Here is a 144,179-nt window from a genome sequence, read left to right on the forward strand (position 1 = left end):
CATGTCCAAACTGGCGTCAGTCATTAGCTGAAGCATATAATTCTCGCGGGAAGAAGCTTCAGCAGCTTCAGCAACAGCAGCATCTTTTGCAGCAATGGCTTCTTTTGCCTGTTGAAGAGCAATTTCATCTTTCTTGGACGATTGTCGAGATTTTTCCATCATCGCAAGAGTCTGTTTCTTTGCGGATTGAAGTTGTTGTCGAAGTTCTTGCAGATCTTCCGACAAACGTTTGCTTAAAGAACCTTCGAGAGGGTTATCATCGATTGGCATTTTCTTCGAGAAGGAAGAGGCAGGTGAAGCATCGGCAGAGCAAGGATTGGTCGAGTAGTTGTCAAATATTAACTGGAAAAGAAAGCGCCAGGATCAATGATAATGCCAGAGGGAATTTCATTAATTTCTAGACATATTTACATAGGCATTACAAAAGAAGTTTCTCCAAACAAACAAAAAAAAGGACTACCAGGATAATGGTCGCCACAGCTAAATTGGCGACAGGGGCAAAAGAGAAAGCAAAAAACAAAGAGGCATGCAACTAGACCTCCGGCCTTGATGAGCTAGGAGTTGAAGCCGGTTTGATCCCGAGATAGGCCAGGATTTTCTTCGTGTTGGGCTTGGCTGCCTTAATCAACGACCTCCATCTTGACTGTTCTATCTGATTGGTGTCGCCAACCTTCATCCAATCAATAGTTTGTTGGCTGTCAGCGACCAGGGCAACAGTGCTCTCGACAGCAATCTTCATGTTTTCCTGGCGCATCTTCAGTCCAAGGTCCTCTGATGAATTGAAGCTCTGGGCAAGGGCAAGGAAAGTCTTGGGCTCCTCTTTCTTCGGGAAGAAGTAGGGGAACAGCGTCGACAGTCCCGCGTCAGCATTCGCCACGCCTTCACGAATTTCGGATCCATGTAGCTCCAGATAAGAAAGCGCGTCAAGGAGAGGATCATTGTCGGGATCTTCCAGCTCAAACTCTTGGTTTGTTTGGCCTGCCACAGGAAATAAACGTTGGTCAAAAAACAAGACACAGCAGATCCCATAAAAAATAGAAGAGATCGATAATATTACCCTGAAAGCGTCGACTTTGCGACTTCAGGCGCTTGAGAATCCCCTGCTCGCGAGCAGCCTGTGCGGTTTTGTGCTCGTCTAAAGCAGCTTCAGCATCTTCAAGTCTTTTCTGCAGTTCCTCGACACTAGCAGCTTTTGCTTTGGCTTCATCAGCTTCTGCTTTGGCTTCGCTAGCAACAAGTTCGGCTTTCTTGCGGGCCGCTTCACTTTGCTCTAGTTTTTGAGCAAGTGCGTCGGCACGTTTGTTGGCCTCTGCAAGTTTCTCTGTCGAAATAAAAAAGAAAAAGGTCAAAAATTGCGACAAACGACAGAAGCAAGAAGTGACAAACAACGACAGCAAAAAAAAATTATTACCTTCGGTTCTGCTGGCATACTCACGGTACCCAATGAATTGGGACCCGATGCGGATAAGCTCTTGGATCATGGGCTGTCAAAGAAGGACAAAGAAAGAAAAACATTGGTATAAAAAAAAAAAAAAAAAAAAAAAACACTTACATCATCCAAGAGCAGAGTAGAAGAGCTACCCAATTGAGGGGTAGGCTCAATGATCGTTTCAATCCTTGCCCTTTTTGGTGAAGGAGCAAGGGGGCTTGATGGCGGAGTAGTGGTGATGACATCTCGTTGAGGAGGCGAGGATTCTTCTCCTTCAACTAGCGTATCCGAGGCAAGCAAAGTATGTGATGTGCTCGTCCGAGGAGCCACGTCAACAGTTGGTGTTTCTTCCTCATCATCGCTGTGATTAAAAACTCGACGGCATAAAAAGCAAGACAAGACAAACATTTCGAGTACGGAGAAAAGGAGACATAAACATAACTTACGAGCTGACGAGGGATTCAAGATAAGGATCGTAAGCCGCCTTCGGATGTGAAGGACCAATTTCTTCGGCTTTGGAAGTGCCGGAATCTTCGACATCATTCCTTTTCCTTTTGCCTTTCGGGGAGACAGCGGGAGGAGGAGATTGTGCCGACACAGTACCTTCGGAAGAACCCGCAGATTTCCGAGAATCCACGGGTTCATTGGCACAAGATGGAGCTTCCTGATTGTCATCAGTGACAATGGCCCTTTCTTCGACTTCTCCACCTTCAGGGAGAGGAGGAAGCGAGACAAGGTCTGGATGATTCTGTGCAAAATAAAAACAGGGACCGATGTCAGAAAAGAAGTCACAAAAAGTTAGCAAAGCAACAATAAGATAATAGACAAAGATTACCTGGGGGAGTGGATTGACGGCGCTGAATGGTTTAACACGACAAGAAGCAGGGACAGGATCCTTTTTGCTGAGAGATGAGATTTTTCGGACAAGCTTTTCCAAGTTTTTGACCTCCAAATCCACCGACAGCCGATCTACATCCTCGTCGCCAGCATATTTCCATAGAGGATTTTTGCGAGCCTGAAGCGGCTGCACTCTAGTCCTAAGAAAATATGCAGTAATTTGGATACCCGATAACTCTTTGCCGCGAGTATTTTGCAACTCGTGAATGCGAGCCATCAAGTTTTCCGTCGACGCCTTCTCTTCTTCGGTGGCCTCCGCGTCCCAGGAGCGGCGGCGAAAAATTTTCTCGGCACCATCAAAAGGAGGGATGTTGTCCTCTGCACATCCATGGTTCTCCTCCTGAATGTATAACCACTTCTTGCGCCAACCTTGAACTGAGTCAGGGAGCTTGACGTCGAAGTAGTCGACAGTGGGCCGAACAGAAATCACAACGCCGCCTATATTATAGGCGACATTGGGCGAGCCATTACGGCGGCAGAAGAAAATGCGCTTCCAAAGCGCCCAGTTAGGCTGGACGCCAAGGAAGGCCTCGCACAGAGTAATGAAAATGGAAATATGGAGGATTGAATTTGGCGTAAGGTGGTGGAGTTGCAGACCGTAGACAAAAAGAAGTCCACGGAGAAAAGGATGAATGGGGGCGGAAAGACCGCGGATGAGGTGGTCGACGAAACTTACCCGATACCCCATTGGAGGGGTTGGGTAACTTTCCTCACTGGGGAAGCGCAATGCCTGGGGTTTCTTGCTGATCCCCAGCTTCCTCAGCATGTTGACGTCCTGAGCAGAAATCTTCGATCTTTCCCATTCCGCCGTTCCAAGATCCACGGCGGCCATGGAGGATTCCGGCGTGTTGTGCCTTGTCAAGCGACGAGGTGGCATCAACAATGGCGTAGGACTCACAGCAGGAAGGCAAAGAGTTTAGGAGGCTGTGGATCGCAGGAGAAATTTGCAGCTGAGAGAAAGAAGACGGCGCGAGCGGAAGTGTCCAAGGAGGAAGAAGACGAACTTATATAAGGGTGCGGTGAAACGACGGACCGTTGGATAAGGAAAATGTGTGACAGATGATAGCCACGTGGCATCAAGGGTAAGAAAGTAATTCAACGTCGCGGGAGTTACGGTGCGTGCGCCAGAAAAAGCGGAGGACGTGTGTCCCCCACTTGCACGACGTGTCAAGATAATGGATTAATTGGGCCCGCATGGCGGTGAGAAAAGGCTTGTCGCAAATTTTTTGACAGGTAATCGTGGTTATCGTCAGCAACAAAGTCATCTTGACAGAAGAAAAAATTCGACTCACCAGCTTCATAAAAGGCGACACGGAAAAATAATGATTGAGCCTTTGATCAAATACAAGTTTTTGATCAAATGCTCGGGGGTTACTTTGGAAAAAAGAAAAAGATCTAGAAAGACAAAATAGAAATGGCGTGAGCCTATGACCAAATACAAATATTTGTTCATAGCCTCGGGGGCTACTCCCATCGGGAGCGCTGTTCGCGCACCCGAGAAATTATAAAACTTCGGGAGAATAAAGGAAATATGTCGGCATAAGGTGTGGAGTCTACACCCAAGTACAAGTCCTTGGTTGTAGCCTCGGGGGCTACTCCCATCGGGAACGCTGTTCGCGTACCCGATGGAATTATAAAAAAAAAAAAAAAAAATAAAGAGAAAGAAAGAGAAAAAAAGAAAGATAGAAGAGCAAAAGAGTATATTTCGAGTTATAATTAACTCTACATATACTCCCATCGGGAGAGCAATATAAGTCATCTTTGACTCGATAAAATGTGCCATTTAAACAGCCGAAAAAGCACTCGACAATATATTCTCAGAACGCCAAAGTTGCGATCAATTTCTGAATGCCGCAAGTTTGCGAAGGTAAGACCCCAGATCCGTTCTGCTGGGCGTGGCATCGCCAAAGACTGCGCTCTGCTACTTTTATCCGTATCAACAGATACGAAGAAAAATCCTAACGGACGCGTTAGGTACCCGATAAACTTTACTGGGACTCGACAGAATGGTAAGACCTTAAGCGGCACCTGTCGAAGTTTACACCGGTATCCCGAGATCATGTCCAGGGACGTGATTTTGAAGTAGGTTTTTGCGGATTGCCACTAGAGCAGTTAACTAGTACCTGATCCGTCAGATGAACTAGCCCCAATTACCATTATCCCTGTACAATATAAGAATCAATGAGGAAAAATAGAGAAAAGTTAAAGCTGTCGAATAAGAATAAACAGTGGAGATTTTCCTTGACCCTACGATTCAAGCAAAATCTCGGGGGCTACTGACATAGGCATCCCAAATGGGCCTGCCGAAGATAGTACCTGGGGTTTACCGAAGGCCCATTACCCGAAGAATAAGAAGATTCGGAAGCCCAAGATGTTATTAGGGAAAGCTAGAGTTGTAATAGGAAGTGTTATTTGTAATCTTACGGGATGAATTAGAAACCGTCTCGGACTCTGTAACTTGTACAACACGAATCCCTCGGCTCCACCTCCTATATAAAGGGGGAGTCGAGGGACGAGGAAAGGATCGAATCGTTGTTTTACAAACCCTAGTTTTCTTAATAGTCGAGTACTTTTCGGCTGAAACCTTCGAGATCTACTTACCCTCTACTTCCAACTAAACCCTAGCCTACAATCCATAGGCATTGACAAGTTAATCCCTTGTCACATAGGGATTAATAATTGTTTCACCAAAACTTCTAAATCGTTCTACTAGGGTTCTATATAACATATGCATCCAAAGTAAAATAGGAAAATAAGAACCACATATCCTCTTAGTGTCGAATTTGTGTCAAGATCTAAAAAGGTTAAAGAAAGAAAAACATGAGTGACCACATCGCCAAATATTTGGGCCGACAAGTCGTCATTTTTTTTACATCTTTTTCTTGTTTTTGCTAGAAATCTATATAGGTTATAGGTGAGGTTATTATAAATCCCTTAGTCGTCCCTCTCTCGAAAATGTTTCATGTTGCAACTGATGATAAAATTTCTTAGTCCTTTTCGAAGAAGTAAAATCATTGGACCTACCGCTTTCTAAACTCATCTCTTGGACATTCATTTGTCGCATGCGAAACCAATATGCTCTACCACTTCATAAACTCACATCTCGGGCATCCACTTCATAAAAATGGTCATAGCTTGGAAAATATAGAATGTTCACTATTTTAAAAAACTATTCACGGATTTACAGAAAGTTTCCCTCCACAAAAAGTGTTGAGGTTTCATACAAGTTTCACAAGAGTTTCATGTTACGCTTACGCTTTATTGAGGTCTAAATGAATAAATAATTGTTTCACTAATATTCCACTCAATCTTCTGATTCCTTCCTCTATGGTTCCACATAATAGATGCATTCGAACAAGACAGAAAAATAGGAGCTGCATCTCTTATTGGCAGAAAAATATGAGTGCAATCACTCCACACTTCCAATCCAACTTGGGCCAGTAGTCGTGGGGAGGTTTTACATGGTTTTCATATTTTTGCGAAAACCCAGCAAAGGTTTTATGTAAGTTTTATGAAAAATAACTTGATCTCCCACCAAAATGAAAGATCTAGCTAATGTGAATATTATTTTACCATGAAAGCTGTCAACGCATATTTAACGTTTGTTCATGTTTTGGAAAAAAAATGGTTGCTAGGTTTAAAAAAGCGTTCAGGGTTAATTCAACGGGTGAAATATATTTTCTCTAACTTTTTAAAACTATTCCCTAAGTTAAAAAATGTTTAACTCTTCGAAAAAATAGAATCCTCACTGTTTCAGAAAAAATCACAGATTAAAAGAATTGTTAATGCACAAAAGTATTGAAAAGTTTCATAGAGGTTCTTAGTTGTTGGTCAAATATGAGAATGCTTGACAATTATTATTGAAACAAAAACGAGAACCAATGATTTGCAAATAGGAGAATAATTTATTCAAGAATGAAAACTAGTGGTTCTACACTTCGAGGTTAAGTAGTGCGCCAACACGATGATTCCAAACCAATGGATGTCGTGGAGTTGTTTTTCATTTTGGTATTACTAATAGGTTATTATCTTTCACAGGACAAATTTGATTTTATCATAGATTTGGGTCATCGGATAATGCCCAATAACATATGCCAACCGCTTCAATGAAAATTCCGTTTTTCTTTATCAACAATAATCAACGGAAACCACATAAACTTTTTGAGATGTCAAATGAAACTCTAGTGAAACATAAAAAAGCTTTTCTTTTTTCTTTGCTGCACTTTCACGTGGAGGAAAAATCGGTGGAAAAGTCAGTCGCGCCCCCTGAAATGACTACTAACATAAAGTAGTCGTTATGGCCCAGGATTCCTAAGCCTAGTATTAGCACCGTAGCTTGCACATGCTTTGGCCATAGAGGACCTGTAACCACGCTGTCGTCCAACCCAAACGAGGCTCTTTTTTTAACAATTGCACATCTTGTTACCTGAGCCCGCGTCAGAGATCTTCACGCTATCCTTCCACCTTGAAAGCATAGCGAGGAAGCTCGATGGCGAGCGTCCGGTGCCGCGCCAGAGCACCAAGACGCGACTGCTCGACACCATGGCTTTATTGTCGGAGATCCCCCACTAGTGGAGATAGGCCCTTCAGTCCCGACGCGTAAGGGGTTTTAGTCCCGGTTTTCCAACCAGGATCTAAAGAGCGGGACTAAAGGTCGAATCTTTAGTCCCGGGCTGCTTAAAAACCAGGACCAAAGCTCCTTCACGTGGGTGCGATACAGCGTTTGGGCTGGAGGACTTTTTAGTCCCGGCTCGTAAACCCAACCGGGACTAATGATTATTTTTCGAAATGTTTTTCCTTTTTTCGAATTTCATTTCTCTAATTTCTGTTTTTCTAATTGTTTAACTCATTACTCTCTTATTTGGACCATTTTTAACACTAATTACACTGACTCGTTACTCTCTCACTTGAACCATTTTTAACACTAATTACACTTCATCTTTACTCAAATTGTAGACTTGGTCACATCTCGGTCGGTCACCCATCCTCACACTACTCCACCCTCAGCACGCTTAACTCCTCAGTTTTTTCCTGCTGTGCTCCCGCGAATGTGATTGTACCTTGTTGTAAATACTACCATATCAATCCTATTAACTCTTATACCATTGTGTCACACTTTTGAATTTTTTGAAACCGAAAACAATTATTTATGTAAACAATAATGAATAATATAATAATGAATTCCAATGAAAATAAAATAAGTAATAAAACTATTTTTTTATTATTATTATCAAATAATATATGCATTATTCATATAATATGGCATAATTAATAACTTTAAATCTGTAAATCGCAATTGGACAAATAATATATCCATTATTATTAGAAAAATCTGAAGAATTTGAATATGAAATTATTTAACTTTCATTCATATTTTATTATTATTATCAAATAATAAATGCATTATTCATATAATATGGCATAATTAATAACTTTAAATCTGTAAATCGCAATTGGACAAATAATATATCCATTATTATTAGAAAAATGTGAAGAATTTGAATATGAAATAAACATCCAAATGGGTAAAAACTCGCAGTCCAAGCCCACGCATTGGATTGGTGCGGCGTCGAGAAAACCCCTCTTGACGGCGCGGATCCACCTCTCCACTCTTGATGCACGGAGAGTGACTGTGATCTTGAAGTGCATCCCTTCGGCCGTGAGGTGGTACACCCGAGATCGAGGAGCTGGGGCGCACGCGAGGTGCTCCATTGGGGCCAGAACGTCGACGGTCGACATGATTTTGGGAGAGATGATGGAGATGTGAAGAGATGTGGCAAATGGTGGAGAAGATGTGAAGCATATAAAGGTGAGGGAGATGAAGATGAACAAGCCAGCCACCGGGTGATCAATTCCCGTGGCTGGCCGCTGGCGCCGGCGATCCAAATTCGCGTGGGCGGCCGCGCGTGACGATCGATTTCCGCGCCAGTAATGGCGACGACGATCGGCTTCCGTGCAGGAACGAACAGTTTGACTTCAGTCCCGGCTGGTGACACGAGCCGGGATTAAAGGGGGTGCCAGCAGGCGCAGCGGGCCGCAGAACCCTTTAGTCCCGGTTTGTATCCCAAACCGGGACAAATGGTTCCTAACGAACCGGGACTAATGGGTGCCGTACGCTTGGGCGGGTTCGGGGCGACGTGGCCAGGCCTTTAGTCCCGGCCCGGAATACGGCCGGGACTAAAGGGGCCTGACGAAAGGCCTATTTTCTACTAGTGCCCAAGGTAATCTTCTCCGCCGACGGTAGCGCCCGCCACCAGCGCCACGCATAGAAGAAGATCACCCACATGCCATACCAGATCTGACCGGGAAGAACTGGTATTCTACTCCCAGACGCCACGGAAGACCAAACCCTAGACCTACTATATACAAAACGGAGGCTGGAGCCTCTCATCAGCCACTCCCCGGCGGCATCGTCGCCGGTGAGGGCCTCGGATCGGCTCAGAGCAGGGGGGAACTCTCCCAACTACTGTAGTGAGGAGAGAGAGGGGGAGGGGGAAAATGAGAGATCCTTGTTATGTAAAGGTAGTAGGAGCTTCATCAAACTTGCCTGCCCTTGCTTACCTAACCATGAGATCGCATTGTAAGCATAAACATTAGGGGGTGCGGTGTATCCAAGTGTGTTCATCTCATCAAAAAAAAAAATCATCATCAAGGAATCCAGCCTTCTCTAAGTTTCTTTAGTTCCTGAAATAGCTGAATCCAAGCTAGCAGAAAGCACAAATTGTAAGCCAATGTGGTGTGCGGGAGGCCGTGCCCACCGTTGCTCCACTAGTGGAGAACAGGCCTTTCGTCCCAAGCCCCTAGGAGCAACAGTCCCGGTTTTGAACCAAACCGGGTCCAATGAGGGGTACTGGTCCCGGTTCATCGTGGAAACCCTTTGGTCCCGGTCCGTTTGGGGTCTTTTGTCCCGGTTCGTAATACCAACCGGGACTAAAGGAGGGGTCTCTGGGGCAAAAGCCTTTACGAACCGGGACTAAAGGTCTACCCTTTAGTCCCGGTTCGTATTACCAACCGGGACTAAAGGATTTTTGGGTTTTTTTTTTCTCCCCACGCACCAACACCCCCCCCCCCCCCCCCCCCCCGTGGATCGCCTTTTTTAACACTGTAAAATAGAAAAGAAAATGATAGAAAATTCAAAAAATAAAATATTTTCAGATTCTTGTATGTTATGCAACCTACTATTAGGGAAAATTAAAAAATTTGAATTTTCACTTTTTTTGCAAAAAAGGTTTGAAAAATGGTAAAATCGCATTAACTTTTGCATACGACATCGAAAAAAAACGTATAATATATCAAAATCATCGTGGGAAAAAGTTACATCCGAATTCACCGGGGTTTACCCGGTTAGCCAATTTTTAGATTCTCAAAATTCCAAATAAAAATATGAAAGCAGGAAGATTTTAGTTTTTGCCAGAAATTCAGGATTTATATTTTAAATTTTATAAATTAATAATTTCATCATGCATAAATTAATAATTTCATCATGCATAAACATTACCATAAAGTTAGCCAATTTTTTAGATTTTCAAAGTTTGGCAAAAAAAATATTTAAAAATTTAATATTAAAAAAATTATAATACAAATTAAAAAATTAATATTTTTTAAAAAAATAAAATTATAATATAATTATCACAACATGTTATTACGTCATTAGTTTTGTTTATTAAAATAATTATTTGGAATTCGAACAATAAATAAGTGTGACATCGACCAACATGTTAATAGGATTGATATGATACTATTATCACAACATGCGCGCGAAGCACTTGGAAGCGGGATGGGAAAGGAACTTGGAAGTTAAGCGTGCTAGTGCTGGAGTAGTGGGAGGATGGGTGACCGAGCGGGAAGTTGGACCACGGGTAAGTAATTTGACTAGAGATTATAAGGGTAGTTAGAGATTAAGTGTAGTTAGAGACTAAACTAGTTAAATAACTGAAATACTAGAAATTCTGAAAAAATAGAAAAAAAAAGGAGGAGCGAAAAATAATTGGGCATAACAAAATGGATTAAAAAAATTAACAAATAACCTTTAGTCCCGGTTGGTGTTACAAACCGGGACTAAAGGTCATTTTCTCGACGCGCGCCAGCAGCCCACGTGGCGGGACCTTTAGTCCCGGTTTGTTTTACAACCGGGACTAAAAGGGAGGGCCTTTAGTCCCGGATGGTTGGTCCCGGTTCTAAAACCGGGACTAAAGGCCCTTATAAACCGGGATTATAGGCCATTTTTCTACTAGTGCTCAAATCATTGTAGAGATCATGCACTTCCTCATATCACTACAGGTTAAACCGTATATGCTGGGGTTTGGGCGTTTGCCGTGGGCATTCGACATCGGTGATGTTTGTTGAGTACCATCCAAAAAAGCTCGGCAAACATGAGATGTTCGGTAATGTGTGCTCGATGCTGAGTGCTAACCAAAAAAAAAACAATCAGCATGGAGAGCACACTCGGTAAATGAGGACATAGTCACTTGGCAAACATAACACGCTCGGAAAAAAAATCTGTTTTCTCAACATGAGTAAGTCCAACCTAGCAATAGTGGTTGAAGTTATCTCGGCCTCGAACTCAAAACGCCTAGCTGCCTCCATCTCTGCTTCCTTCTACTACGCGCTCTCCGCTGATCCATTGCTTGTTCTTTGAGGAATAAGTATGATGAAATTAAGATCTTTTGTTGGTTTAGGTTGCTCATCAAGCTTTTCGGTTGATATGATGAAATTAAGATCTAACTAAATTTAGTTTGAGCCATTCCAATACTCTGAAACATTGGAGGAAAACAAAAGATCATGGTTTTTTTTTTTCCGCATAACTTTGCATGAAGTTTTCAAGCAGAAGCTATCATTTCACTGCACCATGGAAATCCTGAATACTGTACTACAACCGTACAAGGTAGCGGTAGATCGCTGACTTGAAGAAACAAAGTGAGCGAAGCTACAGTTTTGCTAACTTTGCTTTTTCTTAGCCATCCAATCTGAGGGCAACGGTCCAGATTCAGTGCTACAGCCACTGCTTGATCCAGGACAAAATAGTACCGCTACAGTGACTGCTCCTCTTGTGTGGGCAGTGAAATGATCTGGATGTTTTAATCTAGAACTGAGGGTTCATAGAGTCCAAGTTAGGCTACTGTAGCCATGACTTAGCACTATGAAGTCAGCCAATATGAGCCGAGCGGCTAGAGATGCTCTTACTCGCGCTGCGCCACCGACGTACGGGAGCGCTCCCCAGGGAGTGGTCGATCCCCCATCGGAACCCCGTCCGTATAATAACCGCTGTTTTCCGGTTCGGAGGGGAAAAATGGACGGTTCAGACACCGCATCGGACCCCCATTCGGAAAAAATATCCAGTTCATCCAGTTTCGCGTCGCGAAAACCCCATATTCCCAGTTTCGCGAGCCCTTCCGAGGCCGAACCCCATCCCTGCTCACGCGTTGGCGCGAAGGAAACTTCAGCCCGACGAGCACCGTACAGGCGCCGGAGTCAGCCGAAATTCGCCGGAGTCGTCGGATTCCGGCCAAAATTGGACACGGAAATGGAGAGGGTGGAGCCGGCCACCGCGCTGGGAGAGGTCGAGGCGGAGCAGCGCGTGCTCGCAGGCGAGGCGAAGCAGCGCCGTCGGCGCGTAGGTGAGGCGGAGCAACGGCTCGGCCAGCGAGGGGACGGGGCACCGGCTCGGCCGGCGAGGGGGCGGGGCAGCGGTGCGGCCGGCGAGGGGGCCGGGCGTGGCAGCGCGCGTGCTGGCCGGCGGGGCGGAGCAGATGCGCGGGCGGCCACAAGGGGCAGGGGCGGGCGAGCGCGGGCGGGGCAGGCGGGCGGGCGGCCGGCGGGACGGGGCGGCCGGCGGGGCGGCCGGCGAGGGGGTGGGCCAGGCCGGCCGGCAAGCAGCGCGGACGTGGTGTGCTAAGGAAGAAGATAGAGGAAATAAAAAAAAGATGCTTTTTCTGGGAATATGCCCTTTTACTGTTCGTGCTTACGGTGTCTGGCCTACGCGCCGGTTTTTCAGCCCACAAACAACGTTTGGGGTGCCCTCCATCAACGTTTTTGGGGTTTGCGGTTTGCAGTATCTGCTAGAGATGCTCTAAGCCCCCTTAATAAGAGCATCTCCAGCCGCATCCCCTTAATAAGAGCATCTTCTTCTGCGACTCGAACGACTCGACGAGCGCTCGTTGCTGCTGCGCCGCCGCCTCCTCTGGGTCCGGCCCGTCGTTGTCGGACCAGTCAAAGTCATCGTCGTCGTCCGCCTCCGCCTCGTCCTCGTCCTCGTCCTCCTCCTCCTCCTCCATTTGCGCCGCAACAGCCGCCGCCAACGCATCCGCCGCCGCCGCCCAGGCTGCCTCCGCTGCCGCCGCCTCCTCCCGCCGCTCATGGTGAAGGAGCTCCCGCTCCATGCGCAGGCTCTCCTGCTCTGCATGCCACCGCTCGCCCATCTCCTCCACCCGGCGCCGCCGCGCCTCTTCCGTCGTGGCGGCGTCGAACACCGCTATGGTGTCCGCCAGAGCCGCCTTCTCCCACGCTTCATTCTCCGCAGCTTCTGGGTCGATGTCGAACTCCTGCGGTGGTGGAGGTGGTGGTGGAGACGGTGGTGGAGGGAACTGGCCGGCGCCGCCGCGGTTCATCATTGCGTAGGTGGTGTGTATGCGACGAGGGATGTGCTTGCGGCTGAGAAAGGGGTGCCGGCGGCTGTGGTGGCTGCCATTGAGTGGGGAGGCCCTTTTATAGACGCCGGCGTCGCCAAAAGAGGCGGGAAGAAAGTACGGGAAGAGGCCAGAAGCGGCGGGAAGAAAGAGCGGGAACGCGCGGTGGCGTGCGAGCGCCAGCGACGCATGGAGGTTGCGCAGCTCCGACGGGGCGTCTCGCCTGCCCCTCCGTCGCCATTAAGACAAAGCTGCGACGCTTCGTTCATGTGCCGCTGACGCATCGGGCCCGCGTTTCCTCGCCTCGCTTTTCGTTGTGTATGGCATGCCCGGGGCGTCTCCTGTGGACCGGGGACGGGTTCGGGGCGCCGGACACTGTATTGGGCCACGCCGGACGGAAGGAGGCTTTGGGGGACGCGGCTGGGAAGGAAAAAATATCCGGCGCGCCCCAAATACCTTTAGGAACGCTTTGGGCGACGCGGCTGAAGATGCTCTAAAATTTCCAGTTCTTAGCCCTCCCAAAATGACTAACTGATTAGAGCACCTCCAGCCATCTCCCCAACGAGCCCCCGGCACCCCGTTTTTCATCCGGACGGCGTTATTCGGCCCAGCCGCGCCCCCGGTTCCTCGTTTTTCCCCGGAATAGGCCCTTAATCCATCCGGAGAGCCCAGGCCATCCCGCCCCCCCGGCGTGCGCTCGGGAAGTCCGGACGAAACAAAAGCGGGGATGGGCCCGCTCTGTCGGCGAGAGAACACGCGAACCCCACCACTTTCTCGTCGCAAATCCCCCTCCCCCCACCAGCCTATATTCCGTCGTCCCTCCTCCCGTCTGCCTATATTCTGCCGTCCCTCCTTGCGCCGCGTCTCGCGTCGACCACGCCCGACAGGTGTTCGTCCATTTTCCTGGGCGGACATGGACTCGGACGACGAGGAGGAGCAGATGTTCGCCGAGCTTTTTGAAGAAGAGATGGCAACCGTTGCCCAAGACGAGGAGCACATGTTGATCCTAGCTTGCTTGTGCGGCATGTACGCGGAGAAGGCCATTGGTCGACGTGGTGGGTCGGCACCAGGTCGCCGGAAGTGCAAGCCGAGGCAGCGATCTGGTGGAGCACATATAGAGGCTTCGAGGCAACACCAACTAGTTTCCATTTGATTTATTTCAAAACTTGTCAAATTATTTACTTGCTTCGTTGAACTGTAACGTTTATTTGTAAAAATAAGCCAAATATTGGCCAAAATTTGTCAAATTCACCTACATGTAAGTTTATTTGTGAAACTAAAGCCAAAAACCCCGATCACCGGGCGTCTAGCTGGGGAGACGGCTAGAAGTTCAGCGCTCCCAACGTCAAAGTTTCGTCCAATCCGACGCTATTTATCGTCGGATTTGACCGTGTGGGGAGCACCAACGGCTGGAGGTGCTCTTACTCAGCATTGCTGATCGGGATCTCACTGAATGCTCTCATATAGCATAGTTGCAATATTGAGTTTAACAAGGCGAAGAGCCCAGATCACAGCAGCGAAGGGACAGTTGAAAAAGTTGTGATGGTACACATTGCAGAGAGTACAGGACTAAAGAAAGCGTCCTACAACATCAAGTGGCACGGTGACACCTAACGCGCACTGCTGTAATACGCCCAAGGACGATGTGTTAATTAATCCGGTTTCGCATCTCAACAACCGGCCGTGTGACGAGGCTAGATTCCTTCTTAGCCCAACACCGAGATGCTGCGTGCGTGCTCATTCGGCTTCTTCCTGGAGTTGCTGCGTGCGTGCCCAACACCGAGACTAAAGAAAGCGATGCTGCCAAGGGCGTTGACGAGCCATTGCTTCTTCCTGCAGCCCTCTTCAGCTTCAGGTTCGCTCTCTTGCCATCCATCTCCTGCCTACAACCTGTTTAGATCCATGCTTCTTTCATCCTCCTCCCAGATTCTTTCTAGTTTCTCAATCAAATACGGAGCTCTTTTATTTTTCAAGATTTCTGCGGGAACCAATCTGTCTCCAGCGAGTTGTTAGATCTGGCCTTCTGTTTGTGTGAGACCATCTGAACTTCATTTTGTTCCTAGACAAAGCATGGGGCGCGCCTTGTCGCGCCACCTCGCCGGTCATTTGCAGTTCAAATTTTTGGCATGCACGATGCAGTTCTGCTGTTGAATTGTATACTTTGATCACTAGAGCATGGTAGTGGGCATCATGGGAAATAGGCAGTCGGCCATCCTGGCCGTGGGTCCCAGCATGTACATGGATGTCTATTGGGTCTACCAACGTGTCTTCTTAACTCTTTGTCGTTCCTATTGCCCTCCAACTGTAACAAGGTAGCAGAGTGCTCAAGTAGATTAACGTTACATACACAAAATGAAACTGGAACATGTATTTTTTAGACACTTAAATCCTCATAAATGCGTATGTACAATCACTCGTGTAAACGCATGAACGTCCGCACACCATGTCCCTATCGAGAAGACTAAGGTAAAGAAACTAGTCTAGCTGGTCGCGAGATTGACTAAGTCACCACAGATGACTTGCCTCCCACTCAGGACTAAAGAACATTTCTCTTTTATGCGATACTAAAGTGCCAAACCCGAGATTTGATACCTGTTGAACTACCATCCAACTACAAGTTGGTTCCGTGGAACATGCATTTTTAGTAGTATCACAACATTGCACACACAAGACACGTAAACACAAAAGTAGTGAGCACAGAGGCATCACCATGTACTACCACCGTTGCACATTAGTTGCCACATATTTCTTTAGATTCAGTTGTATGAACACACTAAAACGTATATACATACATGTGAATCTACATAAATCCGAACCAACTAATTTTTAACAGAGATAGTCAGCTGAAATCATGTATTCCTTCACTACGATTATCAGAGGGATGACCAAATACAAAAGTTCGCAACTATTCCTTCTCCAACTATAATACATCAGTCCACATTTTACACTTTCAATTTCATTCATGATTAGGATGATGGCCTAAACGACATATGCTTAGACAGTGTACACATGCCTAGACGCGTCCGTATCCATGCCCGTTTCCTCGGGCCTGCCTAGCCGCGTCCCGTGCCCGCTTCGCCGTGCGTCAGCGCTAGCGGGCAGAGCACCATGATACACCGCGTTAATGGCCCTCGCCTCGGCTTCCGCGAGCCAAGCTGGTGAGGCGTGTGCCCTAGATTTTTAAACCGAGTGGCCGCGCCCAGTTTCGCCCACATCCATGTCATTGCCATCTTCCACCCCTCCATAGACTACCACCGACCGCCGCCATGGGCAAGTCTTGACCGTTCGTCAAGACGAACAATGACCACGAGGCCGGCTCGTCGCACAGAGGCCGTACGAAGGAGCGGAACCGCCAGTATGTTCTGGTCGACTACGCACGTGCAAGCTCTATGACTCGGGCCGCCCCGTGCCGTGTCCAGACGTCAACCTCCGTGGAGGAGGGCTGCTGAACTCTCGGAGAGTGACTGTGTCTCCCGGGCCGCGGAGCGGCGCAATGAGATCTGCAGTTGCCGGTTCATCCCGCCCTCCGATCTTCCGGAGGACCCGGGCTTTCGTGTTGGATAGTTACAACTGGGACACGTTCGGGGAGTTCAACCCGCGACGCCGAGCAGGGTACCTAGGAGACGTGGCCTACCTCTACCGTGATTTAGGCCATGGCCTCTTAGACGATAACACCGGGCACGGGGACGAAGACGACGAGGGCAATGCTCGGGGCCAGCCTGATCAACCCATCATCAACCTGGAGATCCAACCGCCATAGCTGACCGAGGAGGAGGCCTTCGAGTTGGCAATATCCTAGACCGAGCTCGACGAGCTCGCTAAGTGGAAGGGCCTTGCCACCCATCCACTGTGCTGGTGCATGGCTGACCGGTGACACATCCTGCACCATCACACGCATGGCTGACCGGTGACACCTCCCGCACCACCCCCACGCGCGGCGCGACGCTAGTGCCTCCCGCACCAGCACATGTGCCACCACCATATTGACATCCTCCAGCGCCACCACCATATTGACGTCCTCCTGCGCCAGCACCTGGACCTCCTCCGGTGCCATTCTGGCCCTGGGCATGCGAGCTGCCGGTCTTCATTGACCTGGGCAACGACGACTAGGTGGCCATGACACTAACCCTACTTATCTAGAATTCCTAAAAAAATCCTACTTAGCTAGGGTTTTATCAATTGTAGTCATGTTTTCCCCTTTTTGCCATATGTAAGTTAAACTTTCTAGCAATAAAAATTATCAAAAAAAACATTTGCGCCGGGCGCTGGGCAGCCCCCGACCCGAAAAGAGAAGCACTCAGATAACTCTTATTTTGTGTCCGCGACCCGATCCAAACGAATCAAAATGGATACTTTTGATGCTCGAAATTGGTCGGGCCGCTGGAGATGTCCTTACGGTGGAATGCCTCCACCAGCGGCACTGGCGCTGCATGGTGAGAGAGTAGGACATTATTATTTTATTATTTTGCACTGATTATTTGTGAAAGAGGATTATCAATTAGGTTCCAAGTCCTCAATTTTCACCGGTCAAGTGTCAATACCTACTTTTGCGTGTATCTGCATTTAGCCATTTTCTTAGGTAACATATCTTTTCAATTTTTTATCAGAGAAGGTAGTAGCATGAACAACGCCACAGGGGGTCCCAAGCTTATGTCCCTCCATTTATTAGAAGAAATTACAAATGGTTTCTCTAAGCACCGGAAACTTGGAGGGGGTGCATATGGAGATGTTTATCTGGTATGATTGAAGACATTATGTATCATTTAGTACTTGTACCAATAATTTGCTACAATTAGACAAGGCGTTTAGATATGCATGTGAGTTGACTCTCGCACTTCATATATACATTGAACATCATACCATTCACTCCATTGTTAACTTTGTCTACTCTTTTGTGGTTTATGTTAGAATTAGTGTTGGGGTATCAGTTAAAGTTGGAATATTAGATGTTGTAGTTGAAAGCAATTACGCCGAGCCTCTATATAAAAAACACAGAAGATCATGAGGTGGCTCTGATGGTCTCGGTAGGCTACATTTTCGGTATACTAGGATTTATTACATGGGGTAGAGATATGTATCGGGTCCATTACATCATGCATATACTCTTTTCTTCTTTATGCATTTTATATGTGTCACTAAAAGTATAAAATTAAAGCATGCTTGTGAGATGTTCAATAGGGAGAGCATAAAGATGGAGTAAAGATTGCTGTGAAGGTGCTTAAAGACGTCTTAGACCTTGACGATGAGCAATTTGAAAAGGAGTATCGCAACCTTGCAATTCTAGAGCACAAAAATGTTGTCCGGTTAGTTGGCTCTTGCAATGAAATCAAGGGAGAATATGTGCCTCACGATGGAAGAACGGTTTTTGCTGAAAAGGCTAGGAGGATGTTGTGCTTCGAGTATATGCGCAACGGAAGCCTTGAGACTTTCATTTATGGTATGATACATGCTTCTCTACTTATATTAGGAGGTATATAGTAAGTTAGTACTTAACTAATTTTACCGCTACAAACTTCTGGATGATCCTTGTATGTTGATGCAGATGAATCTAATGCATGTAATTGGCATACACGCTATGGTGTAATTAAGGGGATATGCGAGGGCTTGGAATACCTCCATGAGAAACTAAAACCTGATCCTATGTATCATTTAGATTTAAAACCAGCCAATGTATTGTTAGACGAGAACATGTCACCAAAGATCGCAGATTTCGGCGTGTCAAGGTTGTTCTTAGAAGAAAAAACAAGAAAGACAAACAGTGGTCTAGGAACACTGTAAGCCACTATTTTCATTTGAACTACATTTTCTATACGATAGATGCTGCATTGTCCGATTAGTATCACACATTAATATATATATGGTTTCTCGTGCAGTGGGTACATACCACCAGAGTACATACACGAAGGCTTGATTTCAAGTAAGTTTGATATATTCAGTTTAGGTGTCCTGATCATAAAGATAATGACCGGACGAGAAGGCTACTTCAGAAGTGCTGAAATGTCTCCCCAACAGTTTGTTGATCTTGTAAGACAAAGTGTTGCCTTTTATCGATATCAATGTTACACATTTATGAGTTGGTTGTTGTTTTAATTTTTAGGTACATATGGACTGGATGAATAGGCTACAAGCGCCACATGCCTATTCTATACAAGCAAGGCGGTGCATCGAAATAGCTCTAAGTTGTGTCGAGACTGATCGACGCAAAAGGCCAAGTATTGGGGCAATTGTCAGTAATCTGAATCAGACAGAGTATGGAATCCAGATGTTTGACTCATTAAGAAATCGCTCGGGCCACCAGGTATGATCTCTAATGACATGATTTCTCATTTTTTTGCACATATCGGGTAACTGTGTACACGTGAGACGAGACAATATAGTACCTTTTTTTTATCACGTGTTAAAAAACTGTGGCAACAATTGTAGTGATGTCCACAATACATAGTAGAATGTGTTTCGTGTTGTTATTTATGGTCGTGTGTACCTCACTTGGCACGGTATCAAACTTACAATCCCAGCTTAATCCTTACTTTATACTTCCTCAATATCAGTTTACTAATCTTGTGTGTATCTTTTTTTTTACTCCCTCTGGTTCATATTAATTGACTCCACTTTGTTAGAAGGCCGTCGGCACAGGGGCACAAGCATTTTTATTCTTCAACACCCCCCCCCCCCCCCCACCCACACACACACACATGGATCTATATCGTCTTTTCAGTTTTGTGAAAAATAAAAGAAAATGATAGAAAATTTAAAAAATAAAATCCTTCGAGATGGCCATGTGTTATGTCATCTTATTTTAAGGAAAATTAACAAATATGAAATTTGATATATTATGCAAACTTACATCATGTTTCGGTAAAACGGTTTTTCTGGTTGCATACGACCTTCGATGAAAATGTTTTTTATATGAAAATCTATCTACGGAAAAATTTACATCCAAATGCAACCACCTAAGGCCGTTTAGATAATTTTTAGATTCATCATATTCAAACCGGAAATAGGACTTTTCAGCTTTTAGTTTTCGGGCAAGAAAATTAATTAAAAAAAATAAATTTATTTTAATGTTTCAAGATATTATTATCACTTATCTTATTCGTTGTTGTTTACTCAAATAATTGTTTGGAAAAAAATAAAGAAATGTGATGTCATAAAACAAGGGTTAATAGGATTGATATAGTGCTATTGTCAACAAAGAATAGCTCCTCGCAGGAAGCTCACCTTGAAGGAACGGATAAATTAAGCATACTGGGGCTAGAGTAGTGTGAGGATGGGTAATTTATCGGGAACATTGATCATTCGTGTAATTTGAGCTAAGTGTAGTTAGAGTTAAAAATGATCCATTTGAGAGACTAAAAAAATGGAAAAAAATTAAAAAATGAAAAAACTCGAGCCATAATTGCCAAACGGCCGTTAGGTTTATGCTGGCGTCGGCACAGGCTGTGCCGACAGGGTATTGTGCCGATGGCACTGTGCCGGCTGCCACCGTCGGCACAAGCCTGTGCCGACGGCTTCCTTGTGTGTTTGCTGTAGTGCAAATCCGTATCTGACAAAGTTAAGTCAATTAATTTGCATCGAGTGAATAATATATAACTCGTGTTAAGTTTTTAAAATTAACAACCTAAGTATAGGTGCGGGAGTACCAATATATACCACAGAAGATGGATATTTGATCTGGCTCTCAGCTGCAAATGATCCTCATAAGTGTACTGTTGTTTAGTACCGAGGTCAATTCTAGTGGTTGTCTTCCCATTCGTATTTTGGGCTCCGGAATTATTTATGCATAGGTAACATGTCGCACACACGTTATATGATAAATGAGGACAACCTCGTTTATGTGGTATAGACGTGGCTGGGGTATCTGCGTGTCTGCTCGTAAAACCGCAACACCTGGACCGACTAACCTTCGTCGACGCAGGCTACTATACCAACTAACTAACTCATCCATTGGCTTATCGAACAAAATACATCTCTTCATGGTCGTGATCGATTTTGTTTTCCATAACACGCCAACCACTAGCAGAAAAAGGGGTTTCATTATCGTAACTACGCCTTTATCCCGATAACGTAACCGGAACTACCGAATCGGGACTAAAGCCCCTTGTTTAGTCCCGGTTGCGTTGTGAACCGGAACTAAAGGCCCACTAGCACGCTTAACTTCTGAGTTCCTTCTATCCCGCTTCAAAGTACTTTGCGCGCATGTTATTGATATTACTATCATACTAGTGGAATGCTCGTGCGTTGCCACGAAACAATAAACTTACTTATAGAAACCATGATCAAAAATCATTGTAATCACCAAGGTGTGGGTCACTTATGGCTCACACATTTGTTTTAAAATTTTCCTCGTGTAAGTGGCAATTTATTGACACATTATTTAGAAAAACCGATAATCTTAATATATGCACATATAAAAATGATCATTAATATTATACTTTCGCATTTAAAACCGCATAATGTTTCTTATATCTGACTAATCCAACTTAGACACCCACATAAATTTGAAACAAAAATCATAAATACCATTCAGATTACATGAAACTTTGTTCAATTTCAGATAATCGTTCTACATCTAGAATGAAGCCTTTTTCAGAAAACATCACTGTCAAGATCTCTTGCGCAAACACAAGTTTGACTAACTCTTCTTCCCGATATTCTTTACCATACAAATATTGATATTATATGCAGCTAACGAGCCTATAAATGTCTCGAAGTTCTTCTTTCTTCTCAATACGACAAGTAAAACATGAGTCGTTGGCCGGCAGTCGGGGTGGAGGCGAGCCCTGTCCTCCTAGTCGGTGTAGTCGGGGATGAGAGTGCAGAGGTTGGCGGGACGCCCGGAGCGCAGGAGGGCGTCGAGGCTGGAACGGGGGCTGGGGGCCGGCGTGCCGCGTGCGTGGCTGGATACCATGAGGGGAGAAATCCCGCAGCCACGAGAGAAGTACCCCGGCCAGCCGCCATGGGCAGCACCATGAGGGGAAAGAGCGGCTCGGGCCCGCCAGCTACTGTGGCCGCCGATGAAGGCAAAGAGGTAGGCTGGAGATGCGGCAGGAGGAGAAGGTCGGGGCATGGGGGAGGGAACGTCCATTCCGTTCCATTTCACCGACCAGATGAGGGGTTCTGCTCCCGACCCCATAGATCGATGGGAGCTCCCCAAGGGCACTGAAGAGGTCGCCCTCTCACCGCTGCAGAATCGCTTTCTCGACGCGGTAGAATGCAGTCCCGAAGTTGATCCCCGCGCCGCCGCCTATGCCGTGGCCGGCGCACGCGATGACCACGCGGACGTGCATGAGCGAGACCAGGTGCTTCGGGTCCACGACGCGGTCCATCCACTCCTTGCTCGGGTCGGGTTGTGGACTCGTGGTAAGAGCACCTCCACTCGTCTCCCCGACGAGGCCCTTGGCACCCCTTTTTTTTCATCCGGACGACATTATTCGGTTCAGCCGCGACCCCGGTTCCTCGTTTTCCCCCCGTAAAAGGGCCTACATCCATCCGGAGAGCCCAGGCCATCCCCGGCCTCCCGGGACGCGCTCGGGGAGTCCGGACGAGGGAAAAGCGGTGAGAAAACACGCGAACCCCACCACTTTCTCGCCGCAAACCCCCCTCCCTCTCGTTGCTCTCTCGCCGCTGGCACCACCTGTCAACACCCGGATTTTTAAGTCCAGATGCCCATTATATCATACATTGTAATCCCAGGAAGATTGTTTTTGCGAGACATAATAGTTAAGTAGCATAGAGTCATCATTTATTACAACACATACTTGTCTTACAACAATGGATCACATGATCCCATATTACACAAATAGATGGTTCAACACACAAATACGTAGCGGAAGCGAAGTAGTAGTGGACTAGCTATTCCACAGGCAACGCTTGACGTTAGAAGACGATCCTAGTTATCGTAGACGTCCTGTTGTCCGTCATCCTGATACTGTTGCTCCTCTTCATATTCTGGCATTTGAATAGCCAGGGACACAGCCATGAGTACTTTAAAGTACTCGCAAACTAATACTAATGTAATAACTCAACAATTGTAGTAAGGGGTGCTAAGCTCTAGGTTTATTTGCATAAAGCCAAGTTTTAGTTCAATAAACTTTTAGTAAAGACTCTTCATTTGCTAGACTAACTCAAGTGGGAACATTAGTGTCATTCCCACAAATCATTGTGATTCCAGTCAAATCACCTTTCAATTCAACAACTCTTTTCAAGACAAAAGTTCTGACGATGGAACAGTATGGCCTTTCCAATCGTCCGTAACCGTGGACACGGCTATTCGAATAGGTTTAACACTCTGCAGACACTAGTGGAAAACAGGCCTAATGTCGCGGGTGGTAAGGGCCTTTTGTCGCGGGCGGCCAGCCGCGACAAGGGAGGCGCGATAAAAGGGTCCCCCTTTTGTCGCGGGTCGCTTACGACCCGCGACATAAGGTCCACCACGTGGCAGACGCGGGGCGCGCAGGGGACAGGCCCTTTTGTCGCGGGTGGTAATACCACCCGCGACAAAAGGCCCTCTACGTGGCGCGCGCACAACCCTGCTGCTTTCGGGTTTGAGGGGTGCAGCACCCCCCCCCCCGCCGCCACCGACCCCCCTTTTATTTCATTTTTTCCATTCGAAAATAAAAGTTGCATATATTTGTACGCTACTAGAAGTTATACACGTTCATTCATTATATATATATATATAGATCGATCAAACAAATATGGAAGCACAAGTCGATTCCCCTTACATATTCTTCCCTTACATATATATATACATGGAGCTCACGATCGACAGACAAGCGGTACTAACGACCGTCTATTTGGAGGTAGAGCATCCATTTGGACTAAACAAGCCTTTGTTGTTTAATACTTCTCTAACCAAAAGTCCCGCCAGTTCCTCGGCGATTCCTATTAGGTGTTCCTTTGGTTGGAGTATGTCCCGCATGTAGTCGACCTATATACGAAAATGAGATGAGTATGACTATATCAATTTTGATAACGAAATATTGACGATAATAAATAAAGTTGTGAATGTTATTGCTCACGTCGAATTTATTATTGTTACGCTTCTCGATGGTTAACATGCGAATGGACTCGCAAACGTAGTATCCACATAGATTCGTCCCTTGTGGCTGCTGGGGGCATGGTACAGGAGTAAATGTTAGCTTCTCTGCCAAGGTAATGTCCTTATGATGTTTCTTCAAAGCTCTCCAACACCTGCCGGGCAAAAGAATGATTGAATGAGTGGATAATTAATTGATATCTCACGAAAGATATAGCGCGGCAATGATTGAAATTACGTCTGGAGAATCTTCTGCAAGTCGCGGAACCCGTCCAGGCCTCTACTCAGTGGGTCTCTTACTTCAACTATTCCCTTATCAACTTGAATATTTAGCAGAATCCAGTGGAAACTGCACATGTTTATATATATATACGTCATGAATTACACATAACATCGAGTAAGAAAAATTGAATGTGCACAACAGATCAGTAAGACTCTCACCTGTAGTTGTAAGGAAACAAGATTGAATCACGAAGCTTTGCTCCCCTATAAACCTTAGTAGGTTTACCCCCGTTTCTTCGGCATTATTCTTTACCGTGTCATGATGTACTTTATCCGGGTCAACAAACCCAACATTGAACATCTTATTACTTCTGCATTCAATGATCTTCGATGCATAAGAGAACACATAAGATATAATGAGTATATGCAATGAACAGGAACAACTGAATGAACATGAACTTATATGTAGTTAACAACTTACAAGCAGTAGCAACTCATGAGAGATTTGTCGAGGGAGTCTAAATTGAATAACTGCCAGAGTTCATTCATCTCAATATGGATCTCCTCCTTTCGGAAGTAATAATCTTCTGGGATATCCGCCACGATGTAACTTGTGTTCTCCTTGCACGCATCAAGGTACCACTGATGCAAATTCCGCATATGCGTTGGCAGTTTATGCAGCCGCTCTTTGCTGACCAAGTCGGCCCCGTAGACAAATTTAGGAGCTATATCAGCAATGGGTAGTACCTTGCATCACGGGCACTCAGCAATTCCTCCACGGTACAGCCAACTTGAGCCGCTAGCGCCAGCCTGCTTCCATATCGAAATCACCATGTTCCCGGTACACCGAGGGAACATCTAACACTTTGAGTGGTGGGATCGATTGTTTGGCCTGTTCTCCGAGCTGGGGAACTTCCTTTCTTTTTCTCGCCCGTTGTCGCTGCTTGCTTGGCCTTGAGGGGTGCACTTGTTGAACTTGATTTCTTCCGGCTACACTTCTAGCTGATGATTTGCTCGTGCTAGCACTATCCTTCTTCTTAGCAAAGTGCCCTTGTCCTCAAGTACCCTCGCAAGTGTGCGAGTGTATTCATACTTCGTCTCGTGTAAGGCAGATTGCGATGATGTGTTCGTAAAATCAAGAGCATATGCTTTTTGCTTCTCGGTGTATGGCGCTGGCGCTGGAGGTTTTTCCTTATGAAGCTGTTCATGCACGTGTTTCTTTACAATGGCCTCATTTTCCTCTTTAGTACGATCGTAAGGACGGGGGGGAGGAACCTTTGGTACTGTTGGGAGGGGCGACCGCTTGCGGACAGACTCTTGAAACGCTTCCGGCTGGGTGCATTCCGAGTCTTAGTGGGCGCAGGCGGCGGCGCTGGAGATGGAGATGGACTACGGATGTCGTGGTCGTACCCATGGGGTGATGGTGGCGACATGTGATCAGTAGGAGGAGGTGATGGTGGCCTGCGATCACCTGGAGGAGGTGATGGTGACCTACTGGGACGACTGGTACTAGGGGCTACCCAGCCTGGCAGCCTGATGTTTTTCTTTTCCCAGAGAATGATTTCTCCCAGCACCTCTCTCGAGTGTAAGCCCCCCATCACCTCCAGGGATTTCGAGCTCCAATGTCTCCCACGACGGTACAACTGAATCCACCCCGACACGAGCATAGCCAGCTGGAATCTGATTGCCATGCCATGTTGCCGGCTCACCTTCAGGTCCAAATGCCGGTAAGACATAGCCGACCGCCACCTTAACAGACACCTTCCTGAACACCTCATGGAGATCACAAGGTGTTTGCTCCTTGATTCCATCCAAGGGGTCGCCAGACCGGCATCTATCATCATCCGTGTAGGCGGGGCCTCCGAGTCGGCCACGCTGCTGTCTCGTCGCCGAGATATGCCGGCGGTATTATCCGTTGGCGATGTCCTTTAAGTTCATCAATCTCCCGCTGCTGCTGCTGAATCTCCCGCTTCTGCTGGTCTAGTTGCCGTTGGAACTCAGCCATCCGGTCATTCTGCACCTCCAGGTCGCGTTGTTTTGCTCTCGCTCGGCTTCTATAAGTCTCCGCGTCATTCGGAAACCCAAGCGCCCACGGAACACTAGGGCCGTAGCCTCTTGTTCGTCCTCCCTTCTCAGGATTACCGAGGACAAGCGTCAGCAAGTCTTTCTCTCTATCGGGAGCAAACTTCAGTTTTCCCGCTTTAATAGCAGCCGTCACTTCAATCCATTTTGCCCTGGGTACCCTAACCTTGCTGTCACTTTCAACAAGGTTCCCTGTCTTCATGTCATACTCACAGCCATGCCCAAGGAACCAATTTCGAGCCCTAGTGTCCCATCCTTCTCGCTCAGGTTCTGGAGTGATCCCATTCAGCTTCATCTCAGCCTCTTGTGCATCCCACTTAGGCATGGCTACTTCGTAGCCCCCTCGGCCCATATGATGGTGATATTTCTTTTCGCTTGCATTCTTCTTGTTTTTCTTTGACAGGTTCACAGCCTCCTCTGATTCTTTGTACTGCACAAATTCTTCCCAGTTATGCTCCTGCTTCGCTAGATAGTTTTCGAATACTGGAGGCTTCTTCTCGGCCTTATAAGCTGACCATAACCGGTTCTTATACGCCCGGAAAAGTTCCCCCATCTTCTGCAGAGCCCATTTCTTCACTAGCGCCCTCTGCTTGGCATTCTCAGAGTCCGATCCCAAATCTGGCAAAGTGAAATGTGACATGAGGTCGTCAAAAAGTGTGTTCTTGTACCTATCGGCAACCTGATCTTCGGACACATTCTTGGTCTTGTTCCATTCTCTAATAGTGATCGGGAGACGATCTCTAACCAGAACTCCGCACTGATTCTTAAATGTCACTCTGACACTCGCGGGTGCCACCGGTTGGCCTTTCGGTGATATAGCTTCAATGGTGAAGTGGTCTTTTTTACCCAATTTCTTTGCCGGGCCTCGTTTCTCCAACTTATCTTCGGAGGCCTAAGAGAATAAAAATCAGTTAATTTATATACACATGTACATATAGAATTCCATTAATGCCTCTATACTAATCGTATACCTCGTCATGACCGGAGCCGTCGGCTTCTCCGTCACCGGAGTCGTCGGCTTCTCCATCACCGGAGCCGTCGGCTTCTCCATGACCGGAGCCGCGGGCTTCTCCATCACCGGAGTCGCGGGCTTCTCCAGCTTCTCCGTCGGCTTCTGGACCTTCGCGGATTATGTCCTCGAAAAAGTCTTCCTGTTCCAAGTCTCGACGGATTTCGAATGGATCCATTGTTTCTGCAAAAAAATTAAATCGATAAGTACATATGTATATAACCCTGTTCCTAACCCTAATCAAACACTAACCAAACCCTAACCCAAACCCTAACTCAAGGAGGGGAAGGCGGCGTGGAGCAGGGAGAAGAGAGCGTGTGAGGTAGATGATCTCGACAATGCTCACGTGACTAAGAGGTTGTTCGCGAGAGGTAGAGGAGAGGGAAGTTGCGGCATCGGGGGGGGGGGTTTCGCGAGAGGGGAGAGAAATATAGGTGTTTGCAGCGTCGGTTGTTTGCGAGAGGGAGAGAAGAGGGGAGTTGCGGCGTCGGTGGTTTTCGCGAGAGGGAGAGAGAGGTGTTTGCGAGAGGGAGAGGGTCGGCGTCGGTGGTTTTTGCGAGAGGGAGAGAAGAGGGGGAGAGGGCCGGTGTCGGCGTCGTCGTCGGTACTAGGGTTTGCGAGATGGAGAGGGGTGGTGTTGGCGTCGGGTTCTTCGGTGGAGGAGTCGTCTACTAGGGTTTGCGAGATGGAGAGGGTGTAGGATAACGTTGCATAGAAAACAAAAATTTTCCTACCGCGAACACGCAATCCAAGCCAAGATGCAATCTAGAAGACGGTAGCAACGAGGGGTTTATCGAGTCTCACCCTTGAAGAGATTCCAAAGCCTACAAGAGGAGGCTCTTGTTGCTGCGGTAGACGTTCACTTGCCGCTTGCAAAAGCGCGTAGAAGATCTTGATCACGATCGGTTCCGGCGCCACGAACGGGCAGCACCTCCGTACTCGGTCACACGTTCGGTTGTTGATGAAGACGACGTCCACCTCCCGTTCCAGCGGGCAGCGGAAGTAGTAGCTCCTCTTGAATCCGACAGCACGACGGCGTGGTGTCGGTGGCGGTGGAGAACTCCGGCGGAGCTTCGCTAAAGCTACACGGGAGATATGGAGGAGAAGGGGCGGCTAGGTTTTGGGAGGGGGTGGCCGGCCACTTCAAGGGGGGCGGCCAGCTTGTGGTCTTGGGGTGGCCGGCCCCCTCCCTTGGCCCCTCATTATATAGGTGGATCCCCAAGAGTTGGTCTTCAAGTCTTCGAATAAGACCCGAACCAAAAACCTTCCATATGGAGGGGAAACCTAGCCAAGCTAGGACTCCCACTAGAGGTGGGAGTTCCACCTTCCATATGGGGGGGTGGCCGGCCCCCTAAGGGGGAGTCCACTTGGGACTCCTCCCCCACTAGGGTTGGCCGGCCATGGAGGTGGAGTCCCATGTGGACTCCACCTTCCTTGGTGGTTTCTTCCGGACTTTTCTAGAACCTTCTAGAACCTTCCATAGAACCTTCCGCGACATTTTAATTCACATAAAATGACATCCTATATATGAATCTTATTCTCCGGACCATTAGGAACTCCTCGTGATGTCCGGGATCTTATCCGGACTCCGAACAAATATTCGAACTCCATTCCATATTCAAATTCTACCATTTCAACATCCAACTTTAAGTGTGTCACCCTTATGTTCGTGTACTATGCGTACATGTTTGAGTACTCACTCCGACCAATAACCAATAGCGGGATCTGGAGATCCATAATGGTTCCCACATATTCAACGATGACTTTTAGTGATCGAATGAACCATTCACATATAATACCAATTCCCTTTGTCACGCGATATTTTACTTATCCGAGGTTTGATCTTCGGTATCACTCTATACCTTGTTCAACCTCGTCTCCTGACAAGTACTCTTTACTCGTACCGTGGTATGTGGTCTCTTATGAACTCATTCGTATGCTTGCAAGACATTAGACGACATTCCACCGAGAGGGCCCAGAGTATATCTATCCGTCATCGGGATGGACAAATCCCACTGTTGATCCATATGCCTCAACTCATACTTTCCGGATACTTAATCCCACCTTTATAGCCACCCATTTACGCAGTGGTGTTTGGTGTAATCAAAGTACCTTTCCGGTATAAGTGATTTACATGATCTCATGGTCATAAGGACTAGGTAACTATGTATCGAAAGCTTATAGCAAATAACTTAATGACGAGATCTTATGCTACGCTTAATTGGGTGTGTCCATTACATCATTCATATAATGATATAACCTTGTTATTAATAACATCCAATGTTCATGATTATGAAACTAATCATCCATTAATCAACAAGCTAGTTTAAGAGGCATACTAGGGACTTCTTGTTGTCTACATATCACACATGTATCAATGTTTCGGTTAATACAATTATAGCATGATATATAAACATTTATCATAAACATAAAGATATAAATAATAACCACTTTATTATTGCCTCTAGGGCATATCTCCTTCAGTCTCCCACTTGCACTAGAGTCAATAATCTAGATTACATTGTAATATACCTAACACCCATGGCATTCTGGTGTTGGTCATGCTTTGCCCTAGGGAGAGCTTTAGTCAACGGATCTGCTACATTCAGATCAGTGTGTACTTTGCAAATCTTTACTTCTCCATCTTCGATGTACTCGCGAATCGAGTGGTAACGCAGCTTGATATGCTTCAGCCTCTTGTGTGACCTTGGCTCTTGTGCATTGGCGATGGCACCCATGTTATCACAGTAAATGATTAATGGGTCCAATGCACTAGGAACCACACCGAGCTCTACAATGAACCTCTTCATCCATACCGCTTCTGATGAAGCCTCCGAAGCCGCTATGTACTCTGATTCTGTTGAAGACTTCGCCACCGTGCACTGCTTCGAGCTTGCCCAGCTTACTGCAGCACCATTCAATATAAACACGTACCCAGATTGTGACTTAGAGTCATCAGGATCAGTGTTCCAACTTGCATCGGTGTAACCATTTACAACGAGCTCTTGGTCACCTCCATAACAAAGAAACATATCCTTAGTTCTTTTCAAGTACTTCAGGATATTCTTGACCGCTGTCCAGTGTTCCATTCCTGGATCACTTTGATATCTGCTAGTCAAACTAACAGCATGTGCTATATCCGGTCTAGTACATAGCATGGCATACATGATAGATCCCTATCGCTGAGGCATAGGGGATTTTACTCATCCTTTCTCTTTCTTCTGCCGTAGCCGGTCCTTGAGTCTTACTCAAGACTTTGCCTGGTAACATAGGTAAGAACCCTTTCTTACTTTCGTCCATTCTAAACTTCTTTAGAATCTTGTCCAGATATGTACTCTGTGATAGCCCTATTAGGCGTCTTGATCTATCTCTATAGATCTTGATGCCTAATATATATGATGCTTCACCAAACTATTATTCAAATAACCTTTAACACTGCTTAATAGTTCTATATCATTCCCGATCAATAATATGTCATCTACATATAATATCAGGAATGCTACAGAGCTCCCACTCACTTTCTTGTAAATACAGGCCTCTCCATGACACTGTATAAACCCGAAGTCTTTGATCACCTTATCAAAACGTCGGTTCCAACTTCTTGATGCTTGCTTCAGTCCATAGATTGAACGCTGAAGTTTGCATACTTTGTCAGCATTTTTAGGATCGACAAAACCTTTGGGTTGTACCATATACAACTCTTCCTCAATGTCTCCATTAAGGAACGCCGTTTTGACATCCATCTGCCAAATCTCATAATCGAAAAATGCAGCTATTGCTAACAAAATCCTCACAGATTTTAGCTTCGCTACAGGTGAGAAAGTCTCATCGTAGTCAACTCCTTGAATTTGTCGGAAACCCTTTGCGACAAGTCGAGCTTTATAGATAGTAATATTACCATCAGCATCTGTTTTTCTCTTGAAGATCCATTTATTCTCGACAGCCTTTCGGCTATCAGGTAAGTCTACCAAAGTCCATACTTTGTTATCATACATGGATCCCATTTCGGATTTCATGGCTTCTTGCCATTTGTTGGAATCTGGGCTCATCATCGCTTCTTCATACGTCGCAGGGTCCTCATCATTGTTATCCACAATCATGACATTTAGACAAGGATCATACCAATCAGGAGTGGTACGTTCCCTTGTTGATCTGCGAGGTTCAGTAGTTTCCTCGTTTGAAGTTTCATGATCATTATCATTAGCTTCCTCTGTTGCCGGTGTAGGCGGTACTGGTACAACTTCCGATCTTTGCGCTACTCTGATCAACGAATATAGATTCATCAATCTCATCGAGTTCTACTTTTCTTCCAGTCACTTCTTTAGTGAGAAATTCTTTCTCAAGAAAGGTTCCGTTCTTAGCAACAAAGATTTTGCCTTCGGATTTGTGATAGAAAGTATACCCTATAGTTTCCTTAGGGTATCCTATGAAGACGCATTTCTCCGCTTTGGGTTCTAGCTTGTCCGGTTGTAACTTCTTTACATAGGCTTCGCAACCCCAAACTTTCAGGAACGATGACTTAGGTTTCTTATTAAACCATAATTCATACGGTGTCGTTTCTACGGATTTTGATGGTGCTCTATTTAAAGTGAATGCGGCTGTCTCTAATGCATAACTCCAAAAAGATAACGGCAAATCAGTAAGAGACATCATAGAACGAACCATATCTAAGAGAGTTCGATTACGACGTTCGGACACACCGTTTCGTTGAGGTGTTCCCGGCGGTGTCAATTGTGAAAGTATTCCGCATTTCATTAAATGCATGCCAAACTCATAACTCAGATATTCACCTCCACGATCAGATCGTAGAAATTTGATCTTCTTGTTACGTTGATTTTCTACTTCACTTTGGAATTCCTTAAACTTCTCGAAAGTTTCCGATTTATGTTTCATGAAATAGATATACCCATATCTACTCAGATCATCTGTGAAGGTTAGAACATAACGATAACCACCGTGCGATGCTACGCTCATTGGTCCACATACATCGGTATGTATGATTTCCAATAAGTCAGTAGCTCGCTCCATCATACCAGAAAATGGAGTCTTTGTCATTTTTCCCATTAGACATGCTTCGCATCTATCAAGTGACTCAAAGTCAAGTGATTCAAGTAATCCATCAGTATGGAGTTTCTTCATGCGTTTCACTCCAATATGACCAAGACGACAGCGATTGCCACATATAAGTAGAATTATCATTCAATTTAATTCGCTTAGCATCAATGTTATGTATATGCGTATCACTACTATCGAGATCTAACGAAATAAGCCATTCTTTTGTGGTGCTCGACCATAAAAGATATTATTCATAAAAATAGAACAACCATTATTCTCAGACTTGAATGAATAACCGTCTTGCATTAAACAAGATCCAGATATAATGTTCATGCTCAACGCAGGTACATAATAGCAATTATTTAGGCTTAAAACTAATCCCGAAGGTAGATGTAGAGGAAGTGTGCCGACTGCGATCACATTGACCTTGGATCCGTTTCCAACGCGCATCGTCACTTCATCTTTCAGCAGTTGTCGTTTATTCTTTAGTTCCTGTTTCGAGTTACAAATATGAGCAACCGAACCAGTATCAAATACCCAGGTACTAGAACGAGAACCAGTGAAATGAACATCTATAACATGTATATCAGATATACCTTCTTTCTTCTTCTTGACAAGGCCGCTCTTCAGATCAGCCAGATACTTGGAGCAATTACGCTTCCAGTTGTCCCTTCTCCTTGCGATAATAGCACTCGGCATCGGGCTTAGGGCCGTTCTTAGGTTTCACAGGAGGCGTGGCAGCTTTCTTGCCACCCTTCTTGAATTTTCCCTTAGACTTGCCCTGTTTCTTGAAACTGGTGGTCTTGTTGACCATCAACACTTGGTGCTCTTTCTTGATCTCAATCTCAGCAGCTTTTAGCATGCCAAAGAGTTCAGGTAACTCCTTGTTCATGTTCTGCATATTGTAGTTCATCACGAAGTTCTTGTAACTTGGTGGCAGTGATTGAAGGACACGATTAATCCCCAGTCTGTTAGGAATCACTATTCCCAAGTCACTGAGTTTCTTCGCATGCCCGGTCATGGCGAGCATGTGCTCACTAACGGAGCTGCCTTCTTCCATCATGCAGCTGAAGAATTGTTTCGATGCTTCATAGCATTCCACGGCCGCATGAGTCTCAAAAATAGCTTTCAGCTCTTTCATCAACTCATGAGGATCGTGGTGCTCAAAACGTTTTTGAAGATCGGATTCCAGACTGCATAGGATGGCACACTGAACTTGAGAGTACCGTATTTTCCGAGTCTCGTAAACAGCTTTTACTTCATCGGTTTCTGTTTCTGCAGGAGGTTCACCTAGCGGTGCATCAAGCACATATTGCAGATTTCCGCCAGAGAGGAAGATCCTCACATGACGGAACCAGTCGGTGAAGTTGCTACCGTTGCTCTTAAGTTTCTCTTTCTCTAGGAACTGATTAAAATTGATTGGGGACGCCATCTCTACAACATATATTTGCAAAAGTTTAGACTAAGTTTATGACAAAATTGAGTTCAAATTTTAATTCAATATAATTAAAAAATCTAAGTGAACTCCCACTCAAAACAATATCCCTCGCATTGTCTTAGTGATCACACGAACCAAATCAACCGCACCTAAACCCGATCATCACGAGAAAAGGTGTGATTTCAATGGCGAACATTCAAAGTGTTCATCATATCAACCATATGATTCATGCTCTACCTTTCGGTATCACGTGTTCCGAGACCATGTCTGTACATGCTAGGCTCGTCAAGGCCACCTTAGTATCCGCATGTGCAAAACTGTCTTGCACCCGTTGTATGTACTTATTGAATCTATCACACCCGATCATCACGAGATGCTTCGAAACGACAAGACTTGGTAACGGTGCTACTAAGGATGAACACTTTATTATCTTGAGATTTTAGTGAGGGATCATCTTATAATGCTACCGTCGCGATCTAAGCAAAATAAGATGCATAAAAGGATTAACATCACATGCAGTTCATATGTGATATGATATGGCCCTTTTGTCTTTGCGCCTTTGATCTTCATCTCCAAAGCACGGACATGATCTCCATCATCTTCGGGCATGATCTCCATCATCGTCGGCGTAGCGTCAAGGTCAATGGCGCCGTCTTCATGATTGTCCTCCATGTAGCAACTATTACAACTATTTTGAAAAACTACTCAACATGAATTTTAAAGACAACCATAAGGCTCCTGCCGGTTGCCACAATACAATAATGATCATCTCATACATATTCATTATCACATTATGGCCATATCACATCACCAAACCCTGCAAAAACAAGTTAGACGTCTCTAATTTGGTTTGCATATTTTACGTGGTTTAGGGTTTTCGAGAGAGATCTAATCTACCTACGAACATGAACCACAACGTTGATACTAATGTTTTCAATAGAAGAGTAAATTGAATCTTCACTATAGTAGGAGAGACAGACACCCGCAACGCCTCTTATGCAATACAAGTTGCATGTCGAACGAGGAACAAGTCTCATGAACGCGGTCATGTAAAGTTAGTCCGAGCCGCTTCATCCCACTATGCCACAAAGATGCAAAGTACTCAAACTAAAGATAACAAGAGCATCAACGCCCACAAAACCATTGTGTACTACTCGTGCAACCATCTATGCATAGACACGGCTCTGATACCACTGTAGGATAACGTTGCATAGAAAACAAAAATTTTCCTACCGCGAACACGCAATCCAAGCCAAGATGCAATCTAGAAGACGGTAGCAACGAGGGGTTTATCGAGTCTCACCCTTGAAGAGATTCCAAAGCCTACAAGAGGAGGCTCTTGTTGCTGCGGTAGACGTTCACTTGCCGCTTGCAAAAGCGCGTAGAAGATCTTGATCACGATCGGTTCCGGCGCCACGAACGGGCAGCACCTCCGTACTCGGTCACACGTTCGGTTGTTGATGAAGACGACGTCCACCTCCCGTTCCAGCGGGCAGCGGAAGTAGTAGCTCCTCTTGAATCCGACAGCACGACGGCGTGGTGTCGGTGGCGGTGGAGAACTCCGGCGGAGCTTCGCTAAAGCTACACGGGAGATATGGAGGAGAAGGGGCGGCTAGGTTTTGGGAGGGGGTGGCCGGCCACTTCAAGGGGGGCGGCCAGCTTGTGGTCTTGGGGTGGCCGGCCCCCTCCCTTGGCCCCTCATTATATAGGTGGATCCCCAAGAGTTGGTCTTCAAGTCTTCGAATAAGACCCGAACCAAAAACCTTCCATATGGAGGGGAAACCTAGCCAAGCTAGGACTCCCACTAGAGGTGGGAGTTCCACCTTCCATATGGGGGGGTGGCCGGCCCCCTAAGGGGGAGTCCACTTGGGACTCCTCCCCCACTAGGGTTGGCCGGCCATGGAGGTGGAGTCCCATGTGGACTCCACCTTCCTTGGTGGTTTCTTCCGGACTTTTCTAGAACCTTCTAGAACCTTCCATAGAACCTTCCGCGACATTTTAATTCACATAAAATGACATCCTATATATGAATCTTATTCTCCGGACCATTCCGGAACTCCTCGTGATGTCCGGGATCTTATCCGGGACTCCGAACAAATATTCGAACTCCATTCCATATTCAAATTCTACCATTTCAACATCCAACTTTAAGTGTGTCACCCTACGGTTCGTGAACTATGCAGACATGGTTGAGTACTCACTCCGACCAATAACCAATAGCGGGATCTGGAGATCCATAATGGTTCCCACATATTCAACGATGACTTTTAGTGATCGAATGAACCATTCACATATAATACCAATTCCCTTTGTCACGCGATATTTTACTTATCCGAGGTTTGATCTTCGGTATCACTCTATACCTTGTTCAACCTCGTCTCCTGACAAGTACTCTTTACTCGTACCGTGGTATGTGGTCTCTTATGAACTCATTCATATGCTTGCAAGACATTAGACGACATTCCACCGAGAGGGCCCAGAGTATATCTATCCGTCATCGGGATGGACAAATCCCACTGTTGATCCATATGCCTCAACTCATACTTTCCGGATACTTAATCCCACCTTTATAGCCACCCATTTACGCAGTGGTGTTTGGTGTAATCAAAGTACCTTTCCGGTATAAGTGATTTACATGATCTCATGGTCATAAGGACTAGGTAACTATGTATCGAAAGCTTATAGCAAATAACTTAATGACGAGATCTTATGCTACGCTTAATTGGGTGTGTCCATTACATCATTCATATAATGATATAACCTTGTTATTAATAACATCCAATGTTCATGATTATGAAACTAATCATCCATTAATCAACAAGCTAGTTTAAGAGGCATACTAGGGACTTCTTGTTGTCTACATATCACACATGTATCAATGTTTCGGTTAATACAATTATAGCATGATATATAAACATTTATCATAAACATAAAGATATAAATAATAACCACTTTATTATTGCCTCTAGGGCATATCTCCTTCAGAGGGGTGGTGTTTGTGTCGGGTTCGTCGGTGTCGGAGTCGTCTACTAGGGTTTGTCGTCGGGTTCAAAAATTACGAAACTAAATACATATACTAACTAAGTAAATACGTACATATACTAAATTACAAACTAAATCCATATATACCAAATACATATTAAAGCACAAACTAAATCCATAAAGCAAATACATATACTAAATTACAAGCTAGTTTGCATTTTTCTGAATTAATATGAATTATTTAACAATTACTGAAAAATAGACAGAAAATAAAAAAGGGTAAATATGATGTCACGCTGACGTCAGCATGACGTCAGCGCGGCCATGAGCACACTGGGAGCTCGGCGGAGCTGCCATCGGCCGAATTGGCCCGCGATTGAGGGCACGCGAGGGGGGAAAAGGTGCGGGGCGACGCGGGCGACCTTCTGGCGGTGGCGCCGCCCACCAATGGTCGCCGGAGCGACCACGACGGCGATGGCCGGCGGCCGAGCTTGCAGGTCGTCGTCGACCGGCCGCTACAGAGGCGAAGAGAGGGCGAGGAGGGGCGCGCTGGAAGCAGCAGCTCACCGTGAGCATCGTGGAAGGGTCAGCGGGGCCGAGGGAGACCGGAGACGGCGAGAACGACGGCGACCGGCGGCGGACAGGGAGGCGTCGATTGGCGCGATTCGGGGCTTCCCTGCTTGCGCCGATCAGTGGAGGAGGACGACGGCGTCGGGGCGGACCTCCTGGCGGACGAGGCGACGCGGACGAGGGAACGCCGGCGAACGGCGGCGGCGGCGGCGAATTTTGGCAGCCTGACGGCGTGGTCTAGGGTTTGGCCTCCTTCGTCGTCGCGGGTTGTGCGTCGACCCGCGACGCGCGGCGCCTTTATACCCACCCCCCTTTTGTCGCGGGTGGTGGCTCGACCCGCGACAAAGACCCCCTTTGTCGCGGGTCGTACCACCACCCGCGACAAAGGGGTCTTTGTCGCGGGTCGAGCCACCACCCGCGACAAAAGGGTTTTGGGCTGATCCGTGGCACAGCCCATCCAACGGCTCTGGCCGTTTGAATCCAACGGCCTAGAGCCGTTGGATGGGCTGTGCCACGGATCAGCCCATCCAACCCTCTTCACCCCTTTTCTTTTTTCTATTTTAAATTAATAAAACTATTATTTCAATAACTTTTGAATGGTAACTCAAATACAAATGTTTTATATATGAATATTGATCAGAAAAAGCTAATGAACATGAATATAACATCCATATACCTATTTGCATCTCGCATCATATGAAACATTGATAGTCGTGTATGTTTCACCCCTGTGCACCGCCGCCGTGCCACACGTGTCGCGTCCCGGCGACGCCGTCGTGCGACGTGTAGCCACCGCTTCCACGTGCCTCGCCCCGCCGACGCCGGCGTGCGACGTGTAGCCACCGCTTCCACGTGCCTCGCCCCGCGTGCGCTATATAGAGCGACGAGTGCGGGCGCAACCACACGTCGCTACCGCCTCCTCCGCTCATCCATCTCCGGGATGCCTCCACGTCGTCGAGGGGCGTCCGGTTTCCGTGGCGTTCGAGTGCGTCCGAGCGGTAGGTTCTACGCCGAGATACGCGCCGGTGGCTTCCGCCTCACCCTCGGCACGTACAACACGCCGGAGCTGGCGGCGCGCGCTTATGACGCGGCGGCGTGGCGTTTTCGGCGGCCACGGCGCGACATGAACTTCCCGGATGTTGAATCGCTAGAGGAGGCGGAGTTCCTCGCGCCACCGCCGTGCCTCGTCGACGACGAGGACCGTCGCCGGCACCGCCAGGTGCAGCGCAGGATTGCCATCGCCGAGCAGGACGAGCAGTTGATGCGCCAGTGGAGGGCGCAGTTCCCCAACGACGTCGACAACACCGACGTGTTCTTCTCTAACCTTAGGGCACAACGCAGGTCCAACAGGCGCCACCGTCGGGCCGTCGCCACCTTCGAGCTCGAGAACCCGAATACAACTTGGACCGAAAACGACCCTCGGTGGGATGACATTTGGACGGAGACAACCTCCGACGACGAGTAGAGACTAGACTAGTAATTTATCTATTTTATTGTAATTTCAATAAAGTCGTTGTCGGTTCTATTAGTTTAAATTTAGTTTATAAAGTCGTTGACGGTTGTTTTTGTTCAATAAAGTGGTTGACACGAAATTTATTACGATTGAACTGGAATTAAAGTACAGAGCTCAACTGAAAATTAAGATACATGGCCAGATTAGAATGTTGCAGCCATTCAATCATAGTCGTGCCTAGCCCTATAATAGTCGCCACTGTAGTCATCATAGTCGCCGACGTCATCGTCGCTAGCATCGGGGTCGCGGTTGTCGAACCTCGGCGGGTGAGCACGCGTGGGCTGGGATTGAGGGTAGCGCAGGCGGGGGCCACGATAGGCCATGACGCTCTGGAGAGTCCGGCCGCGCCACCACATCCGACGGCCGGCCTCGTTGAAGTTCGAAGGAGGCGGGCCGTCCTCCTCGTACCTGGCAACCGCCCTCTCACGCCGATTGATGAAGAAGTTGTCCCAAGTCGGGCTGTAGTCGGGATGCCACTGGGGATTCCTCTGCTGCTCAGGCGTGAGCTCGAAATAGTAGTGGTTCGTGATGGCCATCTCGCGTGGCACACCTACAGGGATAGGAGGGACCGGTACGCCTCCGACGCTCAGCAACCAGCCGGTCGGGACGCGGTAGCCGGGCGGGCAGGGGTAGTTCGAGGCGCAAAGCGCCTCCGCCTCCCGGGGTGTTAGACATACGGTGGAAGCCATGGGAGAGAGTGATGAGGTTTGCAGATATGAGTCCAAGCCTACATATATATAGTGGAAAAAAGACTGGGGGAGGCTTATCTAGGAGGGCCTTATCTGGGGGGATGATGTGCGGGTAACCTTTTGTCACGGCTGGTGGGTGCAACCGGGACTAAAGCTGTCGGCAGGATAAGGATGTGTCGGTAACCTTTTGTCACGGTTGGTGGGTGCAACCGGGACTAAAGATGTCGGCAGGATAAGGACGCGTGGGTGGACGCACTGCTCGATGAGATAAAGCATGTAGCGCACGACGCCCTGTCGAAGGAACAATACAAAGTAGAAGCGGTGCCGTGCCTATAAAAGGAGCATCGATACGCCTTGCCAAGCAGATCAACAAGCCAAACACAGTTTCATTCACATGGATGAAGGAAAGGGTTGGGAAATCTCCCGTGGCGCAGCTTCTCGAAGATGTCGTTGGTGCACACGCCCTACGGCATCTTCGGAAGCTGCTCCTCGGAAAAATTTCCCTGCAAGCCCGTGAAAGACTCCGTCTCCTCTAACAGTGTTGGGGAAAGGGTTCTTATTATTACATAAATGTAGAGATTGTCTTGGGAATACATTCTTACATCGCCATCTACTATTGTGATCTTCTACGCCGTAGCCATGGAGAATTTTCATCATTTAGCAAAATGCTTGGGTCAATTTTCACCGTGAAGGGCGGAATTTCTTTAAACTTATTATAATCTTCTGACATGTCTGTCTTGTCATCCACTCCCACTATGTTTCTTTTCCCAGAAAGAACTATGTGGCGCTTTGGCTCCTCCGTTGATGTATTATTTTGTTGATTTCTTTTTCTCGATTTGCTAGACATGTCCTTCACGTAGAAAACTTGAGCCACCTCGTTGGCTAGGACAAATGGCTCGTCCATGTACGCAAGATTGTTGGGATCCACCGTTGTCATACCGTACTTATCGTCTATATGTACACCGCTGAGCTTTACCCATTTGCACCGAAACAAAGGGACCTTAAAAGTGGGTCCATAGTCAAGTTCCCATATCTCCTCTATGTATCCATAATATGTGGTGGTTTGCCCATTCTCGTCTTTTGCATCGAAGCGGACACCACTGTTTTGGTTGGTGCTCTTTTTATCTTGGTCGATCGTGTAAAATGTATTCCCATTTATCTCGTACCCTTGGAATGTACATATGTTTGAAGATGGTAACCTGGCCAACAAGTACAACTGCTCTACAACAGTGGTGTCCGCTTCGATGGAAAAGATGAGATGTCTTTGCAACCAAGCGCCGAAGGTATTCATGTGTTGACGTGTAATCAAGGACTCGGGCTGGCCTGGGTTTATTTCTCGTAAAACATTCTTGTGTTTCTCGATGTACGGAGCCACCAAGCTGGAATTGTATAGAACTGTGTAGTGTGCTTGATTGAAAGAAATCTTGTCCCTGCACACCGTTGCTTTCCTTCCTAGTGTGCCTTTTCCATCAGCCTCCCCTCATACCGAGATTCAGGAACACCAATCGGCTTAAGGTCAGGAAGAAAGTCAACACAAAACTCAATGACCTCCTCAGTTCCGTAGCCCTTTGAGATACTTCCTTCCGGCCTAGCTCGGTTATGAACATATTTCTTTAATACTCCCATGAACCTCTCGAAGGGGAACATATTGTGTAGAAATACAGGACCGAGAATTCTAATCTCTTCAACTAGGTGAACGAGGAGGTGCGTCATAATATTGAAGAAGGATGGTGGGAACAACAACTCGAAGCTGACAAGACATTCGACCACATCTTCCCGTAATCCCGACAAAGTTTCGGATCCATTACCTTCTGAGAAATTGCGTTGAGGAATGCACATATCTTCACAATGGCTAGTCGAACATTTTCTGGTAGAAGTCCCCTCAATGCAACCGGAAGCAATTGTGTCATAAGCACGTGGCAGTCATGGGACTTTAGGTTCTGGAATTTTTTCTCCTTCATATTTACTATTCCCTTTATATTCGACGAGAAACCAGACGGAACCTTGATACTGAATAGGGCTTCAAAAAAGATCTCCTTCTCTTGTTTGGTAAGAGCGTAGCTGCCAGGCCCTTCAAACTTCCCTGGATGATTGCCGTTTCGTCCTTTATGTTGTTTCTGATCCTCCCGTGCTTCTGGTGTATCTTTTGTCTTCCCATACACGCCCAGTAAAACCTAGAATATTCACACAAAGATTCTTGGTTAGGTGCATCACGTCGATTGCAGAGCGGACTTCCAAGACTTTCCAATATTCTAGCTCCCAAAAAATAGATTTCTTCTTCCACATGGGCGCGTGTCCGTCAACGTCTTTCGGAACAGGTCGACTGCCTGGACCCTTTCCAAAGATAACATTTAAATCCTTTACCATGTCAAATATATCACCACCACTACGGGGGACAGGTTTCGGACGGTTGTCTGCCTCGCCATCGAAATGCTTGCCTTTTTTCCTTAAGGGATGCTTGCGCGGAAGGAAACGGCGATTGTACGGGTAAACAACTTTTTTGCTTTTTCCCAAATATTTACCTTCAGTCTCATCTAAACAAAGTGTGTGCATGCGTTGTATCCTTTGTTCTGTCTGTCCTGAAATGTTACTAAGAGCAGGCCAATCATTGATGGTTACGAATTGCAACGCTCGTAGGTCAAATTCTTGCTCGGTGTGCTCATCCCACACACGTACACCTGGTTTGGCCCACAACTCCAAAAGTTCATCAACTAATGGCCTTAGGTACACATCAATGTCGTTGCCGGGTTGCTTTGGGCCTTGGATAAGCACTCGGCATCATAATGAACTTCCGCTTCATGCACAACCAAGGAGGAAGGTTGTAGATACATAAAGTCACGGGCCAGTGTGCTGTGACTGCAGCTCTGCTCCCAAAAGGATTCATGCCATCTCGTACTTAGACCAAAGTATAAGTTCCTTGCCTCACCCGCAAAATCCGGGAACTCTCTCCCGATGTTCCTCCACCGCCGACCATCAGCGGGGTGCCTCAACATCGCGTCTTTCTTACGTTCTTCCATGTGCCATCGCAACAACTTGGCATGCTCTTTGTTTCGAACAAACGTTTCAACCGTGGTATTATTGGAGCATACCACATCACCTTCGCAGAACCCTCTTCCTGGGTGGCTCGCCCTCAACATCACCAGGGTCATCTTTTCGATCTTATACCGCAATGCACCACATATCGGACATTTATTCAAATTCTCGTACTTCTCACCGCGGTAGAGGATACGATCATTAATGCATGCATGTATCTTCGCACATCTAATCCTAGAGGGCAGACAAGCTTCTTTGCTTCATATGTACTGACGGGCAATTCATTATTTCTTGGAAACAGCTTCTTTAATATTATCATCAATTTCTCAAATCCCGAGTCAGTCACACCGACCTCTGCCTTCCATTTCAGCAATTCCAATATGCTACCCAGCTTTCTCGCCCATCTTCACAACCTGGGTACAACAATTTGTGGTGGTCCTCTAACATCTTGTCGAACCGCAACCTCTCCTTATCCGTGCCACGCCTCTTCTTGCATCAGAAATGGCCCGACGAAGATCATCATCAACAGGATCATCTGATGCCTGTTCTTCACCTCCTTCTTCTTCATTGTCGTCCATTGCGGTATCATCGCATTCAGAGAACATAGATCGGTATTGGTCATCATTATCTTCTTCTTCATCGCCGTCTTCCATCATAACCCCTTCTTCTCCGTGCTTGGTCCAAACATTATAGCTGGACATGAATCCAAACCGAAGCAGGTGGCTCTTAATGTCTCTTGAGCAAGAGTAATCCTTCTCGTTCTTACATTCTAGACATGGACAGCACATAAAACCTTGCTCCGACTTGTTGGCCTCGGCCACAAGCAGGAAAGAATTCACGCCCTCTCTGAAAGCGGGAGCACATCGGTTACCGTACATCCATGGATGACTCATCTGCATCATAAGTACAATTATATATGTATCAGTATGCAATCACCTTGCTAAAATTAGTATTGTACGGACTATGCATATATATAGTCGAGAAAATAGTTGCTAACCTTTTAGGATCAAAAAGAGGAGAAATCTTATCAAATAAAATCAAGTGGCATCCCTCTCACAAGCATTCCATCAAACACCTCTTGTGCACATGTAGAAAAAATGAGCTAGCATACACCTCCACCTTCACCACCAAGGAAAAAATGAGGTGGGGGGGGGCTGGCTGCGTGTCTATATATAGGCATGGCCTTTTGTCGCGGGCCGTATTACGACCCGCGACAAAAGGGGTGCCGATCCCTTTTGTCGCGGGTCGTAATACGGCCCGCGACAAAAGGCCGCGACAAAAGCCTCTGCCGGCTTCGGAGCGACGTGGCCACACCATTTGTCGCGGGTGCAGGCGCGCCCGCGACAAATGGCTCCCACGGAAGCCCTATTTTCCACTAGTGAGAGGTTGTACTCTTGTGCCACAACTTTTGATTACATCCGTCGAGGAGAACCCCGAATCATCGTAACTCAGTACGCGGATCATCAACCTTAACCTTTCACTTATACACCCTAGTATAGGCACCTCTCCCCATGAGCTTGGCCTCCCGGTGGAAACAAACCGTCAACCCGGGAACTGCACAGGGCTTGGGTCGTACATTCACCTCATATTCACACCATTCCACTTTTAACAGAGGCCGCCTCGGCATAACCCCCATGATGCTTGTTTAGAGGGAACCCATACTAAGACACACAAATTTCCAGTTAAGCCCTACCCATAATCAGGTATTGTGGGGGTACTTGTACACGTGGAAAGGTATCGCATTCAAACCCAATATCAGTTTTGATCAAAAATCACCATCTTCTCCTGGTCCTACTCTCCTTCCAAATCTGTCAATGGAATGACGCACCATTCCAAGGTTTCGAAATCAATTCAAACTCACCCGTTCCCATCTAGAGTAGTCAATTTTATTGGTTAGCACTAGCAACTAGTCTTGAGGAGTGCTACTTAACTCATAAGCTTCTTAGGCAAAGTTTGATACTCTTGTTCTACTCTATACTTAGACCAAAGTTAACTATAAAAGTAAGCTTTAAATAACCAAGTAAAAGCTTGTAAGAATAAAACTGGGGGTGGGATCCTTGAACAGAAAATTAAGTGTAATGGTGCCTTGCTCCATTAGAGCTTTGCACTTGGGAACTGGGCAAGAGTGTTAGCTTGCCTTGAGCAGGGTAGTGGTCAAAGTTTTCCTCCTCCTCCTGAGAGTAGACTTCCTCCTCTTGACCTTCCTCGGTACTAGCGTCTATACACGAATAAGGGGTATACAATCACCACACCAAACTTATATGCTAGGCTAAACACACCAAAGGTTCACACACACTTATTCTAACATCACATCATTCATGGCATGGTGAATTACTTGGGTTGGTCTTATCTAAGAGAAAAATAATTTCCTCTCACTATCCTTATTACTTTGGTTTGCTATCTAGATCTTTAGAGAAAATAATTTCCTCTCATTAAATCCTATTAAGATTTAATCTCCTCAAATAATAATCAGGTATGAAATATAAGTTGACCAAGGTCAACATTTCATATCTATTAGATGGGAGTATAATTTAAATGAGGTGCTACACCCTCATTCAATTAAAAAAAAACATGGTAATGATTTAAAATCACTAAGTAATGGAATAAGAGGTTCATTAGCTTAAGGTCATTACCTCTTATTGAATTACTTAGGATCAAGATTTAAATGAGGGAGGAGCCCTCATACTATTTAGAGAATTTGAATTACAAGATTTAAATGCACTAGAAATGGCTCCATAGCCACTATTTTGATCTAGTCCATGATCATTCAAACAACTTGGCTAACTTATTGCATAATCAATTAGAGTACATCAATTGTGATTTATGAGAGTTGGAATTAACTAAAAATCAATTATGGTTGAATTTTAAATAAAGTTTCAATTTGTAAAAGTCCCTGACTTGTTATTTTTAGCATTTTAAATTCACTACGAAATTGGAGGTGGGACCAGTGGCATTAGTTAGGTAAATTCATGGGCTTTCCAGAGATATGAAGTTTGCTAAATTTGGTGCAGTAGTTTGAAAGTTATTCAAATTTGAAGTGGACACCAGTATTTGAATTCAGCTGAAACTAATTAAACGAAGTTTGAATTTTTGGGCCGCGCGGGAAACGAAGATGGGCCGAAACGAAATTAAATAGCACAGCGCAGCCCAACAAGCATCTGGTGCGAGTGGGCCGCTTGACGAGGTGGGGGCCACCCGTCGGCGACGTTTAACAGCCGAATCGGTATGAGCTATCGTGGAGCGTAGGATTAAAACGCAGATCGACGGCTCACAGCCGTCGTCTTCTCCGGCGAGATGCCGAGCGTCTGGCGGCGAGCCTAGGGGGTCGGAGGGCCTACCGGCGTTCCCGCGGGCGAGGGCGAGGTGCGCGGCGACGTTGGCGTGGATGGGGAAGCTCCTGGTACCGTCGGCGAGGCGTGGGGAAGCGTCAATCGGCGGTGAGGATCTCAGGGCTCCGGCGGCCTTCGGCTTCAAATTGGAGCTACTCCGGCGAGGTGGTGGCTAATTAGTTGGTCGAGGAGAAGCAAGGATGGGAGGAGAAACGGTGTGTGTGAAGAGTTCGTGCTCAGGATCGCTCTATTTATAGAGGGTAGGTGGTGCCGCGGGTGCCGGAGGGGGTCGAGCATGGCGCGGCGTCTCCGGCGTGCGAAAGGTCAAGACGAGGACGACTATGTGTAGGCAGCATCCTGGCGATGCTCAAGGAGTAGCTGGCGCGGCCAAAGCGTGAAAGGATGGCTCGAGCGCATGCAATGTCTGCCACGGCGTGCGCGGCCGAAAGTCGACGAGGACGACGGTGATGGTGCATGCGCGTGCTCTGGAGGATGTCTAGCAGCTGGAGGGTGTAGAGGGGGTGCGTGATGCAGTGGTAGGGTTGCAGGGGGAGGACGGAGGCGACTGGACGAACGATGCTCTGGCGCGTCCAGAGCGCGCTCACCGCGTGGCCTGGCATGCCCTGGCATGGTGCTGGGCGCGCGTCGCCTGGCCAATGTCGTGCTTGCGCGAGCCAGGGCCGTGCATGGTCAGGGTCCTTGTGCTCTGCAGATGCTCCAGGACAAGGTGTGGCTGAGAGAGTGAGGCCAGAGAGAAAGTGAGAGAGGGTGGCCGACATGGCTAGGTTTGGCATAGTTTAGGGTTTTCTCCTTGCTTTAATCGACCAAGCAAGGACGTGTAGAGATGCAGGGGATGCTAGAGAGGCTTATCATCACAAATCAAAAGGGGTTTAGCCCAAAATCTGCTGGACAAAGAGGTGTAGGGCAATTCAGAAATGATGCCTGCCATGTGTTCGACATAATGCCCGCATGAACTTTTTCTTTGAATTTTGAAAATCTTTTTTGTGAATCTCATTCATATAAATAAAGTGATGGAATGGTGGTGGTGGTGGTCAATTTGATGAAAGTTTGCAAGATTTCAAAATTGAGATCATCTTCTCTTTGTTTCAATGTCCCATCTTGTCAACTCTGTGCTGGTCAACCTGGTCAAAGTCAGCATTGGTGGTCAACATCAAAGTTGTTCACTTTGACATGGTCTTGGATGACGTGGCAAGGGTTGACCAAGTTTGGTTTAAGAAAAGTTAAAACCAGGGGGGCAAAGTAGTGAAGATGTTAAAAAGTGGTCACATGACCATTATCATATGTATGTTGGTTTTGAAATTTTCTTTGATTTGATTCTAGTTTCTTTGATGCATTTGTGTTTGTTTTTGATATATAAGGGTTTTACAAACAATAGATCAAGCAATGGTGGCCTTTGGTGATGATTTGAATAATTGGCCTCATGTGTATGTGAGGGTATTTGGCCAATTTTGAGTTTCTTTTATTTCTCTCCAATTGAGGAGCTATGATCATGGGTTAGGGTTTAAGAGCAAGTGATCAACACATCAACACTCATCATGGCAATTGTACAATAGAAAAGCACACTATGCATGAAACTAGATGTGACACTATATGCATAGAAAAAGTTTTTGTTTGTTGCAAATTTTGAGTCTTTGAAAACTCTCTCTCTATTATTTATTGTTGAAACTTGGGATGTTACAAACCCTTCCCCCTTACAAAAGATCTCGTCCCGAGATCTTAAAGAAAACTAGGTACTAAAGAGATCTGGGTACTCAGTCTTCATGAAGTCTTCTCTCTCCCAAGTGGCTTCTTCTTCGGTGTGGTTACTCCATTGGATCTTCAGAAACTTGATACTCCTGGTGCGGGTGGTTCTGAAAGCTTCTTCCAAGATGCGAATAGGCACTTCGCGGTATGTCAGATCTGAGTTGATATCCACCGCTCGATGATCGATGTTCTTGAAAACCTCGGTCTTCTCAGGCACCTCTAAGCACTTCCGGAGTAACGAGATGTGAAACACATTGTGTACCGCTGACATTTCTTCCGGTAACTCCAATTGATAGGATACTTCTCCTCGGCGACTCCGGACTTTGAAGGGTCCGACATATCGGGGTGCAAGCTTTCCTCTAAGCTGGAATCTCTGCATTCCTTTAAGGGGGGACACTTTGAGATACACGAAATCTCCGATCTCGAAGGTCATCTCTCGGCGTCTCTTGTCGGCGTAGCTCTTCTGTCTTGATTGGGCTGTCTTGAGGTATTCGCGGATCTTGTGAACCTTCTCTTCAGCTTCTCGGAGAATATCTGGTCCAAAGACTTGACTCTCTCCGACTTCCGACCAGTTCAGAGGGGTACGGCACTTCCTTCCGTACAAGGCTTCAAAGGGGGCCATTTGCAAACTGGCTTGATAGCTGTTGTTGTACGAGAATTCTGCGTATGGCAAGCAGTCTTCCCACTTGGATCCATATTCCAGCACACATGCTCTCAACATATCTTCCAGTATCTGATTGACTCGTTCAGTCTGTCCATCAGTCTGCGGGTGATAGGCTGTGCTGAAATTCAGCCGGGTCCCTAGTCCTTCATGTACCTTCTGCCAAAATCTAGAGGTGAACTGCGATCCTCTATCGGACACTATGGACTTAGGGGTTCCGTGCAAGCTGACTATCCTTGAGATGTACAACTCTGCGAGTCTCGGTCCTTGATAGGTGGTCTTGACGGGGATGAAATGGGCGACTTTGGTCAATCTGTCGACCACTACCCAAATAGAATCATTTCCTTTACTAGATTTGGGCAGTCCGGTGATGAAGTCCATTCCTACAGAATCCCACTTCCATTCGGGAATCTGCAGGGGTTGCAGCAATCCTGCGGGTCGTTGATGTTCTGCTTTGACTCGTTGACAGATATCACACTTGGCGATGTAGCTTCCAATTTCCCTCTTCATTCCATGCCACCAAAATTGTTCTTTCAAATCTTGGTACATCTTGGTTCCTCCGGGATGAATGGAGTAAAGGGTGTCATGGGCCTCTTTCAGGATAACTTGCTTCAACTCTGAATCTGACGGCACACATAGGCGTCCGTTGTACCATAGCACTCCTTCTTCATCTTTGGTGAATCCAGGTGCCTTTCCCACAGCCATTTGGCTCTTGATCCCATCAATGCTGGCGTTTCCTTTCTGGGCTTCTTTGATCTGACTAAACAAGGTGGGCTGGAGCTCTATGCTGGCTAGGAATCCTTCGCTAACTAGCTCCAGTCGAAACTGCTCAAATTCTTGATGCAAACCAGGTTGCTCTTTTGCGATCATGGAGTTCAACTGACACGGCAGTCTACTCAGGGCATCTGCTACCACATTGGCCTTGCCGGGGTGGTAGTGAATTTCCATATCATAATCCTTGATCAACTCTATCCATCTGCGCTGCCTCATATTCAGCTCCTTCTGAGTGAAGATATACTTCAAGCTCTTATGATCCGAATAGATCTCGCATCGATTACCCATGAGGTAATGACGCCATACTTTCAGGGCTAAAACCACGGCTGCTAGCTCTAAGTCATGGGTTGGGTAATTTTGCTCATGTTTCTTCAGTTGTCTTGACAGGTATGATATCACTTTGCCTTCTTGCATCAACACACATCCAAGACCAATCTTGGAGGCATCACAATACACATCAAATGGCTTGGTGATGTCCGGCATGATCAATATTGGGGCCGAGGTCAATCTGCTCTTGAGTTGTTGGAAACTCTCTTCACATTTATCTGTCCAGTCAAACTTCTTGTCCTTCTTCAGCAACTAAGTCATTGGTCTTGCGATGCTCGAGAATCCTTCAACAAACCGGCGGTAATATCCCGCCAATCCGAGAAACGCACGGACTTCAGTCTGGGTGGTTGGGGCTTTCCATTCCTCAACGGTCTTGATTTTTGAGGGGTCAACGGCAATTCCTCCTGCAGACAAGATATGTCCCAGGAATCCTACTTCCTTCAACCAGAACTCACATTTGCTAAACTTGGCGTACAACTGATGCTCCCGAAGGGTATCTAAGACAACTTCCAAATGATGCTCATGTTCTTCTTCGGATTTGGAGTAGATAAGAATGTCGTCAATGAAGACAACGACAAACTTATCCAAGAAATTCATAAAGATCTTATTCATGAGATTCATGAAATAAGCGGGGGCATTGGTCAATCCAAATGACATGACATTGTACTCATACAATCCATATCTGGTGGTAAAGGCAGTTTTGGGGATATCGGTGGCACGAATCTTCAGTTGGTGGTAACCAGTCCTAAGATCAATCTTAGAGAACACTTTGGCACCGGTCAACTGATCAAACAGATCTTCTATTTTTGGCAAGGGGTACTTGTTCTTGATGGTGACATCGTTAAGTTTACGGTAATCCGTACATAAACGAGTGGCACCATCCTTCTTGTCCACAAACAGAACTGGGGATCTCCAAGGCGACGCACTTGGTTGAATCAGACCTTTGAACAACATATCATCCAGTTGCTTCTTCAGTTCCACTAACTCTGCCGGGTTCATACTATAGGCTCTCTGGGCTATAGGTCCGGTTCCAGGGATTAACTCAATGATAAACTCGATATCCCGATCTGGGGGCATACCGGGTAGATCATCCGGAAACACATCAGGGTATCGACAAACTACCCTGATCTGATCCAAGGTGGGTTTGGCTAAACTCTGGTTGCAGGTAAACTTTCTGGGCAGTCTTTCAGACACATGCTCCACTAACACTCCGGTGCTACTAGTCATGGTGATGGCCTTCTTGGCACAATCAATCAGTCCATGATGTTTCGACATCCAGTCCATACCCAGTACTACTTCCAAACCTTTTGTTCCCAGAACAATCAAATTTGCATAAAAATCTATTTCCTGTATTCTGATAGGCACATCTTTGCAAATTTTTCTAGCTTTAGTTGTTGAACCAGGTATTTGAACTATCATGACATGCTTCAAACTGATGGGTTGAATCTTACTAGTGCATGCAAAATCTTCCGTAACAAACGAATGCGATGCTCCCGAATCAAACAGCACTCTTGCAGGTATTGAGTTAACAGAGAACATACCCAGTACGACATCTGGGGCTTCCTGGGCTTCGTCTGCACTCATGTGAAAGAGGCGGCCGCTGCGGTTGTTCGGGTTGTTGGGGGTGAACTTCTTGCCGTTGGCGACACGGCGTTGTTGCTGAGCAGGTGCAGAGGTGTTGGAGGCAGTCTTGGCGAGTCTTTTGGGGCATTCATTGGAGTAGTGCCCCAACACTCCGCACTCGTAACAAGTGATGGTGGACTTGTCCTTGGGGGTGATAGGAACAGCGTTGCTCCCAGTCCTCGGAGCAGTATTGGAATTGTTGTTGTTGTGGTTGGGTGCTCTGGGCGGAGCGCGGTTGAAGTTGTTGTTGTTGTTGTTGTTGTAGTTGCTGCTGTTGTAGTGGCCTCCTGGCCTGGGGTTTCCTCCACCCCGGTTCTGGTAACCCGGACGTGACATCTGCATCGGGGGCTTGTTGTTTCTTGGGGCAAACCCTCCGCCTGAGCTGGGGCGAAACCTGGGGGTATTGCTGGGTCCACTCTGGTGCATCATGCAGCGCTTGCGGTTCTCGTTGGCTTGGTTGAGTTTTCCCTCCATCTGGATGGCTGAGTCAACCAGGGCTTCAAGGTCAGCAAAAGGAATGTTGACCAGCACGGTCTGCATCTCATCATGCAGTCCGTTAAGGAATCTCTCCTTCCGCTTCTCGGTGGTATCCGTCTCATCCGGGGCGTACCTTGACAGAGTGAGGAATCTGTCGCGGTATTCTACCACGGTCAGTCTGCCTTGCTTGAGTTCCCTGAACTCGTCCCTCATCTTCTTGATCAGACCCGGGGGCACATGATACTTGCTGAACTTGAGCTTGAAATCTGCCCAGGTCATCATCTGCCCCGCATTCAATGCACGGGCACTTGTCCACCAGGCACGTGCAGGTCCTGCCAGATAGTGGGTGGCAAACAGCACCTTCTCATTGTCTTCGACTCCGGCAACTTCAAGATTGTTCTCCATGGTTTGGAGCCAGTCATCCGCATCAAGGGGCTCTTCCGTCTTACTAAACACAGGTGGGTTAGTGTTCTGGAAGTTCTTCAGTTTGGATCCCGGGTGATCGTGGTTTCCATGGCCTTGGTTGCCCTGAGCAATTTGTTGCAGTGCGGCGATATTGGCTTGCCTTTCAGCTCTTTCAGCCTCTCTATCTGCCATCATCATTTGCAACATCTGCATCATCGCATCCTGATTGGTGCTGCGAGTTGGGGGTGCCATCTGAACATGGATATAGATCATGAGATGAGAGGGAAATTTCTATGTCTTATTTTGGGTAAAAGTTCACAAAGTTTAAAACTTGAGTTCTTGACATGTTGAAATTAAACACCATCTTATTCATTCAAGTAGCACAGATTACAAACTAACACACCGGAGGGTTTGAAGAACCCTTTCACCGTTCTACGATACAAGGGACCGATACAAATCATGCTACTCAAGTGCTCATGTGAGACTACACTCCGTCAACGTTGATCGGGAAAGTGTTATACATCCCGGCTTCCAGGTGCTCCTGTCCATCCCCATAGGGGTGGAAGGCCAGGTCTTCATCGTCTTCTTCTTCATAGTCGTTGTCATTGCTTACATAGGAGTATCCATCTCCCTGGATGTCTTCTCCCTCGCCTTCTCCCTCCAGATCCTGGAGCTGTTCGGCCTGGGCTTGGACAGTCTCCTTCAGTGAGGCTATCTTGGCTCGGAGGCGAGACATGGTGTAGTCCTTCTTCGCGTTCAGGCGGCGAAGAGTCCTGCGCTCCTTGGCGATGACCTTGATGATCTCGGCCTGGTGAGCCAGCTGAATGTGGGTGTGGTTGGCGTATGCGCGGGAGTTGTCCAGCTCCGTTTGAGTCTCGCTCAGCATGAAGTCGAGGTGGTCCACATGGTGCCTCAGCTGGGGGTGAGACGGCAGGTTTAGGGGTACTCCAAGGGAGTTGTGCCTTGCGTAGTGAGCAAAGCGTTCCTCCTGGATGGCCATCGCGTTCTGCCCACACAGACGTGCGAGCGCTTCCTGCAGATCGCGAGCGAGTCCGTCAGCCCAGTTGTTCTCCCTGAAGGAGAACTGGATCCTCTCCGTCCTGGGGAACATGAGCTTCCCGCGGAGGTCGGCCATGATGACCCACTGCAGCTGTCCTCCGGGCTGGTCGTTGACCTGACCCCCGAAGAACTCTGGGGGTGGGCGTCCAAGAAACTCCGACAGGGCAAAGAGATCCCTCTCGAAGATCAGGTCCCCACCATTCCCGAGCTGGTAGAACTCCGTCTGGGTGAACGTCTCCATCTGTCGAGGAAGTAGATGAGTAAGTTAGAGAAGTGCAAGTGTTCAAACTTTTAATTCACTCATAGGGAAGAGCATGAATTTAAGGTTTTGAAGAAGATCTCAAAGGTAAGAGTGTGAATATGTTTTCGTAACTATTCCCTTCATTGAATTTGAAACTAAGTTTTTCAGACGTCCATTCTAACTAGGGTCTCCTAAGGTCAAACAATGGCTCTGATACCAACTTGTCAACACCCGGATTTTTAAGTCCAGATGCCCATTATATCATACATTGCAATCCCAGGAAGATTGTTTTTGCGAGACATAATAGTTAAGTAGCATAGAGTCATCATTTATTACAACACATACTTGTCTTACAACAATGGATCACATGATCCCATATTACACAAATAGATGGTTCAACACACAAATACGTAGCGGAAGCGAAGTAGTAGTGGACTAGCTATTCCACAGGCAACGCTTGACGTTAGAAGACGATCCTAGTTATCGTAGACGTCCTGTTGTCCGTCATCCTGATACTGTTGCTCCTCTTCATATTCTGGCATTTGAATAGCCAGGGACACAGCCATGAGTACTTTAAAGTACTCGCAAACTAATACTAATGTAATAACTCAACAATTGTAGTAAGGGGTGCTAAGCTCTAGGTTTATTTGCATAAAGCCAAGTTTTAGTTCAATAAACTTTTAGTAAAGACTCTTCATTTGCTAGACTAACTCAAGTGGGAACATTAGTGTCATTCCCACAAATCATTGTGATTCCAGTCAAATCACCTTTCAATTCAACAACTCTTTTCAAGACAAAAGTTCTGACAATGGAACAGTATGGCCTTTCCAATCGTCCGTAACCGTGGACACGGCTATTCGAATAGGTTTAACACTCTGCAGAGGTTGTACTCTTGTGCCACAACTTTTGATTACATCCGTCGAGGAGAACCCCAAATCATCGTAACTCAGTACGCGGATCATCAACCTTAACCTTTCACTTATACACCCTAGTATAGGCACCTCTCCCCATGAGCTTGGCCTCCCGGTGGAAACAAACCGTCAACCCGGGAACTGCACAGGGCTTGGGTCGTACATTCACCTCATATTCACACCATTCCACTTTTAACAGAGGCCGCCTCGGCATAACCCCCATGATGCTTGTTTAGAGGGAACCCATACTAAGACACACAAATTTCCAGTTAAGCCCTACCCATAATCAGGTATTGTGGGGGTACTTGTACACGTGGAAAGGTATCGCATTCAAACCCAATATCAGTTTTGATCAAAAATCACCATCTTCTCCTGGTCCTACTCTCCTTCCAAATCTGTCAATGGAATGACGCACCATTCCAAGGTTTCGAAATCAATTCAAACTCACCCGTTCCCATCTAGAGTAGTCAATTTTATTGGTTAGCACTAGCAACTAGTCTTGAGGAGTGCTACTTAACTCATAAGCTTCTTAGGCAAAATTTGATACTCTTGTTCTACTCTATACTTAGACCAAAGTTAACTATAAAAGTAAGCTTTAAATAACCAAGTAAAAGCTTGTAAGAATAAAACTGGGGGTGGGATCCTTGAACAGAAAATTAAGTGTAATGGTGCCTTGCTCCATTAGAGCTTTGCACTTGGGAACTGGGCAAGAGTGTTAGCTTGCCTTGAGCAGGGTAGTGGTCAAAGTTTTCCTCCTCCTCCTGAGAGTAGACTTCCTCCTCTTGACCTTCCTCGGTACTAGCGTCTATACACGAATAAGGGGTATACAATCACCACACCAAACTTATATGCTAGGCTAAACACACCAAAGGTTCACACACACTTATTCTAACATCACATCATTCATGGCATGGTGAATTACTTGGGTTGGTCTTATCTAAGAGAAAAATAATTTCCTCTCACTATCCTTATTACTTTGGTTTGCTATCTAGATCTTTAGAGAAAATAATTTCCTCTCATTAAATCCTATTAAGATTTAATCTCCTCAAATAATAATCAGGTATGAAATATAAGTTGACCAAGGTCAACATTTCATATCTATTAGATGGGAGTATAATTTAAATGAGGTGCTACACCCTCATTCAATTAAAAAAAACATGGTAATGATTTAAAATCACTAAGTAATGGAATAAGAGGTTCATTAGCTTAAGGTCATTACCTCTTATTGAATTACTTAGGATCAAGATTTAAATGAGGGAGGAGCCCTCATACTATTTAGAGAATTTGAATTACAAGATTTAAATGCACTAGAAATGGCTCCATAGCCACTATTTTGATCTAGTCCATGGTCATTCAAACAACTTGGCTAACTTATTGCATAATCAATTAGAGTACATCAATTGTGATTTATGAGAGTTGGAATTAACTAAAAATCAATTATGGTTGAATTTTAAATAAAGTTTCAATTTGTAAAAGTCCCTGACTTGTTATTTTTAGCATTTTAAATTCACTACGAAATTGGAGGTGGGACCAGTGGCATTAGTTATGTAAATTCATGGGCTTTCCAGAGATATGAAGTTTGCTAAATTTGGTGCAGTAGTTTGAAAGTTATTCAAATTTGAAGTGGACACCAGTATTTGAATTCAGCTGAAACTAATTAAACGAAGTTTGAATTTTTGGGCCGCGCGGGAAACGAAGATGGGCCGAAACGAAATTAAACAGCACAGCGCAGCCCAACAAGCATCTGGTGCGAGTGGGCCGCTTGATGAGGTGGGGGCCACCCGTCGGCGACGTTTAACAGCCGAATCGGTATGAGCTATCGTGGAGCGTAGGATTAAAACGCAGATCGACGGCTCACAGCCGTCGTCTTCTCCGGCGAGATGCCGAGCGTCTGGCGGCGAGCCTAGGGGGTCGGAGGGCCTACCGGCGTTCCCGCGGGCGAGGGCGAGGTGCGCGGCGACGTTGGCGTGGATGGGGAAGCTCCTGGTACCGTCGGCGAGGCATGGGGAAGCGTCAATCGGCGGTGAGGATCTCAGGGCTCCGGCGGCCTTCGGCTTCAAATTGGAGCTACTCCGGCGAGGGATCGCTCTATTTATAGAGGGGAGGTGGTGCCGCGGGTGCCGGAGGGGCTCGAGCATGGCGCGGCGTCTCCGGCGTGCGAAAGGTCAAGACGAGGACGACTATGTGTAGGCAGCATCCTGGCGATGCTCAAGGAGTAGCTGGCGCGGCCAAAGCGTGAAAGGATGGCTCGAGCGCATGCAATGTCTGCCACGGCGTGCGCGGCCGAAAGTCGACGAGGACGATGGTGATGGTGCATGCGCGTGCTCTGGAGGATGTCTAGCAGCTGGAGGGTGTAGAGGGGGTGCGTGATGCAGTGGTAGGGTTGCAGGGGGAGGACGGAGGCGACTGGACGAACGATGCTCTGGCGCGTCCAGAGCGCGCTCACCGCGTGGCCTGGCATGCCCTGGCATGGTGCTGGGCGCGCGTCGCCTGGCCAATGTCGTGCTTGCGCGAGCCAGGGCCGTGCATGGTCAGGGTCCTTGTGCTCTGCAGATGCTCCAGGACAAGGTGTGGCTGAGAGAGTGAGGCCAGAGAGAGAGTGAGAGAGGGTGGCCGGCATGGCTAGGTTTGGCATAGTTTAGGGTTTTCTCCTTGCTTTAATCGACCAAGCAAGGACGTGTAGAGATGCAGGGGATGCTAGAGAGGCTTATCATCACAAATCAAAAGGGGTTTAGCCCAAAATCTGCTGGACAAAGAGGTGTAGGGCAATTCAGAAATGATGCCTGCCATGTGTTCGACATAATGCCCGCATGAACTTTTTCTTTGAATTTTGAAAATCTTTTTGGTGAATCTCATTCATATAAATAAAGTGATAGAATGGTGGTGGTGGTGGTCAATTTGATGAAAGTTTGCAAGATTTCAAAATTGAGATCATCTTCTCTTTGTTTCAATGTCCCATCTTGTCAACTCTGTGCTGGTCAACCTGGTCAAAGTCAGCATTGGTGGTCAACATCAAAGTTGTTCACTTTGACATGGTCTTGGATGAGGTGGCAAGGGTTGACCAAGTTTGGTTTAAGAAAAGTTAAAACCAGGGGGACAAAGTAGTGAAGATGTTAAAAAGTGGTCACATGACCATTATCATATGTATGTTGGTTTTGAAATTTTCTTCGATTTGATTCTGGTTTCTTTGATGCATTTGTGTTTGTTTTTGATATATAAGGGTTTTACAAACAATAGATCAAGCAATGGTGGCCTTTGGTGATGATTTGAATAATTGGCCTCATGTGTATGTGAGGGTATTTGGCCAATTTTGAGTTTCTTTTATTTCTCTCCAATTGAGGAGCTATGATCATGGGTTAGGGTTTAAGAGCAAGTGATCAACACATCAACACTCATCATGGCAATTGTACAATAGAAAAGCACACTATGCATGAAACTAGATGTGACACTATATGCATAGAAAAAGTTTTTGTTTGTTGCAAATTTTGAGTCTTTGAAAACTCTCTCTCTATTATTTATTGTTGAAACTTGGGATGTTACACCACCCCTCGCCAAATTCGCCGGCTGGTTGCCTATATTCCGCCGTCCATCCTCCCACCAGCCTATATTCCGTCGACCTCCTCCCGTCTGCCTATATTCCGCTGTCGGGCCACTCCTCGCATCGCGGCTCGCGTCGACCACACCCGTCAGGTGTTCGTCCATTTGCCTGGGCGGCCATGGACTCAGACGACGAGGAGGACCAGATGTTCACCGAGCTTTTTGAAGAAGAGATGGCAGCCGCCACCCAAGACGAGGAGCACATGTTGATCCTAGCTTGGTTGTCGGGCCTGTACGCGGAGAACGCAATTGATCGACGTGGTGGGTCGGCACCAGGTCCCCGGAAGTGCAAGCCGAGGCAGCGAAAGGAGGGGTACTGCATGCTCTACGCTGACTACTTCGCCGATAATCCATTGCACGGTGAGGCTATTTTTAGGCGTCGTTTCAGGATGAGCCGGAAGCTCTTCCTGAAAATTGTGTATGACCTTCGAGACTACGACGCCTACTTCAGATGCAAGTTGGATTGCAACGGCATGGCAGGGTTTTCCGCCCTCCAAAAGTGCACGGTGGCTATGCGGATGCTGGCATATGGAGCTCCTCGTGATGCTTCCGATGACTATCTTCGGATGGCTGAGTCCACTGCCCTTGATTGTTTCTACCGGTTCTGCAGGGCGGTGATAGCAGTGTTCGGGGACATCTACTTGAGATCACCCATTGTCGAAGACACTGCCCGGATCCTCGCTGTCAATGAAGCTCGAGGATTTCCGGGGATGCTTGGAAGCATTGACTGCATGAATTGGAAATGGAAGAACTATCCGTTTGCCTGGCAGGAAATGTACAAGGGTCACAAAAAGGGCTGCACTGTGAAACTTGAGGCAGTGGCTACCCATGATCTCTGGATTTGGCACCCTTCTTTGGTATGCCAGGATGCAACAACGACATCAACGTCCTGCAGTGCTCGCCGATCTTCTCCAAGCTTGTTGAGGGTCATGCTCCCCGGTTAACTTTGTGATGAATGGCCGACACTACAACACGGGATACTATCTTCCAGACGGTATCTCTCCAAAGTGGGCAACATTTGTGAAGACTATCTCAAGCCCCGTCATCCCGAAGCATGCGGAGTTTGTCAAGGAACAAGAAGCTTGCCGAAAGGACGTCGAGCGTGCATTTGGTGTCCTCCAGCAGAGATTTGTTCTAGTCCGGTTCCCCGCTATGACTTGGTCCAAAGATGAGATGTGGGAGGTGATGAACTGTTGAGTGTGCTTACACAACATGATTATTGAGAATGAACGAAAGTATCCAGTTCCTCTGAGCGAGCAAGCTGCACCATATGACAGACAGGGTCCTCTTGCACAGCCTAATCACCAGGTGTCGGCATCGTGGACTGCATTCATCGCTATGTGTCAGGAGATTCGAGACTCCACAATGCATCGACAGCTGCAGGATGATCTGGTGGAGCACATATGGAGGCTTCGAGGCAACACCAACTAGTTTCCATTTAATTTGTTTCAAAACTTGTTAAATTATTTGCTTGCTTTGTTGAACTGTAACGTTTATTTGTAAAAATAGGCCAAATATTGGCAAAAAATTGTCAGATACGCCGAACTGTGAGTTTATTTGTGAAAATAAGCCAAATATGCCGATCATCGGGCGCCTAGCTAGGGGGACAGCTGGAAGTTCGGTGCTCCCCACGCCAAACTTCCGTCCAATTCGGCGGTAATTCACCCCAGATTGGCCGTAGGGAGCGCCAACGGCTGGAGGTGCTCTAAACCCCAGAGTAACTCTAACCTGTTAGCTCCAGCCATGTTTATGGCGCAAATCAGAGTTCCGCAAATCAGAGTTCGGCACGAACTCGTTTCGGACGGAAACCAAAGAGCGTAGGATTCATTGGTTTCTTTTGACACGTCAAGCCGACTCGATCGTGGTTTTTTTACGTACGAAAATATTGATCGGTTTTTTTACCTACCAACACCACCGATCCGTAACTTATTAGTAGAGATCAATCCTATTAACCTCTTGGTCACGATGTCACATTTCTTTTTTGTTTGAATTTCAAATAATTACTTTAAATAAATAAAAGTACTGAATTAATATTAATTTTCAATAAATAAATAACAATATTTTTTAAATATTTTTATATTTTTTTTGTAAAACCTAAAATCTGATTTTTTTTTCGTATTCCCTTTGGGAGTTTGAGAATCTAAAAATTGGCTAACCGGGCATTGCCGGGTGAAATGGGATGTAACTTTTTGCGTAGATACATTTTCATATATTAAACTTTTTTCGAATTCGTATGCAAAAGTTATTGCCATTTTACCCAAAAATAATTTTTTTGCATAATAAGGTAAAATTCATGTTTGTTATTTTTTATAATAACTAGATCACCTAACCTGCCTACATCTAAAAGGATTTTGAATTTTCTATCATTTTCTTTTATATTTTACAAAACTAAAAAAAAGGTGATCTAGGGGGGGTAGGTGGAGCCAAAAAAAACCCAAGGAAACCTTTAGTCCGGGTTGGTGTCCCCAACCGAGACTAAAGGTCACCGGATGTAAATGGTAGAACTTTAATCCCGGTTGGGAACACCAACCGGAAGTAAAAATGCTCGCATCGGCGAGGCTTGCCGCAACCCCTATAGTTCCGGTTGGTATCTCCAACCGGGACTAAAGATCCCGTTTGAACCGGGACTAAAACCGCGCGGCGTCTTAGCTCTTGAAACCGGGACTAATGATCATATTTGTCCCGGTCTAAACACGGCTGGGATTAATGCTCGCATTAGTCCCGGTCCAAACGTGGTTGGGACTAATGCTTCGGACAGCTCCGAACGAAAGGTCTGTTTTCTACTAGTGACCTTTCATACAGTCCATTGATTAAATGACTTCAATTAATATCCGGAGTCTCGTGCGTGGATGGAGGGAAACAAAACCTTAGAGCATGTACAATAGATTCGAGTCAGCTAGCTATAAGGTATCCCACGTCAGCAAAATCCTAGATGGAGGAAAGAGAAAGGAGGAAAAAGAGGAGAGCTGGCGCTACATCTGCAGCCGGGCTACACACAGCAACCGAGAAAGCCCGCTTGTAGCTTGATTGTGAGCGTTTTGGCAGGCCTTCTCTTCCATGCAGTCTTACATGTGCATGCAAGCATTGAATAGCAGTACCATTTAAATATTCCATAGAGCTAGACTAAGAGCTGAGCTATTGTACATACGAAAGCGCTAAATGAGCTGGTATTAACCATGCTCTTAAAATTAAACCTGACATGGTCTTTTGTGTCCGTTTTGCCACGGATGAGCGTCACAAACAAGTTTTCCATCTGAGCCGTGCGTGTGCAAGTGGCAGTCAGCTTACGAGTTCAGGTACGAGTTCAAATTAAGGCTAGCTAGCCTTGATCCAACTATGTGTTCATGCACCTGCAGGCAGCCAACCTGGCTGCTTGCCGGTGTATACACTACGATTTGATTAATTATGCAGATAGGCGCGCAGATGACAGAATCAGCAATTCTCTCGATTAACACCTTGATTGATTATGCTAATGTTGCAAGATGCAGCAACTAAAAACCAATTAAGCTCAACGGGACAAGCACCCAACTCCCGACTCCCTCTGTCGCCCCCTTCAGGTGACCAGGGGGGTCAACCCTAGATCGGAGCCATCACTGACCTTCACTTCTCCTTGAGCGTGACGTCACGGTGGAAGTTCCGCCAGCCTCCAAGGGAAACCTCGGGCTAGTCCAGACAGTGGTGGCATTTGGCATCGTCTTCCTCATTGGAAGCACTGTTTTGGAGCTCATATCGCCGGCCTGAATTCGAAGACGTGGAGGCATTGGGCCACCGTGTAGGCTACAGGAAGGGTCATCTGCTCCGGGGGATCGGACGATGACGGCGTGAGGCGTCGTTCTCCCCATGGGGTATCGTTTTTGGAGCTGATGCCGGCTGGAGGGGTCCTGAGGCAGAGCGGTTTTCATCTACCTCATGGACGCTACCGATTCTCGGCGGCGTGGCCCAGCGAGGTCTCGGTGATGGACAAGGTTTGATAGACTCATGCAGGGTGCCGGTGTCATTTGGCACCACGGCGGCGTCAATGGAAGGCCTGTCAAGGTCAATGCGTTGATCCATCATGAAGACGGGTAGGCGGAAAATTGTGGCAGCGGCTTCTCGTGCAGTGGTGTGCGTTAAGTGTTTGCTAGACCGGTTTGAGTTCCCAACTCGCTATGGAGCGTTTTGGTGAGGCCTCCGGTTTTCTGATGATGTGCGTTGGTGAGGTATGGGCATGAGGCCCCGAGACGTTCAACCCCTTCATCAAGCTTGTAGATGTTTCGACATATGTCGTTAGTGAAGTGGCTTCAGTTTGATCTTTCTATTTTCCTTATAAGGTTTCAGTAAATAATTTGTATAAAAGAAAATTATGTTCAACATTTTAATGCATAGGCTGGGAAGGGGAAGCAGTCCGTGAAACGAAGTGGCCTTCCTCCATCCACGTCAGCGGCAGCATCCCAGGGAAAAGACGTCGGCGCCGACAACGTGTTTGTCGAAATGCCTCCGATGTATGATGGCCAGTCCTATTTTGTCGATATGTTAAGCGAGGCCAAGGTGAGCATTACGAAGCATCCCCTTGACGCGTATGAGTTGGATGACGAGGACGATGTTGAGGAGTTTGACGATGGTGTCACTTACGACCAAGATGCGGTGGAGGAGATCGATGAAGAGGCCTTCGATGAGGCGAATGGGAAGAAGAGGCGAGCGGTAGTGTCCCCGGAGTTGCTACCGGCGACAATGGTGTTGCTTGAGCCTTCTTTCATCACCATGGAGGCGGATGATTGTGCAAGAAAGTTTATTTGAGCATATTTTGGATGTTTGATGCAAATAATATTCCAAAACAATACCATATATATGAGTTTTATTTTCCAGTTCGCGGGCGCAGATCAGATCCGTATACGAAAACTATAAAATGGAATATGCGAATATTCCATTTTATAGTTATGGTGATCAGCCAGAGCCCGCGTGAGCGCAGAATTCCCGTTACCTCAACATGGGGACAATTGATGATAACCCCCTTTGTTCGCGAATCCTTGCTCACGGGCCCCTTTTCGCCTCAACATGTACTAGCGAGTTTACTGGTCGAGATTTAGGGGATCTACTAGAGTTGCTCTTAATCAATTAATCAATAGCCAGACTTTACTGAGCGTCACGCTTGATAAGCAACCCAAACAAATAAAAATAAAACCCAGAGATATCTACACGCACGTATGTCTCTAGTATTTGATTTTAGCACATATCAGAATTAGATGGGCAAAGAAGCTGAACACCACGATTCTTTTTTCCATAATAGTATAGTCGTACCATATACTATGACAGGCAGCGGCCAACGGTAAAAGACGGTAGCTTCCTGTGCAAAGATGGAACTAATTTACGTAAGCAAATTTTTTGGAACATGGATACTTCTGAACCCGATTAAACTTACTCTAGTACTTAGTTACATAGTTATCCGATCATCAAGTTACAGAACTTTCGGGAGGGAAGAGTTTCCTTCGTACTATTCATTTGGAACTTGTTATTTTTATCTAAGCTACGTACTTTTGAATTTGAGTATGAAAAAAAACACATACATACATGCATCCTCTACATGCAAAAAAATTTGTTCGAAATTTTTTGACAATTGTATATTCAAAATTTTGGCCCAGCCATTTATCAGGTTCATGAGTACCACCTAGGTGCCACTACCTAATTCTACTAATTTACTGTATTTATTTTTCTCTAGTACAAATTCCCAACCAGAAGCTGTAGAATTTATACATGTCCGTATAGAATAAATTTATGTATACATATAAGTTTGTACTTTTGTCTGCGTGTGCATGTACGCCAATTAATAGCTCTTCGTTTTGTAGTTGTGCCCTTGCATTTGCAGTGAGAATGAGATGCTGGATATCCTGAAAAGCAAATCGATCTCTTACGCACTCCATGTAGCTGACAATAAAGGTAGGGCGCACGAAGCAACAATAACGACTGCTGGTAACACGTCAACCTTTCAGGTCCGTTTTGTGTTTTAGGCAAACTAAATTTAACTTCACATGCTATAGGTCAACCATACGTACGTGCATCTCGATAACTTCTGATATTTGTTGCTTTGTTTGGTCTTTTGTTTTACTTACTGGTGCGGGTGCTTATTGTGTCTATTATCCAGCAGCCGGTTAAACCGAGAATCAAGGTATGTCTCTCTTCCATAAATCTTGCTTCTCTGTGGTGAACTACTTTACAATGTACGATTTCTGTAGATCATAGACTGCATGGACGGTTTGAACTTCATTACTACAATGGACATGCATTCAACAGAGCCTTGGTAAGTTGATGCCTGTATCAGCTATTTACTTAAAGATTTTCATGTCATCTAAGCAGATATTTTAGCAAAACTTTTCTATAGTAATTTAACACATAAATATAACTTGCACCATGATTATTTTTGGGATACCATCCTAGACTACAAGTTGCATCTCCTTTTTTTTTTAGATTTCTAGCTTGATCGCTCTTAATTAGGGGTTGAATGGATGAGGTGCATATGTGCAAATCATTTGAACTAAAGTCAAGTTGACCCCGATTACAGAAAAATTCAGCATATGTCTCCAGCAGGGTATATCCAAAACTAGCATAATGCCTATGCCTTACTACGGGGAAAACATATATAACATATCCTTCCATATTTATCTCTTGCCACGAGTTAAAGTTGGTAAGATGTGTTAGGGCAAGGTTCCTAGTTTTTTCCACAAAATGGATCAGCCCACCTAACCCTACCCAACCAAAACTATACAACAAAAATATAAACATGCGCATGACTGGACCAATGGGAATTTCCATCAATTTGACAAGTTGACGATCTCATTTACATCCGTAATTGATTATTAGCTACATGCAATCACTAAATCTCAGCAAAAATAATAACCTCCCCTTTTCGTTGCGCATATACCACCTCCCGCGCCGATTAAATTCGACCGGAGGGAGTACATCCAATCACTAAATCTCAGTAAAAATAATAACAGACCATTTTTATTGCCCATTAGGTACATCCAATCACTAAATCCCAGGAAAAATAGTAACAACCCATTTTCCTTGCCAATCAAATTAGCTACCTAAGCCAATATATCAGAAACCAAGGTTAATATACGTGCGATTTTTTCAAAAATTGTACGAACCTTCAAATATGATTTCCTTTCATTCTTCTTACAATTTTTTTATGAAAAGTCCGGGCTCCATTGTACGATCTTCTGTCAGTACCTACTTTTCCACCGTTCCGCAAACGCAGCAATCGTTTTCGCTTCTTCATATTTTTTTCGATAATGGGCGCTTTTATTACTTGAACAAGTAATTACAACCGACCTCTGCATAACTAGGATGCACACATCCGTTTAAAAGTCCTCTAAGTATTCATGAAAATTCGCTTCTTTATATACCTGTGAAAAAGTGGACATGTGACAATCTATATAACTGGATTGATTTGTTAACCCAGAATGTAGGGGTGTAAATGGATAGGATAATTTCCGCACCGAAACCGGCGCTGAATCCGTTTTAAGGTATTCATATCCGATTTTAAAGGATCCGACGGTTAAGGATATCCGATTCCGAAGTGGTACTCCGGATATGGTATAGGATATGGTATAGAAAATAGCATGCGGATATGGATTATCCGAAATTTAATTAGGATAATCCCAAGGTTTAAAACCGGATAATCCGATTTTGAGTCAAAAGTAAAGGCCAATCTTGGAAGGTTAGTAGTTATTAAGTTACCAAATTCATTTGGCAAGCATGTTTATATCTAAATTTCTAACAATGCTTGAATTTTAGCGCATTATGTCTCTTTCTTTTTAACTGCGCAAGACTAAAAGTTTAAATATTTCTCAAGATGTGCAAGAACTATAACTATCTACCGACAAAAGCATATATCCGACTATTTTTGTTTCCGGTCCGAGTCCGCTCCATTTCATTCGAATCCGCACACCGATATATCCGCATTCGAATTCGAAACCGATCAATATCCGCTCCGATCCGAATCCGCGAAAAACATGTGGTAGAGGATATGGTATGAGCAAAATCCGATCCGATCCGATCCGTTTACACCCCTACCAGAATGCACCACCCACATCCGTACAAAATAATGAAACTATTGAGATCAGTTGGTATTATAAAACCTTAACTTAGATCCATTAAAAAGAAATCTCTGATCTGAAATGTGTTTTGGGTAAGCTTGCACGACTACAGGAGACCCGACGAACATGTTAGTAGGCTAGGGAGGAGGAATCGCTGCGGCTGTTTCTCTTCTGACTGATGTTGCTGCCTTCTGAAGGTAGGCGAGCATGTCCACGAACGTCGCCGTGTCGCGGTCAAAGCCCAAAGCGACAGGTGACAACTGGTGGAAGATGACGGACTCGTAGATGACAAACATGTCGCCGCAGCACCGTCGATGCCCGTTCAGCCTATTCCGGTGCCGCAGTCGGGCGACACGGGTGCCGGTAGAACCTGTAGTCGGGCAGCTCGATCTTCATCGCCGGCACCACAGGGTAGTGCCCGGCCCGCCGGTGCTTGGCGGAAGGCGATGCGGCGGCCGGCTAGGCTTCGTCGGCGCCGGAGTCGATGGTGTCGTACCACTCGACCACGCCTTCTTGTTGTAGCTTCAGCAGAGCACCCATTCATCAAGCTGTAGGATCAGATGAAGAAAAGTATCGTCAGCGATCACGATCGATGGAGCGAAACAAAATCAAGCAATTATAACATCTGGGCCTGCAAATATCCGGCGAGCTAGCGCTGCCCTGGACCGATTCCTCCCGGCTATGCCCTCCCCGCCGCTATTCCGATCTTCGGTTTCTCATGGCGACAACCATTTGGATAGGGTGGGTTGGCGCTGGCGATTTGCTGTTTTATTCGTATACAGGAGTCGGGGACAAGGGGAAGACGTGCGTTGAGCTGAGTCTTTTACTTCTCTTCTCCGGTTTTCTGGCGACTGTTCGTCAGGTTTCCTCGTGTGGGAGTTGGACAGCATAGACGCCGGTTTTTTCCACGTATAAATCTTTGAGGCAGATCTATATAGTTTTTTACACGTACGAAACGGTTTTTTAACCTATCAACACCACCGGTCCCCGTATAATAGTAAAGATATTATACTCACAGTGTGTTTTACTAGAAATCAGACCTTCTTTGACCTGGCCTTTTTATTCATGACGGTATAAATAAAATTGTCAAAAATAATTTCCATTTTGGACAGGGAGAAATCGTGTGAAAATAGCATAGTCTTGTCGGCCGTGAGAAATTGGTTACTTACACAATGCTCTAGTCTCCGCATCGGAGAAGTTTTCCACGACTCGCAGTTGCGAGCCGAGAGTGAAGTCCTTGTTGAAGATCTGAACGAATTTTCTCCACCTCAATCCTATCATAGGAGTAGGCACATTTCACGAGACAACCATTTATATTTTAATACATCATCGTGAAATACTATATGGAAATCAAAAATGGGCAGGAGACAATTAATGACTTTGTGTATGACTGCTTTTTAAAAAACCCACTAATTAACACGCCACACTCTATGCCTCAACCAACAACCATTAATTAACACTCCATAATCTAAGTCTTTAAAAAAAAGGCTACACTCGTAAAGATGAGAGTATACTCAACCACTTATTTCCAATCATGTTGTTAACTTTCACTTGGGATTTTTTGTGCCACATAGAACTAAATAAATTACTATAAAAGTCGCAATCAACAATGAAATACTTCAATATGGGGATAAATAAGCAATCACGGTATGAATTAAAAGGTTAAGATTATAAATAGTGTAGAGTAAGATTACCAAATATTGATAATTCCGGAGAAGAGTTTAGAACATGTGCCAAATAACAGTAAGTAATTTATAGAGGTGTTAACTGTGGTGGAGATATGTGTCTTCTCGCGGAGATGTTGAGCGCGATGAACTATTATGGGTGTGGTCGAATAGATTGATTTTCCCTTTTATACTTGAGAGAAAATACTTTACCTCCAGTCTCTGGATCCGGATTCGCTTCTCTTGACGTACCAAGACGAAAGAGATATATCAAAGGAACTTGAAAGACCGAGGTCTATCGATTGGCCTTGATGAAGAGGATATTATAGAAATCTAAGAAATGTAGAGCTTACAAAAACTGAAGCAATAAATGAACTTGCAAGGACTAGCCCAATAAAAACAACGTAAAACATGAAAGTAAGTAACGAGTTAGAACCAAATACACCGGATCTATCCGTAGGTTCCCGTGCTTGGTGCAACTCCATGTCTCTATTGTTGAGGCTTAGGCACGTAGCCTTGAAATCACTTGGAGTTCAGATTCTTCTATTTGAGCTAAGTTCAAAAGGAACTTACCTAATCAGTCATGGTGTATCTTGAGGTGATCCTCGGACCTTCACAACAATCTTAAGGAGGATCCACAAAAATGGAAGCTACTAATCGACTCCTAGACAACTAGGAGATGGTAAATATTCAATGAAAATATATCATCATCTCTAGGCTTGAAGATGCTCTTGCTTCACTCTCAACTAAACATAAGTCGCAATCACAAACTTTTCCTCTGTTAAGATGGGACTCAAGAAAAATAAGCGTGAGAGTGCAGATGAATAACCAAAAGTTCAAACAGATGGAGCTACAATTTCACGCACTAGTATTTTATATGCAGCCAACATAAAAGAGTAGTTTCTCAAAAATATTTATAATCGAAGGCATTGTGTTCCATGTCGTTCACCCTAGGATTAGACTCAACCCTCTGATTTTCTCATAGTCGATTGCTCTTAAAGAAGCACAATCACACCAGGATTGACGACTTACTTTGTACATCCATTTCGAGAACTGTTTTCCCGTATTGCTGACTAGAGACCAGTTGCTACCGAGGTTTCATAAATCAAGTTTCCCCATTCGAAGGAATCCAGTCCCGGAAACATGTGAAACGAACCGTCACCGGTGCTCATGAAATGGACAAGTCCATAACCGAATCGAGGTGCCACCGAATCAAACTAATATAACTGAGAATAAAAAATATAGTTGTCAAACAAAAGTAGGGGTGAATCCTAGAAGGAATGAATTATACACCATCAACGCCTAATTGAAAAGCATAACACCCATGGCAATCCTTGAGGATATGATTCTTTTAGAGGCTATTTTGTAGCAAAACCTTATAAGCAAGTCCATTGAAGCTGACCCTAAATCAAATTAACCAAGCAAAGTTTCTAGACCTCAGGTCAGAGGACAATCTTGATCATTCTGGCTTCAAACTTGTATCAGTGGATATATGTTGGTAAATGATTTAGGCCTAACTGAGCAAAAAGTTTCATCTACCAGATCAGGTATCTTATCCCTATTTCATACTATGACTATTCTTATTCTTGGCGTGATTCTTCAAACAACTTAAGGACTTGGAAACTATCGCTGATCTTGTAGATCCAATCCATCCTCACACATTAACTTTTTATGGATCGACAATCCTTGGTTAAATTAATATATTTGAGACTACACACATGTATACACTTTTTTTTGCGATAACACATTTATATGTTGAGTAAACCATTGGTACTGGAAATAAAAGGGGGAATCATAAGGGTCGGCTTAACTACTCAAGGGCTGACCCTTCCATCTCCCACTTGCTGGTGAGCTAGTTCTCAAAGGTATTAGGATTTCTCTTGATCTCAATGCATGATATTTTCTCGAACTGTTGAACAATCCGCTACTTCTCATATCACACAATGTATTCTTCTAATTTCCACATATGTGATAACATCATCTGAGGAATACAAGATAAGTAAATTGAATTGAAACAATATGAAAATAGTAATACACATACGTCATGCAAAATTGCACGCATAAACGAAATGCCACCTAGAACACATGTCATTATATATTGGATGCATTTGTTAAAAAAACTTTAACATAAATTTATGTAAAATTAGCAATCTATTAATTAAGTACAGAAATGCCATTTTCTTGTATAATTTGTTCACCTTAAAATATAAAATCCACAAACATTCCATGCACAATGGAACTTGTGGTTACACCATATGAATTCACTGAAATTTAGCAAATAGAGCCAGCCTATAGTATATCCATAAAAATCCACTAAAATCATAAATTTTTCAGTCGTGCATATCTGCAATTAAAATAAGTTTGGCACGTGCTCAACATAAGAAAGTGCGGTCCATGTATCAGTAGCATATATGCACGAGCACCAAAACGCCCTCCCCTTCCATATATAAATTACATGAAACAAAAATAATTTGAATAGTTATCTACTAAATCAAAGATAGTTATTTAACAAATGCAATATGCACTTCACAAAAAACATCAACAAACTCAAGTCAACAAACATCAACACAGTTGGAAAATATATACTTTATAACCTTCTAATCAACAAAAAATCATGGGAGATACTCCCTCCGGTTCCATACACGTTGTCGTTTTGGTCATCAAAATTGTCTCCAAAAATTTTAACACTTGTTTCTTCCGTGGTGTATTTATAAAGCCCAAAAAATATATATACATATGATTTCCAATAAATAATCTAAATATTTTAATGGTATTTCTACTCAATGTTCTCAAAGGATGAAATTCTCTATGTCTAAAACAACCACATTAATAAACTCGGGGGAGTCTGTTTTTCCATTTAATAGCCAAGGTAAAATAATTTAAATAAAAACAATAACCTTTCAGATCTTAATCACGAGTTTTGTTTATTTCAACTAAACCTTAGCATACAACGTATGATTTATATTTTTTTACATACATGTGGTATACTTGTTGCTCAGGCAGGAGTAAGTGTGGATGAGTAGTTAATTAATTAACAAATAGTGGTAAACGAAAACAAGTAATTTGTATAATAATTGTATAAACACTCTTGTATCATATATTATTCTACATTTAAGTATCCCCATGTGTCGTACAGGATATTGGTTGTTCATTACGGTGGGAATGTATCTATTTGGAACCATCATAACCAGGTGTGTAATATCATCCCTTTATCATCCCCACCACAGTGTGCAAAGAAAAAGAGATGCTATAACTTATACCATTCTTTCGAAAAATAATTAAAAAATATGGAATATTACTAATGATCTATGTCCAAAAATGGCAAAGGAAGTTAAATGTCTCTTTAATCCTATCTCATGCATGAAACCAAATTGGTTTTTAGTCACATTCATGTTTGTCCCCAAGCGATACTCCACAAATCTCTCCCAAAGCTTCATAGTATGGATCATCAGCTTAATTCCTTAGTAATTGGTATATATTTGAATTTCTCCTTTGTTTTTTAAGATAAGTAGTATTATTCATTTCCTCCACTCTTCGAGCATCTTGTTTGACCAAAACATCTGGTTGAATAGCTTAGTTAGCTATACTATAGCCACCTCTCCAAGGCATCTCCACATCGCGGTGGAGTGGCCATCGAGGCAAGGGACTTTCCTTATTATATATTTTTTTGGGACTTTCCTTCTTCTACCTTATTATTATGGCCATCTTAACATCAAGATATAGGATCATCTGCGCGAACAACATGATAGTGTCATCTAAGGAGTCGTCTAGCTCGGATATAGTCCTCCAATTCACATCATTGAATAATCCATCAAATTAATCTCTCCATCTTTTTTTAATCTCTTCGTCATTTACTAGAAATCATAGATAACTGATGTAAAAATATAATTTATTTTGAAAGCATAACAATAAGAGCCACATAAATACCCCAGGGTGCAAGACACAAGCGGACAGTGGCTGACACTCAAGGAGATGACAGTTGGGCTACACTGGGCCAAACTGAGCCACTGGACCAATTATTGTCGATAAATTAATATCTTAATGAACTTGATGGCTCAAAATGCCTTACTAATATTGTTTTTTAGTTTTGAAAGATCATCCCATGGCCTTAGAGAGAGAAACTTCCCAATAGTTTCCAAACCAAATCAATATTAAAGTGTCAGTCTATAATTGTTCCACAAGCAATTCTTTCCATAATGTCCCCAGTTACATGCAAAACAAAGAACAAAAAACAGCTTGATAACTTCAATGTATAATGTTGGACATGGAAGAGATCCATAGAGAAAGAGCCTTCACAGAATCAATAAAATCACAAAAATTGAGAAGCAGGTTCCTAAGATAATGAACATAAGTAAAACTATGTTTCTAACCTTAGGTAATTTACATGTAGCATGTTTAAGAAATTCATTATCCTTCCCTTGAAAGTTGGTGCTCCAAATTGGACCTAAAATATTCTATAATTTTACCTAAAAGTATTCTAGCCGTACCCAAGTACCTTTCCTTTTAAATTACCCTAAAAGGCGTTGCTTGACGTTTGGTTGATTGCTTCAATAAATTCATCAAGCACTCCTTTGCCTCCGGTCATATGATTGGTTCATCCACTATCAAACACCTATTTTGAACCCCCTGAGGCATTGCCCTACAAAATCAAGTCCTTTTTAGGAACTCATTGAGTAAATGGTTCCATGATATTGCCAACAAGACCTTTTGGTACCCAAATTGAGTACCAACGATAAGAATAGCCATTGCGGGGACCAACATATTTAGCATACATATCCCCTTGCGTGCCCTTACGTATCACATAGGATGGGTTATTATTCCACGCAAACTTGCGAATGCAGTTTCCCCTTGTGGCTCCCCCATTCCAAACCGTCTTCTTGACATTGTCATTCACATTATGCCCTTCTTGCACAAAGTTTACCTTTTTGGGGGGAATGACACCATTCTTTTAATTTATTGGGTTCTACCCAATTCCTTGCTTGTGATCTCTCACCTTTTGATGAGCAAGGACATCATCAAGAGTCTTGTCCTTGCTAGAAGGTGTGAGACACTCTTTCTCAAGTTGCGCTTTCAACTTCTTATTATCCTCAATGAGAAGTTCTTGATCAATAGTAGAGTTAGAAGCACATGCAATTTTATCAATAATTATGGGATATTTCAATGTACCAATAGCATATTCATAAGTGGATTGAAGTAGGTCATGGTTCTCTCTAAGTTTCATGAGCTCACCCTTAACAAGCTTGTTAGCGAGCTCTAGGTGGTCCAGGTCCTTAGTGAGGGAAGCATGAGCAACTTCAAGTTCTTTCTTTGACGCATCAAGGTCTTGAGACATTAAAAGAGCGCTATCAAGAGTATCCAAGTCTTTAACCTTATCAAGTTACAAGGCTTCAATTTGTTGCTTAAGAAGAAATGTAGTGTTTGTTCTCACCACTTAGTTCTTGCTTAAGGATATTTAATCTCCGCTTTTCATTTTCAATATGAGATGTCAATTCCTCAATGGTCGCGTCACGTGAAGCAACGGTTTCCATTAAGAAATCGAACTTAGCAAGAGCATCGCCATGAACAGAACACTTTACTTTAAACAAACCGATGATTATATATTCTTCTTCAACATAAGCATTATCATCCAAGATGTTAGAGAGAGAGGGAGGAGACATCACCTTAGCACCTCTTCCATGAGGCAAATGTCGGAGTTCTTGGGAATGGAATAGAGGACGAGGTCTTCATCCATTGCTCATCTTGCCATGAGACAAGTGTCGGACTTCTTGGGAATGTCGGAGTTGTCGGAGTAGTCCTTTGTGTATTCATAGGTGAAGAGTGACCCAGGTCCGGCAAGAGCCAAAGTGGCCACAACTACCATCTTCTGCTCGTCCTCACTATCTTCATCGGAAGTACACTCGTAAGCAACAAGAGTTTTGCCTTCTCTTCTCTTCTTGTATCTTTCGTTGATCGGGTTTGGCTTCAACCTTAGCTTGGCACCCCGTTCATACTTTGTCTTGTCTTTTATCTCTTCTCATAAGGACACTTGTCTGCAAATTGGTTTGCTTCATCACAATGATAACAAGTCCTCTTCTTGTCACTAGGGTAGCTCAAAACTTTCTTATCAAAGTTCTTGTTCCACTTCGTGGCGAAGAAAGCAAGATCCACATGGATATCACCTGTTGATGTCATATCATCTTCTTCTTCAATATCTTCAGGATCTTCATTGGCTTGTACAACCTTGGCATTGAAAGCAATGCTATGGGTGGAATACATAACATGGTTCAATTCTCGACCCTCTTTCCTTCCTTGGCCATATTCTTCGTGGAAACAAAGTATGAGACAAGATTATCCGGGGAGAATTTGTTTTGAGCATGAAGAAGAGTCGAGTTGAGGGCCAATTGCTTGTCATCCATGGCAATTATTGAGACAGTCTTGGACTTGATGGTGTCATCATTTACATCAAAGCCATCTTGATACTCGTCGCAACCAATTCCCTTAATCTTCATGGAGAGGGCATCAAGCCTAGAGTAGGCATCAAAAAGGGTTTCACCATTCTTGATCATGAACAAGTTCATCTCGGACTTGGTCGCTTCATACTTGGTCTTTTGGATGAGGGACGTTCCCTCTTGGAGAATGGAGATTCTGTCACAAAGCTCATTGGTGGCCTCAAGATCACTAACTTGGTTATGAAGAGCTTGGTGTAGTGCACTTCAAATCTTCTCACGGGCGGTGGCGTTGAGTTGACGTTCATAGTATTCACGTGGAGTTAAATCATTTAGATCGTTGACCTTGAATCCACGCACCACCACGCCCCAAAGCTCCTTGCTACAACCGCAAAGATGAGACTCAATAGAAGTTTTTCGAAAGGAAAAGTGAGTTCCGTCAAAAGGAAAATGACTATAATACTTCAGAGGCTTTGTGGCATCACTTGTTTGAGCGACATTCACAACGCCTACTTCACCCGGGACAAACGATTTCGCTTGGGAGCTAGCCGATGGTTCAACAAGTGGAGTCTTATCCGCAAGATCCTTTATATACTTCCTTATTTTGCTAAGTCGGTCATTGATATCGGAATCGGCCTTAGCCTTTTAATGGGCTTAACTATAGCCATCATTTCCCTAATCTCTTTGACCGCATATTTCTTAGTCTCATCCTCATCATCGGTGAAAACCATCTCAATATTTAGGCGGTAAAGCCCTTAAAAAGAGTTCTTTCTCTAATACAAATTGAAAGAATGGACATGGTAAACTAGAGGGTGTGTGATTAGGTTCTACAAATTTTATTTAAATTCTTTTGCAATTTTAGGCTTTGAGTAAGTGTGCCTAATGCAAACTAGGTGGCAAAATCTAGATGATGATACAATGTACTTAAAACACGAAGGCTATCACAAATGTAAACAACACAAGTAAAGAGATCATTGAGGAATAACCGAAGCACGTGGAGACGAAGATGTATTCCCGTGTTCACTTCCTTGGGAGGAAGGTACGTCACGTTGGAGAGGTGTCGGATTGCACGAAGGATTTCCCAACGCCACGAAGGCTCACCTTCTTCTCCGGAGCCTATCCCACGAAGGAATAGCTCGCTCACTCGTGGTAGACTTTAAGGTAGTCTCCAAACCCTCACAAACTTCTTCTTGGAGCAAATAAAAAATCCGGATGCTTCCGAGTGACGCTAGCCGCATATGGTTTCCCACAAACCCAAGAGTAACAATCTTGCTCGATGAACTCAAGTGGGAATGATGTTTGGCTTGGTGGGGTTGTAGATTGAGACCTCCTCTTTCTTTCTACAAGAGGAATTTGGATTTGGTTTGGTAAATGGGAGATCCTCAAGAAATGGTGTTTGAACAATGGTGAGAGAGAAAGAGAGAGTTCAAGGATATGTTATGAATGGTTGACCTATAGCACTCAAGATGGAAGAAAGGGTATTTATAGTCCAAGGAGAAAACTACCCGTTTGGGAAAGTTCCTGCGACCCAAACCGGCGGTAAAATCGGCGGCGCTAATCCTCCCGCGGACTTGGTCCGATGAGAAAACCGACACGCTGGATTCTGCGCCGCTTCGGCTAACGTGGGTATATATAGTCTATCGGGAACCCACCGTTAGTGAAACTGGTTCGGCCCAACTAGGGGCCTACATGATTGTTTGCTAGGGATCAGAAAGCCCAAGAGATGTTGGATGCTACGAAGCATGAGAAGCCCAAGTTCCTAGCATGTGGAATAAGTACAAGCCCAAGATTATGAAACCCTAGGGTTCACCTCTAGCATGTAACTGGCCCGGTCGTGGTACCTGAAACCTAGCCTCCCATATAAAGTCTAGGAGGGTCGTCGGGGAGGCTAACTTCAACTCACGCATAATCTGCCCCTAGGCAATATCCAATCTATACCACCATAGCCATTATGGCGATGTTGTAACCTTCATCGATATTAAAGATCAGACAATCAAGAAGATGGGTATTACCCTTCGGGGGCATGAACATGGGTAAAACTCTCCTTCTCTTTTGTTTGTTAGCCGACGAATCTGCCAGCGCGCCTCTTTCCCTATACCCAAGTCCATCATCAATGGAAATTGACATGGATACCCCACTTCATCGGCATCCTGGGATGGTTCAAACCGGCGCGCTGGCTTCCTCGCCGATTTAACCAAAATAAATGTTAATGGTAAAATACCAGAGCAGCGAGGCGAGCACCAAACCAATCCAGTGGGGAAACCGACACCGCCGGTATCTCTGCCAGTTTCGCTGAAACCATCTCAAAAAGCATTTTATCCAAAACCTAAACTCACCCAAAAAGTGTGAGATTTATTTGGTGGTAGGATGTGTGTATGGCTTTGACAACATCCCCGAGAAGCTCATCGAGACCGCCCAAATATAAAACACGAGAAAATAAAGCCAAAACACCAACACTTCTCTTGGATAGCAAATGGGGTGGGGTCTCTCACCACCTTCCAACAACACTTGCGGACTAAAACCTACTTAGAAACTCATAGGTAACATTATTCCATACTTTAGCTTTGGTCTCATCATTAACCAAAATAAAGGTTAAGGGTAAAACCCTTACACGCGTGCTTCTCTTTCCCGCGGCGATAGTGGCAACATCAGCTATCTTCGGACCGAACTGAGGAGCTCGCGACGCCGGGTGCCAAGAATCGCTGGCGCCAATGGTCCTAGCCACGGGCTTCTAGCCGCCTCCCTCCGGCAACGATCCCAACAGGCAGAACAACCACTGTGTTTCCAACAACAAGAGCTCGTCACGGTGGGGGAAGACGCGGTGGAGGAAGAATCAGTGGAAGACTCGATTGATTTTTTCCTTTTTTTCCGGGTGTCCTATGCAAATTTGCATGGCCAAATTGTATTTGTCTTTTCTTTTGAGCATTTCTATGTAAATGAAATGTGAAGATGATGTCGGAGAGGGCACACGTCTTTCCGATGTGAGGATGACGTGTGGCGGTAACTCCCTTTTTCCTAAATATTTGCTAGTAGTGTGTCTGTATGCGGTACGCTACTAAATGCATCTCCAGTGGCCCAACACAAACGGATCAAAAGTATCTGTTTTTGTTCGTCCGATCAGAATTGGGTAAAACTCCAGCCCATAAGCCTGATGCAAACTGACCGGCGTGTCCGCACCGACGCATTGACATCCTAAATTTGGGTTCAGAATGTGTCGACACGGACATCAAGCGACTATTTGGTGGCAGCCATTAGTGGCTTTGCTGGCCTCGCTGCAGCCCCTATCCCACCTCCATTTCGCTCGGAACCGGCCACGGCCTCGACGCCCACTACCTATTCGGCCAATTTTCCGGTATGAAATCCTGGTTCATTTTCGGCCATTTGCTTGAAGTAGGCATGCCATTGACCCATAATGGTTGCCCCACAGATGGACCTCACGTAGTCGATCGACTTCTTCGTCAAAGACGTGCTCGACAGCTCGTCGAAAGACGAGTCAGACGCCTCTTCAGGGATCATGGTAGCCGCGGCCTCCCCCATCGAACACACTGCGATGCAGAGGCCGGTGCACATAGGCTCGACGAGGCCTCGCGGGGGCAACCTTAAGCGCAATCGAGAGGGTGGCTACTATCGACTGTATCGCGACTAGTTCTACCTCACCAAGCTGGTCTTCCCGGAAGCCACATTCCAGCGGTAGTAACGGATGACAAGAGATCTGTTCTTGGCTATTCTACGAGGTGTGAGAGACTATGACCCCTACTTCGCATGCAGGCCCGATGCAACCGGTAAGTTAGTCTTCACCTCCTATCTGAAATGTTCCGCAACTATGTGTGTGCTTGCGTATGGAGTGCCATCACATAGAATTTTAGCTGCTTAATTATGAATTGTTTGATTATAAATTTTAATTGCATGTGAACGCTGTCATTTATTTGTTTAATTGGGTGTAATAAGGTACTCCCTCCGTTCCACCAAGAGTGTCTCAACTTTGTCAAAATTTAGATATATGTAGACACTATCTAGTATGCAAATTTTGACAAAGTTGTGACACTTTTGGTGGGATGGGACGGAGGGAGTACTTAATATTATTTTATTGCAAGATTGTTATTTTCTACACCTATATGTAATTTGAGTTCGAATTATGGCGATAAAGGAATGAAAATGTCCTGACCAGACCAAAACGTTTCGTGCGCTGGGCTACCCGATCTAAACAGACATTTGTGGTAACTAGCATAATTGCTCGTGCGTTGCTACGGCCGAACCATTTTATAGAAAATAGGTAGATAACAACTTAGTCTCTTGTACAAGAATCAAATTTTAGATGAGGCTACCGTCTTAATTCATTGGGCTGAACACGTCGATCTTGCATGATTTTCTATGGTTGTACACGATGGTCATTTTTTTATCTAATAGTATAGTGTAATTTTTTTAGCTGCACGTGCTCCTGACGCATCCCGCTAACGGGCGGCTCCGACGCCTCCTCATCCATGTCCTGAGGTACGGAGCATAGCTAGCCGAGCTGGCCACATTAGGACATCTCCAACGAGGCGACGTTGCGACCGTTTGCATTTGCGTGGATCGGAAATGCGTCTGCACCCTGCTCCAGCGGGGCGACGCATCGTGTCCGGGGCGTCCGTAACGACGCAAACGCGGCGCAAATATGCGTCACGTTTGCGTCTCCCCGGACGCGGTCGCGCCTAGCGTCCACTCGCTTCCCCCACGGGTCAGCCTGGCAGCGACCCTGGCTCGATCGGCCTCGAATTAAAGCACAGCAAGCGCGCCGATGTCAACCGCCGGAGTGGCAACCGCGCCGATCAACCCGCCAACCGCTGGAATGGAGCGCCGAACCGCCGCGGAAGAGCAACCGCAGGCCTCTTCGTTATACGCGCCGCCATTAATCCCGTAGAATATAACCCATGCGCCTGCTGTAATTCACGTCGAACCGCCTGCCAATCTTCTTCTTCTTCTTCTCCAACACCGGCTAGCCAGGCGCCATGAGCTACTCGTCCTTGCCATCGGACTCGTAGAGCGAGGGCAAGCCGCCGGGATGGCGGCATTGGTGGGAAACGCCAGCGACGCCCAGCGACCCAGGCTCGATGCCGAGGGAGGTCGAGGAGGACGGAGGCGCCGTTGCCAGCGACAGCCAGGAGGAGGAGGAGGAGGATGGAGGCGCCGTTGGCAGCGACGGCGAGGACGAGGAGGAGAAGGAGGACTCCGACGCCAAGTTCGCCCGGCTGGAGGCGCTGGAGGCGGCGGACGAGAAGGCGGCGGCAAGGAAGGAGGCCAGGGCCCGGGCAAGGGCGCAGGCGGCGCATCGTCGTCCGTTCACCAACAACGACGACGAAGACGCCACTTCGTCCGAATGGAACTCCTCCACGGACGCGTCGTCCGGCAGTTCCTCTTCCGAGGAGGAGGTGACAAGCAAGAGGCGCGTCCGTGAGGACGACGAGGCAGGGCCTTCTAACAAGAAGGCCAAGAATTAACTTATAGTTTCTTTGTTTTTAAATTTGTTCTCTAGTTTGAATGTTAAATATGTTTGAACTTGTTTGATTCAAGTAATCAGTACTACTTGTTTTCGCGTTTAAACTTGCTCATACAAATTGGGGAGTTCTTCAACAAAAAGGAAAAGAAGGAGCTGGGAAACAAAACAATGGGGTGTCCAAAATGCGTCGGACCGCTGGGGGTGGCCCTCGACGCAAACGGATAATTCGCGCCTCGCGGTCATTTTCGCGTCCGCCAGGCAACACAAACGGACGTCCGCGGACAATTTAGGCGTCCGAAATGCGTCGCCCCGTTGGAGATGCCCTTATGTTTTTTTGCCCGGCGGCTCTGCAGCTACGGTGGACCCCTGAATTTTTTTCTTTGAGACTACTTAATTGACGGATACTCTCTTCCGGCCATGGTAGCATGATTCTCTCCAATAATTCCAACATCAAATAAGCAAACAACGTAGCAGAAGTTTATTCATAGTACTCCAATCAAATGAGCGAACTTGCATGAAGCTAGCTTTGATCTGATCAACTTTACATAGTGAACGCGAGAGGGGAATGATTCTGGTACGCGTAGTACGACACAAAACGATCATTGCTGCTCCAGCAAATCCTTGTTTCCATCTAGGCGGTGTTGCCACACCTGGGAAGGGAGTAGGTATCCGTTTCTTGCCCCTATATATGGCCGGCCCTGTGGGCGTGCCACGAATAACAACGTGACTGTTGGGCGGTCGTGACTCGGCGCTGTCTAAACTTCACGCAGGCTCCGTTCGGCATCTAATCTGTTCGGCCACCATGGTTAGCGTAGACACCGGATCAGCCCTAACCAGGCGCCAGCGAACGGGGACGACGACATGGGTTTCAAGGCAGACACCAGAGGAGAAATAAGAAACAAAGAAGACATGGATCATGTCCTGCGAGCTGGCCAGCGGCAAAATTAACAGGCGCTGCGGCTGTCAGAGCTTCAGTGACGATGCTGACCAATGCTGCTACGAGCTTCGTGTGTGGGCAGCAGGCTTGTCTGTTGCTGTTCTGCAGCCCATGGAGCGAAGAATCAGCTTATGCAGCAACATCGCGTCACCAACCTTTAAAAGAAAATCACGAAACGTGAAAGAAGACAAACCATAAGCGCTTATCTTAAACACAGATAACTTTATACTTTGCACGTGAAACTACGATTGGAAGCCACCGCCAAGAACAACACCCCTGACACAACGTCGGGCTGGGCGATCGTGTGCGCAGTTTACCCGTGAAGCGGTGGACGAGTCAAGCTGGCGTTGTGCTCAACCTCCTAATTCAGACCAACATGGCAGGACGCCATGCTATTAGCAGGTCCAGTCTTCCAGTTATGATGGCATAGAACTAATCTGGATGTAGGAAGTAGGCGGATACTGCCGACCGTGCGAACTCCGTGGAATGAGGAGTAGGCAACCGCGACGCCAACGACCTCCAGGCCCTGATTCCGCATGACACAAGCCAAACCAAATTGATGCACGAACACGATACAAACTCAGGATTCAGGAGGGGACGCGCGTGTGTGTTGGGCGTCGCCGTCACCGCCCTAGCTGGTCCTCAAGACATGCGTTGCCTTCGACCTGGGTGGCCCTCGAGACATGCTCCGTTGACCGCGCGCTCCTCCCTCCGCTATCATCATCAGCAGCACCAGCGCGTCCACGCTGTTAAGCCACACGGCGGATCGACATCAATTAGTGTGTAGTAAATTAAGCCACATGAAAACGGCGGATCCGATGGTCGGGTATGAAGCCATAGTGGTTTGCTTGGAGAAGAACCGGTGACCCCCGGCGAAACCACGTTGCCGACGACTTCCGGTTTTCTCTCCCTCTTTAGATGGGATTCGATATAATTTGAAGATTGGAGATTGTAGAGGAGGGGTTGTTCGTTTCCTGGCTATATGAGGACGCAGCCGTGCCATGTGTCTCATGGATTCGGTTCGGGGACGGAGCCGGAAGCACGTACGAAGACTCTTGGACGGATCGAAGGAGGAAAACGTGAAGATGAACCTAGGGAAAAGATTGAAACGTTTTTTGATTTACCGGTGGCACTGGTGGGTAATTTTCTATAACTTTGAGGGCAGTTTTAAGTTGGACGAACGACCAAGGGAGAAACCCTTTTGCTTTTATTATTATATTATATATATATATATATATATACTAGCACAAAACCCGTGCGTTGCACCGGCCACGAAACTGCAACAACGACCATGGAAAGTTCGCCCGAAGTTAGCATTGTTAGGTACCTTAGAGTTACATTTCAATACATGGCTTGCAAGAGGAAAGTTTTGAAAGAAAACAATAATCATTAGAACATGTAGCTTACTTTGTTTTTTCACCAGAGTAGTTCATTGATATTTTGTCTCCCATAGAACCAACCTGCCTTAAGGTCTCAAACTCGTTGAGACAATAAGCAACCTGCGTTAAGATAAGTTTTTAGACTTAGCAATTGGCCAATAATTCTACAAAAGGCCCAGTACATGTATCACCACGAGGATGACATGCATTATGCTGATGTACGTGAACTTTGCACACTTCTCCTCCGGAATCATGCCCCGCATAGCATATCAAGGCGCTTGCATAAGGCATCAGCATATGGGATTCTGCTTTCGTTATTCCTGAAGTGGCCTGCTGATTCTGGCAACTTCACGTATATAAATCGCTAGAACTTGCTGTAACCAAGCGAGGTGGGACTATTTTACAGGCTTGACAAAGCTCATACGTAGCGAAACGAAACGATCTTCCTGAACGTGTTATTCAATCGGGTCGCTCTCTACATGGGCCAGCCCACAGTATACCACACAAGCGAGCCATCGCCCAGCCATAAACGAAGCGAGCCAGCCGATTTTCCTCCTCTATCGGGAAACACCGAAACGGTACTGTGGTTCAAGCGTATAGGTATAGAATTCCATGACTTAAGCGGTGGCAGCAGCCGTAATTTTCACAGAAAGTTAGGGGTAATAAAAAACGGACGAAAATTTTGGGGAGAAACCTTACTTCCTTTATTAGTAGGTATAGATATAGATATATATATATTAGGTATAGATAAGGGCAATTAGGTGTTCACGACCCAGCCTTAAACGAACATAACTAGATATTTTTTGTGTCTATTTTACGTCGGGCTGTCCTAACAACCTGTCAGAGCATATCCAGTCGCATTCCCCAAATCGTGCCCTAAAGGAATTTGGGGCACCCCGGACGTTTGACCACCCCGCTGTGTGCCCGAAAGCCCTTTTCGATCCGGCGCAGCCCAATATGTTGTCCGACGCCCCATTGCGGGGGCGCCGGACACAACTAAAAGCGACGCAGGTACCCAACTACCAACGACCATGTCTGACACCATTGCTTCCCACCTTTCTTTCTTTCTTTCTTTCACTTCATGCCTCCCCTCCCGCACCACCCACCCCTGCGTCGCCGCTCAAATTGTCGGCCCCCTCCAACAGAATATTTCGCCTGCGTTGGACTCCGTTGCGATGCCAAACACCCTTGTCACCCATTTCGCTGCAGGTGGTTGCTGTCCACAACTGGCGCGTGGTTGACGTGGGAGGTAGAAATCTCTGTGGTGTAACTTTTCTTCATTCCCCGGCAACGGCGCCAGAAAATAGCTTGCTGTCCACAACTGGCGCGTGGTTGACGTGGGAGGTAGAAATCTCTGTGGTGTAACTTTTCTTCGTTCCCCGGCAACGGCGCCAGAAAATAGCTTGATGTCTACGCCCGCTTCTATTCCTGTAGACAGTGTTGGGCCTCCAAGAGCAGAGGTTTGTAGAACAGCAGCAAGTTTCCCTTAAGTGAATCACCCAAGGTTTATCGAACTCAGGGAGGTAGAGGTCAAAGATATCCCTCTCAAGCAACCCTGCAATCACGATACAAGAAGTCTCTTGTGTCCCCAACACACCTAATACACTTGTCAGATGTATATGCGCACTAGTTCGGCGAAGAGATAGTGAAATACAAGTAATATGGATGATTATAAGTGGTAACTGCAATCTAAAATAAAGATGGCAGCAAGCAAACATGTAGCAGAACTTGTTGGAAACGGTGTTTCAATGCTTAGAAACAAGGCCTAGGGATCATACTTTCACTAGTGGACACTCTCAACATTGCAATCATAATTGAATATAAATATAAGCACTTCACTATGCTATTCTGAACTACTCTCTGGCGGGATAACGAACACTAATTCACCGTGTAGGGCTGCAAAAGCAAACCTTAAAGATGTATTCCCAAGTACTAATAAACACCCCACGCTGTCACTGTGAGCATTCATAGGAGGTACTAACACACCACAATTTCATAGAGACATCCAACTCAAATCATAACTCAGTGAATAAGTATTCTGTGAAATATAGCCTAAGAGACCCACACGGTGCACACACTGTCACCTTTACACACGTGGGACAAGGAGTCTCCGGAGATCACATAAGTAAAACCCACTTGAATAGCATAACGACATCTAGATTACAAAGCTCATCATATGGATCTCAATCATGCTAGGCAAATCATGAGATCATTGTATTGAAGTACATGGGAGAGAGATTAACCACATAGCTACCGGTACAGCCCTTAGCCTCGAGGGAGAACTACTCCCTCCTCATCGTAGGAGTCAACAGCGTCGATGGAGATGGCGGTGGTGTCGATGGAGATGCTTTCCGGGGGCACTTCCCCGTCCCGGCGGCGTGCCGGAACAGAGACTCCTGTCCCCCGAATCCTGGCTTCGCGATGGCGGCGGCTCTGTAACTTTTCTCGTATCGTGGCTTCTTCTTTTAGGGTTTTCGCGACGGAGGCTTTAAGTAGGCGGAAGGGCAGCCTCGGAGGGGCCCTGGTGGGGCCACACCATAGGGGGGCGCGCCCCCCCCCTTGGCCGCGCCGCCATGTGGGGTGGGGCCCCCAGGGCTCCCCTCTTGTCCCTCTCTGGCTCTCTGGAAGCTTCCGTGAAATATAAGACCCTGGGCGTTGATTTCGTCCAATTCCGAGAATATTTCCTTTGTAGGATTTCTGGAACCAAAAACAGCAGAAATGACGAGACGGCACTTCGGCATCTTGTTAATAGGTTAGTTCCGGAAAATGCATCAAAACGATATAAAGTGTGAACAAAACATGTAGGTATTGTCATAAAACTAGCATGGAACATCAGAAATTATAGATACGTTGGAGACGTATCAGCATCCCCAAGCTTAGTTCCTACTCGCCCTCGAGTAGGTAAACGATAACAAGGATAATTTCTGTAGTGACATGCTACTTACATAATCTTGATCATACTATTGTAAAGCATATGGGATGAATGAAGTGATTCGAAGCAATGGTAAAGACAATGAATAAACAAGTGAATCATATAGCAAAGACTTTTCATGAATAGTACTTTCAAGACAAGCATCAATAAGTCTTGCATAAGAGTTAACTCATAAAGCAATAAATTCTTAGTAGAAAGTTTTGAAGCAACACAAAGGATGATTAAGTTTCAGCAATTGCTTTCAACTTGTAACATGTATATCTCATGGATAGTTGTCATCATAAAGCAGTATAACAAGTGCAATAGGTAAACATGTAAGAATCAATGCACACAGTTGACACAAGTGTTTGCTTCCAAGATAGAAAGAAGTAGGTAAACTGACTCAACATAAAGTAAAAGAAAGGCCCTTCGCAGAGGGAAGCATGGATTACTATTTTTGTGCTAGAGCTTTTCTTTTGAAAACATAGAAACAATTTTGTCAACGGTAGTAATAATTCATATGTGTTATGCATAAGACATCTTATAAGTTGCAAGCCTCATGCATAGTACACCAATAGTGCCCGCACCTTGTCCTAATTAGCTTGGATTTACATGGATTATCATTGCATAACATATGTTTCAACCAAGTGTCACAAAGGGGTACCTCTATGCACTTTGTACAAAGGTCTAAGGAGAAAGTTCGCATTGGATTTCTCACTTTTGATTATTCTCAACTTAGACATCCATACCGGGACAACATAGACAACAGATAATGGACTCCTCTTTAATGCATAAGCATTCAACAACAGATAATATTCTCATAAGAGATTGAGGACTAATGTCCAAACTGAAACTTCCACCATGATACATGGCTTTGGTTAGCGGCCCAATGTTCTTCTCTAACAATATGCATACTCAAACCATACAACTCATGGCAAATCACCCTTACTTCAGACAAGACGAACATGCATAGCAACTCACATGATATTCAACAAAAGTGAAATAGTTGATGGCGTCCCCAGGAACATGGTTATCGCTCAACAAGCAACTTATAAGAAATAATAAACATAAGCGACATATTCAATACCACAATAGTTTTTAAGCTATTTTTCCCATGAGCTATATATTGCAAAGACAAAGAATGGAATTTTAAAGGTAGCACTCAAGCAATTTACTTTGGAATGGCAGAGAAATACCATGTAGTAGGTAGGTATGGTGGACACAAATGGCATAGTTTTTGGCTTAAGGATTTTGGATGCACGAGAAGCATTCCCTCTCAGTACAAGGCTTTGGCTAGGAAGGTTGTTTGAAGCAAACACAAGTATGAACCGGTACAGCAAAACTTACATAAGAACATATTGCAAGCATTATAAGACTCTACACTGTCTTCCTTGTTGTTCAAACCCTCACCAGAAAATATCTAGACTCTAGAGAGACCAATCATGCAAACCAAATTTCAACAAGCTCTATGGTAGTTCTTCATTAATAGGTGCAAAGTACATGATGCAAGAGCTTAAACATGATCTATTTGAGCACAACAATTGCCAAGTATCAAATTATTCAAGACATTATACCAATTACCACATGAAGCATTTTCTGTTTCCAACCATATAACAATGAACGAAGCAGTTTCAACCTTCGCCATGAACATTAAAAGTAAAGCTAAGAACACATGTGTTCATATGAACGAGCGGAGCGTGTCTCTCTCCCACACAAGCATGAATTTATTCAGAGAATGAAAATAACAAAACGAAAATAAAAGCACACAGACGCTCCAAGTAAAGCACATAAGATGTGACGGAATAAAAATATAGTTTCACTAGAGGTGACCTGATAAGTTGTCGATGAAGAAGGGGATGCCTTGGGGATGGCATCCCCAAGCTTAGATGCTTGAGTCTTCTTGAAATATGCAGGGATGAACCACGGGGGCATCCCCAAGCTTAGACTTTTCACTCTTCTTGATCGTATTATATCATCCTCCTCTCTTGACCCTTGAAAACTTCCTCCACACCAAACTCAAAACAATCTCATTAGAGGGTTAGTGCATAATCAAAAATTCACATGTTCAGAGGTGACACAATCATTCCTAACACTTCTGGACATTGCACAAAGCTACTGAAAGTTAATGGAACAAAGAAATCCATCAAACATAGCAAAACAAGCAATGCGAAATAAAAGGCAGAATCTGTCAAAACAGAACAGTACGTAAAGACGAATTTTTCTGGGGCACTAAACTTGCTCAGATGAAAATGCTCAAATTGAATGAAAGTTGCGTACATATCTGAGGATCACGCACGTAAATTGGCATATTTTTCTGAGTTACCTACAGACGGGGCGACTCAATTTCGTGACAGACAGAAATCTGTTTCTGCGCAGTAATCCAAATCTAGTATCAACCTTACTATCAAAGACTTTACTTGGCACAACAATGCAATAAAATAAAGATAAGAAGAGGTTGCTACAGTAGTAGCAACTTCCAAGACACAACAAAACAGTAGCAAAAATAAAAACATGGGTTATCTCCCAAGAAGTGCTTTCTTTATAGCCATTAAGATGAGCTCAGTAATTTTAATGATGCTCACATAAGGATGAGAGTTGAAGCAAAGAGAGCATCAAAAAGCAAGTATGAAACAAATTTAAGCCTAACCCACTTCCTATGAAAAGGAATCTTGTACACAAGTAAATTCATGAAGAACAAAGTGACAAGCATAGGAAGATAAGACAAGCGCAACTTCAAGATTCTCAACATAAAGAGGGGAAACTTAATATTATTAAGATGCATATAACCATGTTTCCCTCTTTCAGTGGCATCATGAACAAACTCAACAATATAACTATCACATAAAGTATTCTTATCATGAGTCTCATGCATAAAATAATTGCTACTCCCAACATAAGCATAGTCATTCTTATTAATTGTAGTGGGAGCAAATTCAACAAAGTAGCTATCATTATTATTCTCATCATCAAATATAAGAGGCATAGTATAATCATAATAAACTTTATCCTCCATAGTAGGTGGCACCAAAATATCACTATCATTATAATCATCATAAATGGGAGGCAAAGTATCATCAAAGTAAATTTTCTCCTCCATGCTTGGGGGACTAAAAATATCATGCTCATCAAAGCCAGCTTCCCCAAGCTTAGAATTTTCCATAGCATTAGCAACAATAGTGTTCAAAGCGTTCATACTAATATCATTGCTACTAGCATGCAAATAAGGTTCCATAGGTTTTTTAATTTTCGCATCAAACAATCCATGTCTTAACTCAGGAAATAGATTAAAAAGCTCACAGTTGTTTTTCATTATGCCTAACTAGTGTAAACAAGAAACAAAAAGATGCAATTGCAGGATCTAAAGGAAATAGCTTCGAGCACTCACACACCGGCAACAATGCTAGGAAATAGCTTAGTAGTCGGAGGATGTGAATACCTTTTACCTTACCTCCCCGGCAACGGCGCCAGAAAATAGCTTGCTATCCACAACTGGCGCGTGGTTGACGTGGGAGGTAGAAATCTCTGTGGTGTAACTTTTCTTCGTTCCCCGGCAACGGCGCCAGAAAATAGCTTGCTGTCCACAACTGGCGCGTGGTTGACGTGGGAGGTAGAAATCTCCGTGGTGTAACTTTTCTTCGTTCCCCGGCAACGGCGCCAGAAAATAGCTTGATGTCTACGCACGCTTCTATTCCTGTAGACAGTGTTGGGCCTCCAAGAGCAGAGGTTTGTAGAACAGCAGCAAGTTTCCCTTAAGTGAATCACCCAAGGTTTATCGAACTCAGGGAGGTAGAGGTCAAAGATATCCCTCTCAAGCAACCCTGCAATCACGATACAAGAAGTCTCTTGTGTCCCCAACACACCTAATACACTTGTCAGATGTATAGGCGCACTAGTTCGGCGAAGAGATAGTGAAATACAAGTAATATGGATGATTATAAGTGGTAACTGCAATCTGAAATAAAGATGGCAGCAAGCAAACATGTAGCAGAACTTGTTGGAAACGGTGTTTCAATGCTTAGAAACAAGGCCTAGGGATCATACTTTCACTAGTGGACACTCTCAACATTGCAATCATAATTGAATGTAAATATAAGCACTTCACTATGCTATTCTGAACTACTCTCTGGCGGGATAACGAACACTAATTCACCGTGTAGGGCTGCAAAAGCAAACCTTAAAGATGTATTCCCAAGTACTAATAAACACCCCACGCTGTCACTGTGAGCATTCATAGGAGGTACTAACACACCACAATTTAATAGAGACATCCAACTCAAATCATAACTCAGTGAATAAGTATTCTGTGAAATATAGCCTAAGAGACCCACACGGTGCACACACTGTCACCTTTACACACGTGGGACAAGGAGTCTCCGGAGATCACATAAGTAAAACCCACTTGAATAGCATAACGACATCTAGATTACAAAGCTCATCATATGGATCTCAATCATGCTAGGCAAATCATGAGATCATTGTATTGAAGTACATGGGAGAGAGATTAACCACATAGCTACCGGTACAACCCTTAGCCTCGAGGGAGAACTACTCCCTCCTCATCATAGGAGTCAGCAGCGTCGATGGAGATGGCGGTGGTGTCGATGGAGATGCCTTCCGGGGGCACTTCCCCGTCCCGGCGGCGTGCCGGAATAGAGACTCCTGTCCCCCGAATCTTGGCTTCGCGATAGCGGCGGCTCTGGAACTTTTCTCGTATCGTGGCTTCTTCTTTTAGGGTTTTCGCGACGGAGGCTTTAAGTAGGCGGAAGGGCAGCCTCGGAGGGGCCCTGGTGGGGCCACACCATAGGGGGGCGCGCCCCCCCCCCCTTGGCCGCGCCGCCATGTGGGGTGGGGCCCCCAGGGCTCCCCTCTTGTCCCTCTCTGGCTCTCTGGAAGCTTCCGTGAAATATAAGACCCTGGGCGTTGATTTCGTCCAATTCCGAGAATATTTCCTTTGTAGGATTTCTGGAACCAAAAACAGCAGAAAACAGGAACTGGCACTTCGGCATCTTGTTAATAGGTTAGTTCCGGAAAATGCATCAAAACGATATAAAGTGTGAACAAAACATGTAGGTATTGTCATAAAACTAGCATGGAACATCAGAAATTATAGATACGTTGGAGACGTATCAGTGGTTCGCCAACTCGGGCCAGAATGTGGCGGCCACTCCCCCCATGCCCCCTCCCCCCTCCACTATGCACATAAGGTGTTCGGCCGTTTGTCTGGTAGGCGCCACCGGTCACTGTTCGTTGCCTCCATTGCCGCCGCTCATTTCTAACCATTTGTTTTGCCTCCTAGACATGGATAGCAACAAGAAATGATCCAACAAATCATGGACGAAGAGGCAGCCTGCGAGGACGACGTTCGGGAGCACTTGGCGATCATCGCTCGCCTTCAAAAAATCTCAATGACAACAGGGAGAAGAAGAAGAGGCCGCGCCATGAAGATTAGATGCCAGGAAGAAAGAAGTCGAAGCCCCCGACAGAGGTTGGAGGGTCATACCATGTTGTACAACAACTACAATTTTCGATGGCGATATAGGATGAGCAAGAACTTGTTCATGAAAATCCTTCAAGGTGTGAGAAAGTTCGACCCCTACGTACATCAGGCTCAAGCACGACGCCGTTGGCACGGATGGATTCTCGTCGATCCAGAAATGCACCACTGCTCTAAGGATGCTTGCATATGGAGCACCTACCGATGCACAGACGACTACGTTCACATGAGTGAGTCCACTGCCATTGACTGCATCTTTGGAGGCTCAAAGGAGACAAATCAATTGCGCCGGCGCCTTGATCTAGCCCAACTTCTATTTGTTTGGTTTGTTGTTTGTTAACTTTCAACTTGGAGACAATATTTTCAAACATATTTATTTTTATGGTATGTTTAAATTGGTGATATCTTTAAATACCCAAAACTCTAAAAAAAAATTAGGGACCTATTTTTGGTAGAGATGTGTTCCAAAAGCGGCGGGTCCGCTAAACATTCGATCCGGTGGTATTATCGAACACGGTTTGAAGGACACGAAGAGAGAAGATAGTGGAACCGCAATTGCAAAGGATCTGAGGCATTGGCGATCCTTGCGCGCACTCTGCCTCCCTCTGTTTGTCTGCGAATGAATGCGGGTAGGTGCAGGGGTCTTAAATGAGAGCCCGAATTTGCCTTGAATGAGCTCGGACACCTCGTGAGTAAAGGCATCTTCAGCGGGGCGACGCATTTCAGATGCGTCCGTTTTGCGTCGGGTCGAATGGTCGAAATTAACCGCGCGTCTGTTTGCGTCTAGGGGTGTCCACAGCGGGCCGACGCATAATTTTTTTTCCCATTCATAAACCCATAATGTACATTAATAAAAATACATAAAAAGACATAAAAATGGCCAGCAAGGCATGCTAAAACCTAGCTATGGGCTACTGCTCGTCGTCGCTGACGAGGTCGATGAACTCCGGTATCGGCCATGGAAGCTGGTACGCCGGCGGTGGAGGAGGAAGGGCAACCTGCGGCAACTGCGGCCAGGCTGTCGGCGGCACAGGAGGCTGTGGTGAAGGTGGCCACGGATCCCAGGCCGTTGAAGAAGCAGCAGTCGACGCGCGGTCGTTCGAACGCGTCGGCGTGGCCGGAGGAGTCGCCGGCCTCTCCTGCGCGAGCGCCGACTCGCGAAGCTGGATGGCGAGCCCCTCCCACATAGCGAGCTCGTTGAGCTCGTCGAGCTCGCTATTGGCCAGTGCCATGGCAATGGCCTCCTCCTTGCTAATGTCCGGCGGCTGGGTCTCCGGATCCCACGCCGGCCCGCCGGCGTCGTGGTCGTTGTCTCCGCGCTCGGCCTCGGCGGCGTAGTCGTCCTCGTCCTCGTCCTCGTCGTTGTTGTCATTCTCGTCTTCTTCTGCGGTGATCTCGTGGGAGAAGTAGTCGAGGTCGCCGAGGTATCCCGCTCGGCCCCGCGCGTGGAACTCCCACGTCTCGAAGGAGATCCAGTTGTAGGAGTTGAGCGCGTACGCCGGATCTTCTCGGAGATCGACTGGCAAGATGGCTCGGCGGCAGCGCACCTCGTCACGGCGGTCTCGGCCCTCGCGTGCCCGCTGGAGTTTTTTTTTCTTTTTGGCCTGCCTGTCCGCACGGATCAAAACGGACCGTTTAGGCACTCCCGCTGGAGATGCCCTCGTACCGTGTCCCAAGTGGCCCGGCAGTCTCGAGGGCCGGGGTTTTCGGGGCCATTGAAGATGACGACAGGGCGGTGCGGCTCATGGAGACACTTGAGAAATTTACATGTTGCTTTAAATTAGGGGATCAAAATCCCGGATCCCCGGGTCGCCAGCCGTTCGATCGAAACTTTAAAGCCGTCTGATTAAGCAAGTACACCAATCAACGTCGCTTTCCCCCCTATTCTCTCATGGGCAGGTCCCAGCGCAGATCCTTTCCTTCTCTCTCCTGGCATCACAGAAGCGCAGCTGCTTTCCTCTCCTTCGTCTTCTCGGCGCAGAAAAATGTCGCCGTAGCTCCGGCTACTTGGCCTCGCAGCAGCGCCGCCTCACCTTGTGGCACTGGCGGCCAAACCTCGCAGTAACCGGTGGCCAGCGGTCGCAGCAGCGCCGCCCGCCATTGTACCATCGGAAGTCGACACGTGATGTCTCCGCTCGTAGCAGCGCCGCCGGCAGACCATTGTAGCAGCGCCGCTGGTAGCTTGTAGCAGCGCAGCCGTGCTATTGTAGCACCGGCGCCGGCAGTTTGTAGCAGCGCCGCCGTGCAATTGTAGCGGCGACGGCCGAGCCTCGCAGCACCGGCGCCGGCAGCTTGTAGCAGCGCCGCCGGTAGATTGTAGCAGCGTCAACCGACCATTGTAGCAGCGACGGCCGAGCCTCACAGAGCCGGCGGCGACAACTTGTAGCAGCGCCGGCGCGCTAGCAACGCCGGCAGCAGCTTCTAGCAGTGCCGCCGGGCTATTGTAGCAGCGACGGCTGAGCTTCGCATCACCGGCGCCGTCCCTTCATAGGAGCGCCGCGGCGCAGCCTCCACCCTTCCGGCATCAACTACCGGCTATCCTCTGCTGCAGCAGCGTCATCGATCGGCGCGCTCACATCTCCCAAGCTCCGGCTTGCAGCCATGGTTCCACCGATGTCCAGCGAGATCGAGTGGGGGCATGAGATAGTTCAGGAAGAGCGCCAGCAGCGGGAGCTCGGCGTGCACAGGGGAGAGATATGGCCATGGAAAGAAAATTTAGAGATGCGTACTGAAAGAGATAAGGTTGGAAAGGTCGTGCTGAAAGCCCGTGGAGACGTGTCACACCTGCTAGGAGGAAGCTACCAGGCGTTCTGGGTGGGCCCTGACGCGTGGTCGTGTGTCCGGGGAAACGTCAGCGATTTCCTTAAATTAGTGTAGGAGGACATGTACTTGACTACTGATCACGCATTTTGCATTTCCTTGCAGACAAAGGTGATGGCATTCCGAGCTAAAACAGGACTGCTGACATTCGGAGATAAACCATACATCCCGACAGCTAAATTCGTTGAACCGTTAATGGGTTTTGTGACCGGCGATGATAAAGGATACATCCACGTGTACTCATATGAAAAAGCGGAGAAGCTGCAGAATTTTAGAGGTCACGCGGATCGCGTCACCTCACTGGTTGTTCACCCCAGTGAACCATTAGTGCTCTCGGCATCTTGGGACAAACTGATCAAACTTTGGAACTGGGAGGCTGGCTGGCAGTGCATACGGACATTCGAAGGACACTCGAGCATTGTGTGTCAAGTCAAGTTCAACCCGCAGACTGCGGGAAACACTTTTGCTAGTTGCTCAGCTGACTTCACGAGAAAGGTTCATTAATTGGTTGGTGTAGATTTTTTTTTTAGTATAAGAGCAGTTTCCATATCAATTTCCCTAATAATTTCGTACTGATGCTTGAGATTGACAGATGTGGAACATGGATTCTCCTACTCCTGTCGCCTCATTCGTGTGCTATCCAGAATCTGGTCTTAATTATTTCTGCCCGGGCGGGGCTTTGCAGTATTTGGTTACATACACTGATTGCATGGGGATTGCACAGGTATGACATCTTCAATATTGTTTTATAGCAACACATGCAGAGCTCACGAAAAAAGAAGCAAAATATAGTACTATTAATGAAGCATGTGTAAATTATTATGGTGTGCCGCCTCAAGCTCCATGTTTTTGCCAGATCTTGGATTTGCAATCAAATACATGTATTAAAAATATCAACAGACTCCAAAGATATGGTCGCAATATTGCTGTGGTTGAACGTCCCTCAGGTCGTCCGATTCTGCTTACAGTGTCAGAGGACCACACTGTTGCTTTTTGTGATTCAACAACTCACAGGTACCATTTTTATTACCCTACGCTAGCCAACATCTTTCACTCGGGCAAACATTGCAACTGCATTTCTCATTCCTTCATAATGACGCCATGCATCAACGGTAGAAATAAGTGGCAGCGGTGGATGAATACCTTGCTTTCTAATTTTGCAGGTATGAGAACAGGGTTAACTTTAATTTGGGACTTGTCATGGACTTTGCATACATTACCATGACAAAAAGGTAAATGAATCTTCCACGAAATTCTCGCATCATTTTATTTTCTAGATTCGTATCTCTCTTTCTCTCTCTGTAACCGGGGCTCATATGTGTGTAGCCTCGTCGTCCTATGTCGGAATGGAATTGCAATAGTGGAAATCAATTAATCTTCCACAAAGATCCAGCTTCGAGCGAAGGTGACAGCGGTGGTTTTTGACGTTTACTCGGTACAGTACACTGTATGATGACAATCTTGGTTGTCTTCGTGGATCGTTTTGTATCAGTCAACATCTACATTTTTGCAGCTATCGCGCATTGGAATTTTAGTGGATACCATCATCTTCTATTTGTATCTGCACCAATTTTAGCGGAAGAGCTATATAGAGAGAGAAGAAAACAGGCGTCTCGCATCGCCCATGTTCCTACCCGGAAAAGGCGAACGGAAACACTGCCCAACCGCGTCCGTGCTTCCAATTGCAGAATGCGGTATTCTTCAGTGATCAGTCCGCTACAGGGCTTCAGTGTTCAGTATTTGGGTATGTTATATTGAACAACGCAGGGGCTTGAGGGTTGAACATTGAACGCCAATAGACGCCCTTAGCTAAATTGATCTCGAGGTCGAAAGTTTCTCTGTTCAACTTATATTTCCAGCATGCCTCGTCAGTTACTTCCGAATTTTCTTTTTAGAGCACACCAAAGAGCGTGCCTTATCTTTATAAAAAGCAGACTTTAGATACAAGACGACTACACCTCGCTGCGAACAACGAATGCAGTACAAACTCCACACCGGGTCACCCTAAGACAACCACCACCGACATTACAGCTCGATCCAAAGCAAAAGAGCCTATCCAAGCTAAACGACAAAGCCGCGTCTCGACCAACGCCGGTCACCATCGAAGAACGACAGCTCCAATTGGACTTCCCTTGTCAACGCACCATGCACCCTTGATGCCGAAAAGGAGGTGGCAGGAGAATGGCGGGACTTGATTGGTCCGGAGAAACACATCGCCTTGGACTCTCCGGCGATGGCGTACATGGCGCCCATGAAGGTCGAGCTTGGACAACGACGAACACCGGAGGAACACGACAAGGTACCTGCAACGCTGTGTCTCCAAACGCGATGCTCTCAACAGAGTGACGACGTCCAGAACGCCGCCATCGCGCCGGTTCACTCTGAACCTAGGTTTTCATCCGGAGATCTCCACCAAACCGTAAAGTGAGCGGGGAAGTGCCGAGACACTCAGCGACGCCTCCAAGGAGGGGAACGACGCCCACGGGCGCCGTCGCCACCAGCACCGACCGAAGACGGGCAAGAATTTCGTTCGTGTAGTCGCACACCTCCCACCCTACCCAACGGATTGAGGCAGCTGTCCTTGTCGTTCACACCGCCACCGCCGCAGCACCTCGCCATTGAAGTCGGCATATCGTGGTCCACCAACGCCGCGCACAACGGAGAAGACACTCACCTCCACTCCACCCCGAACGAGGGTGCAGCCTCAGACCACCTCCAACACGTACCAGGCCGCCTCAACGCGTCGTCATCCCACTCCCGGGTTGGCGAGCAACGCCTGCGCCCCGGCCACTGGAGCCCGGATCGGGCCCTCGAAGCCTAGATCGGGCCCGGGTACTCCCATGCCTCCATCTCCCTCCCCACGACAGCGGGCAACCGGGAGGACGCCGCCGCATCATGAAGCCCGGAGGTAGCTGGCCGCCGCGCTAGGAGCTCCCTCCTGGCAGCACTCCATGGCCGCCGCTTCCATGGTTGGGCCGCGCCGCCGCCAGCAGGTCATGCGCCGCCGACCACCACGCTCCCGCCTCACCTGCATCTCCATCGAGCTCCGCTCCTCAACGCCTCCCGCCATGCGCCGGCGAGCTCCGCCGACCTCGCGCCGACACACCACCTGCGTTGCCCGGGTGACGTCTCCCTCCGCGCGAAGGGAACCCGTCGGGGCGCGCCGACCCTGCCCGCCGCTTTCGACGACCAGGCGCGGCCGCCACCACCGGCGACGGCGGCGCCGGCAGCGTCAACGGCCGGGAGGAGGAGATCTGGGGGGGTGGCTTTTCCTGTTAGGGTTTCGAGCTCTCCGGAGCCGCTCGCGCGAGCGACCCGGTGTAACGGCCCCGGGTAATACCCTATTAGATTTATTTGCTCTTTTCCCTTTTTGCATCATCATGGCATCATGCATCATATCATCAATGTTTTACAAAATAAAAATTATTTTAAACCCTAGCTATTTTTATTTTCCTCTCATATGGGTTATTTAATAAACCCCTCTCCTTCTTTTCATTTAACAAAACCTAAAACCAAAATAAATACTTTACTATTTTAAGTATGTTGTATTCTCTCCCCACCTCTGTATTAAAATTCAAATCCTATTTGAATTGATTTCAAAACTATTTGCAAAACAAATTTCAAATAAACAAAAGAAAACCCCCCTGGGCTCCCTCTCTCCCTGGCCCAACATCCCAACTCCCTCCCCCTTCCCGGCGGCCCCTTTTCTCTCCCCTCCGGCCCAACCCACCCGACCTGCTTACCCCTTCACGCCACCCTCTCCCTCCTTCGCCAGTGGACAGAGGAGCAAGACAGCGACCTCCACCTCCCTCCCCGCGTGAGCTCTCTGATACGTCTCAAACGTATCTATAATTTCTTATGTTCCATGCTACTTTTATGATGATACTCACATGTTTTATACACACTTTATATCATTTTTATGCATTTTCCGGTACTAACCTATTAACAAGATGCCGAAGCGCCAGTTCCTGTTTTCTGCTGTTTTTGGTTTCAGAAATCCTACACAGGAAATATTCTCGGAATTGGACGAAACAAAAGCCCAGGGTCTTATTTTTCCACGAAGCTTCCAGAAGACGGAAGAGGATATGAAGTGGCGCCACGAGGGCCCGTAACCATAGGGCGGCGCGGCCAGCATGGGGCCCGCGCCGGCCTATGGTGTGGGGCTCCCGTGCCTCCTCCGACTCTGCCCTTCCGCCTACTTAAAGCCTTCGTCGCGAAAACCCTAGTACCGAGAGCCACGATACGAGAAAAGTTCCAGAGACGCCGTCGCCGCCAATCCCATCTCGGGGGATTCAGGAGATCACCTCCGGCACCCTGCCGGAGAGGGGAATCATCACCGGAGGACTCTACATCATCATGCCCGCCTCCGGATTGATGCGTGAGTAGTTCATCCTTGGACTATGGGTCCATAGCAGTAGCTAGATGGTTGTCTTCTCCTCTTGTGCTATCATGTTTAGATCTTGTGAGCTGCCTATCATGATCAAGATCATCTATTTGTAATGCTACATGTTGTGTTTGGTGGGATCCGATGAATATGGAATACTATATCAAGTTGATTATCAATCTATCATATATGTGTTGTTTATGATCTTGCATGCTCTCCGTTGCTAGTAGAGGCTCTGGCCAAGTTGATACTTGTAACTCCAAGAGGGAGTATTTATGCTCGACAGTGGGTTCATGCCTCCATTGAATGCAGGACGATGACGAGAAAGTTCTAAGGTTGTGGATGTCTTTGTTGCCACTAGGGATAAAACATTGATGCTTTGTCTAAGGATATTTGTGTTGATTACATTACGCACCATACTTAATGCAATTGTCTGTTGTTTGCAACTTAATACTGGAAGGGGTGCGGATGCTAACCCGAAGGTGGACTTTTAGGCATAGATGCATGCTGGATAGCGGTCTATGTACTTTGTCGTAATGCCCTAAGTAAATCTCATAGTAGTCATCATGGTATGTATGTGCATTGTTATGCCCTCTCTATTTGTCAATGGAAAATGATTGGATTCCCCCGGGGGCTCGCGCGCGCTGCAACCTCCTGATGCATGACCGTGCGATCGCTCCATCCTGCGGGCGCGCGTGTAGCTAGCGCACACCCAGCCCATGCCTCCTGTCCACACGTTTTCAGCAGGACCCACCAAACCTCATCGTGTCTTCCTCTTCTCTTCTTTTTTCTCCCCATGGAACACAGCGCCGCGCAGCTGCTCCTCACGCATCGAGCCGCCACCGCAGCTGTCCTCTCCCTGGCCGCCTCTCCTCTTCCCCGCCGGCGCTCCTCTCCGCCGCCTAGTGCAGCCGACTCGCCCCTCATGCAGCCCGCCACCGGGAGGGTGTCCCTCATGCAGCTCCGCCGGAGATGGAGGCCATGGCGTCCCGCAAGCCTAGTTTCCCCGGCGCCCGCCTCGTGCGTGGCCGGAGATGGAGGCCACCGCGGAGGCCGGAATCCCTAGCTTCACCGGCGAGGCGCAGGTCACCGGCCGGCGTGGACTCCCACCTTTCTGCCTCCATCCCTAGCGCCGCCGGGGTCTCGTCACCTTCTCATGCTCCGGTCGGGTGAACCCTGCCATGGCGCGCATCGCTGCCACACCCTAGCGGCCCGGCGCGGCTGCGCTCCCCTACATCGACCACCGGAGCGGCTGCTCGCCGTCGTCCCGAAACCATGCGCGCCCTCCTGCTTCCCTCTGCTCCAATCCGCCAGCGGCGCTGCTACAATCAATGAGCGTCGATGCTACAAGCAGTCGTCGGTGTTGCTATAGTCGCGGCGGCGCTACTACTTGCCCCCGAAGGCGCTGCTACAGTTGCAGGCGGCGCTACTACTCGTCCTGGAGCTCGCGGGCGTGCCTCTGCCTGCTAGTCCCGGAGCTCCTCGCTGTGCAAAGGCCCCGCCTCTACTCGACCCGACGTCACGCGCGGCGCCTCATATTCATCCTTAGGGAACCACCTCCAACTTCGTCGCTCCAAACGGAGATGCTTCACGGTGCTGCTACTTTGGGCGTCTGGCGGTGCTACCGATGGAGGCCGGTTTTGCTAACTCTGGCGTCTATTATTACCTTAGGAGTTCAGTGTTGTCACCGACGGAGGGCGACTTTGCTACCTCTGGCGTCTGGTGTTGCTACTAGCAGTTCCGGGCGTCGCTGCCAGGTTGCTACCGACTGCTTCCCTCCTTGCTGCTGACGGCGGGCCAAGTTGCTGCCCACGGCGGCCCTCCTTGCTGCCCACGGCTTGCGACATGCATTACGTGGATTTTGCTGTCATATATAGATTTTTTTGCTACAACCGTTCTATGTTTTTGCTATGTTAGTATATATATTTTGCTACTAAGTATTTTCGGTCATGTATTGGGCGAAGTCTGTTTTGATAAAATAGCAATGACCTCGCTAGAGACCTTGTAAAAAATGCTTTGTGATGCTATTTTTTTTTGCTATAACTGTTTTGTTGTGTTGCTACTTTAATATAGAAATTTTGCTACAAGGTCTCCGGCGAGGTCTTCGTCAAATTTTTTCCGATGATATTGGGTTTTGCTACATTAGCATTTTTCTGCTACAATAGCTTTTTTTTTTGCTACGAGGTCACCGGCGATCTTAGCTTTTTATTTGATTTCATGACTGAACCGTTTTTTGCTACAATGTAGCAAAAGCGGGTTATTATTTTGCTGCCGGGACGTGTTTTTTTGCTACATTCAGTAAAAGCAAATCTAGCCGTTCAAGATGGCCGATCCGACGGCCGGCGATCCGGGGTTGAAATCAGATCCCCCGGGGGACGCCCAGCAGTTTCCTTTGTCAATTGCCCACCTGTAATTTGTTTACCCAACATGCTATTTATCTTATTGGAGAGACACCACTAGTGAACTGTGGACCCCGGTCCATTCTTTTACATCTGAAATACAACCTACTGCAGTCATTGTTCTCTGCTGTTCTTTGCAAACAAACATCATTCTCCACACCATACGATTAACCCTTTGTTTTCAGCAAGCCGGTGAGATTGACAACCTCACTGTTAAGTTGGGGCAAAGTATCTTGATTGTGTTGTGCGGGTTCCACGTTGGCGCCGGAATCCCTGGTGTTGCGCCGCACTACACTCCTTCACCAACAACCTTCACGTGTTCCTTGACTCCTACTGGTTCGATAAACCTTGGTTTCTTGCGAGGAAAACTTGCTTCTGTACGCATCACACCTTCCTCTTGGGGTTCCCAACGGACGAGTACTTTACCGTCACAAGGAAGCTACTTTACGGCGCCGTTGCAACTCCCGCGTCAACTAGCAGCTCTTTTTACGGCGCCGTTGCAGGAGATCAAGACACGCTGCAAGGGGAGTCTCTCACATCCAATCTCTTTACTTTGTTATTGTCTTGCTTTACTTTACTTTATTTTCTGCTTTGTTTGCTTTCTCTATATCAAAATACAAAAAAATTAGTTACTTGCATTTACTTACTGTCTTGTTTGCTTTCTTTATATCAAAAACACAAAAAAATTAGGTACTTGCATTTACTTTATTTTAATTCAGTTTTGCTTAGTTTATTTTTACTGCTAAAATGAGTAATCCTGAAGTTGAAGTTCGTTCATTTAAGCAACAAGGGGAGAAAGTTTTAAGGATGCTTGGTATAGAATTAGTGATGCTCATCATAGGTGCACTAAGAAACACTCCACTATTATCCTCCTTAGGAACTTTTATGTTGGTATCTCTAGATGGAATAGGTATGTTCTTGATACTCTTGCGGGAGGTAATTTCCTAGGCACTCCTGCTTTAGAAGCTAGTTGCATTATTGAGAGTCTAGTTGGAATACCACCTGTTAATGAAGCTAAAATTGAAATCTCTCTTGAAGATGTCATGAAAAAGTTGGAGGCCATAGAGAAAAATCTTCCAAGTATTGAGACTAAATTGGGAATATTACTTGATAATACTGATAAACTTGATAAATCTCTAGGAGGAATTAATGAAAGAATTGCTGTCTTAGAAACTTGTGCTATCCATGATAATCAAACCCATAGGATTGGTGAACTTGAAGAAGCTATGGGAACCTTGGGTTCAACTTTTTCTTCTCTTAAGTTTAAGAAGCAAGCTTATGTGGGTAAGGAGCAAAAGTTCATGTATGTCTCTAAGGTGCCTAAGCCAAAGAACTATTATAAGCCTAAAATTGATAAAGCCCTTAGTACCACTATGGAAAATTTAGATAATGGAGCATATAAGATACCTATTGTGACAAGTTGTGTTTTTAAGGAAAATTATGATGTTGATGCTTCATCTCTTGATAATACTTGATTTACACTTTACTGCGCCTAGCTGAAAGGCGTTAAAAAGCGCTTATGGGAGACAATCCATTATTTTACTTCTGCACTTTTGTTTTATATTTGAGTCTTGGAAGTTGTTATTACTGTAGCAACCTCTCCTTATCTTTACTTTATTGCATTGTTGTGCCAAGTAAAGTCTTTGATAGTAAGGTTGATACTAGATTTGGATTACTGCGCAGAAACAGATTTCTTGCTGTCACGAATTTGAGTAGCCCCTTCTGTAGGTAACTCAGAAAAATCTGCCAATTTACGTGAATGATCCTCACATATGTACGCAACTTTCATTCAATTTGAGCTTCTTCATCTGAGCCTGTTAAGTGCCGCTAAAAAATTCGTTTTATATCATTTTTATGCATTTTCCGGTACTAACCTATTAACAAGATGCCGAAGCGCCAGTTCCTGTTTTCTGCTGTTTTTGGTTTCAGAAATCCTACACAGGAAATATTCTCGGAATTGGACGAAACAAAAGCCCAGGGTCTTATTTTTCCACGAAGCTTCCAGAAGACCGAAGAGGATACGAAGTGGGGCCACGAGGGCCCGTAACCATAGGGCGGCGCGGCCAGCATGGGGCCCGCGCCGGCCTATGGTGTGGGGCCCCCGTTGACATAGGCATCCCCAATGGGCCTGCTGAATATGGTACCCGGGGTTTACTGAAGGCCCACGACTCGATGAGTATGAAGATTCGGAAGCCCAAGTTAGTATTAAGGAAAGCTAGAAAAACATACTTGTAATCTTTCCGGATGAGTTAGAAACCTTCCCGGACTCTGTAATGTGTGTACTACGAATCCCTCGACTCCACCTCCTATATAAGGGGGAGTCGAGGGACAAAGAGAGGATCGATTGATTGTCTCACGTAACCTTAGTTTTCATATCGTCGAGTACTTTTCGGCTGAAACCTTCGAGATCTACTTGCCCTCTACTTCCGCTAAACCCTAGTCTACAATCTGTAGGCATTGATAAGTTAATCCCTTGTCAATTGGCGCCGTCTGTGGGAATTAGAGGTGTCAAGGATCTGATCTCGATGGCACGTTCAAGATCGTCGACTTCGTCAACTGCAAGCAACGCGATGGATAGAGGTAAACAGATCGAAACTGGTCTAATTGATTTTGTACCTCACCCGCCCTCCCGTTTGGATGCATATGCGTATCTGGAGGAGCCCATGAAGATGACGTTCGGAAAGTTCCACTTCCGCGTCGAGAAAGAAGGAGCGTATCGTCTCGAAATTCCGATCTCATCGGAATTACCAGCGGTCGATCCCGATTTTTCGAGTTCTGCATCGTCAATCGAGACAGGCGACGAGGAAACTTCGTCGCCACGCTTCATCAGTACTGTGGCAAGCGAAAAACTCGCCAAGATCTTCAGCGACATGTCCTTCGAGTCATCCGCGGACTCCGATATAAGCGATGACACGAGCAATATAGACAGCTTCAACTTCATCGACAGATCCAATGTTGTGGGGAAGGTCTTCACCACTCTCTGTGATGGTGTCACCAAACCTGACAAAGTTCAGAATCCAAAATATCATCAGATCTATGCCATTGGAGAGACAAGTCGCCCACAGGAGGAGACGTCAGAGAACTTCGACGATGCGGGAAATCCGTATGTCGACCCTGCAGACCTCACCCGAGGTTTAGGAACAAAATATGTTGGGCCTGGAGTGCGGCAGATGATACAATTTCCGCAGGCAGTATGGGATAGAGTTGCGAGAGCCATTGATGGCACATAACCAATGACTGTAACGGCGACACCTGAGGAGTTACAGGCATATCAATATAGACTCGCACGTATCAGGCGGGAGCTCGAGAAACAAAAAAACGAGTTGGATAGGAGGCAGGAAGCGGCTTCCGCGTCAAGCAGGCGAAGGGCGGAGTTGAGTCGACAATCTGGTACTTCGGGAGATAGTCACAGAGCAGCTCGAAATAGGGCAAGATCGCGGCTGCAAAATATACCTGAGGCAGATAGGGAGAATTTGGTTCAAAACCTCGACATGTCCTTTATGTCGATAGACACGAGGGGGAACATTATCCCTAAGACACCAGAAGCTGGATACATGGCGACGCAGGCTTTCATCCTCGCATCCAAACCACCTCCCGGAGATCCAAGAGAGGCATTGTACAATATGGCCATGGCAGGAGTTGGTGCCATGGGAACGGCGTTTATAAATTCGCCTCCCGAAGGATCAGCAAGGCAAAATAGTCCACGACCTACTGCAGCAGCGCAGTTCCGAGAGAACAAGTGGGGCAAGAGATACAGCAGCCCAAGCACGGGTAGACAGAGCACGACAAAATAGAAGGGAACATCGGCATTCCCCAGAGATAGATGACGAGGACATGTGTGGGCTACCGTGCTTTACAAGGAGGGTCCGGAAAACTCGGGTTCCTTCAGGGTTTAAGTTACCCGATAATTTCAAAAAATTCGATGGCCTGCAAGATCCCGAGGATTGGCTAGTCGATTACCTTGAGACGGTGAAGCTGATAGGTGGAACCAGAGCAACAGCCATGCAGAGTATTCAAGTACATCTGAGTGGAGCCGCAAGATCTTGGATAAAGAAGCTTCCTCCAGGTTCCATCGACAGCTGGGATAGTTTTGAGGATGTATTCGTTAAAAATTTTCGATCCACCTGCAAAAAACCCGCATCACTAGAAGAGTTGAGATCGTGTCGACAGAAGCATGATGAATCAATGAGAAAGTACATCCAGAGGTGGAACATCATTAAAAACTCGGCAGAGAACATATCTGACGAGAGAGCAATAGATGCGTTCGTAGCAGGAATTCGACGAGGAGATTTAGTCGAAGACTTGGGGAGAACTAACCCAAGGACAGTGTCAGCATTGATGGAGATAGCAAACAGGTGGGCAGATGGAGAAGACGCTGTCCACAATAAGCGACACAGGTCACCAGAGGAGGACCGTGGTCGAAACTTTCAAAACAGACGACGATTCCCTCGACAATTCTCGAGTTATGATGCTCCTGATCAAATATCGGCTGGCTTTCGGGGAAGCACTGGAGGAAACAATAGAGATGAATATCAAAGGAGTAACGAGCAGCGAGGCGACAATAGAGATGACTCTCGGAATAACAGACAAAATAGTGGACCAAGGTTTCAGAGACCTTTTGTATCCCCTGAGGATATGATGAACGGGCCATGTCGGATGCACTTCTATGTCGACAATAATGGGAAGAGGCAGTCAGGACATCTACAGAAGGATTGCCGAAATTTTCAAGCAATGTTGAGGTTTGCAGGGCAAGCCAATGCTCAGGCAACAAATAGAAACCCCCAGGGGCCCAGGAGTGAGATCCGCCTACCATCCCCTCCCGCAATTACGGACGAAAATAGACACCAGCTCAGAATAGCGGCAGCACCACACCCACCTCCATATATCGACCCCAATTCCAACGGCGCGGTTTCGATGATTCAGAAAGCTAGGCCGTCTAACAGGGCTCAGAAAGTAATTTCGCGACAAGTGTTCATGGCAGAGAAGATGCCTCCACCAACGACAGTACCTAAATTGGTCGGGACAGGACATTGGCTTCACAATAGCGGATCACCCGCAGCAAGTTCCTCGACCAGGGCGATCAGCACTTATCTTACCAGCGGTGATTGCGAGGATTCGACGTATCTCGAGTATTCATAGATGGAGGCAGCAGTCTAAACCTTATGTACGCGAGATACATTAAGGAAGATGAACATATCCATAGCAAATCTGAAACCAAGCGATACACGTTTTCATGGTATCACGCCGGAGAAGCCAAATTACCCGTTGGGGAAGATCAATCTCGATGTTCGATTTGGGACCCGAGAAAACTACAGGATAGAAAAGCTGGAGTTTGAAGTCGTGGATTTCCGTCGCAATATCACGCCTTGCTGGGACGACCAGCATATGCCAGGTTTATGGCGGTACCACATTACACGTACCTGTTGTGGAGGCTACGGGCCTAATGGACCAATTACAATCAAAGGAAGTTTCGCGTTAGGCGATAAATGCGACAAGGACTTTCATCGATCGTCGAAACCTTCGGGATGCAAGCGAGAATACATGGCGTCAAAGGCGACAACTGATTATGATGTGTTGCCAGATGTAGGAAGGCCTCTCAGGGAGCCAACCTTTAATACCACGAAAGACTCGAAGGAGGTGCAGATTCACCCGACAGATCCAAAGAAAACGACGTCCATTGCAACAAACATGGACCTCGCATAGGAAAGCGCTCGTCGAGTTCCTCCGTGAGCACTTTGGAAAATCTTTGCATGGTGTCCAGTGACATGCCGGGAGTACCAGGGAACTTGCCGAGCACCATTTAAACTTGGATCCAATAGCGAGACCAATTAAACAACCTTTGCGGCGTTTTCGGAACCAAACCGTAAAGCTATCTTTGTCGAATTGTCGACTCGGAGAAGCTGCTTTTATTAAGGAACTACATACAGAGGCCACGTGGGTAGCTAACCCAGTGCTGGTCCCGAAGAAAAACACGAAAGTCCTTCGCATGTGTGTCGACTTTACGTGTCTCAATAAACATTGTCCAAAGGATCACTTTCCCCTTCCAAGGATCGATCAAATCATCGACTCCACGGCAGGATGTGAACGTCTTTCCTTCCTGGACGCATATTCTGGTTATAACCAGATTAGATTAAAAGAAGAAGATGAGGTCAAGACAGCGTTCATTACACCTTATGGCGTGTTTTGCTACAAAACAATGCCCTTTGGTCTGAAAAACGCGGGAGCAACATATCAGCGGATGATGCAAAAATGCCTAGCAACACAGATTGGGAAAAACGTACAAGTATACATTGACGATGTCGTTATAACATCAAGAAAGGGGTCAACATTGATCGAGGATTTAAAGGAAACCTTCGACAATCTTGATAAGTTTTGCCTCAAGCTAAACCCGACGAAGTGTTCTTTCGGCGTCCTGAGAGAACTTCTCGGGTTCCTAGTCTCAGCAAGAGGGATTGAAGCCAATCCAGAGAAAATTCAAGCTATCGTAACAATGAGGAAGCCAACAAAGTTAAAAGAAGTACAACAGCTGACTGGGCGAGTCGCAGCTTTAAGCAGATTCGTCGCCAGACTAGGAGAAAAAGCGTTACCGTTCTATGCTCTAATCAAGCAAGGAGAGAAATTCCAGTGGAACGAAGAGGCCGACAGAGCTTTCGAGGATCTCAAACGCACAATTTCGACACCGCCAATCTTGGTGGCGCCCAAGGAGAAGGAACCCCTCTTGTTATACATTGCAGCTACGCCTCAGGTGGTCAGCACAGTACTTGTAGTTGAAAGAGAGGAAGAAGGGAAACTCCATGGAGTACAGAGGCCAGTATACTTCATCAGTGAAGTTTTATCTCCCTCAAAACAGCGGTATCCGCAGTACCAAAAGCTAGCATACGGAGTGTTTACAACCGCAAGGAAGTTGCGGCACTATTTTTCGGCACACCCGATAATAGTGGTCAATGAGGCGCCTTTATCCAATATACTAAATAATCCAGAAGCTACGGGTCGTGTCTCCCTTTGGGGAATAGAGCTTTCCCCTCGGGACATCACGTATGAAAAAAGAAAAGCAATAAAGTCGCAAATTCTACCAGACTTCATCGCAGAATGGATGGAGCTACAAAATACGGGACCCCGGATTTATCGAGAACCTGGACTATGAATTTCGACGGGTCTAAGAGATTAGAGGGAGCTGGAGCAGGCGTGATACTAATATCACCTGAAGGCGACAAATTGAAGTATGTCTTACGAATGACGTTTCCAAACGCATCTAATAATGAGGCAGAGTACGAAGCCCTCATACACGGGATGAAGATGGCGAAGGCATGTGGTGCAACTCGATTAAAAATCTTTGGCGACTCACAGTTGGTGGCTCAGCAAGTCATGAATCAATGTGATGCAGTCAACGATAGTATGATAGCATACAAGGAAGTTTACAACGAGCTGGAAAAGCTGTTTGATGGGTGCGAGGTAAAACACATCAGCAGACTAAGCAATGATGAAGCCGACGTTCTGGCAAACATTGGGTCGCAGTGTCTCGCGATCCCACCTGGCGTATTCTGGGAAGAGATAGCCGAGAGATCTACAAAGTCGAAGAAACCAAAAAAGAAGGAGAAGGACGAGAAACCCTCGGGGGCTATAAAAGCGACACTGGAAGAAGAGGAGGAACAGGACCTAGTTATGATGGTACAAATTCCATGGATGCAAGTATACATATCATACATCCTAAGGAAACAAATACCCGACGATCCAGTTGAAGCAAGGCGAGTTATTAGGCGGTCCAAGGCCTTTACTGTGGTCAAAGGGGAGTTGTACAAGCGAAGTATCTCGGGAGTGTTACAACGGTGCGTTACACCCGACGAAGGAAGAATAATTCTGAAGGACGTACACGAAGGAATATGCGGTCATCACGCAAGTAGTCGAGCTATAGCAGCCAAAGTTTTCAGAGCAGGATTTTATTGGTTGACAGCAATAGAGGACGCGAAAGAAATAGTTCGTACTTGCGACGCGTGTCAGAGATTTGCCGCAAAACCTCATTCTCCGGCAGCAGAGTTGATGCCAATACCGTTGTCTTGGCCCTTTGCTCAGTGGGGTCTCGACATGGTGGGAAAGTTACACAAAGCTTCACCAGGAGGATACGAGTATATGCTCGTCGCGGTCGACAAATTCACTAAGTGGATAGAAGCAAAGCCGATAAACTCACCAGACGGAGCGTCGGCAATCAAGTTCGTAAAAAGTATCGTTTTTCGGTTTGGAGTACCTCATAGCATCGTCACAGACAATGGTAGTAACTTCACATCAAAGGAATTCAAGGCATATTGTGCAGAGGCCGGTATCAAACTACACTTTGCATCAGTTGCGCACCCGCAAACCAATGGTCAAGTCGAAAAAGCCAATGGAATTATCTGCAATGGTATAAAGAAGCGTTTACTAGCACCGTTGGAAAAAGCTCGACATACCTGGCCTCAAGAGTTGCCCAGTGTGTTATGGAGTATTCGAACAACACCAAATACAGCGACACAGGAAACTCCGTTTTTCTTGGTCCATGGAGCTGAGGCAGTATTGCCGATAGAAATAGAGCACGATTCTCCAAGAGTAACGGAATATGATGAAGAAGCTTCAAGACAAGCACTGGAGGATGATGTCGATGCACTTGATGAAGCTCGAGATGAAGTACTATCACGAGTCACCAAGTATCAGCAAGACCTGAAAAACTACCACAGTCGACGTTTGCGCCCGAGATCCTTTCAGGTCGGTGACTTAGTTCTTCGGCTCACTCAAAAAAGCCATGAAAAACTCGAGTCGCCATGGCTTGGCCCTTACATCATCACGAAGTAATCGAAGGAGGAGCATACGGGATAAAGGACAAGAAGACTGGGTTTGAAGAGCCAAATCCGTGGAAGGTGGCGCAACTCAGGCGGTTCTACGCTTAGAGTCGAAATATAGTCCCCCTTTGTAAAAATACAATGTACTGAAACGCCCGCGAGCTTTCAGACACACTCTTTTCCTTTTCAGGACACCGAGTGGGGCTGCAAAGGTTTTTAATGAGGCGGGCTCGTGGTGCTGCAATATAGAAAAGATATTGGTGATACACATCTTCTTTATCGACACGCTCGGGGGCTTGCACCCAGCAGCTACTATATATGAACTACCGACAAAATAGAACTTGCAAAACAATAAATTTCGCCTTGGTGCAACACACCTCGCAAGACAATACAAACATACAGGAAGAACCAATAACAAGCTCGGGGGCTTGTTCAAACAAAAATAGTTCGAGATATTTGACAACATATATGTTATTTACAATATACATGCATTCTTCGACAGAGAAAAAACAACAAAGAAAATTCTTCAATCAGCATTCAATATAGCGTCTATATTGAATCCCTCGTTATTTGCAGCACCAGTGCTATGTTCAGCATAACTACCCCTGACAAAGAATTCTGCATCCAACCGAAGCAGTTCGTCCATCATCTTTTCTGCTACAGGGCGCACAGTGTCGTCAATTTTGTCAACATTCCTCCTCCGCTTCGCTTGTTTGGCCAGACACTTGGTGACAATTTAAGTAAGATCTAACTTCGGGTAGCAGATCTGTATCATAATCATGGCGAATCTTGCCCCAGCTTCTAGTTGAGCTCGCACAAATTGATGAATACGAGGAGCATCTCGAAATTTCTCCATCAAAGCAGGAAGGGTGTCTGGGATTTTGTTGCGAGGAAACATGGTGCTATAGACTAAAGACAAAGTTTTCGTGTAGAAGTCGAGAAAATCGCGGACCTGACTCGCTCGATCTTGAAATCTGACTATTTGGCGAGTACGCTCAGGAGTGACCCAAAAATTGGCACCGTGCTCACGAGCAAGCCTGACAAGCACATTGGTTCGGGCTTCAACACGCTGGTCTTCGGCAGCAGTATCCAAGAAAGAACCTGTTTCACCGGAAATTTCAGCAAGGAGTAAAAAATAGTAAGGTTAAGCTAACATATGACCAAGTTTTGCGGAGCATACCCGCCATATCCAGGCTAGCATCATTCATCAGCTCAAGCATATGATTCTCTCGGCGCGTAGCTTCGGCAGCCTCAGCAACTGCAGTTTCCTTCAACGCCATGGCTTCTTGAGCTTGTTGAACAGCTCGTTTCTCATTCTCAGATGATCTTCGAGACTGTTCCATGATCACGAGAATTTGTTTTTTCTTCGACTGTAATTCTTGACGGAGTTCGTCCAAGTCCTCATTTTGTGCATCACTCGATAAACCTCCAATATATTCGACAGCGGAGGACCTTTTAGAGCAAGGCGCCGCAGGCAGGGCAGCCGAGGAATGAGGCCCAGTGGTATAGTTGTCAAAAATCAACTGGAGAGAAAATAATTCGACATCAATACCTCGGCAACATAGCTTTTTCATTAATAAGGACAGGTATTTACATGGCTATTACAAAGAAAGGTTCCTACTGAACTAATGGGGTAGTTGTCGCCAGAGCTACTATGGCGACAGCATCAAAAGAAAAGCACAGCGAAAAAAGAAAGACAAGGTGGTCTACTTGACCTCGGCCGACGAACTAGGAGCCGGGGTTGGCTTGAATCCAAGGAAAGAAAGGATTTTCTTCGAGTTTGGCTTGGCGGCCTTGATCAAAGATTGCCATCTCTTCGTCTCCATCTTCTGCACATCGCCAACTTTGGCCCAGTCAACGTCTTGTCGGCATCGGCAACCAAGGCAATGGTACCTTCAACACCAATCTTCAAACCTTCTTGTCGAAGACCGTGCCCAAGATCCTCTTGAGAATTGAAGAACTTGGCCAGAGCAGCAAAAGTCTTGGGTTCTTCTTTCTTCGAGAAGAAGTATGGAAAAAGCCGCGACAGGCCCGATTCAGCATCAGCAATGCCTTGGCGTGCCTCATCTCTATGAATCTCGAGGAGGGAGAGCGCGTCGAGAAGGCGGTCACCTTCAGGATTGTCGAGTTCATAATCTTGATGCGTCCTCCCTGATACCGCAACATACAGCTTGTCAAAAAGCACGCCAAGAAAAGCATGGGTATTCGAAGAACAAGCAACGGTTAGAGCACTTACTGACAAAACGTCGGCTCTGTGACTCTAAGCGAGAGATAATCCTTTCCTCGCGGGCAGTTTGCTGAGTGATGTTTTCACTCAAAGAGTTTTCCGCGTTGCGAAGTCTTTTTCGAAGATCTTCAATAACAGCGGCATTTGATTCAGCCTTCTTGCGAGCTTTTTCGCTTTGCTCCAATTTAAGAGCAAGAGCATCAACGCGTTTGTTGGCTTCCGCAAGATTGGCTGGAAAAACAACCGACAGCAACAACTGTTATGACAAAAAATATGACAGAAAGTATTCAACCAAAGAAAGCAGCAACAATAGTACCTTCAAGTTTGTTCGCATGATCACGGTACCCGACAAATTGGGTACCGAGACGGATAAATTCCTTCATCAAAGGCTGAAGAAAGAAAAATCAATATAATGTGCGAAAGTTCGACAGCGACAAGCGAAAAAGATGCAAAACACAAAAGAGATCCGAAAAATATCGGAAGGAAAAAAAAAAGGGAAACTTACATCATCCAGTGAAGGAGTTGTGGAACTACCAATTTGCAAGATAGGTTCTTTGGCCGGTTCGACCCTAGCCCTCTTGGGTGAAGGGGCACGGGGGCTTGCAATTGGAGTTGAATGCTCAATGTCCTGCTGAGGAGGCGAAGTTTCCTCTCCATCAGGCTGAGCTTTGGAGACAACTAAAGTATGCGACGTACTCGTTCGAGCAGTCACGTCAATGGGTGGATTTTCATCCTCGTCGCCACTACAATAAAAGGCAACAAAGTAAGAAACAACATAGACAAAATATCGAGAGCAAACAACAAAGAGTAACAGAGAACTTACGAGCTGACAAGGGCATCCTCGTAAGGGTTGAAAGTTGTCCTTTCTTCAGTAGGAACAACTTCTTCGGCAGGAGGCGCGTCGGTTTTGGAGGTGCCAGAATCATCAACTTCGTCCCTTTTTCTCTTGTTCCTTGGAGAAACAACGGAGGGGAGGGAGTGTGTCGATGCGGTAGCCTCAGAATCTTCTCTTTCAGAAGAAGCCGCGGATTTCTGAGAACCCGCGATTTCACTCTCAGGGCGAGAAGTACCCTGGTTGTCGTCAGTGACAACAGCCTGTTCTTCGACTTCTCCATCTTCAGGAAGAGGAGGAAGAGAAGCTAGAACTGGATGATTCTACAAACACAAGGAATATCGACAAGAAGTTACGCAGGGGATGTTATCAAAATAGTAGTCGACAAATAGTAAAACATTCGAGAAGAAAGTACCTTGGGAAGAGGGTTGGAGACACTATATGGCTCCACACGGCAAGAAGATGGAATAGGATCTTTCTTGCTAAGTGATGAAATTCTTCGGATAAGTTTCTCCAAGTCCTTTACAGAAAGGTCCTTGGAGAGCACATTAGCATCTTTTTCGCCAGCATACGTCCAAAGGGGATTTTTGCGAGCCTGCAGAGGCTGCACCCTAATCCTAAGGAAGTAAGCTGTGATTTGGATACCCGACAATTCCTTGCCGCGGGTATTCTGAAGCTCATGAATACGAGACATTAGAGCCTCTGTCGCTGTTTTTTCTTCTTCGGTAGCTTCAGCGTCCCAGGAACGGCGGCGAAGAATCTTGGCGTTCCCATCAAAAGGAGCTATGTTGTACTCCACCGAGTTGGCGCTTTCTTCGCGCACGTAGAGCCATCTTTTGCGCCACCCTTGGACGGAGTCGGGGAATTTGACGTCAAAGTACTCGACGTCAGGGCGAACGCAAATAACAACACCACCTATGTTGTAGGTGAAGTTGTGGGAGCCATTGCGGCGGAGGTAGAAGATGCGCTTCCACAGAGCCCAGTTAGGAGGGACTCCGAGGAAGCATTCACAAAGAGTAATAAAAATGGCGACATGGAGGATGGAATTGGGAGTCAGCTGATGTAGCTGCACCCCATAAACGAAGAGAAGACCACGGAGGAAATCGTGAATGGGGGTGGACAGGCCGCGAATGAGGTGATCGACGAAACTGACCCGATACTCGATTGGAGGCGAGGGATAGCTTTCGTCGCTGGGGAAGCGCAGCGCGTCCTTCGTCTTCATGAGCCCGAGCTTCTTCATCAAATTCAGGTCTTGGTGGGAGATTTTGGATCTCTCCCACTCCAGATCTTCTGCCGCCATCTTCGATTCGGGAGTGGTGTGGCGAGTGAGCCGCGCGCGTGGGGGCATCAACAATGGCGAAAGCGCAGCGTGCGAGTGTGGTTGAGCTCTGGGCGCAATGGGGATTTTTTGCAGAGGAGAAGCAGAGGTGCGGCGCAAGCGAAAGTGTAAACAGAGGAAGAAGACGACCTTATATAGGGAATTGGCGAAGCGGCGCACCGTTGGATGGAATAATTTTTGCGGTGGATGTTGTACACGTGGCTAAGGGGTAAAAGAGTATTTTGACTGTGAAGGAACGGAACAGGCGTTACAGTGCGTGCGCCAGGAAAAGCGGAGGACGTGGGTCCCCCACTTGCACAACGAGTGAACTTGGTGAGGATTCTGGGCCCGCAAGACAGAGAAAGAGTAGTACTCGCGTTTTTTCGATACAGTGGTCGTGGCTATCGTCAGTAGTGATGACACTTTGACTAAAGGAAAATCTCGGCAGTGAGGAGTAAGGGAATTGGCGGCAGGAAAAACTTATCGATTATTTCGAGAGCCTTTGGTCAAATACAAGTTTTTGCCCAAATGCTCGGGGGCTACTTTAGAAAAAAGAACAAAGCTCAAGTATGACAAAATAGAAATGGCGAGAGCCTATGATCAAACGCAAGCATTTGTTCATAGCCTCGGGGGCTACTCCCATCGGGAGCGCTGTTCGCGCACCCGATAAACATAAAAAGCTCGAGAGAGATTGACAATATAGCGGCATAAGATGTTGAGCCTACAACCAAGCACTAGTCCTTGGCTGTAGCCTCGGGGGCTACTCCCATCGGGAACGCTGTTCGCGTGCCCGATGAAATTATAAAAAATATATAGAGAGAAAGAAGAAGGGAGCATATTTCGAGTTATACAAATAACTCGAAACATACTCCCATCGGGAAGGCAATATAAGTCATCCGTTGACTCAATAAAATGTGCTATTCCAGCAGCCGAAAAAGCACTCGACAATATATTCTCAGAGCGCCAAAGTTGCGAATAATCTCTGAATGCCGCAAAACTCTGCGAAGGGAAGACCCCAGATCCGTTCTGAGCGGCGTGGCACCGTCTCTGACGTCGGTTGGCTACTTTTTGCCGTATCAACAGATACGAAGAAAAATCCTAACGGACGCGTTAGGTACCCGATAAAACATGACTGGGACTCGACAGAATGGTAAGACCTTAAGCGGCACCTGTCGAAGTTTACACCAGTATCCCGAGATCATGTCCAGGGACGTGATCTTGAAGTAGGTTTTTGCGGATTGCCACTAGAGCAGTTAACTAGTACCTGATCCGTCAGATGAACTAGCCACAACTACCATTATCCCTGTACAATATATAATTGCGTATCCAAAAGATATGTGATAAAATTGATAGTTATTGAATGATTAAAGTTGGAGATTTTCCCTGATTCTTCGATTCAAGCAAAATCTCGGGGGCTACTGACATAGGCATCCCCAATGGGCCTGCTGAATATGGTACCCGGGGTTTACTGAAGGCCCACGACTTGATGAGTATGAAGATTCGGAAGCCCAAGTTAGTATTAAGGAAAGCTAGAAAAACATACTTGTAATCTTTCCGGATGAGTTAGAAACCTTCCCGGACTCTGTAATGTGTGTACTACGAATCCCTCGACTCCACCTCCTATATAAGGGGGAGTCGAGGGACAAAGAGAGGATCGATTGATTGTCTCACGTAACCTTAGTTTTCATATCGTCGAGTACTTTTCGGCTGAAACCTTCGAGATCTACTTGCCCTCTACTTCCGCTAAACCCTAGTCTACAATCTGTAGGCATTGATAAGTTAATCCCTTGTCACCCGTGCCTCCTCCGACTCTGCCCTTCCGCCTACTTAAAGCCTTCGTCGCGAAAACCCTAGTACCGAGAGCCACGATACGAGAAAAGTTCCAGAGACGCCGTCGCCGCCAATCCCATCTCGGGGGATTCAGGAGATCACCTCCGGCACCCTGCCGGAGAGGGGAATCATCACCGGAGGACTCTACATCATCATGCCCGCCTCCGGATTGATGCGTGAGTAGTTCATCCTTGGACTATGGGTCCATAGCAGTAGCTAGATGGTTGTCTTCTCCTCTTGTGCTATCATGTTTAGATCTTGTGAGCTGCCTATCATGATCAAGATCATCTATTTGTAATGCTACATGTTGTGTTTGGTGGGATCCGATGAATATGGAATACTATATCAAGTTGATTATCAATCTATCATATATGTGTTGTTTATGATCTTGCATGCTCTCCGTTGCTAGTAGAGGCTCTGGCCAAGTTGATACTTGTAACTCCAAGAGGGAGTATTTATGCTCGATAGTGGGTTCATGCCTCCATTGAATCTGGGATAGTGACAGAAAGTTCTAAGGTTGTGGATGTGCTGTTGCCACTAGGGATAAAACATTGATGCTTTGTCTAAGGATATTTGTGTTGATTACATTACGCACCATACTTAATGCAATTGTCTGTTGTTTGCAACTTAATACTGGAAGGGGTGCGGATGCTAACCCGAAGGTGGACTTTTTAGGCATAGATGCATCTTTGGATAGCGGTCTATGTACTTTGTCGTAATGCCCTAAGTAAATCTCATAGTAGTCATCATGGTATGTATGTGCATTGTTATGCCCTCTCTATTTGTCAATTGCCCACCTGTAATTTGTTCACCCAACATGCTATTTATCTTATTGGAGAGACACCACTAGTGAACTGTGGACCCCGGTCCATTCTTTTACATCTGAAATACAACCTACTGCAATCATTGTTCTCTGCTGTTCTTTGCAAACAAACATCATTCTCCACACCATACGATTAACCCTTTGTTTTCAGCAAGCCGGTGAGATTGACAACCTCACTGTTAAGTTGGGGCAAAGTATCTTGATTGTGTTGTGCAGGTTCCACGTTGGCGCCGGAATCCCTGGTGTTGCGCCGCACTACACTCCTTCACCAACAACCTTCACGTGTTCCTTGACTCCTACTGGTTCGATAAACCTTGGTTTCTTACTGAGGGAAAACTTGCTGCTGTACGCATCACACCTTCCTCTTGGGGTTCCCAACGGACGAGTACTTTACCGTCACAAGGAAGCTACTTTCTGGCGCCGTTGCAACTCCCGCGTCAACTAGCACTCTCCCTTCCATCTGCTTTTCCTGGACCACGCACGCGGCTGCTTCCTTATCCTCCCACCAAACCTGCCTCCTCCACAACGCCTTCCCCTCCACCCTTTCTTATCCATCACGAAAGGAAGCAGGGAGGAGAAAACCCCATCCCGAGCGACCACCACCGAGCAACGCCGCTTCTCCGTGACCACGCCGTCGTTGCGAGCCGTCCCTCGCCAAGCCGAAGCCACCAATCAGCGTGCCTCGTCGTCCTCTTCCATCCGGTGCAATTAATCGAGCCGGCGTTCTTCGAATCGACCGCAAGTTCGCCGATTCTCCTCGCCGGCCACCGTGCTCCGACGAAAATTCCGGCCACCGTGGGCCCTCCCCGGCAAACTTGGCCACACCACCACCTTCCTGGTAACCTCTTGAACCCCCTGGGCATCTTCCCCTTCTTCTTTGCTTCCGGGTTTCTCTCCTCCTCGTGGTGACCGCCGCCACCGCCGCAGGTCCCCGCCGTCGTCGCCCCTCCGCCGCTCCCCTGTGTGCTCCGCCGCCACCTCTCGATCCGCACCGACGAGGCACGTCTAACGTGCCTAGCCCCACCTCCTGGAAACCACGGAGTCGCTCGCGCACACGACGCCGACCGCCGGTGGTCATCACCCCGCGCGCGGCATCGCCCCGCGTCGAGCACCTCCTGTGCGTGCACGCTAGGTTTGGCAGCGTGGCAGCCACATCAGCACCCGACCCCACCTGTCAGCCGCTGTGGCTAGCCGCTCCCACGGTGAGAAACGTTCCGCCCAGATCTGGATCTGGTCTTTTGCGCCAAGTCCCCTGCATCTTTTTCAAACTGAACCCGGCGTCCCTGCTCCTGACGTTTTTCAGCAAACCCCCTGATACCTTGTAAATCAACCCGGGGTCCTTCCCCCTTTTGGTAAATTAAAGCTGGGTCCTTTTCTATATAAAATGAATTCTGTTTTCCTATTATACATACTAAAAACTATTCTTTTAATAACTTTTAATTGGTAACTCGAAATAAAAAGTGTTATACATGAAAGTTGATCAGAAAAATGTGCTGAACATGAATATGACATCAATATGCTTGTTTGTTTTTCGCATCATGTCGTGTCATGCTACTTTGCATTATCACCTAATATGTAACATATGGAATATGTGGGATATTGTATAAATGCTGTCCCGATTCCATTTAACTTTGCATAGATCACCCCTGCCTTGTTGTGCCATGCTAATCAACCATTAACTTTGTAGGTAGAAATGCAACTTCAACTTTAAACTGCTTGTCTGGGGTTCCGACTCCGATTAATTTAGATAAGGTGCATCGCATCATCGTTGCCATGTCATGCATATCATCTTGATCATGCCGGTTCTTCTTTTGCCGTAGTTGTAAGATTTGCATCCGTTGTTTGTTCCAGCATTTGCTTCTTCCCGTATAGGATCACGAAGTGTTGATATGAGATACGACGAGTTCTCCGACAAGTTCTTCTTCAGCTTTTCACAGGCGAGCCCACCTCTTCACCTATTTTACAGTTTCATGCTCGTTGTTCTCTTGCTATCCATATGTTGCGATTCTGTTGTGTCACGTGTCCTATTCCACTGTTACCCATATGAGCCGTGTTAAATATCCGCTACCTATCGCCATTGTTTGTTGGTTGAGCCTTGCGAGTCGTAGCGCATGTTTAGGGATCTGCTTATATCTTTATATCTGTTGGGTTGCTGGGAGGTTATCACATGCTATATCAGTTGTTGGAGATACACATGCTTTACTTTATTGTTAATAACTAAAACTGTAAGCAGCGGCATCTGTGAGCTCCTTTGCGAAAGCATCGGATCTTTGTCTCGCTAATGTCCCCTAGGACACGAGTTCTTGTTATCTGTTCCGAGATTGAGCGCTCTACCCGTACGTGGGGACGATTATCGGGACCCCCCCCTCACCCATTACCTTTTCTCAAGTTTGTTGAAAAGGGGGCCACAACCTTGGTTTTATTTGCTCATATGCACGATATGCACGATTTACTTCCTGTTGCCTTCGGGTGTTTATATTCTGTATTATACTGCATAATTGCTAGACGACTTATCTAGTGCCTGGCCATTAGTGCCCGCCTAGACGCCTAAGCAACCCTGAGTCCGCTTCGGAGTACGGCCGAACTTCGTTTCAGGTAGCTTGGTGGGGTGGCCCCCTAGACTTTCCTGTTGAACTGGGAACGGTCTTGTTGTGAGACTCCGCTTGTCGTAAGCGGGACGAGCATGCGTATGGTTACATTTGGGCAACCCCTGCAGGGTGTACATCTTATCGATAAGCCGTGTCCGCGGTTATGGACGACTTGGAATTGTATAGCTTGATCATAGAACAACTTACACCTCTATGTTGCTGCTAATAATTTGTTAATAACTTGCGTAGTAATTTAGCACTACTACAACCGATACCTAATAAAACTTGTCAACCGTGTGAGTGCCCTTGTTAGTACTTCTTTCTTTGCGAAGGGGGAACACATCGGTTGGGTTATGTTTGCAGAGTATAGAACTGTTAGTTTATGCGCTCTCTCACCTTCTCTATTAGACGAAGGTTGTAGTGTGTCTCTATTGGTTAGTAGCTTTGCTGCCGCTAAAACTACACATATAGCCGGGTGATGTTTATACCGCCCACCGGTGAGCACAGCCGGTCTTGTCTCGCAAGTACGTGCCATGGTACTTACCCTCGCCTTTCTTCTTTTTGTTTCCTCCCCCTTTTGTCGGCAACCGATGGCCCGACTTCGACAGGTACGAGATGACGACGTTAGCAAGGTTACCCTTCCGGCTTGGCCTGGGCAGGGTTATGGATGCCATCGCTTATCTTCAGGACTCTTAGTCCAATTTGTATCTTGTCCGTACTCGGACTTATTCGGTCTTCTGTATGATTTGGATCTTTGTATTGTGTATTTGTATCTTGACTCGTTGGAGTCGTTGTTGTAATGTATCTGTTTCTTGTGGGCTCTGTTGTAAATCTGTTGTAATGTTACCACTCGTGTTAATTCCTCTGGCATCTCGTGTGTGATTCGTCGCGCACGTCATGTCGGAGGGCGTCTCAGAATCGATATCGTTCGGATTTCGGCGGGTTCGCTGGGATCCTCATGGTACCGGTTCCGGGGCGTCACACCCGGGAGAGAGATTCTTATTCCGCCAGCTAGCGTCGCTGATGATGCTTACTTCCCAATTTGAAACACTCCGGTCAAGTAAAATAAATCCACTGCCATCCACATCAAAATATTTCTGGCTGGTCATGTTAACATGGTGCTATCTCACAATGCCAATTTCATGAAAATAGTCATGAACTTTGAAAACCACTAAAAACAAGTTCATTACATCTCACTGGAGTAAATTTCAAAGAACCACCACATTACAGTGACAAGTTCGAAAAAAACACCACTATTCATCGAAATTGCAAAAATCCACTGGAATTTTGTTTAAAGTGAAAAATCCACTGGTATTGATAGAATTCATTACAATGTGCACTGGTTCGCCAGTTTAACCGTCTTAACAAGGAATATGACAACAGATCCAACTGGGGTGACGTGGCCGGAAACGTGACGGCCGAGGACGATCAACGTTAAACAACTAACTTTTAAGGGTTTTCTGTAGATTGTTGAGGGGCATATGATACGTCTCAAACGTATCTATAATTTTTGATGCTCCATGCTTATTTTACACCAATTTCTATATGTTTTTCTTACACTTCATTTCACTTTTATACATTTTCCGGCACTAACCTATTGACAAGATGCCATAGTGCCAGTTCCCTGTTTCCTGCTGTTTTTGGTTTCAGAAAAGTTGTACAGGAAATATTCTCGGAATTGGACGAAACAAAAGCCGGAGTGCCTAATTTACCGAAACGAAGACGGAGTCCAGAGGAGAGTCGAGGAGGCGCGACAGGGCGGCCAGACCACCCCTGGGCGCGGCCCACCCCCTGGCCGCGCCTAGGGCAGGTGTGGGGTCCCTTGGCCTCCACCGACCTCGCCCTTCTGCCTATTTATTCACGATCTTGGGAAAAACCTAAATACACGAGCCTCTGTCCCAGAAAAGTTCCGTAGCTCCGCCGCCACCGAAGACAAGATCTGGGGGACAGAAGTCTCTGTTCCGGCACCCTGCCGGGACGGGGAATTGCCCTCAGAGCCATCTCCATCGACTCCACCGCCATCTTCATCGCTGTTGCTGACTCCCATGATGAGGAGTGAGTAGTTCTCCCCCGAGGTTGAGGGCTTTACCGGTAGCTATGTGGTCTATCTATCTCTCCATGCATGATCTTTATGTGATCATGAGCTTTGTAATCCAGTTGAATAAGTAGATGTTATTCTTCAACTATTGTGCTACTCAAGTGGTTTTATTATGTGATCTCCGGGGACATCTTGTCCAACGGTGTGAAGGTGACAGTGTGCACACCGTGTTTGTTTCTTAAGCTTAATTTACAGAAATACTTATGAATTGTGGTGTCTAGTTAGTACCATCTTTGTATGCTAAAGGTGATAGTGTGGGGAGTCCATATATTGGGAATGCGAACTTTAAGGAGTGCTTATGCAGCCCTACGCAGTGAATTTGTGTTTGTTATCCAACCGGAGAGTGGTTCAGAGTAGCATAGTGAAGTGATAATATCTATGTATTCAATTATGGCATCATTGTTGAGAGTGTCGACTAGTGAAAGTAAGAGCCCTAGGCCTTGTTTCTAAGCATTGAAACACCGTTTACAACCAGTTCCGCTACATGTTTGCTTGCTGCCATTTTTATTTCAGATTGCAATTACCACTCATAATCATCCATATTACTTGTATTTCACTATCTCTTCGCCGAACTAGTGCACCTATACACCTGACAAGTATATTGGGTGTGTTGGGGACACAAGAGACTTCTTGTATCGTAATTGCAGGGTTGCTTGAGAGGGATAACTTTGACCTCTACCTTCCTAAGTTCGATAAACCTTGGGTGATCCACTTAAGGAAACTTGCTGCTGTTCTACAAACATCTGCACTTGGAGGCCCAACACTGTCTACAAGAATAGAAGCGTGTGTAGACATCAAGCTCTTTTCTGGCGCCGTTGCCAGGGAGGTAAGGTAAAAGGTACTCACATCCTCTGGCTACTAATTTTTCTAGTTGCTAGCGAGTGCTCGAAGTTATTTCCTTTAGATTCGGCAATTATATCTTTTTGTTTCTTGTTTTTATTTTTACTAGTTAGGCTTAATGGAAAACAACAAACAAATTAGAGAGCTTTATAGTATTTATCTTGAGTTAGGACATGAGGTGTTTGAAGAGAAAATTAAAAAACCTATGGAACTTTATTTGCATGCTAATAGCAATGTTATTAGTATGAATGCTTTGAACACCATTATTGCTAATACTATGGAAAAGTCTAAACTTGGGGAAGCTAGTTTTCATGATCTTTTTAGTCCCAGCTTTAGAGGAGAAAATTTGCTCTGATGATATTTTATCTCCCATATGTGATGATGCTTGTGATATTTTAATTCAACCTACTGAAAGTATTCCTTTTAAAATACCTATGAAAATTGTTGAAAAGATCATGGATGAACGTTATGCAGGGGATGGAACAGTCCATCCAAGTGATCACTTGTTGAAAGTTAAGGAACTTTGTGAGTTGTTTAAGGTTGCAGGTTTATCAAGAGAAAATGCCATGAAGAAATTATTTCCATTGTCACTTAAGGACAAAGCAAGGGAGTGGTACCATCTACTAGATGATCCTCATCATTCGGAGTGGAAGGAGCTTGAATCTCTCTTTTACTTTAAATTTTATCCTCCTCATGAAATGCATATAGATAGGAATTATATTTATAATTTTCATCCTCATGATGGAGAAAGTATTGCCCAAGCGTGGGGAAGATTGAAGTCACTAATGCTCAAATGTCCCATTCATGAGCTCCCCCGTAACATTGTTATTAATAATTTTTATGCAAGGCTTTTAGGGCAATACAAGGACTATCTAGATGCTTGTTTAGAGGGATCTTTCACAAGTAAGGAGGTTGAAGCTAAGTGGGATCTTCTTGAAACAATTCAAAGCAATACCGAAGATTGGGATAACGACAAAGGTAAAGAATCAGGTATAAACTATGAGTATGATTGCATTAAGTCTTTCGCTGAAACTGCTGATTTTCAAGAGTTTAGTGCTAAATATGGTCTTGATCCTCAAATTATTGTTGATTGCTGTAGAGCCTTTGCTTCTCATATTAATGCTCCTAAAGGAAATTGGGACATATATCATGAACGTTTTAAAGACACTTGCATGAAAAATGAAACTATTACTAATGATTGCAATACACATGCTCAAACTTCTGAAAGTACTATTTCTTATAAGCATGTTAATTTTTGTGGAGCACTTAGACCTTGTGAAAAGAATCAAATCGAAGAAGAATATTGTATCCATCACAGGAATGAAAAAACTAGAATGTGGGACAGGGCTTTAAATGATCTTGGTGAAAAGTTTGTGCCCTCTATCCTTTTGTTTGTGAACTTTGCTATAAAGTAGGTCATTTCAATTTTCAATGCTCAAGCTATGATAATATCCTTTCGAATCCAATGAGTACTGCAAGTTTGTATTGTGATGACATGATCACTCCTAATCAGCATGATGCACTTACATTATTTTTGGGGTATGAGGAGTTATCCAGGAAAACTTCTTTGGTAGATATGAGTGCTTTTGATATGAATAGCGTCCTGCATGGATGTCATCTTTATTGTGTTGATAATTGCCACGCAAATGCTTACATGCAAAATATTATAAAAGATGAAACTTTACCAAAATATGACAGGACTAATATGTGTTTTGCTCTTATTAATGAAAAGGAAGAATCCTCCAAACTTTCTTCTATTGTTTCTGACAATAAACCAGGGTATGTGGAGAAGCTTCCTTTCAAGCCTCTCCCTCCTAAAGAGAAGAAGAAGAACAAGAAGAGGAAGAAGAGGAGGAGGAGTAAAAGGAGAGAGGAAACGGTATTTCCCCCTAAACATGTTGCTCCTATTTTAGTTTTTGTTGATGAGTCTGAACTCGATGATGAGCCTATGCCTGTTACCTATAGTAGTGATCATGATTGGGAAAAGCACACTACTTTTGATATTGAAAATCTCTGGGGTAACAATTCTGAAAATGATGATGTTAATAATTGCTGAACTATTAGTACTATCCATGTTCCTTCCAATGACGATATGTTTACAAATGACCACACTTTGGAAGATAACTATTCTATTGCTTATGATGATACTATACCTCCATTATATGATGATTACAATGATGAATATGATATTTTCAGTCCACCTACTATTGAGGGGAAAATTAATTATGATTACAATATGCCTCCTATATTTGATGATTATGGTGATGAGAATAATAATGATAGCTATTTTGTTGAATTTGCTCCCACTACAATTAATAAGAATGACTATGCTTATGTGGGGAGTAATAATTTTATGCATATGGCTCATGATAAGAATGTTTTATGTGATAGTTATATTGTTAATTTTATTCATGATGCTACTAGAAATTATTATGAGAGAGGAAAATATGGTTGTAGAAGTTTTCATGGTACTAAAACACCTCTCTATATGCTTTGGAAAGTTTTGAAGTTACTCTTGTTTTATCTTCCTATGCTTGTCACTTTGTTCTTTGTGGATTTATTTGTGTACAAGATTCCTATGCATAGGAAGTGGGTTAGACTTAAGTTTTTTGTATTTGCTTCGTGATGCTCTCTTTTACTTCAATTCATATTTCTTATGTGAGCATCTTCTCAAATTACTACGCCTAGCTGAAAGGCGTTAAAGAAAAGTACTCTTGGGAGATAACTCATGTTTTATTTCTGTAATTTTTCTTTTGTTGAGTCTTGGAAGTTGTTACCTCTGTAATAACCTCTCCTTATCCTTTTTATTTTGTTTTTGTGCCAAGAGTAGCCTCTAATAGGAAGAAAGTAAGATTTGGGGAAGTTGCTGTCCAGAAACAGATTCTGTGCTGTTACCAAAAAAATTCGTACTCCCAGCCAGAACGTAATTGTGAGCTGCCAATTTTTGATCATATGCCCCGCGTTATTATCTAACTTTCATTAGTTTTGCACTTTTCGATTTGACCAACAGAGGATTTTCTAAAAAATCGATCTTTACCTGCTGTTCTATTTTGACAGATTTCTGCCACTGTTTGCATTTGCCTCTTATTCTCTTTCTTTTTGAGTTCTTTTGAGAGAAAGAGTTTTTTGAAGAAGTTGCTACAGTAGCTAATGTTTTAATAGATGTTTGATATATGTTAGAACTGAACTCAAGTGGATTTGTTATTTTGATTGCACTAATGCTGCTAATGAGAATTGTGTGAAGTTTTGTATGAAGGAAGTTTTCAAGTGTAGGGAGAGAAGAATGATGTAATGTAATGAAGAATGGACAAAAGCTCAAGCTTGGGGATGCCCATGTCACCCCAAGAAATATCCAAGAGGTACAAGCGTCAAAGCTTGGGGATGCCTTGGGCATCCCCTTCTTCATCAACAAAATATCAGGTCATCTTTCAAGACACTATATTTTTATTGCTTCATATGCTATGTGTTCTTCTTGGAGCGTCTTTTTTTTTTGTTTTGTTTGCTGTAGCACATGGTTGGATTCTAGCATTCTTGTGTGGGAGAGAGACACACTCCGTTTTTAATTGCATAAAACACTCTAGTTTTCACTCTTATTGTTCTGCGAGTGTTCTAGTTTGCTAGTACTTCGTTTAGCTCTGGTTTCTCCACTTTTATTTTGTTCAGAGCTTGTTAATTTTCTTTAGTTAGGTATGATTAGCTATCTGGTCCGTATTGATTATTATCCATGAGAGTTGTTTCAAATAAATTGATTGGTGTTGGAGACGAGTAAAATATTTCATGCTTATAGTGATGCAAAAGGAAGCTTGTCTAGACTGTGGCATAGACTTTGGCATGTCATGTTGGATGTTATTTTTATTATATGCTTAGTAGTTATTGTTGTATCATGACTTGTCTCAAATAGCTGAGAGTGCTTAATGTGCCATTGAAAGAATCATGTGTTGTTTCCATCATAAGAAGCATAATATTGTGGTATTCTCCTTTGATGCTTTATCAGGTTGACTTGGCACATGCTTACACCATGTTATGACTACAAACCAGTCAACTAAAGCCTCTATGATCATTTAGTTTTTGACTTGTAATATCACTTTATGCTTTGATTAATATTGTTTTGTCGCTATGCATGATTATGGCCATTATTGCTCTCTTAGTTGGCCGCTCACAGTCTTTTGCTAGCCTTCGCCTGTACTGAGTATGAGCTCTACTCGTGCATCCAACTCCTAATAACCAAAGTTTGCCAATTGTGTCCACCATATCTACCTATTAGCATTATTTCTATTCCAAGTATATTCATCATGTTTTTATATATCTTTCAAATTAAATTATGAGAAAATTAGTTAGTAAAGCTCTCACGAACTTGATGGCACATTTACTTTCTTGCACTTAATAAACTTGAACCATTGTGACTATCTTTTGAAGATTATATGCTTACAAGTTGTAAGTTGGGGGGTTAGCACAACCATGCTTTTATGGGGCACGCTTTCAACATTGCACTTATTCTTATTTAGTTGATGTCATGATCTTTTGTTTATGGATGCCTAGCGATGCGAAATAAAATGGAAACTTGTAAGTCCATGGAGTTTGTATATGTGTTAGAGAAACGATGGGCCGCTAACCTAAGCCATGCATCATTCATGGTGGAAGTTTACAGCATACCATAGTGAGCATTCTATGAAGCATCTTCAATAAAAAACTATGCCCATAGTAAATAAAAGGATTGCTGAGATGCTCATTGTCTGTTTGTCTTGTCATTTTGGTGTGGGATTGCTCCTATATCTAAAGGAGTACTTCTATATCATGGGGCAGGAGGTACCCCGTTGGCGTTCTTAATGATACATGTATACTTACAATGACAAGAACTTATTTGAGACCTAAGTTGAGTAGCATGAAGTGTAGGTACTCGTATTCAAGGGGCATGAGATTTTCAACTTATGATTTGTCAAGCATGTAACTCATTTTTGCCCTCACATTAACTTTAACCATTCAAGATGCTTATGATAGGGGCAATGAGAGCTCAAAGCTAATAAGTACCATACCTTTTCGAAAGCTTTATAAAAATTGTTAATTCTTACTTCCCTCTGTGAAGGGCCTTTCTTTTACTTTTATGTTGAGTCTTCATCTTCTTGCTTTATGCACCAATTAAGAGAGCATAGTTATCATTCTTAGTATAATGTGCATAGTCCCATGACTTATTGATTGATTCATGATTATGCTATTGCTTGTTCTTAAATTACTTGTATCTAGTCACCCTTTGAACTTTAAAGGTGTCCTGGCATTTATGTTTTGCTATTCCATGAAGGACAAGCTGAGTACCAATTTGCTATGTTTTCTCTATGCTCATAAACAAACAATTGCTTTCATTGCATAATTATTCATGATCCTTTGTTTGAGTTACTTTTCATGTCATAACATAGTTGCTAAGTTCTAATGTTAGAATTATATCTATCTTGCCTATGTTTAGAGTACTTTGATCCCAGCTTACAATGCTTTACAATAGTTTGATCAAGATTGGGTTAGCTGCATGTCACCTCAAAAATTATTTTTGTTATCACTTACCTACTCGAGGACGAGCAGGAGTTAAGCTTGGGGATGCTTGATACGTCTCAAACGTATCTATAATTTTTGATGCTCCATGCTTGTTTTACACCAATTTCTATATGTTTTGCTTACACTTTGTTTCACTTTTATACATTTTTTGGCACTAACCTATTGACAAGATGCCACAGTGCCAGTTCCCCATTTTCTACTGTTTTTGGTTTCAGAAAAGTTGTACAGGAAATATTCTCGGAATTGGATGAAACAAAAGCCAGAGTGCCTAATTTACCGAAACGAAGACGGAGTCCAGAGGAGAGCCGAGGAGGCGCCACAGGGCGGCCAGACCACCCCTGGGCGCGGCCCACCCCCTGGCCGCGCCTAGGGCAGGTGTGGGGCCCCCTGGCCTCCACCGACCTCGCCCTTCCGCCTATTTATTCACGATCTCGGGAAAAACCTAAATACACGAGCCTCCGTCCCAGAAAAGTTCCGTAGATCCGCCGCCGCCGAAGACAAGATCCGGGGGACATAAGTCTCTGTTCCGGCACCCTGCCGGGATGGGGAATTGCCCCCGGAGCCATCTCCATCGACTCCACCGCCATCTCCATCGCCGTTGCTGACTCCCATGATGAGGAGTGAGTAGTTCTCCCCCGAGGTTGAGGGCTTTACCGGTAGCTATGTGGTCTATCTATCTCTCCATGCATGATCTTTTTGTGATCATGAGCTTTGTAATCCAGTTGAATAAGTAGATGTTATTCTTCAACTATTGTGCTACTCAAGTGGTTTTATTATGTGATCTCCGGGGACATCTTGTCCAACGTTGTGAAGGTGACAGTGTGCACACCGTGTTTGTTTCTTAAGCTTAATTTACAGAAATACTTATGAATTGTGGTGTCTAGTTAGTACCATCTTTGTATGCTCAAGGTGATAGTGTGGGGCGTCCATAGATTGGGAATGTGAACTTTAAGGAGTGCTTATGCAGCCCTACGCATTGAATTTGTGTTTGTTATCCAACCAGAGAGTGGTTCAGAGTAGCATAGTGAAGTGATAATATCTATGTATTCAATTATGGCATCATTGTTGAGAGTGTCCACTAGTGAAAGTAAGAGCCCTAGGACTTATTTCTAAGCATTGAAATACCGTTTACAACCAGTTCCGCTACATGTTTGCTTGCTGCCATTTTTATTTCAGATTGCAATTACCACTCATAATCATCCATATTACTTGTATTTCACTATCTCTTCGCCGAACTAGTGTACCTATACACCTGACAAGTGTATTGGGTGTGTTGGGGACACAAGAGACTTCTTGTATCGTAATTGCAGGGTTGCTTGAGAGGGATAACTTTGACCTCTACCTCCCTGAGTTCGATAAACCTTGGGTGACCCACTTAAGGGAAAATTGCTGATGTTCTACAAACCTCTGCACTTGGAGGCCCAACACTGTCTATAAGAATAGAAGCGTGCATAGACATCAGCATACAAATCACCTCCTATCTCCTTTCTTTTTCAGTCTTTCCTAATCCCACAATACAGGCAACACGCAACCTACCACCGCCTGCGTCATCTGTGGCCACCGACGGTGCCCTTCCTTGCCCCCACCTATGTCCCGGTAGGTGGCGTCGCCCATCCACACCTCTGCATCCATCCGAAGCCAATAATGATATGGCCGCTGCCGGCCCCAAGCCTCCTATGTGCGGATTCCCGCCGCCGCGTGCTTCCTCCCTGTTGCGAGATTGACCGGCGAAAAATGCATCTCCAGCGTCGTTGATGTGCATGGCATTGGTGGCGACCTGCGGCCGGCGGCACGGTATCAGGCGGACGGAGGTGGGGGGTGGTGAGGCCGTTCGCGAGCTTGTAGGGAATCAACGCTGTCGATGTGCAAGGCATGGGCAGTGACCTGCTGCCAGCGAAACATCGTTGGGGATGGAGGTAGGGGTGGTGAGGCTAGCCGCAAGTTCGTCTGGCATCTCCAATGCAGGGCGTTGGCACGTGGCCTACAGCGGCGCTGTCCCCGCGAGGTGGGACGGGAGGAGGGAGAGGACTGGAGGTGGGAGAGGACTGATAAGTGGGTCCCATGAAAATTTACCAAAAAAATTAAATTGGATATGTCCTAATAGTTATTCTCCATCTTGCCACATCACTCCAGATAGTGGGACCCATTGTCTGAAACATCGTTAGCACGTCTAAAATCGACAATCAGTGCACATCGCAACGAACCAACGCAATACCGGTAGATTTTTGCAATTTCGAAAAATAGTGGTGGTTTTTCGGACTTGTCGATGTAATGTGGTAGGTTTTTGGAATTCGCTCGATTTCACTGGGAACTTCCCAGAGTGTGAATCTGGTCTCTTTCAGGTGAGTTAAAAGGACTGCCCGCGGCGTGTAATCTGGTGCATATGTTGGTGTGGCATATCTGTGATCTTGGGTATTTATGTGTTTTCTCAGTTTTTATACATTTGAACCCCACTAGGCTTTTTTTTCATCATTGGGGGAAGGGGCTCAAATTGTTCTTTCAAGGAAACAGAACAGGAACCTAGGATACATTTTTTTTGAAAGGGAGGCAAAAGTTTTGCCCCAGTCTATTAATTAAGTAGAGAGTTGCCCAGTTAATTAACCGGGAAACTGGGCGAAAAAAGCGTCACAGTGTAACATCCCAAATTTTAAAACAAAGAAGAAAATGACTTTCACATATTTCAAAAATTGGAGCCAACAAATTTTTTTGGATTACTTTCTCTTATGTGCATAGTGTCCATACATGTGTGTGGGGTTTTTAACCTACATGTTGGATTGAAGTTTCAAACAAGATCAAAACCCTAAAACCCTACCCTTTTCAAAACCCCAAGAGGAACAAATAAAAAGAGAAAATAAAATAAAAGGTGAGACATATGTGGGTTTATGGCCATTTCCACAAATAATGGCCTATGCCCTATTTACCTTACCAAATGGTTTTGAACCCTTGTTAAACCCAACCTAACACTAACTAAACCCTAAACCTTGCTCTTTGAGGTCAAAAAGAAACAAAACAAAAGAAGAGGGAAATAAAAGAAAAAGACATATGAGAGCAAAAAGCCATTTTTCAAATCTTGGCCTAAGCCATTTCTACTTTGTGGAGATGGTTGGGAAACATCAATAAACTCATAATACTCACTTTTGACTCAAAGAAACACAAATCAAATCAAAAGAAAAATCAAATTTATGTTACATGTGATAATGGTCAAATCCGCCATTGTTAACATGATACCCACTTTGAGCGTTTGTATTAAGCAATTCTTAAACCCAACCCTCCCAACTCTTTCCTCCTCATCCAAGAGCACATCAAAGTGAATACTTTTTGTGTTGACCAACCTTGTTGACTCTGTCTCAATTGCTTAATGTAAGCATGCCAAGTGGCAACATTGAAACAGAAACTAGATCATACCCATTTTGGAATTTTTCAAAACCTTATCCATTTTGCACCCCAACACCACCATTGTGTGCCAAATATTATTTGAATCACACCCATACAAAATTTTGGCAAAATTCAAAAATACTTTTCTTTCGGCCATTTGGTCGAGCACCTTGCATGCAGGGTGTGCAATTGTGCCCATGCTAGCCGAATTTGTGGACCAAGTCCACCACTCTGACCTCCCCCAGCACCCTCTTGCACCCAGTGAGTAATGCCAAGCCTTGGTACCACAATACTTGGATGATTTTGACCAGAGCATCACCATGCCGTGGCATCATGCCTCCTCCATGCCAACATCATCTCTGCTCCTCTCTGGTCCCTCTCACCTTGTCAACTAAGCCTACCTCACTCTCCAGAACACGCCTGTACTCGCCGTTGGCCAAGAGGAGACGTGCATTGACCGGAACGTGACGCACCCAGAGACGCCCAGGCTCGCCAGGACGCGCCAGGACACGCTCTGGACGCGCCAGAACACCACCTGCCCCCATCGACTCCGACCATCCCTCGCCCTCTCCTCTCTCCCACATGATCACCAAGGCACCAGAAAGCTCCCAGACAACCCCATTGGACCGCGCTCGCCCTGTAGATGACGCCACCGTCGACGACTTTCCGCCACGGTACTGCGAGCTCGCGTCACGCTCCTGCTCGCCACGGACCACCGTTTTCAGTGCCGTCAAGCCCTCCGTGCTCGCCATGACGTCGCCAACGCTGCTGCATCGTCGCCCTGCCCCTTCAGCCACCGTAGCGTCGCCTCCCTCCTTGACCTGCCCGCACCCCCTCAGCCACCCCTCGCCGCTATAAAAGGAGCAAGCTCCGGCCTCAAATCCTCACACCATCTTGCTCCCCTCTCACCTCTAGTTCTCCTCGACCACTTCCCCTCTCCGATTACACCCTAGCTCGCCGGAATTTCATCGGAGACCGCCGCTCCCGTGGCTAGATCGAGGCGACGATTTCGTCCACCTCAGCCTCTCCCACGACCACCATCTGCATCGCCGTCGTCCGCAACGTCACCACAGCACCTCGCCGACGACCGCCGACCGCCGGTGAGCTCTCCGACCCCCTACCCTCGCCGTGCCAGTGAGCCGTGCTCGTCGTCGACGACGACGCACGAGCGCCGTTAGATCGCCCTCTAATCCAACGGCCGCTGCGCGCGTACCGCTTCGGGCGTGTTAAAACACACTGACGGGTGGAGCCCACCTGTCAGGCGGCCCGGGCGTGTGAGACGCGTAACTGGGCCGGCCTTTTCCCTCTCTCTCTCTCGCTGGCCCGTTAATTTTCCCGCCAAGCCCAACAATTCAAAATCCGGATTAATTCTTTTAGTCAAATTCAATACTGTTGCGTTGCAAAAATTGGAATAAAACAAAATCCACAAATCCAATTTGAGTGAATCCAATTTTGTATGAAAGTAGATGAATAGATCTAACCAACCCCACTGGTCTCAAACCCAAATTCATTGTAGATCACTTGCACTAAAAATAACAAGGCAGTAAGTTTTCAGATTTCAAACAATTATTAAAAATCAACCATAAATGATTTTTAGTTGATTCCAACTCTCATAAATCACATTTCATGTTGTCTAATTGATTATGTAAGAATATGCCAGGGTTGTTTCAAAGGATCTTGGGCTAGAGCAAAATAATGGCTATGTGGCCATTTCTAGTCCATTGAAATTACCCAAAATTATTTATTAAATATTATGAGAGTTTTCCTCTCATTTAAATCATTGTCTCAAGTAGTCCAATATGAGGTAAGGACTTTGGTCTATCTAATCTCATCTTGTATTATTTGGTGATATTAAATTATTACTAAGGTAGTGTTAAATTGCATGAGGTGTCATACCTCATTTAAATCATTTTCCCACATGGTAAATGTGAAGTGTTGACCTTGGTCAACATGATCTCACACTTATTAATTGAGGAGATTAAATCTTACTAAGATTCAATGAGAGGAAATTATTACTCAAAGGAAATAAATAGAACCCTAATAAATATTTCAATACGAGGAATTTATTTTCCAAACACTAAAGAAGAAAACCCTAGTGTTATGTGAGTGATATTTGGGATGATGCTAGATCATCTAGAGTGGGCCAATAGGGCTAACTAGTCTACTTAAGTATTGATTGGTGTTTGTTACCTCGTATCCGTTTATAGACGCTAGTACCGAAGACTATCAGGAGGAGGAGGTCTTCTACGAGGAAGAAGAAGAACACTTTGACAACTGTACCAATCAAGGCAAGCTATACTCTTGCAAGCTACCCTAATGCAAAGCTCTACTAGAGCAAGGCACCATTGCACCATTACTTTATGTTTAAGGATCCAATCCCAAGTTTTATTCTTACAAGCTTTTGCTTTGATTATCCAAGCTTACTTTTATAGTTAACTTTGGTCTAAGTATAGAGTACTACAAGAGTATCAAATTTAGCCTAGAGAGCTACAAGTTAGCTAGCACCCCTCATGAATAGTTGCTAGTGCTAAACTAAAATTGACTACTCTAGATGGGAACTTGTGAAGCAAATGATTTTGAAAACCTTGGAATGATGGTTCATTCTATTGAAAGTTTTGAAGGTGAATGTGATCTTCGAATGACAAGGTGACTCTTTGACAAAAACTGATGGTTGGGTTCGGATGCGATACCATTCCAATTTTTAGAAGTACCCCCACAATACATGATTATGGGTAGGGCTTAACTGGAAGTTTATGTATTTTAGTATGGGTTCCCTCTAAACAAGCGTCATAGGGGTTATGCCGAAAGCTGCCTCCACCACCAAAGAAATGACGTGAAATGAGGTGACTGTCCTACCCAAGCCCTGTGCAGTTCCCAGGATGGCAGATTGGCATCACTGGGAGGCCAAGCTCATGGGGAGAGGTGCCTATACTAGGGTATGTAAGTGAAAGGTTATGGTTGATGATCCGCATGCGAGTATGATTATTCAGGGCTATCCACGACGGATGTAATCAAAAGTTGTGGCACAAGTGTACAACCTCTGCCAGTGTAAACCTATTCGAATAGCCGTGTCCACGGTTATGGACGGTTGGAAAGGCCATACTGTTCCGTCATCAGAACTTTTCAAAAATGTTACATGTGACTGGTGACTTGTGATTTGAACTTGAAAGGTGAATTTGACTTGAATCACAACAGAGTTGTGGGAATGACACTAATGTTCCCACTTGAGTTAAGTTAGGCAAATGAAGAGTCTTTTATTACTAAGTGCTTATGAAATAAAACTGGCTTTATGCAAATAAACCTAGAGCTTAGAACCCCCTTACCATTGTTGATAGTGCTTACACTAGTATTAGTTTGCGAGTACTTTAAAGTACTCATGGCTGTGTCCCTGGCTATTCAAATGGCCAGACTATGAAGAGGAGCACCAGTACCGTGAAGATGGAAAGCAGGACGTCTATGATAACTAGGACTACTCCTGACGTCAAGCGTTGCCTGTGGAACAGATGGACCGCTACTACGTTTCTTCCGCTGTTTGTTTTGTAATTGATCATTAGATCAACTCTTGTTGTATTAAGACTGGATCATGTGATCCTGTGATGAAAGACTATTATGGTTTGTAATATTCCTGGGATTGCGATGTATGGCATAATAGGCATCTGGACTTAAAAATCCGGGTGTCCACACACAGCAACACCAACAAACACAAACACGTGCAACACCTACAGCACAACCGGACTACTCCTAAAGCAAGTAACTCCTACAACCACAAACTTTCACACAAGAGACATCCATCAACCAACTGCGGACTCCTTTTCTGTGGCACCACTTTTCTTACTTCTTCTCCTCAGGTACTCTTTCACCTTCTGGATTTTGCCCCTGGAAGACTTCTCCTCTAGAAGGCGAGCAATCTCCTTGCTAGATCCGGGCTAGCCTCCTCCAACCTGGCGAGAAGGTCGCAAAGCTCTCTAGCAAAGAGCGCATCAGAGCTAGGTGCCAAAGCAGATGCCTCGATGACCTTGTCGCCACAATGGCTTGCCTCCACCGGCAGTGGCGCGGAAGCCACTTCCGAGGTCACAAGAGAGTCCACCTGCAGGTGAACCATCGACAGAGGAGGGGAGGGGTCTTCACATAGCTCTTGCAGGTTGGGCATGATCTGGATCACAAGCATGATCTCATCGATGCCCTCGCAGTCAGAGGTAGCTGGTAGCTGTGGTGATGGGGAGGCCCGAGGGGAGAAACAACCAAAGAAGCATTCCTCCCCAACCATAACCAACTCCCCAGGGGCCTTGTCATCAATCGCTTCATGACCATCCTTTGACGCCATCACAGCGACTACATCATCATCAACAACCACAGATGAATCCTGCTGAGAGGATAGGTCTGCACGCCCCATAGACTTGGTAACACGCGCCAACAAAAGCTTGAATTTAGACACCTCCTCGCGCAAAGGATGGGCCACCTCTTCGATGCAGACAGCAACAAGCTGAAGGAGCTCCGTGCGTAACAGGGCAAACTGGGACCGCAAGGCGGAGTCCAAACTGATGTTGGCATTGGAATCTTTGCAACACCTGGAAGGAGACCTAGGCGGCACCATCACACGCAGCTACGAGAGGCCCACGACCTCAGCCCAACTACGGGTCAATGCAGGTTGACAAGGTTGGACAGACGGGGAGCCGTTCCTTTGGCAAGGAGCATGAGTCACCGGAGAGCGATCTCGAGCGACCGGAGAGCGAGCGCGACAGAACCTTTCCCGATGCCCAGGGCGACGACAACGAATGCATCTGAAATAGTCACGGCATGCACTGACCTGGTGGCCACGCTCAAGGCAACGAAAGCACCTTCCTCGAGCCCATCACTTGAAGGCGAGGCTACGCTCGAGACCTTCCCTCGATAGCTCGGGGGAAACGCCCTGGCCGGAACGGTGCCCCTGACCCACCTGTTCCCAACCCTCCTCGGCTTCACAAGAGGCAGCGGTAGTGACAGCAGAGAGGCCGCCGCATGTCAAAGCTGAAGGACTAAGGCTCGGTTCTTTTGGCGGCTTCTCCAGAAGCTGCCCTCCCCAGCTTCCTGGGGAAGCCGCCCCACAATTTAGGAAGGCTTCTGGCTAGACCATTTCGGAAGCCTTCCTAAATTGTGGGGGCGGCTTCCCCAGGAAGCTGGGGGGAGGGCAGCTCCGAGAAGCTGCCAAAAGAACTGAGCCTAAGAAGACGAGTCTCCATCTTCTTAGGCGTCATCTCCTCAATGCAGACATCATCGGCACCCTCCATCTTCTCTGGAGTCTTCTCCCCATCAAGCACATCATCGGTGCATTGGGTATCCTCGGAGACACTACCGTCTGTCACGATCAATGGCTGAGCTTGGGAAAACTTCTCAAGCAGCGGCAGCGACAGGGACCCGAGTCCCTCAACCACCACGGCAGGGTCACGGAGCTCTCCGCAGGGAGGGCAAGAAGCAGCAGGAAAGGCCACTGCAGACTTGCGGAAGCGGCAGGCATGGAGCATCTGCCCACCAATGGCTGGGTCTGACCTGCGGCGAACGAGGCGGCCGCAGCAAGCACGGCGGCACGCAGAGAAGTCGGAACCCAGGATACATTAATACTGAAATCAAGGCAAAATGCTGAAGTTTAGGCTTTTGGGAGGCATGAGTATTTTTGTACACCTTCCTACACATTACCTAGTATCTATTACTATTTCTCAGCTCTGAATACTTAATTAGATTCTCTGTCGAAGTAACTGTGTTTTGCTCAGCTATGAAGGCACCTAGGTTCACTGTGTTAGTCACATCATCACCATATGCGCGTACCTACAAGTTACTGAGTGTACTGCTGTCTGCAGGTGTCTGGATTGGACCAGCTAAAAATTAGTCATCAGATCTGAGAACGCTCACAATGTTTCATGCACAGAAACAACAAATTATTGTCCTACCCGTGTACACAATCGCGTATGCATGCTGGTGTACTTTGAAACTGTCCAGAAGAAATAGGGGTGGCATCCTCCCCAGACCCAGTGGTGGGGAAATCGTATCATAACCAGATTATTTCTTCCAGATCCCGCATCTAACCCACGCCAATTGTAGTGCTGACCTGGAATTGCATGTTTTCTTGACGCATAACCATCATGCAGAGCTGGGCTGGAGAAGGCGAATAAGAGCTGTCGGAGAGTATCCAGAAGGGCGTCTCCTTCATCCAACACAGAATACAATCTTCCTGGGAAGTGCATATGCATGTGTTGTGCGCTTTTGCTTCCCGGGAAGATTACACGTAGAAAGATTACACGTGATACAATCTTCCGTATTTCTTGAATATATGGCATATGTGCTCTTGAGATATATCAGGTGCTTCCTCCGATGACATTTCAATTGCTTAACTATACAAGAGAATGAAAAAAGCAGAAAAATGTGCATTTGTAATTGTACGTACATACAAACCAAGCAAAAGAATGCTGGAATCCTTCATGCGTGATGTGCAGATCGGTAGCACACTAGCTGATGGTGAGGACAACGTATGCACAATTTATATGTTCTGTGAACCACGTTTTAACTGCAGAGTATATGGGCTGGATGTATTTCTGTCTTGTTTATGTTTCGGATCACAGAAAGGTGAAAAAACGTTTAGTTCCTTCAGCGCAAACAACACAATCTTGTTTACACTCCTTCCTTTTTTTGCTGCAGGCTTTATTAAGTGCTGGCCTTATAGAATGGGCTAGGCGCTCCCTCCTGAGCGTCTCTAGCGGCACCCTCCACCACCCCAAAACCTAGGCGACGCTTCCATCCCCCGCCCCCTAGCCGCCCGGCCCCGTTGCCTCCCCGGTGGCGGTGTGCTACTGTTTGTTTTCCTCGGGGGCTGGGGAACAAGGCGGAAGCGCAGGGCGGCACGGTTGTTCGGGCCGGGGCCTAAGGCCCTCCGGCGGGGCGGCAGTGAGGAGGTGGCGGTGCGCCCTCAGCACGTCTTCGGCGAGCATGGCGGCGAGCTAGGTCGTCGGGCCAAGATCTAGGCTGCGAGGCCGATCTGGCCAGATGGGTCCAGCCACGGCCAGGGCGGAGGGATCTGGTGGTTCCTCGGATCGCCGATACCTGCAGCCTTGCGCTTGGACTACCTCCTTCCTCTCATGTCACTCCGGCATGGAGGTGACTGGCGGCGTGGGGGCCTGCTAGTCTCGCGAATAATGGCGATGGTCCTAGGATTCCTTCTATCGCCAAGATGACGATCTGCCGGTGCTTGTCCCCATCGAACTGGCGGAAGTGGCATGTACCAGAAGGCTCCGCCGGTGCTCCACGAGGCGTTTTATGCCTGGAGTTTGCTAGATCGGGTGGGATTCGGTCGTGCGCACCCGTGTTTTACTCTGACCGTTTGGTTTCAGAGGGAGCGTTTCAAAGCTTTGCTGGCTGTTAATAGCATGGAGCATGTTCTCGTTCCGAGATGCTGGCGAAGAATGACCACTAGTAGAAAAAGGGCCTTTAGTCCCGGTTCACAACAGGCTTTAGTCCCGGTTGTGTAACCGGGACTAAAGGGTCGCGACTAAAGGCCCTCCCCCCTTTAGTCCCGGTTGCTTACGAACCGGGACTAAATGTCCATCCGCGCGGGTTCTGTGCGTCGGGGCGAAAATGTCTCCCCATGTGAATTTTTCTAATTTTTTTTTTCTAATTTTTTTCTATTTTTTCAGAATTTCTATTATTTCAGTTATTTGCATAGTTTAGTCTCTATCTCTAACTACACTTATCTCTAGTCAAATTACTTACTCGTGGTCAAACTTTCCGCTCGGTCACCCATCCTCTCACTAATCTAGCACTAGCACGCTTAACTTCTGAGTTTCATCCCGTCCCGCATCCAAGTGCTTCGCGCGCATGTATGTGATACTAGTATCATATCAATCCTATTAACATATGTTGGTCGATGTCACATTTCTTTATTGTTTCAATTTCAAATAATTCTTTTAATAAACAAAAGTAATGATGTAATAATAATCTTGAATAAATAAATAAACATTAACTTTTAAATTTGTATTATTTTTAATTTTTTTAATTTTTTAAATATTTTTTTTGCCAAACCTAAAACCTAAAAATTTGAAAATCTTGAAATTGGGTAAAAGTAATAGTAATCTTTATGCAGGATGAAATTATTAATTTTAATTTTTAAAAAAATAAAAAAATAAAAAATCCGTAATTTATAGCAAAAACTAAAATCTTCCTGCTTTCGTATTTTCATTTGGAATTTTGAGAATCTAAAATTTGGCTAACCGGGTAAATCCCAGTGAATCTAAAAGTTAATGCTGTTTTACCATTTTTCAAACTTTTTTTGCAAAAAAAGTGAAAATTCAAATTTGTTAATTTTCCCTAATAGTAGGTTGCATAACATACAAGAATCTGAATTTTTTTTATTTTTTAAATTTTCTATCATTTTCTTTTCTATTTTACAGTGTTAAAAAAGGCGATCCGGGGGGGGGGGGGGGGTGGAAGTGCGTGGGGAGGCAAAAAATCCGAAAACCCTTTAGTCCCGGTTGGTAATACGAACCGGGACTAAAGGGTAGACCTTTAGCCCCGGTTGGTAATACGGACCGGGACTAAAGGGTCCTGCGTCGGCCGCAGCCCACCATAGCCCTTTAGTCCCGGTTGGTGGAGCATTAGTCTTGGTTCACCTCCCGAACCACGACTAAAGACCCCATTAGTCGCGGTTCGAATATTTTGGGGACTAAAGGGGGCGTATGGAAGCCTCTTTTTCTACTAGTGGACATGGAAGCCGAGATAGAAGACAAACAGAAACAGAAGTTGTGTTGTATTCCCTGGCCATTGAGGCATGTAACAGTACATCGAGAGAGAGAAGTGGGGGGCAACGGCACCCACGCAGAGGCGTGAATATGAGTACAAGATGTTCAACACCCCCCCCCCCCTGCGCAGTCGAAACCGGGCCAGGCAGGATGTTGAGACTGGTCCTGATTTCTTGAAACACAGCTGATGGGAGACCTTTAGTGAATATATCAGGGTACTGGGAACCTGTTGGAACATGAAGAACCCTGGCTTCACCGAGCGCAACACGGTCGCGAACAAAATGCAAGTCGATCTCGATGTGCTTTGTTCTCTGATGTTGAACTGGGTTGGTGGACATGTAGATCGCACTAATATTGTCACAATAAACTACCGTGGCTTTCTGCACCGGCTGATGAAGTTCAGAGAGCAACTGACGAAGCCGGACAGACTTGGCGACAACATTTGCAACCGCGTGGTACTCAGCTTCTGCACTTGATCGAGACACGGTGTTCTGTCTTTTGGATGACCATAAGACTGGATTGTCACCGAGCAAGACACAAAAGCCGGAAGTGAATTTCCTTGTGTCCGGGCAGCCCGCCCAATCGGTGTCAGAGTACGCTATCAGTTCAGAGGTGGAGCTGGAACGGAGCTGTAGACCGAGGTGCGAGGTGCCCTGTACATACCTCAAGATCCTCTTGACTTGCTGAAGGTGAGAATCACGAGGAGCGTGCATGAAGAGGCAAACTTGCTGAACTGCGTGAGACAGGTCCGGGCGAGTCAGCATCAGATACTGCAATGCGCCGGCCAAACTTCGATATTCAGTGGGGTTCAAGACAAGGCGACCATCATGACAAGTAAGCTTCGATTTTGTGTCTACGGGAGTGGAGATAGGGTTACGGTTCAACATGTTGGCGCGCTCCAAGAGTTCAAGTGCATATTGCTGTTGAGACAGAAAAAGGCCGTCGGCTATGCGGTGCACGTTAACTCCCAAAAAATGATGAATGTCGCCCAAGTCTGACATTGCAAACTCTCGGTTAAGGGACTCAATGACATGATGAAGAGTGGCATTGTTACTGGATGTAAGGATTATGTCATCGACATACAGCAATAGGTAGGCAGTGGCATGTGGTGTATGAAGAATGAGATGGGAGGAGTCACTTTTTGAAGAGACAAAACCGAGAGAGTGTAAAAATGACGTGAAGCGAAGAAACCGTGTCCTTGGAGCTTGCTTGAGCCCGTACAAGGATTTTTTGAGGCGGCAAACATGGGACGGAAAAGTGGAGTCAACGAAACCTGATGGTTGAGCGCAGTAGACTGTCTCAGTGAGTTCGCCGTGTAAAAATGCATTTTTCAAATCGAGTTGTTGGATTGGCCAGTTCTTGGATGTAGCAATACTGAGCACGACCCGGATGGTGGCGGGTTTAACGACGGGACTGAAGGTCTCTCCATAGTCGACACCAGCCTGCAGAGTGAACCCACGAAGTACCCATCAAGCTAAGGAGCCATCCGAGTTGTACTTGTGACGGTAGATCCATTTCCCGGAGACGACATTGACACCTGCAGGCAAAGGCACTAGAGACCAAGTGTCATTCCGAATTAGAGCGTTAAATTCATCCGACATAGCGTCGTGCCAACGGGGGTCTTTAAGTGCTGCACGGTAAGATGATGGAATAGGCAAAATTGCGGAAGAAATTGTGAGGTTAAAATGTTGTTTAGGCATGAAGTGGCCAGTTTTACCGCGCGTGGTCATTTTATGTGAGTTAATTGGGGGATCTACCGGGATGGATTTGGGTGGTGGACAGCGACGAGTAGGTGGAGAGCTAGGATTGGCTTGGGCTGGGGAAAACGGCGCCGCGGCGGGGAGCACGAGGAGATCGGGTGGGGGTGGGGGGGCCAGGACTGGCGGTGTCGGGGCTGGTGGGCACGGCAGGTGGGGACGGAGGGCTGGTGGGCGCGGCTGGTGGGGATGGGTAGCTGGATTCAGTGGGGTCGAGCGGGGCACGTAGTGGAGTAGACGAGTTAGGTGGCGAGCGCGTAGTGGATGCCGGGGATGACGAGGTAGGTGGGACTGGGCAGGTGGGATTTGGCCATGATCCAAGGTGGATCGGATCAGGTGGTTGCGGATCGTGTGTGGCTGTAGGCTGTGAGGGTGCCGGTGTGTTTTGAGTATATGGAAAATTCGTTTCATTGAAAACTACGTGCCTGGAGATGATGACGCGTCGCGTGGTGAGGTCAAGGCACCGGTAGCCTTTTTGTTCGCGTGGGTACCCGATGAAAACGCAGCGAGTGGAGCAGGGTTCAAGTTTGTGGGCGGCGGTGGAGGCTAGATTCAGAAAACACAAGCAGCCGAAGGTTCTGAGGTGATCATAAATGGGATGGGTGCCGTACAGCAGGAAATGTGGAGTGTGATTGTTAATGGCACGTGAGGGACGGATGTTGAGGAGGTGATTTGCTGTGAGGAGGGCTTCGGCCCAAAAATGAGGTGGGAGAGAGGCTTGGAACAGAAGGGTTCGAACAATATCATTGTGTGTTTGGATGAGACGTTCAGCCCATCTGTTTTGTGGCGATGTGTATGGGCAGGATAGACGAAGTGAAATGCCATGGGTGGAGAAGTATTCGCGGAGAGCAGTGGTGAGACACTCACCACCGTTGTCGCTCTGCATGCATCGTATGGTGGTGTGATATTGCGTGGAAACGAACGAGAAGAATCGCAAGAGAGTGTCACAAGTAGTGAGAGTAGTCATCGAGTATCACAAGATAGTACTTATAACCAGAGCAACTAACGACGGGGGAGGTCCATAAATCACACTGTATTAAGTAAAATGGCGATGATGCGTGAGAATGAGAAGTGGAGAAAGGTTGTCGAGACTGTTTGCCTAATCGACACACATCACAAAAAGAAAGAGGTTTGCTGCTAGTATTACATTGAAAAGGAAATCTAAGGGCATATGGGACATGGTAGCAGAGTTGGTGTGGCCGAGACGGCGGTGCCAGAGGTCGCTGGTGACGGTGAGCGCTGATGCGGTGCCGCCATTATTTCCGAAGAACGGGTAGAGGTCGCCGGAGCTATTGGAGCGCATGAGGAGTCTCCTGGTTGCCAAGTCCTTCACAGAGAAGCCAAATGGGTCAAACTCGACAGAACAAGAATTATCACGTGAAAAAGAACGAGTGCTAATCAAGCTTTGGACAATGTCAGGATAGACAAGAACATTATTGAGGTGGAATGGACGTGAGGTGAGATGTGCAGTGCCAGATGCAACAATAGGGAGACAGGACCCGTTACCAACAACAATATGATGATGATTAAGCTCTAAAGGGGAATGAGTATGGGCTAAGGTACCTTTGTTGCCAGTGACATGAGATGTCGCACCCGAGTCCATAATCCATTCACCACCGTACTGCTGGAAGGCGGATCCATAGCTGGGAGCACCCTAGAGCATGGTGTTGTGATCCCACGAGGTGGGCTGGTACGAGGGAGGTTCCTGCTGCAGAGTGACAGGGTAGTGCTGCATCGCCTGGGGCTGCTGGGGCACAGTGTACTGCTGGGGCACGTGGTGCTGCTGTGTCGATGGCGTTGGCGAGTACACGGTAGGGTAGACCTGGGTGGGAGCACCAGGACGAGAGCCGAGGACGCTACTCGCGTTTGGCGGGATCCATGCGGCACGAGGTGGGAATGGGGTTCCCATGGGCGCGAAGTACCCGAGCCCGGGCGTGTGGCCGCCGCTGCGGCCGCCGGGGTTGTGCGATGGACCACCACCGCGACCCTGGTAGCCAGGAATCGGGTTCTTGCCCCGGTAGTTGGGGCTGACGCCGGGGATGCGAGGAGCCCCGCCGCCGTGGTTCGGTTGACCACGACCGCCACCGTGTGCGACCATCACATGCGTGTCTTCTTGCTGCTGCTTGGTGGTGGCGTCGACTTCCGCCATCTGGATGCGGGAGCAGGCATCAGCGAAGGTGGGAAGAGTACCGTTCTTCAAGATCTTGGCCTGCAACTTGAACTTGCGACCCAAGCCATCGAGGAACACGGCTGTCAGATCGATGTCGTCGACGGGGCGTCCGATCGCGGCCAAGTCGTCGGCGAGGCCTTCTAACTTGCTAGCGTAGGTTGACACGGGGAGATCGCCGCGCGTGCACTTGTGGAAGGCTTTGCTGAGGAAGAGGTACCGCGACGCGCCATGGTCGAGGAAGAGCCATTGGAGACGCGCCCAGGTGGAGTGTGCCCGCCCGTCGGTGCCCTGGACGAGGCGATGCAGGTCGTCGCTCAAGGTCGCCATGAACCACAGTGAGATGTGGATGTCGACGGCTTGCCAATTGTCGTCAGGGACCGCCGGAGCGGCGTCGGCGGTGATGTGGTCGAGCGCCTTGTACATGGTGAGTAGGGAGACGATGATCTGCCGCCACTTGGAGTAGTTGGCCCCATCAGTAGAGACCTGGAACTTGATGTAGTTGGAGATATGGATGTTGAGAATTGGGTGGGAGATGGGAGGGGGGAAGAAGGGATAGGGCAGGGCGGCGGTAGCGGGCGGGGTGGCCGTTGTGGCGACGGAGAGGGCATCGGAGAGGCCGCCAAGGTTAAGAGCATCTGAGGCTGGGGGTGTTGCCGGAGCACTGGGCATCATAGCTCGTTGATGAATTGGGGTTTGGAGATTGGGATCTAGGGGGTCGGTTGGAGGAACAACAGAGGGGTTGGGTGGAGGGATTGTGGCCAAGGTAGACGATGAGGTAGTTTCAGCCATTGTTTGAGCACTGAGCTCTGATACTAAGAAGACAAACAGAAACAGAAGTTGTGTTGTATTCCCTGGCCATTGAGGCATATAACAGTACATCGAGAGAGAGAAGTGGGGGGGCAACGGTACCCACGCAGAGGCGTCTTGTGACGGTGAAAACCTAAGATCTATGATCGGGCGAACTTTGAGAGGGAGAACTTTCTTCAGGGTGAAAACCTAAGATCTATGATCGGGCGATGACGGTGTTTGTGCACTGTTCCCTTCTTAGAGGCATCGCTTTTGAACTTCAGGTACTGTCTTGGTGGTGTTACTACTGTTGTTTCAAGGAATGAATCACTGTAGCGTGACTTTTCTTTTGTGTAATTCTTTTTTTTTGACTGTGTGCATCCGTAGTGTCACTGGGCCAATGCGGTGTTGCAGAGGCTAGGTGTAATTGGTATATTCGTGATATTAGTATATACTCTTTATCGAAAAATGTCACTTTTACTGAACCACCCAACGGCCCTCAAAAAGGCGCATGCCGAGATCGAAGAATTTGTTGGGAACTCCCGCATTGTCGCAGAAGAGGATCTATCCCAACTCGCCTGCCTCAATAGCATCATCAGCGAGACCCTCCATCATTACCCAGCAGCCCCACTGCCGCTGCCGCATCAGTCATCTGTGTTAGACTTTGTATAGCCTCACGTGTATTATACCTGTACATTTACTTTGTACCCC

The 144,179-nt window shown here is 46.2% G+C and overlaps 1 protein-coding gene and 2 long non-coding RNA genes across 3 annotated transcripts; all 3 read left to right on the plus strand.

The window, feature by feature from the left end:
* The first annotated feature begins 18,480 nt into the window (after window positions 1-18,480).
* On the plus strand, window positions 18,481-93,658 carry LOC127321674 (uncharacterized). Its single transcript, XM_051350688.2, has 9 exons — window positions 18,481-18,725; window positions 18,825-18,975; window positions 19,049-19,249; window positions 63,573-63,716; window positions 63,869-63,892; window positions 63,960-64,024; window positions 70,623-70,677; window positions 93,034-93,423; window positions 93,521-93,658. Exons 1-9 carry the CDS (start codon window positions 18,592-18,594, stop codon window positions 93,656-93,658), a joined length of 1,302 nt encoding a protein of 433 aa, XP_051206648.2. The 5' UTR covers window positions 18,481-18,591.
* Window positions 93,659-93,787: 129 nt separating this feature from the next.
* Window positions 93,788-94,786, plus strand: LOC127321654 (uncharacterized). Its single transcript, XR_007864255.2, has 3 exons — window positions 93,788-93,942; window positions 94,092-94,160; window positions 94,255-94,786. It is a non-coding gene; the product is annotated as an uncharacterized lncRNA (long non-coding RNA).
* A 21,844-nt stretch (window positions 94,787-116,630) lies between these two features.
* On the plus strand, window positions 116,631-118,958 carry LOC127321655 (uncharacterized). The gene is made up of 2 exons (XR_007864256.2): window positions 116,631-116,750; window positions 118,745-118,958. It is a non-coding gene; the product is annotated as an uncharacterized lncRNA (long non-coding RNA).
* The last annotated feature ends 25,221 nt before the right edge of the window (window positions 118,959-144,179 follow it).

The sequence above is a fragment of the Lolium perenne genome, chromosome 5, assembly GCF_019359855.2.
Source record: "Lolium perenne isolate Kyuss_39 chromosome 5, Kyuss_2.0, whole genome shotgun sequence".
NCBI classification, from domain to species: Eukaryota; Viridiplantae; Streptophyta; class Magnoliopsida; order Poales; family Poaceae; genus Lolium; species Lolium perenne.

Bases quoted from the DNA above. Each gene is read 5' to 3' on its own strand.
- LOC127321674 (XM_051350688.2), top strand. From the start codon at position 18,592: ATGTATCATTTAGATTTAAAACCAGCCAATGTATTGTTAGACGAGAAC. The intron at 18,976-19,048 runs GTAAGACAAAGT...TTTAATTTTTAG, and splicing joins CCCAACAGTTTGTTGATCTT to GTACATATGGACTGGATGAA. The intron at 63,717-63,868 runs GTCCGTTTTGTG...TCTATTATCCAG, and splicing joins GTAACACGTCAACCTTTCAG to CAGCCGGTTAAACCGAGAAT.